The following is a 117,826-nucleotide window of genomic DNA, read 5'->3' as shown; positions in this document are numbered from 1 at the left end:
GAAGCTTAAATGTTTCTCTGCTTTTTGTGAACAGCTGAAAGTTTTTTTTTTTATTTTTTGACAGCAATCTCAATACAGCTATCCAACTCGTTCAACAAGGTATCTAAAAATCGAACTATCCACTATACCCTATCCAATACGAGATTGAACGCAGCCAATATTTGAATAGGTTTGAAAGGTCGAATTGAAAACGATCTGCCCCAAACCTCATAATCAGGCCCCTGTTGTATAGCAAGGTATTGTCTAACTATTTAATTTAGACGACTCCTTACATGTGAAAGCATTCTAAGATTACAACAGGATTCTAAATGCCATATTGAAGAGCTAAAATACTAGAAAGGTTTTGGTGCATTTCACGCAGAAATGTTGAAAATTTTGTTGAAATGGAATTTTCAATAAATCCGAAGAACGCATACAAAATATAGATGCCAAATACCCAAAAAATGAGATAGTTTCCCAGAAAAATGTGATTTTTTTAGTAAGAAAATAAAACAGAATTTGATATGAAGAATTTTTTTGCTCTTTTTTTCAACGAATTTTTTCGGGCTCAATTTTCATTAGTCTATTATAAGTATCGTTGTCAGTCTGCTTACACGTAGATTGGACCTGAATACAGAAGACAAATTCTAAAAAATTACTGTTTTGCGTGCAACCTCTGAAAATATTTGTATCTTAATGGCTAAAACACACACACGCTTCAGCTTCGGCTTCGCCTGACATTTACGCGTTCAGCCATAGGAATTCAATGCATGCTATCACAATGAAGCTTCGACCTCACGTTTCGTTTGACAATCGTAAGGAAATAACGTAATGTAACTCCAAACGGAAGCTCTAGTTCAAATTTGCTGCACATTTGCTTTGTCTGACAGCTCAACAGCTGTAAAAAAAGTCAGCAAATAAAATACATTTGCTTTTGGAGAGGTTATTATAGGCTGTGTAGGCTACTTCCGCGAAAAATTTAATTTTTTCTATTTCAAAAGTCATATTTCTTTTTGTTTAAGCTGCCAATGACAGAAGTGTCATTTTAGAAATGTCATATTGGAAATGTCATTCAATGCAATCTCGAAGCAGGCCCAACGTAACACAGACGAAGCCGAAGCGTGTTTGTGTTTCAGCCATTAAGGAGCCAACAAAAAATTACAAATGTTTGGTTCTTGAATTTAAGGAAATAGGTGCATTAAAGTACATAGTTTTCCTAAAAATTAAATAAAAACAAATTAAGCTAAACAAATAAGTTGGAAAGAAACTTTAGTGTGGCAACTACACTTTGCAGAATCTCTTTTCACTTCAGCTCTCGAGGGATTCAAAGTTTTTATATATTCAATTAATAGATATGAAACGTTCATCATTTTACAATAAGCTATTAGTTTAACTTAAGTTACCCCCTCTACCACCCCTCGTGGATCCGCCATTGCAGTGTGGTTTTTGTCCAAAAACATCAAGACCTATTTTTTACCATAAAAGCTTTCATCAAACATCGCTAGTTGAGAGCAAAAATATTTTTGAAAAGATATTTTAAATGTTGACTTAGGGAACATTTGAACTAAAAATACATAAAAAACTTCATGTAATAAAAACATTATAGATAAAATCCTAATATTATGAACAAAAAATATATACAAAGTATCTCTATCTTCGAACAACGAAAAATTAGTAAAAAATAAATTGAAGATAAAATAAAAACAAAAAATAAATAATTTGTTTCAATTTAAATAATATGTATATATTTTGTTTATCATTACATTTATTTTATTTATAATTATATAATATAAAGATTTGACTTAAGAATCACAATAGAGTTATAGGTATATGAAAAAAAAATAAGAATTATAGTTAAATGTGTTTTCTTGTATAGAAAAATATTTTTGTTTTTATTGTTATTAATTTAATTTTTTATTATAGTTTTACAATTTGTTTTGTTTATGTTATGATTTTCTGTTTTTTTTGTTTGTTTGTATTTTAACGTTAACATTGACAGCATAATAATGAATTTATTTAAACAAATAAAAGTAAATTATTTATATTTTGCATGTTATGTATGATTTATGTGGTTAAGATGGTATATTGTTCTATGTAAAAAATATTATGTATCTTATTTTTGTTTTCATTTAATTAATTGTATCGTTTTAAATTAATTCATTAATCTCTATTTCTTTATGGATTTTTAATAATAATTAATGTTTCATCGTTTGTCCTTTATTTCTTCAAACTGTGTATATAATTCTAATTTTAATTTTTATTTAAGTTTAATTTTTTTTATTTCATGCTTATAGCTAAGTCACAAATCAAAAAAGCTTTTATCACATCTACTTAATCATTAATTGTGTTTTTTTGTTTTCATATATTATCTCTTTTTTGACTCGCTATTTAATCAATTGTTATAAATTAATTCGTGAATTCCAATTTTTATTTGTGTTCTTTTTTTGTTATGTAGAAAATTTTTTATTTATATGTGGTTTAGATTTTGTTTTTCACTGGATTTTAATTTTTTATATTATTTTGTATATGAGATAGACGTTGTTAATTCCAAAAAATAAATGTTTGTTTATATAATGATAAGGATAACAAATACCAAAATAACTCCAACCTAAGTACCCACGTTAACAGCTTGTGTCCTTGAATAAACCTCCTTACAATGACTTGCCTTGAGTCAATACCATATTTTTTCCATTAAACTTAAACCTGTAGTCCTGAAATTTTTTTCTGAGTCAAAACTCCTTGAGCCAAATTATCACAAGATGAATTGCAAATAAAAAGAAACCAAGGTTAAAGAAAGGCGTCAACTTGTTTTTGTTATTGTTTCAAATCCCTAAAGACTTAATGTTTAAGGCTCATCTAAAGAAGTAATTAAACTGGGCTACGAACGCCTAATAGTCTCAAAATTTAGAAAAATAAGGTTACTTCTTTACCCACAATATTTCATAGTACAAACTTTAAAACCTATTTACAGTGTTGGTCAATTTAACTATGACTGAAAAACTAGATGGATTCTTGTTTTAAATAACGGTCTAGTTTTTCTATTTGTTATTGAAGTTAAATACAAAAAAATAGTCTTGTAACCGTCTGGAATATTCTAGGTTAACAAAATACATTGAGTTCAAAAGAAATCGATATCTACACAAGTCTCATTTTGTTTATTCAAAAGTAAAGTCAATTTACTAAAGTTAAAATTTGTATACCAAAGCTAATTTTAGCATTTTAAAACCAAAAGATTTTAAAATCATTAATCCAAATGCAATAAAGCTCCAATAAAAATTTAAAAATAATAATAAACTCTTAAGCAAGAATATGCAATGACAAGTTTCCAAACCTACGATAGAACACGATTTAAAAAAGGTAAGAAAAGATAAGGAGGCAAAAAGAATGACAACCTGGAAATATTTTCCTGACAAAAACACTAATTGTCTACAATCTTGACTTGTATTTTGTATTTTAATTAAGGATTTATTTCTTTTTCAAATTAGCAAGAAGCTCTTTTACAGAAAGCTTTAAATGAAGTTGTGCCAAAAATAAATAAATCATAGAATAATAAAGTTCAGCTTTCAGTTAAATAAAAAAAGAAACATGATCAACTGTCATTTTGACAGAAGTTGGGAGATTGTTCTTGACTAACTTTCCAGTCAAAATTCCGATAAAATTGCCTAACTTTCAAGTCCCTTATGTCGCCTGAACCTGTCCAATATTAAGCAAAATCGGAACTTTACTTCACTAACCTCTACCTTCAGTTGATCTAGCAAAAACTACTAAACACATTATTGTTTAAAAAAAACACTCCTTAGATAAGCTTCAATTCAATGTTGACGTGCATTTAAATAAAATATTAATTATTTCTTTTCCAAAACCGTTTACAGAAAGCATTAAATGAATTTGTGCAGAAAATAAATAAATCACAGAGCAATAAAGTTCAGCTTTCAGTTGAATACAAAAAACATGATCAACTGTCATTTTGATAGAAATAGACTTGGGGTAAGTTCATTAAATGAAAAATACAGCAGTAATACAAAATTTCCGTTTATAAATGTAAATACACTGCATTACTGCTGTCGGTAACTCTGTTAAAAAAATACAGTCTGACAGCTGATAAGTTGAAATATAATATTTATACAACATAGAAATGAATTAATTTGTTCCATTAAAAACATTTAAAATGAGTCCTAATAAAACATTTGTATTGAAAGAATTTTGTTAAGACTCCAAAGATCCAAAACCCGCCTCACTCAAAGAAAAAGCTTAATTATTTCTGTCATACTTTTTTATAGGCGCCTACTTTGATGACATTTATGAACTGGTTTTTGATATTGTATCTCTGCCGCATTCTTGCAGAAGTTTTTCTGTTCATAAATGTATTGCATGAATTTTGTCTACATGGCTCGTGCAACTAGTTGCATTTTTGAACTCAACCTTGACTTGATAGTTTGGGAAATTTTTCTTAACTCACTTTCCATTCAAAATTTCAAATAAAACTGGGCAGGTGCAGCCAATATAAGGGGCCTAATTTGCAGTCAACTGCTTTCTTTGAACGCAAATTTTGAACAACATTTCAAACTCAGAACTTTACTTTACTAACTTCTACCTATTTCTTTTCCAATTTGACAAGGAACAATTTTCCACAAAACATTAAAAAAAATTGTCAGAAAATAAAAAAATCATGGAGAAATAAAGTTCAACTTTTAGTTGAATGAAAATGATGGTTAAATGTCATTTTGACATAAGCTGACTTGACTTGATAGTTAGGGAGATGTTTCTTGACTAACATTCCAGTCAACTTTCCATTAAAGTTGCCATAATTGGAAGTAATTTTTTTGACAGCTGGCCAATCAGATACTAAACTTGCATTACTTTCAATTCCCTTATGTAGCCTGAACTTGAACTGTCCTACTTACCGAGTACAATAAGCTAAATAGGCAGAGGCACCCAATAATTTAAGGCGTTAAAGTCAGTGCCAGCAGTAGGTTCTGTAATAACTCATGTACCAAATGTGAAAATATCTGGGACATTACCAGGTGGAAGACGATATGCTTTCCTCACTGTTAGAACCCCAAATATTTAAGAAGAATAATAAGGCGCCAGTTATAGCTATCATTGGTTTTCATCATTTAAAACAAACGTCAGAATTTTCTTGACAGGTAACAGCTGTCATTAAAAGATTCTGTCATTGAAAAAAAAAAATCCTGATTGAAAATCACCGAAAAACTTTTACTGACAGAAATCTGTCATTGGAATTGTGAAATTGGAACACAAATCAGTGGAACGATTCGTTTCACTTTTAAACATAAAAGTATGAATTTCCGTCCGGAAAATAAAAAAATACAAAATACCGTCAAATATCGATTCAAAAATTTGTCCGGATCGATTTCAAAGAAAGCTATAGCTGGCGCCTAAAATGAAGAATAATAAAAGCCATACAATTCTAGAAGGAAGCCTAATAAATCTTTAGGTCTAGTGCACCCCAATTTGATCCATTCATTACAAGTACTAATTTATAAAGATGAACATTTCTAGACTATTACATCACTTCAAAAAACAATTCTCTCTGATGATCATTAATGGATTTTAAGATTCAAAAAACTGTTTTTAAACACGCTAACTTTTGCGAGAGTTTAAAAAAATGTCTTTGAATGGAAACATAAGCCTGTTCAAGAAGACAATTATAATTTAGATCTTATACGAGCATAGTTCTGAGTAATGAACCTAAGATCTCATCTCGGATTCTAAAAGCAAAGTGATACCAACCGAAAGCTCAAAAATTAAAAAGAAATTACCTGGTCGGATAGGGTTTTCATATTTTAAAAAGTTAAAAGTCGGAATTATCTAAAAATCGTCCATTTTACAAACTGAGTAGTCCAAGAGACTTCTTAGTTTCATCTCTTTGACAACTAAAAACTAAAACTTTCAACTAATTCAAAAAGTTAGTTAAGATTCCTCAACACATTTGTTTATCAAGCCGTGGTCATTATCGATTTTAAGTTGACAACAAATAAACATTAAACGGAAATAAAATGAAATAAAAAACAGATTTAAATTTTGTTGTTTGTTAAAATGAGACCAAGTGAGTATAATTATTGGAATCTCTTTTAAAATTCATCATATAATTAATCATTTTTTTGTTTGTTTAAAATAAAACACCAATAAGCTTATAAAATTATATACAAAATAAAAGTTAAATGTGTGTATTTTTAACAGAATATAAAATAATTGTTTTTGTTTTTTTAATTAAATAATAGTAACATTATATATTTTTTTAAACCTATCTATACAAAAAAATCAGTTTTTTAAATAAGAACAAAATATTATTATTTGATTTATTGTTTTTTTACATTTCATTGTTTTATCTTTTTTATATTTTAACTGTCATATCTCATAAACATAAACAATACGTCAATCACTTTATTTTTCGGCGCATATATTCATAAATACACTCGAACACAATTACTTTAAAAATTTTTGTTTTTTGTTAATTTTTAATGCTATTTGCATTAGTGTCCCTTTTTTGTTGTTATCAATTTGAATAATGAACCTATAAATAGCTTAGATTAAAAATAAAAACTAATAATTACAGTAAATTCAATAATACATTAGAGAAGGATAAATTATGTGTTTCCTTTTTAGTTTGTTTAAACTTTAAACTTAACAAAACGAGTAATAAAATTATGGTTTCTCTTTGTTGTTTTCTTTTTTGTTGTTTTTTAAATTTATTAATTATTATTATTTTTATTTGTTTTAGAAGAATATCGTATCTTTACATATGTTATTAGTGGCAGCAGAGTACCCAAAGTCATAATAATAATCATTAAGTAAATAATAACTAACTGCGAGAAACATAAGATAAACTAATAACAATAATAGAATTATTATGAAAATAAAAACTATTGTAATATATCAGTCATCACGGCTTTTGCACAAAATTTTTCTGGCCAAGCCTATGGCCTGATCTCAGAGAATCTCACAGCAGCGACAATACCTAGGTCGGTGGCCAGTGGTAACTGGTGGTGGTGTCACCGGAGCAAAGTATGCATGAACTTTAATATTTGGTAAATGATTCTATAATGAGGTTAAAATATTTTAATTTTATTTTTGTAACTTGGGTTTCCTTTATAATTTCTGTTTGTTTTTTCTTTTTTAATTTGGATCAATTTTTGAAAATAAAATAGACTTACTTTTAATTTTCGTATTGCCGCTCGTGTAATCATTTGGCAGTCGAATAGCTCAATTCTCTGAAGATTGTGACACGATACTAAATGCTCTAAGGTTCGATCGGTTATTAGTGGACAATTATCCAATTCTAGGACGGATAGACTTTCAGCTGCACAACTACCGGCGGCTAGCTGACGTATTCCATCGTCGGTTATAAGCTCACAATGTGATAAAGTCTTTAAGAAAATTTAAAGTTTTAATGATATAATAATGAATTATGTTAAATTTTTTTTTAAAATTGTATTTACCAATTTCTCTAAGCTCGGACAACCAGTGGCTAAATGGGCCAATGTCAAATCAGTTATCTGGTTGCATTCTTCCAAGTCCATTCGTTCTAAATATTTACAATTTTTACCAAGTGCTTGGAATCCAATGTCGGAAAAATTCCTGCATCCGGATACCTCTAAGGTATTCAAAAGTGGGTTATTTTGCGATAAAGCTATTAGTGAAACGTCCGTTAATTCGCTACACTTTGATACGCATAGCTTTTGTAGTTTACGGCAATTTGATGCGATAAGTCGTATTGAAGAGTCGGTGATATTCTATAACAAAAAAAAAAAAACAAATTATATTGGTTATATAAATAAATGTTTAAAAAAAAATCTTACCTCACAACTATGAAAATTAAGCACCATTAAGTCGGGACAGTATTTAGCTAAACATTGCAGTGCGTTGTCATTTACTTGTTTACAACCTTTACTGCTGAACTTTCTTAATTTAACACAACCGCGAGATAGGGCTTCGACTCCGTTTTCCGATATGAGATGACACCATGATACATTAATCTCTAGAAGGTTCTAAAAAATAATAAAATAGAGATTATTTGTTGTTTTTTTTCAGTTTGCTTTAAAGTTATTCATGTTTATTTTTCAGTTTTTAAAGAATTGAAACTTTAAAGGGGATATTTTGTCTTATTGTAAATGATTTCAAAATGTTTTCTCTATGTTAAGTGTTGATAAATTTTGAATTTTATGATTTAATTGTTCAAAAAAATTATTAGAATTATTTCTTTTTGCTTAATTAAAATGCGATTTTAAACATATTTTTTATATTTTTTTAATTAATTAGAAATACAATACCTGCTCTTAAAAGGTTAGGTCCAAATAATTTATTTTATTACCTACGCAAACGAATTAAGGATAACGAACTTTGCATATGCACGTGGAATGTTAGGTCCCTTAACAAACCACGTGAGGCCGAAAATTAGCAGAGGCCCTAGACTGCTATAAAGAAGACATCACCACCATCCAGGAAATACGATGGGATAGGCCGGGCAAAGAGAGGATGAAAAACTACGATATTTACTATGGTGACTGCTACCATGAAAACCGCTTATTTGGCTTTGTCATTGGAGCGAGACTTAGGCAAGAAATCTTGAGCTATAGGTGCATCAGCGAGCGCTTCATGGCCATCCGAATCTAGACTAAGTTCGGCAACATTAGCCTAATATGCGCGCACGCCCCCACAGAAGAGAAGGATGACAACACCAAAGATATGTTATTCGAGCTCTTAGACAAAACATATGAGCAGTATCCTAGCTAAGATATTAAAACTATCCTGGCCGATTTTAATGCAAAGCTAGGAAGGGGAGACATCTTTGGTGGAATGATCGGGAACGGATTCAGGCTAGTAGATTTTGCTGCGGGAAACGTCATGGTAGCCAGTACGCGTTTTCCACACCTCAACATCCACAAAGGAACTTGTACTTCTCCAGATCAATCTACCGTCGACCAAATCCATCATATTACGATCGACGCCAGACACGCTTCCAGCATCATGAATGTCTGAACTTTCCGAGGAGCTAACATCGACTTGGACCACTACCTCGTTGTAGCCAAGGTAGCACTTCGGGTTTCCAGACCCAAGACAAAACAGGGAGGTGCTGGGAGAATGTACAACGTCGAACGGCTACAATCGCAAGAGATCGCCAAATCCTTTTCCGACCGAGTCACAAGTAACCTCTCTCGAAGTTCTCTGCCGCCAACACAATACTGGCTTTCCAGCAGCCACCAACAAGGAACCCCTGGTTTGATGAGGAATGTCGGCAGGCAAATACAGCCAAACAACAGGCTTGCAAAGCGGCGCTGCATAAAAGGACGAGAGCTGCCCTTGAGCTCTATGAGCAGAAGAGGCGAGAAACACCGACTTCTCAGAAGGAAAAAGAGAGGGCATGAGAAGCGAGCGGTCGAAGATCATAGTGCAACCGCAGTCAATGCTGAGGATATGGAAGGACCACTTCTGCAGACTGTATAACGGCGACGAAGAACTGAATTCCGCTGTCAGGTAGGATGATCCATTCAACATAGACGACGTAAATCAACAATCCCATCCTCCCGACTTAGACGAAGTAAAGATTGCCATATCTAGGTTGAAGTCTAATAAAGCCGCTGGAGCGGATGGCTTGAATGCCGAGCTCTTTAAAGAAGCTGGAGATAAGTTGGTTAGGAGCATGCACCAACTTATCTGTAAGATATTTTCTGAAGCAATCATGCCCGGTGAATGGAACCTCAGTGTTGTTGCCCGATCCTGAAAAAAGGAGAACCTCTAAACTGCACCAACTATAGAGGAATCAGTCTTCTTAACATCGCCTATAAAATCTTCTCTGCCATAATATGTCTAAAGCCCATCGTCAACAACCTGATAGGTCCTTATTAGTGTGGTTTTAGACCAGGAAAGTCCACAGTTGATCAAATATTCACATTACGGGAGATCCTGGAAAAAACCCAAGAACACCAAATCGACACCCACCATCTTTTCATAGATTTCAAGGCCGCATATGACAACATCTACAGAGACGAGCTGTATAGAGCCATGTCTAGTTTTGGCATCCCTGCCAAAACTAGACATGTTAACAGAACCTTTCGATTTCAAAAAAGGATTTAGATCTTTTTAACATCGTGCACGAAAGAATGGTGCAGAGCTTCCACGTCAACACTAAAGGCACTATCTTTTAAAAGTCTGTCCAATTACAAGCATGTGCTGATTGACATAATCGGAAGAACTCAGCGTGATTTCAATGCGGCTTTTGTGAGTATTTAGGCAGGGTTTAACGGTTAATGAGGGCAAAACAAAGTGCATGCTGTCGTCAAGAAAGGACATACAACACCGACGTATTCGTCAAAACGTCGCCATCGACAGACTTAACTTTGAGCTAATCAAGGACTTCGTCTACCTATGCTCCGCTGTAAACGCAGAAAACAACACCAGCGCTGTTTCTTTGGGCTAAGAAAGCAATTGAGTGGTAAAGTACTCCCTTTTCTAAAGGGACCAAAGTGTCGCTATATAAGACCCTTATCATCCAAGTCCTGCTGTAGGGTGCAGAAACATGGACTATGACAAAAGCGGATGAAAGCACCTTGGGTCGGTTCAAGAGAAAAGTTTTTCGTGTTATCTACGGTCCCGTATGCATCGAAGTTGAATGGAGGAGAAGATGAAACGACGAGCTCTACGGGCTGTACAGCGAAGTAGACTTAGCCAGAAGGGTAAAAGTCCGAAAAGTCGTCGAATCCACACCCATAGGACAGAGCAGTATAGGAAGACCGCGGATCAGGTGGCGTGCACAAGTGGAAAATGAAACTATAGACATCTAGCTAAGGACCGAGCTAGATGGAGAAGTTTGTTGGGTGACGCAGTAGTTCACACAGGACTGTAGTGCCTCCTTAAGTAAGTAATTTATTTTATTGGGATCATCTTTAAGTCCCTAAAAACTTCCCCATTTTTCATTTTAGAGTAGTTTTTAATCTTACATCTTATGAATAAAAATCAACAATTCTAATTAAGGTTATAGCCTTTGGAATTTGTTTTGGAAATTTGTTTCTTCTAATTTAATGGAGACAAATTTTGTAAGAGGTATGGAAAGCTTCTACTAGAAAACCTCTCCTCCAAAAAAATGTTGTTTGAAAGTTGATTAAAATGTTTGATTACCAATGAAACCCTAGAACCAAAACTATAAAAATATAAAGAGGTTACAGGGTGTTTTTTACGAAACTTGATTTGTATTTTAGGTGTTGTTCTAGAACTAAAATGGTTCAGCGTTTTTGAAGGTTAACATGGATTAGGAGAAGGTTAACTAATGAGGATTTTTTCAAACATTTTATGAAATAATAAAGTGAACATTGAAATTGAATTCAACGAAATGGATAATCATTAATAGTTTTATTTCAAAAAACTTCATTTACATAGCTCCATAAAAAGCTTTATAAACGTTTTTCGAATAATTTTAAAACGTGACGTGAGGTGGAATTTGATCTAATGCCATCAAAACAACAAAACTTTGTCGATATTGTTTTCTACTATAAGGAAGTAAGTTCATATTGAAAAGTAATAATAATAGACTTGAAAGTTCAAGGGTTCTCGCTATTACTATAGATATTTAAGAAATCCCTTGTCGAAAAATTAGCATCACGGGAATTGAGTAACAATAAATACAAAGCCAGTACTTCGAATGTTGGTTTCATTACAAAACGTTTAAAGTGAATTTCCCTCATAGATTTTCAGGAAATAGTCATAAATCCAAAAAGGAAAAAGAATTCTAGGGAACAAGCTGATGAAATGGAATCATCGAAGGTCGAATGAGTGAAAATACTTTCGTCTATCAAAATCAATTGTTGTTGTTTTTGTATTCAATTCAACCAGGAAATAGGAGTCATTAACAAAATGCTTCTGAGACAAGAGATTCATACATGTGTACTTTTTGAGTTTAAAAGAAATTTGTATATGGATGATTTTATTTTTGTTTCAGGAAAGAATGCGAAATAACAAATTGTAAATATTTGTGTTGTTTTGATATGAATATTGTTTGGATTTCATAAGTTATTTGTTTACAAAAACCAATTTTTATTATCGAAAATTCTATGCAAATTGGATATTTGAACAGATAAAAATAAAAGTGTGTATAATAAATAAACAATTGTTTCGTCTACAACTTCTATTCCAAAATCTTATGATAAAAATGTCTCAACATTTTTCCCTTGTGAGTTCTGTGAAGTCCTCAATTAACATTTATACTTTCCTAAACTAGTTAATTACACATACACCAATTGCCAAAATAATAAGAATAATAGGAAAAATTTTCAACCCGTGATTGATTTCCGTGAGTACAGCAAAACACTTATAAACGTCTTGAAGTATCGGTTGCACTGCATAATAGAGACATCCATAAGTGAGTTCACGAAAGTTGACCGAAGTTCTGCAAGAATATTACTTAAGGTATGTAATACAAATGTATGTTAGATATCTGAGGTAACGAGAAGGTATTGGTTTTCAAAAATATGCTTTACAAACTAGGAAGCCTTGAAGACGTAAAGGCAATAAGGAATGCTCTTTAAAGTTTTGAAACAAAAATTAATTTCATGTAGGGGAGAGTGGGGCACATTTGAACACGTGGCACATTTGAACACTGCTTATAAAATTTTAGTTTATTACTGTTTTTCAAAAGTGATTCAATATTTTAAACTGGCAACAATGTATCCTTAAACGTCATTGACGTTCCGTGCTTTTTTCAGTCGGCTTTCAGATTTATAGGTGGAAGGTGGTTTTTTAGTGCTTGTGCGTTATATTTGGTTTTTTAGTTGTAAGGGTGTGTACAAATTTTAGTGCGCGATATAAAACCGGGAACTAAATTTTTTTAACAGTAAATAAATTTGGAACCAAATCACGGTGAGTTATTAAATTAATATGTTTTAGTAAAGAAGTTTTACAAAATTTTATGGCTTTGCAACAGTTGGGGCAGGTTTGAACAAGTGTGTTGGGGCACGATTGAACATGTTCAAAACTGCCCCGATCAGTTTCTTCCACATATTTTTAGATCTTTCACTGTATTTTAGTCAATAAATGGGTTCAATGTTTCAATTTCTTGTCTTAAAGGGAATAATGGTACGCACTTATAAGAGAAAAAAACCCACAGTAGTCAATGAAGATGATGTTAAAAGTGCCATAACAGCAGTTTTGGATAAAACAATGTCGTTAAGAGGGGCTGCTGCTGCCTTCGGAATATTGCCAACTACATTGTATTACCGTATTAAAAAGTTAACAAGTAATAGGGAGCCACAGAACTTAAAATTTTCAAGCAAATATTCAACACAGCAAGTTTTTACTAATGGTGAAGAAAAGATGCTTGAAAAATATTTAATACGAAGCTCGAAGATGAATTACGGACTGACCAAAATTCAAGCTCGAGTATTAGCTTTTGAATACGCCACATTGTTGCAAAAATGTCCCGAAGCATGGAGGGAAAATCAAATGGCTGGAATTGAATGGATTTATGGCTTTATGAAGCGTCACTCAGCGCTTTCAATACGAAAACCAGAGAATACAAGTTTGTCAAGGGCTACTAGTTTTAACCAGAAGAATCTTGAAGAATTTCATTCAAATTATGAGAGAGCACTCGGTAAGTTTAACTTTACAGCTGATCGGATTTTCAATTTGGATGAAACCGGGGTCACTACAGTAGTTCAAGCTCCAAACGTCATTGCACAAAAAGGGCAAAAACAGGTTGGACAATCTGTTTCTGCTGAGAGGGGCCAATTAATTACTATGTGTGCTATTGTAAGTGCAATTGGTAATACTATACCTCCGGTGTTCATATTTCCGCGGGCTAGATTTCATGACACAATGCTTAATGGAGCACCAACTGGTAGCGTTGGTTACGCTAACAGCCCAACGAGTGGTTGGATGACTGGAGGACTTTTTGTTAAAGTTCTTGAGCACATTCAGAAATCCACAAGATGCACTAAATCAGACATGATATTACTTTTATTGGACAATCATGAAAGCCATTGCACAATTGATGCCATTAACTTTTCCCGTGATCATGGTATAGTCCTAGTTACTTTTCCTTCCCATTGCACTCATCGCCTTCAGCCTCTTGATGTTGCTGTTTTGGAACCCTTCAAGCAAAAATTATCGATAGCACAAAACGACTGGCTACTTAACAATCCCGGCAAAACAATAAGAATACACGATCTTCCAGCTATTGCAAACACTGCGTACATGGCTTCCTTTACTCAAAAGAATATAACCTCTGGCTTTGCTAAGCCAGGCATTTTTCCATTTTCATGGAGTGCATTCACTGAAGAAGACTTTCAATGTTCAGAGGTCACAAATCGAAAATTGCCTGAGTCTGCTGAAGTCACGAATGAAAATATTGAACCACTGTCGAATGAAGCCGATTTTCCAGCTCATAATATGATTACAACACCCACTGACATAATTTCACCTGAAATTGCAAGGCCTTATCCGAAAGCTGCCCCAAGGAAAACCACAACTGGAGGCCGAAAGAAAGGAAAGTCGCGGATACTTACCGAAACCCCTGAAAAAATGAAATTGAAGATGCCTATATAAAACGCCAAAAGAGTCTGAAAAAAACACCAATTCTGCCCTTAATTAAACGCCTTAAAACCTCCAAACCGCAAACCAACGCTAAGAACTTAATAGAATCTAGCTCGGGTTCAGATGAAAGCTTCTCAGTTAATGATGACACCTATCTTGATTTCGATTTTGCAAACGATTCTTCGTTTGAAGAACTACAAGTAACAGAAAAAGTAGAAAACGAGGAATCATTTGATTTGAGTTATGAGAATTTAAATCAAGGCGATTTCATTTTGGCAGAATGCTCCAATGAAAAGAACAATAAAAAACTAGCTTTTGTAGGCAAAATCAAAGAAAAAAATGGAAATATGTACAGCGTTGATTTTATGAAAAAGAAGCCTGAATCCTTCAAGTTCTTTTTTCCTGATCTCGAAGACAGCTCCATTATAAGCGGGATAGAAATTAAAGCCAAGCTGCCTGAACCAAATAATGCCCCAGGTACATCTAGAACATCCGCATTTTTATCGTTTGCATTTGATTTTTCAAAATACCGGTTGGGTTGAAGATAAATTATTCTACTCTAAATAATATACTATATTCTATGTTTTCTATGTTATGTTTAAATAAGTTTTTGTTGTTGTCTTTCAACTAATGAATGTGATAATTGAAGTATAAATTTTATTTTTTATGATTTTTTGTTACTTTTTTATTCCTTGAATGTGATGTCATTTTTTATTGTTTAAGTTTTTTTTATCCTTTTACTAATAAAACTAATAAAAACAGTAAAAATTTAAAGTGTTATTCAATCACTAAAACGAAATAATACTGCTGTTCAAAAGTGCCCCTTCCAATTTCAAAACTGCCCCATGGGGCACTTTTGAACGTAAGCATGTATATTGGTTAAAAATTAAAATTTAATAAAAATATGTTCATAAATGAACCAAATATTATTTGAAATCGCAGTTCAATAGCATTGTTCTATGTAAGTAAGCTTTACTCATCAATAAATCGAACATGTATGGTTCCAGCAGCTGCCAAAGCAAAAAATGTTCAAATGTGCCCCACTCTCCCCTAATGTTTGTTCGTCTTCGAATTTAAGAAACTTTCAAAGTGATAGCAGGCGTTTTTTATTGGTAAATTTATACGCAGCGCAGCAAAATCTTATACACTAAAAATCAACAAAAAAATAGTGCGGATAAATAAGGCAGTAAAAATAGTGCATATAAAGATAAAGTTTTGGTTGGAATGCTTGGAATAGAATGACACTTCATCCAGTCCCAGAAGTATTTTTTACTTAAAGGTTGGCAGGATTTTATTCTTGTGCTCTGTTTTCACTAGAATAAAAATAAATTGATTTGAAATATAAATCTACGATTAGACTGTCAACGTAAATATTCAATGCGTTGACTACTTGACATCATCCAAAAATCATCATCAATAATCACAGTGCTATCTCTAAATTTATTGACGTGTGATGTGTGTTAGTACTCGCCCAAAAACCAAAGCGAAACATTTGATGCGAAAACAAAACTTTCGCCATTGGTCGGGTTTAAAGGCTCTCTCAAACCAATGTGAAAGTGGCACATTCGCCGATGCGGAATTGTTTATTTGTCATTTTTGTTATCATTGTGAATGATTCGTTGCGTTGATTTGTCCCCTTTCACACAGGAAAACTAAGTTGCCAGGAACTGGGAGTTTGTAGGCAAGACGGGCTGACAGGGAAGGACAAAATCTCCCCTCACACCATTCTTTTGGCTTTTAGTGCCTGTCTACATTGGATTTTTAATGCTGGGTTTTATTATGTTCGTTGTGTCCATACGATGAAAAGAAAACCAATCTGCACATCCCTATCTCACACCCTTAAAATCTATCTATCTTTCACTCATACAATACAAAATCTTTCAAGTTGAATCCAAGAATATTGTTTGCATTTGGGCTGTAATCTTGTTATTTCAATTTTTCAATTCATGATCAACTCTATTCTGACTGGACCTGCATGTACACATTAACTTGAACTCTTATTCAACTTTACATAAAAACAACACAGATACCAACTTGGAGATTTAAAATAAGAGTGCATATAATAGTGGACATATGTTTTATTCACACTTTCCATTACTGCACTTACTTTCCATTACTGCACTAGCTATAATTTACCAATAAAATACGCCTAGCATAATTTTTAAAGTTAGTTTTATTGGGACATATTTATAGTCATATTTCATGCAGAGGGTAAAAAAAAATTGCCAAAATCTTTGAAACCCTTTAAACTAATTTGTTTGCTGTTAGTTGAGAAATTTTATGAAGTCGAACAGGTGGTTTTAAGACTTGGAAGTACGCAGATATTTGCAAACATATCATTAAATTTCGATCTATAATATTTAGGAGGTCCTAAATATATAGAATTTTTCTCGAATCGATACCCTCCATACAAATCGTCTTTATCTATTTCAAAGGGGTAAAGTAGAGCTTTCGTTTTTTGTTAGTTAGTAGCATTTCAACATCCAGCAAAATATCAAAATATTGATATATGCTTAACTCTTTGGAATTTTAATTTTTATTTTAAATGTTCAATCAAAATGTCTCTTATTACTTTATCAGCTTGTTTATTATTGACGTTTAATAGATTTAGAAACAGCTAAAACATAGGTCCCGTCGTCTTGTTTATTTTTAGACTCCAGATTATCGGTTAAAAATGGGTTTAAATTGTCTATGAATAACATAAACTGAAGTTTAATTTAGCAAAGACAAAATCAGAACTTATCAAGGAAATATGAATATGACCCATTGTGTTTAATTTGGAAAAACTTAAATATAATCCCCTTAGACGGCGTGTTCAGCAGGATAATGAAGTGTAGTCCAATATTAATAAAGCTGTGATTTCAAAGCAACAAAATTAAAAGTTTTTGAGTTATATTTTCAACAACTAGGCCTCAATCTTATTGGGAACTATTTAATTAGGCATAAGACTAAAGAGTTTAAGTAAAAGGCTTTGTAAAATAAGAATTTTTGAAGAATTGTTACTGACATGTCTGGTACTCAAATCCTTAAGTAAAACAACAGCCCCTAGTTGGCTCTATGAAGAATATAATTACTAAAATTAAATTAATATAAGAATTATTCGACTAAATGTTAAATATACCTAGTTTTTCAATACTGCTATACAGTGCAATGATTGACATTTATTGTCAACAATTATTTTGTTTGCCCTGCCAAAATTTTTGACTTTAAAATAAGATTGGGTACGTTTTTTGTATCTAAATTTTTAACGACCAATTTCTAGTCTCTAAGACTCGGTTTATTAAAAAAATGGAAGTCGTTGGAGTTCTAACTCATTTCTTCATCAAGTTCTCGAGTATTAAAACTCTGATATACAGTACTATACAAAACTTTTGCAACTATCAGCGCAAATAAAAAAATTGAACATTCTTGTATATTTAAGTTGTTCCAATGTAATTATTTGTATTGCTCTAGACTTTTTTATGTGTCACCTTATTGTTCATAATCTTAAAAATACTGATCCACAGGCAAATTATACAAATGACAATAATGATGTCAGCTGTGAAAAATATTTGCAACTAGTGGACAATGATTTATTTTGAGGTTGGAACTTTTATACGTGAAGGTTGATTTGTTAAGTTAATTCTTTTTAAATTGAAAAAAAAAGAGTTTGTTAAAAAAAAGGCGGGAAAAAATATTATAAAAAATAAAATCCAAAAATTTTATAGCTTTAAAAAAAAAGGCCATCACAAAAAAGAAATTTCAAAGAAATATTCCATTCAAAAACCAACAATTATAACGTAATATTAAAAGAGTTAAAACTAAATAAGGAATTTAGCAGTTTCATTTTCTAAACAATTTTTTTTTTAAAGAAAAATGTTGGAGGTTCTAGCTGCAAATGTTTTGCACAGTACTGTAGATTTGAGTCTGAGACAAAACTTCGATTTATTTAAAATAAATCAGGTGGTGAAACAGTCCGTTGAGAACTTAGTGACTTACAACTCTCATCCATTAATACCCGTGTTTTGTTGGAAAATCTATCCTAGAAGGATTTTTTGGTATTCCATATATAGTATAGTGAGAAATTGCCAACAAAACGATCCGCAGTAACCAGATTTTTGTATTTAAAAATTGGTACAACTGAAAGAAGATCTGTCAGAATAATAATAAAAAAACAAACAAATAGAAGAAAGTTTTGTGAAAATTAAAATTAACTTAGCAAAATAAACTAACTAACTAAAACTAATAAAATGGACAATTTTCAAGAAGGAATGTTAAGAAAACATCTGGAAATTAAGAGTGTATAAAAAAAGTTCATTTAACAATTGCTTCAAGCAAAACTTGTGGTGTTGAAGCGAGCTTGAAGTTCACCTCAATTCTTTATATACCTGAATCGAGTTGAAATGTGCTTGATTTGGCAAAATCAAAATCTGTGGAGAAGAACCTGTGTGGAGGAGTTGGTTTTACAAATAATGCATTATGGTCTGTTTATTTGCATGTTTGTGTACAAAAAATATAGTTTTGTTTTAATCAAATAAAAACAAAAAAATTGCATATGGAGTAGGTAACATATAAAATATAAACATTTAAAAATTAGTTACGTACATTTATTTTATCTAAATTACTAGCGGGCAATTCCTTGACAAAATTCTAGTCTCTAAAACTTGGTTTGTTTAAAAATTAGAACTCGTTTGAGTTATAACTCATTTCTTAAACAAGTTCTCGAGTTCAAGAGAAGACTGAAAGATAATTTGCGCCTCAAAAAAAAAGATCCTTACAAGTCTTTAAGGTAAATGAAAAACAAACTACAGCTTCCAATAACTTCCAGAACGGTTCGTAGAAGACTTGTTGAAGCTAACTTGCTCAGAAGGTTCGCAAGAATGGTTCCCTTTCTCAGGAAAACAAAATATAACAAGGTGGTTTAAATTCGCCCACAATAATTTTGATTGGAGTGAGCCGGAAGGAGGCAAAAAGTAGATGGACGAAACAAAGGTAAAGTGATGACGGAAGTGAATGCAGACAAATCATAAGAAGGCTTCCTTTGAAAGAACTGAATCCCAACTACATCCAGAAAACTTTCAGCATTGGTGGCGGCAGTATCATACTTTGGGGTTAATTTTCTTGATTGAGGGTAAAATGAATCAAAATATGAAGGTGAATATCATAAAGGATACAATGCTGCCTTATGCGGACGAGAACCTACCTCTCAAATGTGTTCTACAGCGGGACAACGACCCTTAGTAGTGATCCAAATTTGCTTAAAAGTATTTTATGAACCAATAAATCAAGGTATTTGAGTGGTCAATCTAATTGCCTGACTTAAATCCTATAGAAGATTTTGGGGGGATTTAAAATGAGCGGTTGGGAAACATTTAACAAAAAATTAAACTGAACAGAGGAGTGGTACAATATTTCAATTGACAGATGCCGCCGATTATTTGACTCAATATCCAAGAAATGTCACTTTGTAATTAAAGCTAAGGACCATGCTACCAGATTATTTAATAAAATAATTTTTAAATCCAGCATAGTTTTGCATTTAATTTAATTTTTTAAAATCTTTGCATCTATTTTAATGTCCACGAAATTCGTTCCTTTTTTACATTTATGAATTTAAAATATTTCTTGTTATCATTTTACTACACAAAATGGGTAATTTTATTTTGAAAGAAAAGAAATGAAGACCAAAATTAAAAAAAAAAATCTTTTTAAGTCAATAAATAAATGAATTTTTAAAACAATGTTTGGTGTTTCTATTTTAATGTCCATATCTGTAACATGTAACATGTGTGTAGGTTTTGATGTTAATCTTCTGAACTATAAGTCTACACAAGATAACATAAAAACCAATTTGTCAAGAAATAACTTCAAATCTCAAACCTTTAATATGTCCATTGGTTGACAATTTGTTTGTTTGAAAAGTCAATTCATCTGTGTGGACATTATGTCCTCTTAAGAAGCCATAACGTTTGCAGAATAAAATCCGTATCACTCATATTAATGTTTTCCAAACAAAGGATGCTACCCTTTTATCCTCGCAAAGGTTAAATCAATTCAATATGAACGTTACAAGGAAGGAATAAGGTCCATAGACTACGTTTCAATTTGTCTAACCTTAAGTTCCATGTTAATATTGCCATAGGTCTAAATATTTTTAAAACCAATTTCTAATGATAAAACGAGAGTTATTAGATCGAATTTTAAATTGATCTTAGAACTTTGTCAAGGAATTAGGTGCTAAAGACTAAAAAAAACTATCAAAGTAAATTCAATACATATAATGATACCGTTAAACTCCAGGAAATCTATAAAAACGCATTTCATACAATAACAAAAAAGTTTTGAGGTAAAGTTAAATCTCTAAAAGTTTGAGTGGTTGAGGTTAAATCAATTCAATATGAACGTTACAAGGAAGGAATAAGGTCCATAGACTACGTTTCAATTTGTCTAACCTTAAGTTCCATGTTAATATTGCCATAGGTCTAAATATTTTTAAAACCAATTTCTAATGATAAAACGAGAGTTATTAGATCGAATTTTAAATTGATCTTAGAACTTTGTCAAGGAATTAGGTGCTAAAGACTTAAAAAAAACTATCAAAGTAAATTCAATACATATAATGATACCGTTAAACTCCAGGAAATCTATAAAAACGCATTTCATACAATAACAAAAAAGTTTTGAGGTAAAGTTAAATCTCTAAAAGTTTGAGTGGGATTTTTCTTCTTTTTTTTTGGCAAAACAAACACTTTAAATAGTCCATTCCTTCCTCCTCCGCTATTATTATTGTAATCCCCTTTGGAAACAATACTTAAAACAACAACCATAAAATTATTGATCCTGTGTCCTTGTACAAAGCAGCTGAGAGCGTGTGAAAAGCAAAAACACACAGAAACCTATTAAAGGACATCATAATAGTAAACAGGTGGAAAGAGAGAAAAAGGAGAATGTTCTGTTTGAGGGTGATGGTTAACAGCCCCAGCCAGCTCTGAGCTCTCAAGCTGATGCTGAGGGATAGTGTATATTGTATAGTGTGTGCTTTGTCTTCGTCGACGGACGTAGTCACCCACTCAACAACACTTACTCAGTGTAGATGGATAGAATGTTTTGCTACCCTTTCTTTCTTCCCAAAACAGCCCCTATTTGAAATAAACAAAAAAAAAACAAGCTCATACTCAGCTTATGCCTTGAAGACAGTTTTAAGTAGAATATCGAGAAAAACAACCCACACACAAGAAGTTAAAAAATTGAAGAACACTGTTGACTGACTGACGGACGACGACGACGGCGGCGGTCGAAAGGACGACTTTACTGTACTGAAAGTGTGATGTTATTGTGTTTTTATTTTGGTTTTTATTTATACTTTTTTTTTGGAGGGAATGTAGGCCAAAACTTTTGTGCCATCATAAACGTTTGACCTCATTTTGGCCTAAAAACAGAAAACACACACAAAAACTGAATGAATGTGGTTGCAAAAAGCAATGGGGATTGAGTATGATGATGCCAGCCAACAACAGTGTTTGCAAGGCACAGTCAGAACAGAACATAACAGAACAGAATAGTCAGGAAGTGAAGCCTGAGTTGCTCGTTAAATTGACGACGACAACAACAACGTTGAGAACGACAAACTATGGCACAAGGTTGAAGAGAGAAATTAATATAATATGTAACAAAGTATATCCTCCTAGTCCTAGGACTAGCTCGAAGAAAGAGCAATGCAAAAGAGATATAAAAATGTGCATTGGATGGATCCATGTTCTGGACGGAAGAGAATTATTTCGTATTCTTTTTCTTTTTTGTTTGCTAAACAGAAAAGTTGCTATAAGGCAAGAGCTGAAGCTGAAGCTAAAGAAGAAGAAGCAGAAAAATCTTTCATTCATTTTCTTTTTCTTTTGTTTAAGTAGATAGATACGAGGTAGGAGTAGTTCAGGTTCTCAAGGACATGACCTGAAAATGGCTTTCTTTCTTTCATTCAATCATATAAACTATAGCTATGCATATGAACTTACAGGACATCCATCGGAGATATATTTTAAGCTATTGTCGGTTATATTAGAGCACGAGTCTAAATTTATAGATGTTAATTTCGAACAGTAGCGACTTATTGATTGCGTCGATAGGTCGGTTATCTTTTTGCACTCAGATAAATCTAGATGCTCGATATAATGGCAGTGGTTAGCTAGGGTTCTGAAATAACAAAAAAAAGGATTTAGCTTAAATTCAAATTTAATAATAATAAAAAGAGATACCGTATTGATACATCTCCAACTGATTGGCAACCTCGTAGCGAGAGAAATTTCAAAAAACCACCGCATCTCTGGGATATATTTTCAATGACAGGACCCTGGAAAGCAAACAGAGAGGAGATAAAAAACATAAACTTTGCTGTAAGGTTAGTTGTTGAATATTAAATAAAAGGCTTACCTCGATGTCCCGTTGAAAGTCAAACAAATTGATTTTTTGCCAACTCGAACCGTCCAGGGCAAGGACATTCCAATATTTGCAGACCTGTAAACAATTTAAATAGAACAATTTTATTGATGTTATGTTTTTATATATCAAAATGTGGGTATGTAAAAATGAGTATATAGAATTTTATGACACATATGTATATACTTTTATGTTTTCGTCTGGAACCACATACATACATATATTTGGGTAAAATTGAGTTCAAAGCTTTTATCCTAAAATGTGGGTCACCGAAAATTCGCGACCTCATTACATGATGATTTGTAGGACACACACAATTCTAAAGAGTACATAGGAACCTTATATATTTATGGATACTTTGAGCTATAAGTACAGAGACATATGTTTTATAGGTACTGTACTGATGAAAAGGAAATTGTCTGGTTAGAAACAAAAAGTGTGACCTAAAAGTTCACTTTTCCTGGGGATTGTATCCAGAACAATAGAAGAAAATGAAAATATTATATGTACATATGCTGAACTGAGCTGAGACGGAAAATAGGTACATATCCTTTTGTTTGGCACAGCAAGGATTGATGTAGGTCAAATAATTTTACAATGAAAATCGATAATATGCTGTATGCTGTTTTGATTTGGTTTCCTTTGTTATTTGAAAGAATTATTTACATAAAACAAGGAAGAAATTGTTATTTGAAAATACCAAGTCTGACATTCTGTAATGAGGGAGGTATATGTAAGTAAATATTAGAAGTGAAAAATTTGATTTGTTTATTTTAAGATTTGGTTTGATTTATGTACTTGTGTAGATTTTGTTTACAAACATTTAAATCCTTGCATAGCTGCTCGTCAAAGCTCTTTTTGGAATCAATGGAATGGTCTGGACGAAAATGAGAATTTGGTTGAGCTTGAAATAATGTCAAGGTCATATGGTAAAGTTTGTTTCACAATAAAACAATGGATTTTGTTTTTTAAAATGTCCTTAAACATTTTATATAATCAAATTAATTTAATGCGAGTTTTTTATTTGATGGAGGTTAGATTAATATGTTTCCCGATGCAAGTGTCAACACCGGGGTTTTAAGTTAAATCATTTGCGAGAGCTATAAAAGACAAGTCCGACACAGTGCGATTTTCTATATAGTTGATACGAGTATCAAATTCATATTTTACGCTTATTCTTGAAAACAGCTTTAACGATTTTTATAAAAACCTATGAATTTTAATGAATGTTTAGGGTTAGGGTGCATGAGAAGAGGCGTTGGTTGTTATAAACGGTGATTTTTTTGAGGTTAGGATTTTCATGCATTAGTATATCACAGATCACGCGGGATTTCAGACATGGTGTCAAAGAGAAAGATGCTCAGTATGCTTTGACATTTCATCATGAATAGACTTACTAACGAGCAACGATTTATGGTCTACATAATCGACCAAGTGAGCAAACAATTAATGCGATTGTGACCAAGTTTCGCACTCAGTTTACTTTATTGGACATTAAACCAACCACACGAATGCGTACAGTGCGTACAGAAGAGAATATTGCGTCTGTTTCTGAGAGTGTTGCTGAAGACCGTGAAATGTCGATTCGTCGCCGTTCGGAACAATTGGGTTTGTGTTATTCGACCACATGGAAGATTTTACGCAAAGATCTTGGTGTAAAACCGTATAAAATACAGCTCGTGCAAGAACTGAAGCCGAACGATCTGCCACAACGTCGAATTTTCAGTGAATGGGCCCTAGAAAATTTGGCAGAAAATCCGCTTTTTTATCGACAAATTTTGTTCAGCGATGAGGCTCATTTCTGGTTGAATGGCTACGTAAATAAGCAAAATTGCCGCATTTGGAGTGAAGAGCAACCAGAAGCCGTTCAAGAACTGCCCATGCATCCCGAAAAATGCACTGTTTGGTGTGGTTTGTACGCTGGTGGAATCATTGGACCGTATTTTTTCAAAGATGCTGTTGGACGCAACGTTACGGTGAATGGCGATCGCTATCGTTCAATGCTAACAAACTTTTTGTTGCCAAAAATGGAAGAACTGAACTTGGTTGACATGTGGTTTCAACAAGATGGCGCTACATGCCACACAGCTCGCGATTCTATGGCCATTTTGAGGGAAAACTTCGGAGAACAATTCATCTGAAGGAATGGACCGGTAAGTTGGCCACCAAGATCATGCGATTTGACGCCTTTAGACTATTTTTTGGGGGCTACGTCAAGTCTAAAGTCTACACAAACAAGCCAGCAACTATTCCAGCTTTGAAAGACAACATTTCGGTAGAAATTCGGGCTATTCCGGCCGAAATGCTCGAAAATGGACCACCTAAGACGCAGCCGCGGTCAACATCTAAATGAAATCATCTTCAAAAAGTAAATGTCATGGACAAATCTAACGTTTCAAATAAAGAATCGATGAGATTTTGCAAATTTTATGCGTTCTCAAGCTCTTAAAAAATCACCGTTTATATGGTTTGACAGTTCAGAATGTCAAATTAAGTTGATATATACAGTCGTGGTCATAAAATTAAGCCACAAAACGAATTTACCCTATTCTCTTCAATAAAGCTTTCCTGTATCACTTTGTCCGTTTTTTTTAACGGGTAACAACTAAAATTATCTCAATATAAAAACCGTATGTCACCTAAGGTTCAAAGATATTTTCCTTTTAAGCAAAGCGCTTCATTTGTTGTCAAGTCGCAGTGAAGGTGGTCACATAATTAAGCAATTACATTTGAAGCAAGTACTTTTGTATTTTTCCATGTAGATATTTTATAAAAGTTGTAGTATTAAATAAATGTAGTATTAAAAATAAAAATATTTTATTAATAACAGTTATGGGAAAAAATAAAACCTCAACTCCATGTGAAAGAAAAATTATTGTCAAATGCTTCAAAAAGAACACAAATGAAAGTAAGCAAATTACTAGGTTTTGGTAGAGGTAAAGTTAGGAACGCAGTTCAATATTTTAAAACACACCAAACCTTTGAGCACCTTCCTCGAAAAAAGCCACGAAAAATAACTACGGCTGAGGACAGAACATTAGTTAGGTTTTCTAAAGTGGATCCATTTTTAACATGCGTTCAATTAAGAGCCCAAATGGAGGAGAACTATGTTGTACAATTATCAGCAAGAACCATACAAAGGCCACTTCAAGAACAAAATTTGAATGGACGAATCGCTAGACGTAAGCCCAACCTGTCAAAAAAAAATATTGCTCGAAGAATGAGGGTTCCTAAAGAACACATTTATAAAAGTGCAAGTTTTTGTAATTTGGTCGTGTGGAGCGACAAATTCAAGTTCAACGTTTTTGGCAGTGACGAAAGACAGTATGTGAGGCGTTCTCCATTGAAAGAATTGGACCCGAAACAAACAAAAAACTGTAAAACATGGAGGGTTTTCCGTGATGTTTTGGGCATGTTTTACATCATCAGGAGTTGGTCCATTGGTGCAAATTCATGGAAATATGAGAGGAGAAATGTACAAGGACATTTTGGACAGTCATTTAAATAGGTTTTATGCTGACAATTTACCGTTAGCCTGGATATTTCAATACGACAATGACGTTAATTCGTGGTTTGAATCAAATTCAATTCAAGTCCTGGAGTGGCCTGCTCAAAGCCCGGATCTGAACCCCATTGAAAATATATGTGGTATTATAAAAAAAGCAGTTGCAGCTAGAAAACCTTTGAATAAGGCTTCTCTTTGGAACATTGTTAAAGAAGAATGGTGAAATATAACTCCTGCCCAGTGTTCATTTATTGTAGGTACAATGAAAAAAAGATGCGCAGAAGTAATAAAACAGAAAGATATTGAACTAAATACTAGCTGCATAGAAGGTAAAAAAGTTGCGCTCAATAGGCTTAGTTATTTATAAACGTACTTCATTGCAGATGGCTTAATTACGTGTCCCCTTCCAAAATCGATTAAAACAAAATATCATTACTGTAATACGTTTTTCAATATATTTTTTAAAAATAAAATATCATCTGAACTTCTAGTTACTAAATATATATTTTACATAAATAAATTAATTTATTATTGTGTTAAGTTTCTTCATTTTTAACGAAATCTTTTGCTATATATTGATGACTTAATTGTATGACCACGACTGTATTTGGCGTTTTTCTTTTCTGGTTCAGAGCAGAGCTCGAACTGTCAAAAAATAATTGTGTTTCCTTTTGAGCTCTGATGGTTCAGAGCTTCAAATTCGTGTTTCTTTTTGAGTTCTGAACATGTTTAGAGCGCCATCTGTGAGCTCAGAATAAATAACAGAGTAAACGGAGTAAAATGCTGAATACTAGTACTCTACTCTACTCTCTACTCTACTCTACTCTACTCTACTCTACTCTACTCTACTCTACTCTACTCTACTCTACTCTACTCTACTCTACTCTACTTTACTCTACTCTACTCTACTCTACACTACTCTACTCTACTCTACTCTACTCTACTCTACTCTACTCTACTCTACTCTACTCTACTCTACTCTACTCTACTCTACTCTACTCTACTCTACTCTACTCTACTCTACTCTACTCTACTCTACTCTACTCTACTCTACTCTACTCTACTCTACTCTACTCTACTCTACTCTACTCTACTCTACTCTACTCTACTCTACTCTACTCTACTCTACTCTACTCTACTCTACTCTACTCTACTCTACTCTACTCTACTCTACTCTACTCTACTCTACTCTACTCTACTCTACTTTACACTACTCTACTCTACACTACTCTACTCTACTCTGTTCGTTCAGACTCTGCTCAGTGCTAAGCACAGAACTAAAAAAGAAAAACGCTAATTTTTCAGTAAGGTATGGTTATTGATCATGAATCGTTTAATGACAGACAACACTTTAAAATATTGGAAACAAACACCTAAAATCTTTTGGGCGTGACGCTTATGACATTTCTAAATCGCGTTACGACATTGACAGTTAGTTTGGGTGATGTGACATTTTATTTGTTTTGTATGACATTTTATTAGTGATATTTTTTACGACGTTTCTCTTTTTGGGATTTATGGCATTTTAACATTTGGTTCATGTGTCATTCGGTATGATAAGACATGAGAAACGATAGAAATCATCAATGCCCAAAATAAATGTCATAAAGCCCAACGCCTATGTCCTAAAACCCAATTTTAAAATTAATAATTCTTTTGGGCAAAATGAGAACTAACAATTTGGGTGGTGACAGTTGACAGGTGACAATTTATTAATTTAAGACTTCACAATTCTTAAAATGGCTGTGTTCAATCTCGTGTTGGATGTGGTATCTTGGATAGGTGGATTGTTGTTAAACGAGTTGGATAGCTGTCAAAAAATAAAAACAGCTTTCAGCTGTTCACAAAAAGCAGAGAAACATTTAAGCTTTAAAATTCTTGGACACCTTTGAATTCCTTTTTTGACATATCACCTGTTTTTGGTCAGCTGTTATTTTACACGTAAAACACTTACAAAAATGTATCCGGATACCCTATCTGTCTGAGAGTGAACGCAACCATTGGAAATTGAGTTTGAATTGCAACCTCTCTGCTTGGGCTCACTATAGAATTTGGAGTAGAAGCTCCTAAAGTGAGCCTAAGCATGGGGTTGCAAGAGGGCAGCGGAGTTTTAGAGTCCAAACACCCAAGATATTTTCGGCGTTACGCTTATGACATTTCTAAATCGCGTTACGACATTGACGCTTGGTTTGGGTGGTGTGACATTTTATTTGTTTTGTTCTGTGTGATATTTTTTATGACGTTTCTCTTTTTGGGATTTATATGTCATTTTATGATTTGGGTTATGTGTCGCTGGGTGATAAGACATGAGAAACGATATAAATCATAAACGCCGCAATGCCCAAAATAAATGTCAAAAAGCCCAACCACTAGGTATGTCATAAAACCCAATTTTAAAATTAATAATTTTTTTGGGCAAAATGAGAACTAACAATTTGGCATTTTTTTATTTGAAATGTATTTAGTTTTTTTTAGCGATTTTCTTTAAACTTTTTGGACTTTGTGAACAATTTTTGGCTTTATGAAATTTTAAGATTTGTGGGAAACGACTTAACGCCAACGATACGTGGTTCTAACAAGACAAACTGTCAGAAAACCTGCTTAATCATCAATCTATTGCAAAATAAATTTGGTGAAAACTTTATTTTTTTTCAGAAATGGTTCTGTTGGCTGGACTTTGTTAAGTCAATGGCTTATGCCTACAAACCAGCAACTTTTGAAGAATTGGAGCCAATATTCAAGGTATCATAGACTCCATACGGCAAACTTTACCCATTTCAATATTACGGAACTTTTCTTTGAAATATTTCCTTATTTTTCTTCATATTGAAAAAATATGATTTTAGTATTTACTAGGCCCTGTAATAGATTTAGTATTGAGATTTTGGAAAAACTTTTTCTTGGTCGGACCTTTTTTCATGATATAATCATTTTCACGGCAATATCCTATGTTTGCTTACTCACTCGTAGGATCATGGATCTCCATCAAATGACAATCTGTCAAATCGGCAAAACAAAAGCGGTGTTCGGTATGCTGTCAAAAATTTGGAGGAATAACTCTATCAGCTTAAGAACAAAGCTACGACTGTTTCGCACAAATGTCGAATCTGTGCTTCTTTATAGGTGCAGCACTTGGAAGGTTACTTCAGCCATAACAAGAAAGCTGGACACATTCGTAAATAGATGTCTTTGTAACATCCTAAGGATTTTATGGCCAAACAGTATTTTAAATGAGGTCCTTCATAGTACGAAGACGTTAGTGGAAATGGATTGGACATACGCTTCGAAAAGGTAACGACTGCATTTCAGGCCAAGCAATGGAGTGGAATCCGCTCAACCAAGAAGAAAGAAGAGCTAGATGACCGAGAAGCACATGGCGCAGGACAGTCAAGGCGGAATCAGCGTCACTATGCAAGAGTTGGAGGCAGCTGAAACACATCTCCGGAAACCGTACACGATAGCGCGTAGGTGTAGTATAGGCCCTATACCCTTAAGGGGTTCCCAACGGTAAGTAGACTTTTGTTGAAGATAATTGGACCCAACGTCTTCTTTTTTTTTAACCAGTTTTACGGTGTTCGATGGAGTAACACTTATATTTTTTCCGATATTAATCTTATTTTTTCAATACTAAGAAACTTACGACGAAAATTAGTTTTTTTTTTCAAAATGAAACCATTCCAAATGAGTTTGGGCCTTTTCCATAGAGATTGACAACTGTGACAGATGACAGCTGACAATTTTTTTAATTTAAGACTTGACAATTTTTAAAATCTGTTCCATAAGCAATATGATAATTTTGTAGAATTGTAGGAAAATATCCGACAGTTGTCAGCTTTGAGTTTCATAAAGAAATTGTCTTGACAATGAATTTAACCATAATTTTCAGAGGATTTCTGTACTGTAATGAAAAACATTACAATTTATATTTACGTTTTTTTACGTTTTTTTTGTTGTGTCTCCTTGTAATACGTCGCGTCGACGTCGGCCGGCGCCCTTGATATTTTAAACAAAGAATAAATTATGATTTCGAATCGTTGAATGGAATAAAATTTCGTATCGGAAAAACAGCCGCAAAATATATTTTATCGAGAATTGATAAACGTTTACTTTACATCATCCCACAAAGAGGAATTACTCTCTGGATGGTAACCTAACTTTTATGTGGGTTTTATTGACATTTTAAAATTGTAATAGAGCCAGCGTTCTGTTACTTCTAACATCAAAAAATTGGGTTCATATTTCATCCTTTTTCGTCATGACACATTTCAAGACTATCTAATGAAATTGTCATGACAAATTTGTCAGTGTATGAAAGTAACAAAATTGTCATGACTAATTTGTCATTGTATTTTTTTGACAAACTTTTATTCTGTCAAAATTTTATGAAATACAGATTTCTCAGACAAGTGTAAGAAATTTTAATAATTGTCACCTGTCAATTTGTATGAAATAGGGCCCTGTTGGGAATTATATTGAGCTTTATAATTTGTATATGATTAGAATTTTAAGATTTCTTGTTGTTAATAAAAATAGCGGGTGATTTGGCAGGTTCAGATGACATATGAGAATTGAAAGTAAGGCAAGTTGTAAGTAGTATCTCATTGATCAGCTGTCAAAAACCTGACATCCACTTAAGGCAACTTTATTGAAAAGTTGAGTTGAAAATTGGAGAAAAATCTTCCGTACTTTCAACTCAATTCTACTTATGTATGTATGTCAAAATGACAGCTCATCATTTTTTCCATCCGAATTAAAGCTGATTTTTGTAACTCTGTGGTTTATTTATTTAGAGCATTTCATATGAATACCTGAACAATTATTGGTCCTATTTTGTGTTCACAGACTGAAGTTGACTGCCAAATGAAATCCCTTATGTTATGTAAATCTGAATACGCATTTCTTATTTTTTAGTTGTAAGTGCTGACATTTGACACCTGTCAAACGAAACTGTCATTGAAATTTTAAAATGTATGATACTGAACCGCACTTTTCTAACAATAAGTTATGATTATGGTCGTCATATTCGAACGACTTACGAAAATTATAAAGACCTCTTTTTGGCCAATAATTGGATATCATGACTTGTTAGATATTGTTCCAAAAAAGCCAACAGGCTACACAGTATGACCACTTATAGCTTTATTGTGTTAAAATGTTTCCTGTTTCGCATAATTTCACGTTTGGTCAAACAGGATCATGCGATTTGACACCTTAAGAAATTTTGTTTGGGCTTAACTCAAAGGCTTATCAAACCCAAAAGAATTTAAGTAACGGCCTAAAATGTGCGAAAAAGTGGTTAAAAATTGCCGTTCGAATGCTAAAAATCTCCACAAGGCTGCCATTTAAATGATGTTGTTTTCCCCACTTAATAGAAGAGTCTAAGCTTTTTAATAAAGTAAAATTTTCGTCAAAATTCAAGTACTGTGTGTTCTTTTTGAATCTTTTCAAGGATAAATCCCCTTAAAAAATAGGATCTACAAATAGATCATAAGAAATTATGATTCTCCACAATTCTTTTCATGTAAATTCTAAAAATAAAACGGATTATTTTGATCTTTTAACAGAAAACAAAACATCTTTCTGAAAGGATTAACATTGTATTTCCTTTATAATTATGTACATGTTTCACATAAGTATATTCTTTAACTTAACTTTGTTGTATGTAAACAGGGCCGGATTGCGGGGAGGACAAAAAATTATATCATTGAATATTGGGCGAAAAAAGGTTCCACAGAACTTTAAAATTACACCCAGTACAGAGCGGCACCGAATTCTAATTGAAAAATGATCGCAGAAGAAAAGCGGCCAGTTTTTAGTCCTAAAAAGGCTTATGGCTGAAACACAAACACGCTTCAGCTTCGGCTTCGTCTGACGTTTACGAGTTCAGCTATAGGAATTCAATGCATGCTATCACAATGGAGCTTCGACCTCACGTTTCGTTTGACAATCGTAAGGAAAATAACGTAATGTAACGTAATGTGACTCCAAACGGAAGCTCTAGTTCAATTATCTGAACATTTGCTTTGTCTGACAGCTCAACAGCTGTAAAAAAATGTCAACAAACAAAATATTTGCTCTTTGGAGGGATGAAATAATAGAAATGTCATTCAAAGCAACCTCGAAGCAAGACCACCGTAACGCAGACGAAGCTGAAGCGTGTTTGTGATTTAGCCATTAGCGACACTCGTTAGTCTTGTCGGGCTGAAGCTACAATTAAGAGCAAAAAGACAGCGTGAGGAATGAAGCAACGCACCTTCTACAGAAGATGAGTGGTCTCGAAACCGCTTTGTTTGCAACATTTTAGAACGATATCTTGGAGTGTTTAACGCTACAAACAAGACGTTGCAAGACCCGAAAATTATTCTTGAATCGATTTTGAATCGGCAATAGTGCACGCAGCACTATTGAAATCATTCGTGGAATCCAAACGAAATGATTTTGATAAATATGAGGAAGCAGCCAAAAACATATCCCATACTGATGAATATGTACAATCACGCACCAGCACCAGAACGAGAAATGTGAGGTTGAATCCGCTCGATTACGGGAAAGCACAAGACGCAAATCTGTCACCCTAGGAAAAATACAGAGCATCCGCCTTCATCCCAGTGATTGATCAGTTGTTCGTTTCTCTTACTGAAAGATTGTATCCCTATGAACCTGTACGTTCGAGATTTGGATTCCTGAATCACATCGAGAAGAAGGATGCTGAAAATTTGTACGTTTCAGCAGAGACATTGATGAAAGTTTTTCCGGATGATTTAAAGCCTGGTCTTGGTAATGAGTTGGTTCAATTTGTGTCTTTAGTTGACTTATACAAAAAGGAAAAGGACTTTGGAACAAATCAATCGCTGGAACTATTTTACTAACAACTTCTCGAAAATCTAAATTTCAGAGCTACTTTCTCAAACCTCGAAATTGCATCAAGAATGTATTTGGTTTTGATGGTAACAAATTGCTACTAGAGAGCGCTCATTTTCAAAAATGAAATTCAACGACACCAGCAACGATTTTTCGGAGAAAAAAGATCGAAAAGTTCCGTTCCGTGGCGTAATGGTTATTGCGTTGGACTGTCATGCGAGAGGTCTTGGGTTCGATCCATGCCTATGCCACCTAAAGTTTTTTTCACGGGTACTGCCTCTTGCGAGGAATTGAAAAATTTTCCAAGAGTAATTCTTGTCATGAAAAGTGCTTTCTCAAATTTGCCGTTCGTATTCGACGGACTGTTGCGCCACCCAATTTATTATTTGTTCAACATTAAATTCACAATAAATTATTTATTGAAAAACTCGAGTGAAAAAAAATGGTTTACTTTATTTTGAAAATAATTTGTGGCGAGAGGGCCTCCGCTCTTTTATTGCCCCGAGTCCTCTGTTGCTCTAAATCCGGCCCTGTATGTAAATATTATCATTATCTCCTTCATGGAAAGACTTGAGATGCAAAGCACGGTGTTCCATTTAATAAAATCATTTAACAAAATTATTATAAATAAATATTATAAAATAAGAAACAAAAGCTCAAACTGATTCTTCAAGTAAAATTAAGTCTACTTTGAGGGGCTTAAATTTATATAAAACGTTCATTATATGCAAAGCACGAAATCACATGCTTAATCTTTTCGCATATTATTTTGCTTTTGTTCTCTACGAACGGGTGGATAAAAGCATTTAGATATTATTCAATATGTACGAAAGAGCATAATTAAATTACACAAACATGTTTGCAATAATAAATAAATTGATATATGTAAAACATGTCGTCTGTTGGTTTTATTATAATACTCGCAGGTATAGACTTTACCTCCGGAAGAATATTGAATTAAATTTAAGCTTGAATAATAAATAAATAAAATCAGTTTTGTCTTCACTTCACTTCTCATAATAATCTCTTATTAATTGTATGTACTTTGCAGTCTTCGTCGTCGCGTCGCGTCTTTATAAAAAGTGTTAGAGACAGACCCCTTTTCGACATTCCTCTACAAAAATATAACCTTTATTTTTATTTTTGTTAATGAGCCAACTATACGATATCTTACATAATTACCTTGTGCTTCGCTTATCCCATTAACAAACAAATAAAATCTAAAAAAAAAATACTGAAGAGTGCGTCCACGCGACAAAGTCCTGAACATAAAGTTGCAAATTTGAGGCAAAGCCAATAATTTATATAGTTTTTCGTTTTTGCAATAGATATTCTTTTTTAGCCAAACTTCACGAATGTGGTTCAAGTTTCCAAACACTGACCACTTAATCTTTAATATGTAAGCATTAAACATTACAAATAACTTTCAAAAACATACTAATTTTTAGGAGAACGTTACTAAAAGAAATTTAACAGCTTTTCATGCCTCTCAGGAATACACCCTTTGAGATTAGATTCTTTTCTAGACTCTTGTAAAACTTATTTTACACAATACATTTAACCAAGTTTCATTAGCTTAAAGGGAGTTATCACAATCTAGAATTTTATTTATTTTAAATGGTTCAATAGAATGATGATGATGTTCAAATGGTAGACATTTGCATTCAAGAGGACACAAGCTCCACAGGTTTTTCTAAAAAACCCACCTCTGTCTATCAACTCCTACTTTCACCTCCCCGTGGTGAACATCGGGTGATGCCTAGTACCTCATTTGGAAGTTGGGTTTCAGCCCCGGTGAAAGTTGTTGGGGGTAGATAACGAGAGAGGGGGAAGATGTGTTTCCACTAAGGCACCTCCCCAGACGGCAGTGGAGGAATTCCCGAGACGGAATCTACAGTTCCAGCAAGGTTGAACAACTTAGTGAACACCTTATGGGGCACACGGGAACGATTTCATCCGGCTCCCCGTTCGAGTGGAGTTATACTAAGGATCTGGCCGTCCAGGTTGAAGGTTGTGCCGTTGGGGTGACTTCCTGGCCACGTAAAAACATCATAGTTGCGAAGCACCAACAAGCCTCGGATACGGACGGATTTACTGTTGACAACCTACGCATACGAATTAAGGACAACGAACTTTGGATATGCACGTGAAATGTTAGGTCCCTTAACAGACCACGTGAGGCCGAAGAATTAGCGGAGGCCCTAGACTGCTGTAAAGCAGACATCACCGTCATCCAGGAAATACGATGGGATGGGCCGGGCAAAAATAGGATGAAAAACTGCGATATTTACTTTGGTGACTGCTAACGCGAAAACCAACAGCTTTTATTTGGATACGGCTTTGTCATTGGAGACAGACTTAGGCAAGAAAGCTTGAGCTATAGGTGGATCAACGAGCGCCTCATGACGATCCACATCTAGACTAAGTTCGGCAACATTAGCCTGATATGCGCGCACGCCCGAACAGAAAAGAAGGATGACAACACTAAAGATATGTTCTTCGAGCTCTTAGACAAAACATATGAGCAGAGTCCTTGCTACGATATTAAAATTTATCCTGGGTGATTTTAATGCCAAGCTAGAAAGGGAAGACATCTTTGGTGGAATAATTGGGAAAAACATAGATTTTGCTGCGGGGTGAAATGTCATGGTAGCCAGTCCACGTTTTCCACACCTCAATATCCATAGAGGAACTTGGAGATCTCCAGATCAATCTACCGTCAACCACATTGACCATATTGCGATCGACGCCAGACACGCTTCCAGCATCATGGATGTCCGAACTTTCCGAGGAGCTAACATCGACTCAAACCACTACCTCGTTGTAGCCAAGGTAGCACTTGGGGTTTTCAGACCTAAGGCAAAACAGGGAGGTGCTGGGAGTAGGTACAACGTTGAACGACTACAATCGCAGGAGATCGCCAAATCCTTTTCCGACCGAGTTAAAAGTAACCTCTCTCACCTGTGGCAACAGTGCCAAGATTCAATCAGAGAAGCTGCCTCTGTGTGCTGGGTTTCAAGAAACAAGGAACCCCTGGTTTCAGCATATGTAGCCAAACAACAGGCTTGCAAAGCGGAGCTGCATAAAAGAACGGGAGCTGCCCTTGAGCTCTATGAGCAGAAGAGGCGAGAGAAACACCGACTTCTCAGAAGGAAAAAGACAGGGCATGAGATGCGTGCGGTCGAAGATGTTGAGAGGTTTAAAAGCAGGAATGAAACTTCGAATATATCAAATATTCACATTACGGCAGATCCTGGAAAAAACCCTAGATCACCAATTAAACACCCATCATCTTTTCATCGATTTTAAGGCCGCATATGACAGCATCTACAGGGACGTGCTGTATAGAGCCATGTCTAGTTCTGGCATCCCTGCCAAACTCGTCCGTTTGTGCAAGATGACCATTAAGAATTCTCTATCGATGCGGAAAATTTTTTGAATCGATATTCAACGGTGTTTCCCTTTGATTAAATATGCGTTTTTCTATTTTCCGGACAGAAATTAATTTTCCTGAACAGCTGATACTTTTACGTTTAAAAGTGAAACGAATCGTTACACTGATTTTTGTTCCAATTTCACAAAGTTTTAATGATAGATTTCTGAAAGTAAACATTTGTCGGTGGATTTCAATCAGGCATTTTTTTTAATGACAGACATTTTTAATGAGTGCTATAAACGACCTGTCAAAAAAATCCAATGTTTGTTTTCAATGATGAAAACCAATGGTAGCTATAACTGGCACCAAAGTGTATTCATTATGAAATAACGAACCAAAGTGATCATAAATCAAGTGACAGCTGTCAAAAAATAACTCCAAAAAAAAGTATTGCATGATTAAAAATCACGAGACTAAAAAGCACCCGCAAAATTAATTTAATATTAACAATTTTTCACTTTCAGATTTATAGGTGCGCCATTATAATTACAAACAAATATAGGAGCTGTTAGACGGGCCGTGGATTCTGAAAAAAGGAAGTGTCATCGTACAAAATTGTAGACAAGCGACTCCACATAACCCCAAAACAAAAATGTACACTTATCCCATTTTACTCGTTACAATCGGTCAACTTTATCATGGCATTTCACGACGGCCGTTAGTTAATTGATTTCCAAAGGTGTTGTGTCATAAACGTAACGTGTTGTTTCATAAACGCAACATGTTTTTCTATTTGTTCTTTTACTCATTTTGAGATTTTTTTTACTTTTGGAAATGTTCAAGGTTTTGAGTTTTCTTTTTTTACACCAATAACTTGGACCTTTTCGGTGTAAGCAATTTTGAAAACTATGCGTGTCACGGTTACAGTGTGAGCGTTCATTTTATGTTAGTTGCAGACAAATTATTCTGGCGTTGAATAAAGAAGGGCGATGATTTTAACCAGATAATTTTAAGTTGACTATCGAAAAAAACAACTCCACACCTCAGACTATATTTTACTAGTTCAAGTTCATGTGCCTAATTCATAATCAAAATGAAATATTTATTTATGCTAACGTACGTATATCTACGTAGGTACGTAAAGCACGAGAGACATGCCAAATTTATTCCCAAATAAATTTCAAATTGTTTTTGTGACGGATATTTCAAGTGAAAGAATTTAAAAAAGAAAAAAATAATAATACATTAAAATTTGCAATGATTCATGTGGAAAACAAAAATAAATGTTTGTGTTTTTGGGTTTTTTTTCGTTTTGTGGACTTTTACGAGTAAAATGTGGGTGAATGCAGAATCAAATGTCACTGTCACAGTCACAGCACGGTGTGTACGTAACTTAAGAACAGGAAGATAAATGACATTTGAAATTTGTCGACTTTGACTTGTTTGGCTCCATCACCAAACAATTACTTGGGTTTTAGGGATGTTTTTGAACTCATACACAAACGTCACAATGTTCGGTTCAATAAACGAACGGAGGTCAACAAACTTCAATTGAAAGTTTTGTGAATGAGAAATTTATTAAAATAATCAAAAAACAATTTGAAGTTTAATTTGGAATCTGAATTTAAATATTTTAGTTTTAAATAGATTTTTTATATTGTTTAAATTATTTGGGAAAAAAAATATTAGTTTGAAGTTAGGGGTTTTGGGGGCCAGAAGAATAGAGAAGATTTTATATCAGCATTTTATTTGTGCTGAGTATTTTGTGGTAGAGAAAGTTTAACATTTTGGATTTCATTTTGATTAACTCGACATTTGGGAAACTGACACTTGAAACAGTCACTTTTTGACTTTTGATAAGTTTCATTGGGTGCGTTCAATCTCAGACAGATAGGGTATCCGGGTACCTTTTTGTTATTGTTTTGCGAGTAAAAGAAAAACGGATGAGATGTCAAAAAAAGAATCGAAAGGTATCCAAGAATTTCTGGGTTATGTATAGGTATCTAACAGAACAGCTGAATAACATGGTTGAATTTCAAGAAACTTGAAAATTGATTTCAGTTTTTTGTATTTGGTGGTAAAAAAAAGATACAACATATTAGTTGAAGTTGCATTTGAGGGTATTCTGTACATAATAAACGATGAAGAAGCTATTTGCCTCCGAATTTCAGAAAGTAATTATGATCTATTTTGACTTCGAGGCTTAAATGTTTCTCTGCTTTTTGTGAACAGCTGAAAGTTATTTTTATTTTTTGACAGCTATCTCAATACAGCTATGCAACTCGTTCAACAAGGTATCTAAAAATCCGACTATCCAAGATACAATATACAACACGAGATTGAACGCAGCCATTTGGGAAACTGTCACTTTTGAAGCTGTAATTTTTTTTTTTTGACATTTGACCAACGTCACTATTAGTAACAATGGAGTAATTTACGCTTGAAATTGTTGCCGAGATGGCAAAATTAACGGCTTTTCCAATCCTTTATAATTCAAGATCCAAAAGTATGGAACTCGTAGAGTTATAGAGAAATAGATTATGGGAAATTTCATGGTACTACCCTTAGCCGCGGAAGCCATCTTTTTAAATTGTTAATGGCATACTTCTTAGAAATAGAATGAACCCTTATTATTTATCTTAAAAAATACTCATTTTTTGAACTTAAAAATGGAACATATGTGTATAAAATATGAAATTAAAAACTGTTATTATCACCGGATTTTAGAATTTTTGATATTCATAAACTTGAAAAAGAGTCAATCAATAAGTCAGCCTACTTTTCAGTCAAAAGTCAATAAGTCAGTCAGTTAGACAGTCATTTAGCCTGTCAGTCAAACAGTCAATCAGTCGGTTAGTTAGCCAGTCAGTTAGTCAGTCAGTTAGGCAGTCGGTTGATTTAAGATTTTTGGTATTGATAAACTTGAAAAAAAGAGAGAAGAGAATCAATAAGTCAGCCTGTTTTACAGTCAAAAGTCAATAAGTCAGTCAGTTAGACAGTCATTTAGTCAGTCAGTTATTCAGTCAGTTAGGCAGTCAGTTGATTTAAGATTTTTGATATTGATAAACTTGAAAAAAAGAGAGAAGAGAATCAATAAGTCAGCCTACTTTTCAGTCAAAAGTCAATAAGTCAGTCAGTTAGACAGTCATTTAGCCTGTCAGTCAACATTCAATCAGTAGGTTAGTTAGTCAGTCAGTTAGTTAGGCAGTCAGTTGATTTAAGATTTTTGATATTGATAAACTTGAAAAAGAAGAGTCAATCAATAAGTCAGCCTGCTTTTCAGTCAAAAGTCAATAAGTCAGTCAGTTAGACAGTCATTTATCCTGTCAGCCAAACAGTCAATCAGTCGGTTAGTTAGCCAGTCAGTTAGTCAGTCAGTTAGGCAGTCGGTTGATTTAAGATTTTTGATATTGATAAACTTGAAAAAAAGAGAGAAGAGAATCAATAAGTCAGCCTGCTTTACAGTCAAAAGTCAATAAGTCAGTCAGTTAGACAGTCATTTAGTCAGTCAGTTAGTCAGTCAGTTGATTTAAGATTTTTGATATTGATAAACTTGAAAAAGAAGAGTCAATCAATAAGTCAGCCTGCTTTTCAGTCAAAAGTCAATAAGTCAGCCATTTAGACAGTCATTTAGTCTGTCAGCCAAACAGTCAATCAGTCGGTTAGTTAGTCAGTGAGTTAGGCAGTCAGTTGACTTAAGATTTTTGATATTGATAAACTTGAAAAAGAGAAGCCAATTAATTAGTCAGCCTGCTTTTCAGTCAAAAGTCAAGAAGTCAGTAGTTAGACAGTCATTTAGTCAGTCAGTTATTCAGTCAGTTAGTCAGTCAGTAAGTCACTCAGTTAGTCAGTCATTTAGTCAGTCAGTCAGTCAGTTAGTCAGTCAGTTAGGCAGTCAGTTGACTTAAGATTTTTGATATTGATAAACTTGAAAAAGAAGAGTCAATCAATAAGTCAAAATGATTTTCAGTCGAAAGTCAATAATTAAGTTAGCTAGACAGTCATTTAGTCTGTCAGTCAGGTAGTCAGTCACTTAGTCAATCATTTAGTCAGTCACTTAGTCAGTCAGTGAGTTTGTCAGTAAGTTTGTCGGTCAGTTTGTCAGCCACTCAGTCAATCAGTTAGTCAGTTTATCTGTAATAAAGTAAGTTACTCAGTGCACTAGTGATCCTGTTCATCAGTCAATTTGTCATTCAGATAATCAGTCAGTTAGTCAGTCAATTAGTCAGTCAATCACTGAGTTAGTCAGCCAATCAGTAAGTTAGTTTAACAGCCAGTTAGTCATTAAGTTAGTCAGCCAGTAAAACAGTAAGTTACTCAGTGAACTAGTGACTCTGTTTATCATTCAATTCGTCATTCAGATAATCAGTCAGTTATTCAGTCAGTCAGTTAGTATGTCAGTTAGTTAATCAGTCAGCTAGTAGTCAGTTAGTCAGTCAGTTAGTCAGTCAGTTAGTCAGTCAATCAGTGAGTTAGTTAGTCAGTCAGTCAGTCAGTCAGTTAGTCAGTCAGTTAGTCAGTCTGTTAGTCAGTACGTTAGTCAGTACGTTAGTCAGTCAGTTAGTCAGTCAGTTATTCAGTCAGATAGTTTGTCAGTCAGTTTCTCAGTCAATCAGTCATTTTCTCAATCAATTAAACATTCAATTAGTCAGTCAGTTAGCCTTCTTTACCAAAACTCAATGTAAAGCATTTCTACCACTTTTGTACGTATACAATGGAGTGACCCAACCTTTATTTTTGTTTGTCTAGAAATTATAACCAATTTTGAATAAAATATCTGATGACTTAGCTTTTCTGATGTCAGCTTTAAGAACTTCGACTTATGCATTTGCCTGATTTAATAGATTATCATATAACTCATGTTGTTAATGCTAAATAGATAATCAACAAGTTCGTGTAATAAATTCGTGACTTTAATTTTCTCAACCAGTGGAAACCTAATCGAAATGACTTAATTTGATTATCCAATAATCATAATGGCTCTTTCATCTACAATAATTCAAATCCTCACTTGAATACAGTAATTATAATTTTCTTTCTATAAATGTAGGTAGGTACCTATGTCAAACTTCTTAAACTCATATACAACAAGTACTTAATCAAAGTCTCCAAAAGAAAAGAAAATAAAAGCAAAAAGTCTGCAATTTTAATTTGCATTAATTACTTTTGCCAACCCAGGTCCCAGTTCCCATCTCCAAGGCCCAAATCTTTAATGTTTCCTTTTCCATGTTTATTAATGTCTGGCCCATAAGTTAATTGAGAAAACATACAAAAGTTTAATTACACCCCGAGTTGAACTGAGACTGAGACTGCAGAATGTTGAATGTCGAATACTGGGCTGATGGATTTTCTGTCCTCCTTTGACCTCGACAACAAACAATATATGTATTTATTATTGCCGGCACCGGCATAACTTGAACAAAGTTTTATTTGTACTTAACTTTTTATATGATTTCCTTTTTAGTGCTCATTTTTTATTCCTGGTCCCTCCCTACTTTTCACGATAGGTGCTTATGACTTTGTTTTCTTCTTATTTTCCTGATGTCTCGGGGACCGTTAATAGTTGAACCATTGTTCTTCAGTCTAGCCTAGCAGTCTCGGTCTCGGTTCTCAGTATGATATCCTAAACTCTGTAAAACTGTAAAGGCAGCACTTGAGTGCACATTAGACCCTTTGTTATAAACGAGATGACATTTCAACACCTTCATTCATCCTCTCTCTATCTGTCTCTCCTTCTCCCACTTAAATAATTGGCAACTATACTGAAACTGAAACTGACTGACAAGAGCACAACATGTAAGCGTGCAATATTATTTTCAATTTTTAAAGTTTAAAGCTTCTTCTATGCGAAGCGAACTAATTTCAATAGTTTCTTTTCCTTTTCTGATTCAAAGCATTCCTTTGTTGATTATATTTATTTGAATTTAAATTTTAAGGGTGCAACAGCACTATACGAACGCAGACGGAGAACGGACTCTACCGATATGAGGACGTTGGTCGGTGGTGGTGGCGCTGGTGTAGGAGCTGGTTGTGTGCATTGCGCCTTAAAGCTGTCACGACTGTCATGTGTCCATTACATGCACTATGTGTGGTAAATGTAAACCTTTCTCGTTTAGACGCAAACAACAACAAAGAAATGTCAGTGGTAGGGTGAAATTTATTGCTTCCATGGAGAGAAAAATGTAAATGTTTTTCTTTGTTTAGCTTTGGATCACACTTTGCGAAGACACACTCAAGAACAAGAAGAAGATTTGTATATGAAACAAAAAAGTGTATAATGGGTCATTGGTCTGGAATTTCCGTTTATTAGGGAGTAACAAACTTCGTCTTCTGTATTATATCTACTTACTATCTTTGGTCTACGGATATTGTACTCTCTATAATGTTATTGAGTACATATGTACAGAATGTGACATGTACGGAACATTAAACAGTTTGTCAGGATTAGGTTTCATTTTTAATGAATTTATGAAAGGGTGTATGGGCGGGAGATTAGAGATTCGAGTGTGGAGGGTTTTTGTTTTTGTGGAGTTTCAAAACAAAAGCCAATGAACTTTATGGGAATAAGTGCTATAAAGATTTTATGAAGGACAGGACATTAGTTTTAGATGTGTTTACTAATTTTGTTTTTGGGTTTTTATTTTTGTTTTCAAGAAGGTACATACATATGTAGATACAACTTGTGGGATAGAATCTCTTTGTTTGTTCAAGAATCTTTTTGCAATGTAGCAAGTTTGGGACGAATAGGGATGGGATGGTGATGTGTGCTTTAGTGATGTAGAGATTAATTACCAGGGCTATATTTATGAGGTTTTATTTTATGCAATCAAATATAAATTTATAATAGTGTCCTACGTCTGCAGAAATTCTTTTTCGCATCTTAAGCGTCGTTAAGTCTCTTGAGTTTAAAAGTTTTTTATCGTCAAAAAGATACAACAAAATAAACTGTACAGTTCCGTCTTCGTGACGTTTTTCATGATCATAATTTGAAGATACTGGTTTATTTTATTTCTTTAAAAACAACCGTTATTACTTGTTTTGCAAGATTTGGAAAACCAGTATTTTCAAGTGGCTTAAACTCGTCATTGAGTACTCGGATTGAAAATCACCTTAACGGAGTTTTTATAGCTAATATAATTTCCTATAAAGTAGAAACTTAGCTTATTTTGACAACCTCACCGTTTAAGAGAAAAACGATAGAATCAAATAAACAGTATTTCCAAAGTTTAACTCTTTTTTAAGTAGTTATAATCAGTAACTATAGGATTTGAAAACCATCTTAACGGAGCTCTTATAGGGAACAAAATTTCCTATAAAATTAAGACTTAGCTTATTTTGACAACCTCAAAGAAAAAGGAAGCATCAAAGAAGCAATATTTTCAAGGTTTGGTTTTTTTTATGTGGCAATAACTTGTAACTAACCTTCACGAAATTTTTAAAGGAAACTTAATTTCCTATAAAATGAACACTTATTTGACAATCTCAGCGTTTAAGACAGAAAAACTGTCATTTATTATTTTTGGTCGTTTCGAATCATACAAACAAATTGTTTTTGTTACATCACACTTTTTAAGTAAAGTTCTTCTGATAAGGGTTTTACTTTTTAAGTTCCAAACTCTAAACATTGGTTCTTTAACATGCTACAAAAGCTCAGAACAAAGTGAAACTTCCGCTTCTTTTGCCATTTTTAATAATTTCCCTCATTTTACAAGCTTGAAATGTGTTCTTGTCGGCGCTCAGTGTTTACACACAGCGCTCAGTCTTTTCTGTCAAGTTTGTTGATCGCGCTCTGAACACTCATAAACCGTCATCTGAACAAAAAAATAAGTATTACGTCCTTGAGGCTCTGAACACACTAAACAGAAAAGGAAACACAATTTTCAGTTTGACAGTTCAGGTTCTATTCATATCCAAAAAAGAAAAAGGCCTTAAATTTTGTAATGGATGGCATATAACAAAAAATCTACTAGGTATTTTTATCAAACAAAAATAATGTAATTCAAAAGCCAAGCTTGATATTTGAACTGTACATTTATAGTTCGATTTTTAATATCAATTACCGCTTAAAAATTATGGCTGAAACACAAACACACTTCAGCTTCGTCTGCGTTACGATGGGTCTGCTTCGAGGTTGCTTTGAATGACATTTATATAATGGCACTTCTGTCATTAGCAGCTGTTATTTTTTTCTCAAAAGTTTGTTTTGATTTTTCGTGCAGTAATGAATTTTGAAATCGAAAAGAATTAAATTTATCGCAGAAGTAGCTTACACAGCCTTTAATAATCAATAATCAAAGGGAATCTTTCCAAAAGTAAATGTATTTTGATTTTTGACGTTTTTTAACAGCTGTTGATCTGTCAGACAAAGCAAATGTTCAGCAAATTTGAACTAGAGCTTCCGTTTAGAGTCACATTACGTAACATTACGTTCTTTTCCTTACGATTGTCAAACGAAACGTGAGGTCAAAGTTTTACTGTGATAGCATGCATTGAATTCCTATGGCTGAATACGTAAACGTCAGGCGAAGCCGAAGCTGAAGCGCGTTTGTGTTTCAGCCATTATGGAGATGACAGATGAAGCCACACGATTTATCAATGGACTTTTGACACACTATTTCTTGAACCAAAATAAATAACTGCATTAAACATTCACTTGGAATAAATTTGCAGATTGGTCTTTTTTCTACACTTTTGGAGATATGTATCAAGCTTTAATTGTAATTAAATTAAAAACCCATAAAAACATCCAAGTCAAGATAATGTACCTGTTCCTTTAACGTTTCTGTATTTAAATACATGTTCCATATTATTTGCACCGCAGTCATTCCGTTGAGCTTTAAATAAACTGCCACTTAATTTTGCAATTATCTTGAGGTCACAATTTATGTATTTAAAAACTAAGCCATTACAACATAAACATAAAAATTAGTGTCAATGAGTATAAACCATACAAACTGTAATAATAATAATACTCAATCAACTAGTTTAAAGACTCAATGATTGTTATCACCAGCTTAGGCGAAAACAAATAAAAAAACATATCATGGTTTAAGCATTCTTTTTATCCATCATGTGTGCGCCGCCTAAGCATTTTGACATTGCGTCACATGAACACGATGCTAAATACATATCACAGGAGCACGCTTTGACAAAATGATATGTGTCATTGAAACTTAAAATTAAGAAGAAGTTATAGTGTCAATTTTCGTATAATATTCAAGTGTGTTAAAAAGAATGTCAAAATGACAGCTCAGATACAAACAGAAGCAGTAAACTTAGTTTTACTTAAAGACATTTTGAGGAATTTTAGAAAATTTTTGACACACACACATAGTAGCTGGGTGCGGAAAGCTAATCCTGCGAACTTACACATTCCTTTTCCTCATGTAACTTAGCTTAAACTATTCTTCTATAGGTATATTGTGGATGTGGATGATGTTGAAAAATTCGCAAGGATGTTACTCAATGCATTGTCTCTGACATTTTCTCATGTTGCAAATGTCAATGCGTCTGAATTTGCATAAGATGTGCAGTACGTAACGTATAGTCGTATCGTAGGTACATATTATATTCACTTAACTTTGCATACGGAAAAGTTCTCTGGCTTTGTGACAAGCAGGCTTACCATACTGGGCTATTTTTTGGGAAGTGGGCTACCTGTTTCAAAAATTCACGATAACAATGTTATAATGACAGCTCAAGCAAAATTGGGCTATAAATAGCCCAAATTTATTTTTAGGCAACTTTGATGTTCACGCAAATAAATCATATTGTCAAATGAAAATACGGTCGTACGTAACGTAATGAACAATTTGTGATTATGGTTAAAGTTTTTACAATTTTTTTTTATGGATATTGGGCTACTTTGAGCTACTTTTCCGTATTTGATTTTGCGCTACACATATGTATGTTTAAATTTGTCTCTTTAACTAGTCTAAAGCATGGCAACCCTGGTTGAAAGCACAATTTTTAGTTGTTGTGCAAATACGTATATGAACATTAATGCAATGTAATGTGTATCGTGTATTGTGTTTATACGATATGCCCCACATAAACGATTATAACTTATGCACTAGTTAACTCATCTTGGATACACTAACCAACAATTTATTATTATTTTGTTATTGTTATACTCGTAGTATTTTTTTTGTTAGGTATAAATCTATACATAGTTTAGAAGACTTTGACTTTATAGCTTACCTGAGCGCATCTGCATAACGAAACAACGTCTAAGTATGAAAAAATGCGAAGTAGGATTTCCTTTGGCAGTTGCTTTATAGGTTCATCATCCGATTCAGGTGAACTGAGGAATGTTTGCTGAAAAACAAAGATAAACAAACAATGAAAATTTATAAGACAAGACAACAAAAAAAAAAAAACAGATTATGTATGAAACTTATAAATAATAGATATAAAAATGTTTAATTTATAAAGAATATATGTTAACCATATGAGAAGGAAGTCTACGCATTATTTGAATAAATAAAGTTTAATTTGCAGTCTGAATTTATTAATACATCTGTAGTCGAATGAATAACAGGAGGATACAATATTCAGTTGGATTACACCACTACACTTTTTCTTTTGTTTCTGTCAAATAATGTGTCATAACAGATGACATTCCTTTGCAATTTATTTTAAATAACATTTTGATGATGGTGTTTACTTTGGACCATTTTGACATTTCATCATAATCTACTTGTATTTCTGCTGATCATTTATAACTTGTGTTAAACCATCAAGTGGTAGTGAGATGAAATGATAAAATGTCAAAATAATATACAATTTAACACACTTCATCCGCCATTTTGAAAGAAATTTGTCGAGATGTTTCTTTTGTTTTATCGAAATGTTTTTACTGTTGGATTGCAATTATTTAAATCTCCTCTTCAACATCTCTAGTGGTAGGAAGATAAAACAATTAAACGTCAAAAATGGACTTACTATATCTGCCATTTAAATTTTTTCGAGATCGATCAATCGCTGCATTTTATTTACTGCCCCATAAATGTTTTTATTATCATTGGAATTAAGATAATCCTCACCTTTGAACAAATTTTTTCGAGACGTTTCTTTTGTTTAGTTTTAATTACTGTCTAAGGATGCCGGACGACCCGCTACACACGGGATTGTCCCGAAAAGCCCGCAAGTGTCGTGCGACAACGTTTTGTCCCAACGAGAAGATAAATGTCCCGGAAAAACCGCAAAAATACCCTTAATTTTTCTTTTTCAATACTTTTCTTTTTTATTTTAAATGCGTGCAACATGACCTTTAATTTTTCATAAAGTCGAACCTTTTCTCATTCAGTTCACTGAACGCAACTATTGTTCGATATTTGAGAGTCGAACGCAACTATTGTTCGATTTTCGAGAGTCGAAATTCTTAGTGAGAGAGACAGCGAATATTATTATTATAATATTGCAAGACAAATTGTCAAAGAAATTGATGCATTTATGAGAACGCTATCGAATATTTAGATAATAAATTTGATTTTAGTTATAATATAAAATGTTTATCAGGGTTAAATTTTAAAAACAAACCCAATTTTGATAATTACTTTTAAATTGTTGACTGCTTTAAAATGAAAAATAAAGACGTTGGTTTGCTTTTTCAGGAATTCGTAAGTCTCGAACATGATAATGATGTTAATAGTATTGAAAAATCCGTCCATACATGGGTAAACTTTTTTAAGAAAAACAAGACCCCAAGTTTTGAAAAAAATGTATGATTTTGTTTTTTCATTTCAATGAAAAATTCTTGGCGGGAAGAAAGAAATAAAATATTAATGTCTGTGTTAGAAGCAGAGCTTATGATACAGCAAAATTTCGATGTCTTGTAAAGAATTTAAAGAATTCTGTTTAACGAAATGCGGCTTAAACTAAATAATTTCTAAAATTACATCAGCCTAAAATTATGTTTAAATTGTTTATTTGTTATATTTTATAGTTTGAAGTAAATGTATCCCTATTACTGTCTCAAACTACATCTATAATTTTTTCCTTATCAAGGGCGTTCCCAGCTAAAACTATTAAATGTCAAAATGACAGAAAACTGAACTCACTAGACCCATCATTTTGAAATTCATTTTTTGAGGTCTTTCCATTTCTGGACTGTTTATAGTTTTGATTGTATGCACTTTTTCACCTTTAAATTGCGTGTTTACATTTAATATGAAGAAATGTTTCGTAGATAAACTTGAAAAAGTTGTATTAAAACGCACTTCAATTCAGAATTCACCAAAAGCAAACAAAGAATTAAGAAATGCAATCAATGAACGCATCTATTTTGAAATAATTCTGACAGTGGTTGCTTTCAGATAACATGTACAAAGATCCAGAGGGCACCACTGCTGATGATTTAACAAAATGTTATGCAAGAAAAGAAATCTCTAGGTATCCTAAAAATGTTGGTAAAAAAATGACAGAAGAACTAACTACTAAACAGCTGAAGAATTTCCTTGTTTTATGTTGTTGTTTAGGATTTGTGTATGCTTTAATAAATAACACTAATAATTAGTATTGTATTAACACCACATTTATTATGTGCATATGAAATAATTTGCCAATAATAAACTGTTTAAGGCACATGAGCGAGACCAATAACCAACGAATGAACGAATATTCGTCAATTTTGACATTTCTTTCACATGAAAGTTTTTAATTCGCCGCGAATGAAGTTTGACAAGGAGCCACAGCAAAACACCATTCACCACCGAAACCAAAACAAGAATGATTTTTTAGGTTAAGTACGCGCGATTATTTTATTCTTTGCGAGTGTGGATAATGTGGAACGCGAATAAAGTTTGACAGTTCGTATCAACTACAATTTTGTTCACGACAAATGAATTTGTTTTCTTAAATGTATGCATTATAAATCAAATAGAAACTATATTGCTATCGTTTAGTTAAGAATTTGTGTAGAAATATGTCTTCAAACGTACAAAACTCACATTTTGTAATTCATTCGTCGTTCGTTGATCGTGCTCATATGAATATTGCTTAAGAGTCAGAATTAAAAAAAAAAATATTTTATCTTAATGTCAGCTATTACGTTAATGTTACGTACCCAATCCAATTCTAAACGCAATCGCAACCAATGTGTCAAACGGATGAACTTTTGGATAAACCACTGACAGTTTAAGGAATCTTTTTAGTATTCATATTGGCCCAAATTCTTTTGACATCTCATCACTTACCATAACTTTCATTTCAATTATGAACTGTCACAAATTATCTATAGGTGTATAGTACTTAATTTCACGTATTCAATTTTCAGATTAGATGAGCTATTAACCTCTTTGAAATGGAAAACCTCCCTCAAAGTAGTTAAATCATTATTTAATTTGTATATCCTCAAACTTAATTACATATCTCTTTTGAATCTTTCATTTTTCGTTTCTTCTTCTTCAATCAAATTTCCATTATTTACAGGAGGTTAATATCCCCTTTTATCAAAATCAAACAGACAAGATTCATTATTATTTAATAACTTATGTATATCTAAGCATACGTAAAAGTTTCAAGTAAAGTGCATGCAGGAACATTGTTGGGTATTATTGAAGTCGTCTATTCATTATGCAGTAATCGTGCACTCTAACTAAACACTCTGAGTAATTTATGTCTAGGTATGTACTCGTAGTCGTATCGTAGTTGGTAGGTACCTTTAGATGGGAGAACTTTAGGTGGAGTTTCCATTTTTATAAAAATAAAAAAAAAATAAACAGAAGTAAAGGATTTTTATCCACTTCCAAGGCAGGCATTCTAATCTACTCATGGGTTTTTCTTTTATTTTGTTCTCCGGAATATACTTTTTTTTCCACTACGAGTAGAAATTTATAGTGTTAGGTTATGGAGAAAAAGTATGGCATGACGGTTGGGTATACCTTTTCTATACTATATAATAAAATACCTCATCAGAGTGGAAAAACTAATTAGCCCTCAATTATCTACTAGAGCACGCACAGAATCACGCAAATAGAGTGTGAGACTTTTAAAGCCTACACCTGGACTTAAATTGTGCACTTAACTTCAAAGAGCATATTATTCTCGTTTGTTTTGTTCGTCGTCGACAGATGGAGATGGTGGAGGAAGAGAGAGAATAGTTACACAATAGAAAACTTGGCTGACATGGCTCTCTAGCTGATGGCAGCGCAGCGGTTGAGCGGTAGGCAGACCTCAATTATTTTATTATTGCGGGTACATGTGATCCGAGAACTAAACAGAGATCCGATGATGGTGGGTATATATTATGGAAGTAAAGTAAAGCACACCGGTATGGCATAAAACCAACGTTCTTATGAGGTGAACCTTGAACCCGTATTATTTTGCTTTAACATACATAAAAATACAAAAATAAATAACGTAGATTCGATTTCACGTGCTTCGGGTATACTTGGGTTATTGTCGATTGATAAATGAAAACTACGACGAAGACGACAACGACACGATGTCATCAAGGCTCTTGTGCAAGACAAGACGTATGTATATAAATTTCAACACTGCGGTTGAATCGGTTGGAAGCACTTAAACCGAATAGTATTTCTTTCAAGATTATCTTTGGCGCCCTTTGAACAACTTAGTAATTTCCGATTAAGTCGAAGGCAACAAATATCCGGAATTTCAAAAAAGTTATTTATTAAAATATATGGAACTACAATTTTAAAATGTAATAAGTGTAAACAAGGAATTATGCAATGCGTTCAATGGACGCATCTAATTTGAAACATTTCTAAAAATGGTCGCGTTCAGCAAAATATAGAAGAGAATCAGGATTGATTTGCGTTGTTATAGTTTTATTAAAAATCAAAGTTCATATGTATAATGAACTGACGTAAAAAACAAATTTTTAAGTACATTGCAAATGTTGAGATTTAATATTAAATGAAACATTTTTGAAAATGGCAGCGTTTAGCAAACTTTACAAGAGGATCGGGATTGGTCTGCGTTGTTATAGTTTCATAAAAAATCAAAGTTCATAAATATAAATAATTGATGTAAGAAATTCTGAAAATGGCCGAGTTCAGCAAAATATACAAGAGAACCAGGATTGGTTTGTGTTGTTATAATTCCCTACAAAATCAAAGTTCAAAAATACAAATGAATTGACGTAAAAAACAAATTTTTAAGTACATTACAAATTTTCGTATTTAATTTTCAATGAACGCATCTTATTTAAAACATTTCTAAAAATGGTTGGGTTCAGTAAAATATTCAAGAGAATCAGGATTGATTTGTGTTGTTATAATTGATGTAAAAAAAAATTTGTAAGTTCATTACAAATGTTGGTATTTAATTTTCAATGAACGCATCTAATTTGAAACATATCTGAAAATGGCCGAGTTCATCAAAATATACAAGAGACAGGATTGGTTTGTGTTTTTATAGTTTCATTAAAATCAAAGTTCATAAATATAATGAATTGATTAAGAAACAAATGTGTAAGTACATTACAAATGTTGGTATTTCATGTTCAATGAACGCATCTAATTTGAAACATTTCTAAAAATGGTCGCGTTCAGCAAAATATACAAGAGAATCAAGATTGGTTTGCGTTGTTATAGTTTCATGAAAAATCAAAGTTCATAAATATAATGAATTGATGTAAAAAGAACAAATTTTTATGTACATTAAAAATGTTGGTATTTAATATTATTTAATTAACGCTTCTAATTTGAAACATATCTGAAAATGGCCGAGTTCAGCAAAATATACAAGAGAATCAGGATTGATTTGTTTTGTTATAATTTCATGAAAAATCAAAGTTCATAAATATAATGAATTGATTTAAGACATTCTGAAAATGACTGAGTTCAGCAAAATATACAAGAGAACCAGGATTGGTTTGTGTTGTTATAATTTCATAAAAAATCAGAGTTCCTAAATATAATGAATTGGCGTAAAAAACTAACTTTTAAGTATATTACAAATGTTGGTATTTTATGTTCAATGAACGCATCTAATTTGAAACATCTCTGAAAATGGCCGCGTTCGACAAAATAAACACGAAAATCAGGATTAGTTTGTGTTGTTATAATTTCATAAAAAATCAGAGTTCCTAAATATAATAAATTGGCGTAAGGAACTAATTTGTAAGTACATTACAAATGTTGGTTTTAATGTTCAATGAACGCATCTTATTTGAAACATTTCTAAAAATGGCTGCGTTCAGCATCGCGAACGGCAATTATATTCAAGCCGATAACTGAATCCGAAAAATATGACTTGTGATTCGGATTTAGTTTTTAACATTTGTCAAAATTGACGTTTAGGCCAATCTACAAATCGGATTCTGTAATGTCATTTATTGTATTCATTTTTGAATATAAAATTTCTTAGTAGGAGAAGGAAATCAACAGAAATTTCTTTGAGTTGACAGCAACAGTATTCCGCAATATCATATAACCATGAAAATCTCTTAAATGCCTAGTGAGCAGCAGGAATTGGTCTTTTATTTTCAGAAAGTGTTTTAGGCCCAGTACATACTATGTACCTACGCATAACCCATTAAATTATCGTAAATTAAAAAGAGAATCATTCTTTTCAACAAATATAATTTTTTAAACCTAAAAGTTCGAGCAAAAATAATTCAGAATGCTTCGATAATTACAAATATTTTTTAAACCGAAATGTTCGTAATATTTTAAGTTTTTGAAACTATGATATTTTCTACACGACTCCCCAGTAAAAAAGTCTTATCCTTTCCTGTAGACAATTATATGTAAGCCCATAACTGAATCTAAAAAATATGGCTTGTGATTCAGAGTGATTTTTAACATCTGTTAAAATTGACGTTTAGGCCACTTTACAAATTGGATTCTGTAATTACTTTAAAAAAAATTGAATTTATCAATTTTAAATTGCTTTTAATGGCAGTCTTCTGTGAAATAATATAATGCATACGTAATCTTTCAAAAGACAATCATAATTCATTATGTCAAATATGCCAAAACGGACCTATGTGTCAAAATAGAAACCGAATCCAACCAAGTGTACCTAAATAAGCTAACCGAAGTTTATGTACAAAATTCAGAATGCTTCGATAGTAACAAATATTTTTGTAATCGAAATGTTCGTAATATTTTAAGTTTTTGTAATTATGACACCTCGTGATTGGCCCCAGTAAAAAAAGTCTTATCCTTTTCTATTGCCAATTTAATTCAAGCCCATAAATTAAAATGACCTGTGATTTAGAGAGATTTTTTGAGATTTGTCAAAAATGACGTTTATTCCACTCTGTAAATCAGATACTGTAATAAGTGTGTTTAATTATTTCAAACATTTTAATTGATCACTTTTAAATAGCTTTTAATGTTTAACAGTCTTCTGTGAAACACTACAATGCATACACAATCTGTCAATGGAAAACCATAATCACTATGTCAAAATGAACCTATCTGTCAAAATAAAAACCGAATGCAAAAAAGAGTACCTAATTTAGCTAACCGAAGTGTATGAAATATAGTATTTATCTAAGAATATATAATTTGAAAAACTAGGGGCGGTAAAGTGCCTATATAAGGTATGTACATATAAAGTTGCGTATATCCATAGTTATAAATTCAAACCCGAGAAATCGATTTGTAATTAGAGCTTCTGTCTTCCTTTAGCCATCATCACCATCGTCGTCAGGTATGTACGAGTTTGTAGATATATGGCAGCAGATAAAATCGATCTGTGCAAATTGCCCTATTTGTTAAACTTTATTTTATTATTTGTGGAACGATTGAGACGAGCCTTATTATACACATCAGCTGATGATGCTTTATAAACTTGTAGATAGGTATACTTATTATATTATTCCATATACAGTTATATTATAAACTTAAAGTGAAACAAATTAAATTGCATTCGTATATCAATCATTTTATTTGGATACATATACCATATTTACCATAGGTATGGTGTATGTGTGCTCTTATGAGGTGAATTTGAGATGTCAAATTGTTCACTTGACAGGAGGATGGACAAACGAATGAACGATTGATGACACAAAAAGTTAAGTGACAATTTGTTTATGGATACTTTTTTATACAATTTTGTGCTAACATCAAAGCTGCACACAAAAAAATTTAATTGAAAAGTATTTTTCGATAAACTTGATTGAAAAAATTTATGGAATTTTGGGGATAAACTCATAAATACTTAACTTTATCCATCCATCATAGACTTTTTACATTGTATGTAAAATATTATTGGATTTTGAAACCGATGTAGATCTTGACGAAATTACCTAAATCATTTTCACACAAAATAATAATAATCCACAATGTGTGAAAATAACTGTCAAAAATTGATCTATGATTTGCTTTCAAAATGTCTAGACGAGATGATGATAATAACATTTGAAAATATAGATTTGTTTAAATTTGACGTTGATGATGGATGCAAGGACGAAGAATTTCTTGTATGATGTGAAAATGACTTCTTAAATAAATAAAAAGAAAATACATTATTATTTAACCAATTTATTTAAGAAAACTCAAAAAGAAAAATTGAAGAAAAAAAGATTAAATTGCCAACGGGGCAAAATTGGTTGGGGATGTAGCTCAGTGGTAGAGCGCTCGCTTCGCATGTGAGAAGTCCCGGGTTCAAACCCCGGCATCTCCAATAAACACAAGAGGGTACTTTTTTTTAATTACGTTATTATTACACAATATTAGAATTACATTGGTAATAAATTTACTCAATTGCAATTATACCTACAAAATACTCTTCACTTAATATAATGATAAGATAAGTGTGGGAGAGGTTATGACATACTGCTGTTGAAAATCGAATCTTAAATATTCCAATACTTTGGTGTCACTTTTGAATTCGTAATAAATGACGTATTGAGATTTAAAAATTTAGACCAACAAAGTTAATATGGCCTTAACTGTCAAAACAAAGATGTGCACCGTAGATTGGGGTTTGACCTCTTTGACATTTTACTTGTGAACGCGCCTTTAAAACCAATGTTCAATCTGTCAATGGAAACACATTTATTTAAAAAAAAATGTTCATGTTCAAAGGACGACAGTTTTAAATCAATCAAAAATGAATACTAAAGAATTAAAGTGTACTTTTAAAGATTGTTGTGTTTCAAGATTGTTGTGTTTCTTTTTGACAGTTAGCAATTTTTTTGTTTATTTAAACGAGTTATCGATAAAAAAAAAGAAGAAATTAGGACAATGGCTGAAATTGTGTACCTTTTTTAATAATAAAATGAATATTTAATGAAAAATACAATAAAAAACATCTCGTTCTTTTTAAAAAAAAGACGCTTTCTTTCAAAACTGTATACTTCAAGCTGTTCGCCATTTGTGTGCTTTATTTACAATTGCAATGAGTTGTTGAAGAGTGTAACGTTCCCTTTTTAATTATAATATAGTTTCTAACTTGTCAAACGTCAAAAGACGAGAGTTTCAATAGTGACAGCTATCCAAATAGTGTGAATAGCCCACTACTGCAACTTCTTGTTGAAAAACTCAATATGTAATGTCAATTTATGGCATTTCATTTATAAAATTTATTTATTAAGTTTGATAAGAATAAAATCTTCAATTTTGTAAACCTTTGTATATGTATCCTCAACCCAAATGTAATTAGATCAAGTATAATGTTAAGTTGGTGAACAAAAAAAATACATTGTATTTCCAATGACAGTCAACAAAAAATGCCGATGACATTCCAAATAGCAATTTAATTAGTTTTTTGTTTTTGGTTTGGTTTGGTTTTGCGGTTAAAATCGATATACGATATCCCTACTGCTGTTAACAACCCTTGATTTATGTACAATTTGAATGCGAAAAAAAGAATAAAAGAAAAACCTAAGCGAAAGAACATGACTGCTTATTATGTTCTTTTTACGTTAATTAAAATCGCAGTGATTAAGTGGTTTAATTTTGACTTTTATAAATTACCTGTCTTGTTTTTCTTATACCAAAGTCATACTCATCATACAAGTAGATTAACTTTTTCTTCTGAATTCAAATTAGAGAAAAAAAGAAAAGTTTTTTGACTTTATAACTAATAACCATAGAAATTATTTTGAAATGTCACACCTCTCATACAGGCGAGTCTAGTTATTTCGACGTATACGATATTTTGACATTTGATGGCAGTTTAAAACAATGAAAATATGAAAATGACTAGGGTAAAACCAACGCCAGGACGAATTTGATCTTATAATCATTAAACTGTCACCAATAACTGACTATTTTATCATTGCACTCTTGACGACTCATTTTGACGTTTTATCATCAAACTTTTCTGTTTCACTCCCCCAACTCTATTTAAAGTAGTAGTCACATGAGCGCGACCAACGACCGACGAATGAATTACAAAATGTGAGTTTATATACGTTTGAAGACATATTTCCACACAAATTCTTAACAAAACGATAGCAATATAGTTTCTTTTTGATTTATAATGCATACTTTTACTTTTCAATATCATTTATTAATAAATTTAAGAAAACAAATGTATTCGTCGCGAAAAAAATTGTAGTTGATACGAACCGTCAAACTTTATTCGCGTTCCACATTTACCGCGTTTACAAGAAGAATTGAATCCGAATTGAATCAGGATTGAGCGCCTTATATACCTGGATCGGATCGAAATAGGATTACTCGATCCAATCCCACTGAAAGAGGTGAATCGAATCGAAAATTTGTTTGTAAACCTGAATCGGGGAATCGAGTTATTGGTGTGTGAGGTTTTGCTTGTGTGCGTGCTATAATTTTTTTCTCTCTTGTTTGTTCTAAGCAAAAAGACTCCATTTAAATGGAGTATTTTTCATTCTAAGCTGAATTTAATTTGGCGCTCGTCTTTGTGTTTAGAGCATTGTTCTAAAATTTTAAGTTTATTTAAAAGTAGCAGTACGCACACAAATAAAACCGAAGTGTCATTTCGATTCCATTTGAATTCGATTCCTCAATTCAGAGCCACCATATACCTGGATCGAAATCTCAATTCGATTCGATTCGATTCCTCGATCTCGTCTTGTAACCAGGGTAATTATCCACATTTGCAACGAATAAAATAATCGTGCGTACCTAACCTAAAAAAATCATTCTTTTTTGGTTGATTCGCGTCGAATTAAAAACTCTCATGGGAAAGAAATGTCAAAATCGACGAATATTCGTTCATTCGTTGGTCGTTGATCGTGCGCATGTGAATAGTGCTTAAGAGAAAAATGGGTGCGTTCAATCAATGATATTTAGGGTACCTGAATACTTTTTTGTTAGCGTTTTACATTTGAAGGAACAGAACAAAAAAAAATAAAAAACTTTTGAAGAATGTCTGGAATATGTCGCTATTAGACAAAAAGGCAAATTTTAGAACAACAATTTTAGAATTTGCAGGAAACTGAAATTTAATGTAAGTTTGTTTAACCCTAGAATGCACTTTAAAATTAAAAGTGTTCTATTTTTTAAAATCAAAGCAGTTATTTTTGAAGTGTGCCATGACTTTTGTTTATTTCGTTTCTACTTTAGATCTGATATCTGAAAGATGTTTAGTGCAATTTTTCCAGTCTAACTGAGGATATCATGTTCTCTGGGGAGTGCCGAAACCCCATATGTGTTTCGCTGATGTTGTTTTCGAAGCTTTAGTTAAAAATGCTAACATCGAGATCAGCAAATAGCGTCAAAAAAGGCTTCCACCAGCTGATTCTCTTCAACGTCTGCCCAACATCCAACTTCCGGAATCATGATCGACACAACCGAAGAAGAGATTCGTGCTGTGATTGGTTTACTCTATATTGCTGGAGTGCAAAAGCAAGGTCGAAGAAATACCAGGGAAATGTGGACGTTAAGAAAAATTAAATTGAAATACCACCATCCTCCTTACCCAACCGAAAAAAGGAAGTACTCTTCTCTCCTATTTGCTTTCAAGGACAAAATTACCTTGGTTTCCTTCACTCCGAAAAAAAGGCAAAGGAGTTTTACTGGTATCCTCGCTCCACAAAAGCAAAGAGGTTGATTAGGTGACAAGAAAGCCTGAGGTCATCAAGTTTTATAATCAACCAAAAGGTGGCGTTGACACGTTTGACCAGCTGGCTCATAATTACTCCGTTGCCAGAAAGACGCGTAGGTATTTTTATGGGATGCTCGACCAGGCGGGAATTATTAATGCAATGGTTCTCTATTCAATAGGAAGCATCTTTTTGCAAAATTTTGGTTTGTCTTTGGTAAAACCATATATGCAAAAGCGTATGCAACAAAGTATCCATCGAAAAAGTGCTTCGAGAATCCATGGAAGGCGATGCTCATAATTACGAGGATATTTTACTAAGGGAACCTCGAAGAAAGATTCCAAAGCAGGGAATGTCCTAGGACACGAGATAAAAAGTCCAAAACGACATACAGTACTTGCCAAAGGCACATTTGCCCCGAACACCAAGGCGAAGTATGCAATAGCTGTATTTAAATGTTGAAGAAACAGGACTAACAATATACCGGTAAGACTTATAAAACCAAAACTTTTTCTATATACATAATAATGTTCCTTATAATATGTCTTCTTTCAGGAACAAAAAAAAAATGAAACACTACACGGTTTTGACTGAACGGCAAAAAACCGGACAGCGACATTTTGTTAGAGGCGCGAAGAAGAGCATATACGCTGTCATGTTCTACGGTCACGGCAAAATGCCGGCGCAACGCCGTGTAGCAACTGTCTACTGCCACTACAGTATACGGCAGCCGGACGGCGCGATAAGCTTAGTGGGGTATGTGACGAAATGCATGTTTTCACATCATACGATTTTATTCGTGTGGCAGAGTTCGATCAGCCACTAAAAAAGTATACTAAGCCCGTCGTGTTTTACCGTATGGCTAAAACCGTATAATGTGTAATTAGCCATTGATCCGGTTTATACCGTTCGGTTCGTTCGTGTAGTGTGAAACGAGCCCAAGAGTTGAAGGAACGTTTAATATTTATAAATCGGAAAATATAGGAAAAATATTTTCAATCATTTTTTTCTACAAATCGGACATTTATCTTGTTGCAAGAATACCTTAAGTGTAAACACGCCCTCTCTAAATTTTTTATTTCATTTGCTGGCCATTTTTATCAAACTTATGAGCTGAATTGGTACTGTTTGTAAAAAGCTACAGAAACTAAAAGTGCTGTAATGAAACTAACTAACTAAAAAAAATGACATTTCTTTGACAGATTAACAATTTTGCTTTGAAAAACTGAATGCATACAAAAGCAAAAATGTCGATAAGGAAGTTTCAAAATATCAAATGTTCGATAACACTAATGGCAACCATAAGCAGATTTTGTGAAAACAAAAATATTTTGACAACAGCGAAATTCTGCGTCAAAAAATTAAGATCATTCAAAGCTAAAATAAAATTCATGAGAAAATTAGGTACTCATACCATACCGTCTGTGTCCTAAATTTAATGTTACAACTCTGAATCTGCGAACAATGCAATTAGTTTCAAATTATAATTGGAATTTAATTTTGAATTTATAAATTATATCAAACCTATTATAAACTCCAATTAGACAAAATTGCACTATTTCCCTTAACCACATTGATACCGCCTAAGCCTACATCGTACATCGTATTAATAACTATAAAATATCTCATCACCAAAACCACAACGTGTTTCGAATCATTTCATTTTTGTTGTATTTCTTTTTTATTTATTTAACCAAAAGCAATTTGAATGCATTTTTTGTTTACAATTTGATATCACCGTGACATTTTCTGTAAACATTATTTAGTTCCTAACCGATGAAAGAAAAAAGGAATAAAATAGAAATAAAATAAATAACAATCTTGTTGACTTTAACAAGAGGAGTCACATTTCCTATAATTTTCCGGTTAATACTTGCTCAGCATTATTTAAAAACGCAGAATTATAAAATAAAAACATTTGAATTATTCTCATAAGGGGACTAGAAAAAAAATAACAAAAAAAAGTGATAATTATAAATAAATACAAAGTATAAAGATAATCACGTTGCTATAATATTATAGAAGAGTTGTAAAGTGTAAATTCAAAGGAGTATACAGATTTCATATTGTCCGTATGTTATAGGTACCGTTGTTGGTTGAGTTCTCCTTTTTTTCTTTAAAATTTCAACAAACAAAGGAGAACAAAGAAATAATCACCAGACAGAGGCATCACATTGAATAAAAATTGAGGGTGGATATAGCAAATGGCAGACATCTTTCCAACAGGAAATGCATAAAAATCTACCGGTGAAAAAAGACAACAAAAGAAATCAACGCCACACCACGGACGAATCGAGTATGTAGTAATGTGTGCACACCTTCATTGAAACGTCAAATAACGACGACGGAATAAAATGAATGAATTATAATTTTGTTTTCTTTCAAAAATTAACACAAACAAACAAATAAAATAAATTTAAATTAATATAATAATAAAAATGTTTTGAGTTTTATATTTACAGGTACTATTTCCTCCTCCATTGAATCGTCATCCATTTTTGTTGATTTTATTAATGAGGAGTTCCTTTGCTTTGCCGATGATGCTAATGTTGCACTTGTGATATTTAATGTTGCAATTGGTATTGCAGCTGCTCGTTGTGCTGATGATTTTATTAAATTTGTTGTTGTTGTTGCAGTTGCTGCTGCTGCTGCAGTTGATGATGTTGATGTTGATATTGTTGTCTGTCGCAGATATTTTTCAATTTTACTATTATTATTGCCGTTGGTGGCGCTTGTACCGTTAGTGGTATTGTTGTTATTATTGTTATTTCTGCTGCTGTTATTGCTGCTGCTGCCACTGCTGCCGCAAAACAGCTCGCTATCAAGGTGTGAATTATTTTTGATAAACATTTATTTATTCAACACAAAGACCACACCACGATTAAATATAATGATGAAGAGAAGAAAAAGATTGAATAAACAAACCGTTAAATATATAATACAAATATATCACACGGAAAACGTCACGTATCACAAAATGGCTTCTTTTTTTGTATTTTCTTGTTAGTTGATTTATCGTTCTAAATTATCGATAACACACAAGTTAAATAGATAATATAGAGAGAGAGAGATAAAGAAATAGCAAAGCAGGGAACCCGAGATGCGATATGCCGGTAAGTGAAATCGAAACTGACACTTAAGTTTTGTTTTCACGAACGAAGAAGCCGGCAAATAACGAGTGCGAACAAACAAAATTTACACCACGCACACACTTTGCACAAAGATTTTTCCTTATTTTTCTTCTTTTCTTTTTTTGTTAAATAAATGTTTTTTTTTTTTATTTTGTTTGCTTATACACAACTTAATTTAAGCCTTTTGTTAAAGAAGAAGAAGAAGTAAATTCCTTTCTTTTGGTCTTCATTTATTTATTAAATTATCATATGTTTTGACGTTTTGTGTATGTTGAGTTGCAGTCCTCCTTCTTTTTATGCTGGGGTTGCAGGATAGTGATTTTGATAATGATGGTTCTGAATGTTGGTAGTTTTGCTTAAAGTTCTTGTTGTTGTTATCTGTTGCAGCAGCAATGTGAATGCCCCTTTATATAGAAGAAGAAGAAGAAAAAAGAAGATTCACTAAACAAAATATTCTCTTGTGGTTTTTGATGATTATTGATTCGTGTTTTTTTTAAATTTTATTAACTTTGAGATGATGATGATTATGGTAATGATGATGATGATGATGATATTTCTTGATTACTGATGACGATGAAGACGACGATGACGATATTAATGTTGAGGAAGACACAAAATGTTCCGCACAAAAATTACATAAAAATCCAACAAACTGTCTCGATTGAATTTTTGTTTTTTTTTTTTTCGTTTATTTTCTTTCGTGTATTTTTATGAAGTTATTACCCCCACGGGGAGGATTGAACTCGTTTCGTTAAACCAAACCAAAACCCCAACCGACAACAACGAAACGCATATAATATCTCCTTGTATTCTATGTTTTTGCATTTGCTTTAGCTTTTGCTATTTTCCTTTGTGCCTTGTGTGCGCTGCAGTGTAAAATATCTTTAAGATAGATTAGGAGGTAATAATAAAATAATCTAGCTAGAAAGTGCACCCAACGCCCTCTGGACGGTTGGACTGTTGGTGTTGTTGGTTTTTTGACATATAGATAGATAGCGAGATATTAGATACACTTGTCGTGGTTGTCGGTCGTTTTGATTGTTGTCCGTCCGTGCGTCACTTCGCGTCGCTGTCAGTCGTTTCGTATCTAGTTGTCATTCGTTGTTGACTGTGACTCCCAAACGACTAACTGGAGACTTTCTCGCTGTCGCACACTAGACGTTCGTTCTTTTCGCTTTCAGATACAATTCGCAATATAACCAAGAAGGAACCAAAGCAAACGACTTATAAGTTCTTTTTTTTATATATTTATAGAGAACATATCGAGTTCAATGCCATTTCTTTTTTTTTTTTATTTTTATTCCAAGTCTAAACTAAAGATACCAAAGCAGAGTTGGAGAGATATATGTATATAGATAGACGTCAGAATTCATATGTGTGTATGTTTTCTTCTATTTTTGGTCGTTTAGTTGCTATTTTCTTGAGTTCCTTGAATTTTTTATTGTGCAAGTTTAAAGAAGTCTTTGTGGAGTAGGAAATTAAACGAAGGTACATATAAATATGGAAAGAGCAGACAACAGTGGGTATGAAATGCAGTCGGATACGGATTGAGTAATATTCTCAATTCCTTGTTGGACAAAGAAAATGTGACTAAGGTTATTTGGAGGAGTGGTGGTGGAGGTAAATTCATATAATGAAGTATTATATAGAAGTTTAGCAGACACTTTGAAAGTTGAGATTTTTTTATGTAGAGTTGCATTTCATGGTTTAATGTTTGTTTTTATATTTTTTAACAAAGGATTTTCTAAACCATAAATATTTTAGGAGTGTGCAGAATCGTTGTCTCCTTTGGTGATTTAAAGTACATAATTTTATATTGTTAAGTACTTTTGTTGTGTGTTTGCTGACCAGGATTTTAATAGTCACTTGACACTTGAGGCTAGACATCTTTTGAAGACATTCAATAGATGGATTGGTACGTATAGATAGATTGACATTAAAACCAATAGCGGATCCAGGATGGCGGAGGTCGTAAGGGTCATACTTTTTAAACATAGCAATTTAAAAAAAAAGGATTGAAAGAGGCTGGTATGTGACCCACACTGATAACTTCCCATCCCGTCCGTCGATTTGTCTTGATTTGAAAAAAAGTTTGTAGGTTTTCGTGTTGGGTTAAGAAAGTTGTTAGTTGAATTATTCTTAAAAAATTTAAAACTACCAACAATATTTTTCATATAGAGAAATAGTTTAGTTTGAAAATCTAGTTTTGTTAAAAGATTTTTAGTCGACAACAAATTTTTACCAATTTTAGTTAAATTTTTACAAATTGGATGAATGAAATTAATTTGAGAGATATCAAGATCCGAACATCAATTTTTACCAAATTTGCGTACTATTTTTTTTTAATTTTATTTTTTTATGAAAAAACGGACTGTTGGATTTTTATAAAAAAAAACTACTGAATATCAAAAACAATATTTTCTGTGAAATAAAAAGTTTGAAGGCAATATTTTTAATTTTTGAGTCGAAAGTACATTTTTACCAAGTTTTAGTATTGTTTTTTTGTTTAGGTTTTTATTTTTTGTAAAAAAACTGTCAATTTGATTTTTCAAACATTTTAACTGAATGTTTACATTAATATTTTTTAAAAGATAAAAGTAGTTTAAAGCCAATATCTCAAGGTTTTGAAAGAGTTGAAAATCAATTTTTACCAACTTTTAGTAATGCTTTTTTTTGAGTTTTCAATTTTTGTAAGAAAACTGTCAATTCGTTTTTTTTTCAAAATCTTTCAGAATGTTGACAGCATTAATTTTTATTAGTTTAAATTTGTTGGAAGCCATAATCTCAAGTTAAAAAAAAAAAATAGTCGAAATTCAATTTTTACCAACTTTTGTTAAATTTTGTTTAAGTTTTTAGTTTTTTTTAAATAAAACTGTCGATTCGATTTTTCTCAAAATTTTACTGAATGTTAAAAACAATATTTTTTAAAAGATAAAAGTAGTCTAAAGCTAATATCTCAAAATCTTAAAAAGATATTTAAGTCCCAAATCCATTTTTACCAACTTTTGTTAAATTTTGTTTAAGTTTTTAGTTTTTTGTAAATAAAACTGTCGATTCGATTTTTCTCAAAATTTTACTGAATATTGAAACGAATATTTCTTATAAGTTAAAATTAGTTGGAAGCCATAATCTCATATTTTTGAAAGATATTTCTGTCGAAAATCAATTTTTACCAACTCTTATTAATTTTTTTTTTTAAGTTTTTAATTTTTGTAAAAAAAAACTGTCAGTTCGATTTTTCTCAAAATGTTTGGGAATTTTGAAAACAATATTTCGATATTTGAGTCCAAAATACATTTTTAATAACTTTTGTTAAATTTTCTTTTAAGTTTTTTTTTGTAAAAAAAACTGTCAATTCGATTTTTCTCAAAATTTTACTGAATGTTGACAACACTATTTCTTATAAGATAAAATAAGTATGAAGCCTTAATTTCAAGTTTTTGAAAAGATATTTGAATGGATATTCAATTTTTACCAACGTTGAGTAATGTTTTTTTTTAGATTTTTATTTTTTATAACAAAAACTGTCAATTCGATTTTTCTCAAAATTTTATCAGATGTCAAAAACATTATTTTTCGTTGCACAAAATTGTTTTGGAGATGAAATCATATTTTAGTCGTAAAATTTATGAGGTAACAAATGTTTTTTTTTTCTAACCAAAATGTTCACCTTTTTTTAAACTGCTATGGTAAAAAAAAACCACATACGCAATTTTCTTGAGAGCCCTTTCTGCATCTTTCAGCCTTATATCTGTATAACAAAATTTTATTTGAAGTCGGTATCTCTTCTGGTTCTTAAGCAATGGACGACGAAAAAACGTCGCGTACGTACACACGCACACACATCTTTCTAAAAATGTTTTATTTCGACTCTGGGGACCTTGAAACGTCAAGAAATGTCAAAATGATCAATTTGACAAATCGGGCCCAATACAATAGCTTCCTATGGGAAGTAGAAAATTTTGGTTAACTCAAATATCTCACGAACCAATAATGCTATTGACTTAAATTAAATTTTAAATTATATCAAAAAATTTAATTAAAAAAAAAAAAACTGAAAACAATTAATTGTCACCTCGAATATTTTACGAAGAAAAATTGATTTTATATCCAAAAGCATTTGACGCAACGACAAATAACGTGTTTGACATTTGGTCAAATTTTGACAGTTTTTTTTACAAAAAATTAAAAACTTGAAAAAAAACATTACTTAAAGTTGATTTTCGTCTTAAATATCTTTTTCAAAAACTTGAGATATTGGTTTCAAACAAATTCACGGCAAAAAGTGTTGTAAGAGATACCCAACTTCTTTGCATGAACTCCTATAGGCCAATGCCCGGTACAAACCGCAACAATCCTGGCTATGTCTTGCCTTGACCTGCATATAAAATCGTTTGTACGGGTTTTGTTATATGTGGGCCATATCTTCCTATTCCTAGATATAATGCAGTTGGGTAAATTGCTCCATCTTCGGTTTGATTCAGTTTGGTAAATAGTAAAGATTTTACCCTTCATAGCACCAAGAGCAATGTTAACCATTTCCGCAAGTGAGCTATGAAGGGCCGATCCTTGCCTGGCTAGCTCGTCAGCCCGATAGCGATACCACTATGGCCCGGAACCCAGATCAGAGTGACACCGAGGTTAATATTCAGGCTCGCAAGCTCATCGCGACATTGCTGGACCAATTTAGATGAAGATGTGGCCGAGTTAATGGCTGTGACAGCTGCCTGACTGTCTGTCAAGATAGCCGCATTTCGGTTTTGGTTTGAGTTTTGTTTAAGTATCTTACATGCCTCCCTTACTGCCAGCAGTTCAGCCTGAAACACGCTAGCAAAGTCAGGAAGCTTAAAGGATTTGGCTACATTAAGGGACTCAGAAAAGATCCCATGTGAAAAGTATAGTAGAAAATTTCAAAGAAAACCCATCGGCTGTAGCAAGATTTTTGTATTTAAAAATTGGTACAACTGAAAGAAGATCTGTCAGAACAATAATAAAAAACACACAAATAGAAGAAAGTTTTGTGAAAATCAAATAAATAAAGCTGGCCTAAATTCTTTATATAACTGAAACGAGTTGAAATGAGGTTGATTTGCATCGATTAGGGTCGGGGATCGACGTCGATTCAAAATTTGTGAAGAAAAACCTGTGTGGAGGAGTTGGTTTTACAGATAAAGCATTATGGCCTGTTTATTTGCACGTTTGTGTACAAAAAAAAATTAGATTTGTTTTAATCAAATTTAAAAAAAAATGCACATGGAATAGGTAGCATATTTTTATATGTTGCTGAACTATTCAGTTCTTCATTGTTTGGCAAGAATCGAACTATCTCACTTGCACTTCAAAAGAAACATCGAAACACCATTTGCATTTTAGAAAGTGCTGTCAAACTTAATCATTTTTAAATCTTCTTGTGCGGTGGAAACACAAAAAAGATTTATTTAATCTAAAATGAGATAAACCTTTCTATCTTTTCTATTGTTTTCTCTTGCAAAATAAGCCGAGTTAGTCAATTTTTACTAACAAAAATAAATAATATCAACAGTAATAGATTGCTTTTTTCCCCAATAGAAAACACACACGATTCCAAATGCACAACTATTCAATGAACACAGCGATCGAGATACGAATGCAATATCAATCGTACCAACATTTGAGAACGAAATCACATAAGATCCATTCGAGACTCGTAAAAATGTCAAACACCCAGGTTTTTTAAAAGCAATTCCTTTTTTAGCAGTATTTTTTTTTTGTAAAATGTTTGACATTATAAGGTGATCAATCTATCTTCTCCATACAATATTCCGACATTTTCCAAATTCTTTACGTTATGTAACGTTAACTGATCAATTAAACCATATTTAAATCCCATACATTTAAAGTGTCATTCTTCATAATTTGCATAAACCTTCCTTTACACCCCACGTGCTTCAATATGTAAAACAATATATTTTGCACATGTAACATATTCTTATGTAATATAAATAATTATGGAAATAAATAGCAAGAACTTCTTTCATCTGATGTTGGATAAAAATAGAAGTTTAAAGTCCATTTTTTGTTTGCTTAAGGGGGTATTCTGGTCTAGAAATTAAAAAAAATCGATTTTTTTTCTTTTCATATTTTCATTGTTTAACTATTTAAGAATATGTCTACGCGAGGATTTTTCCAAATTCAAATTATTTTCGGAGAAATAAGTATTTTGCTGAGCAGCCATCCAAATCGTTTGGGCTGCAACTAATAGAACAAAAGAAAAAATGGGGTACTTTAAACGCGTTTTTCTCAGAACTGCCTTTTTGAATCTGATACCCACGATTTCTCAGGTGCTGCCGAACCGATTTACTTGAAATTTTAAGAGAGTCTTCTTTAGGGACTTGTCTACGTCCGAAACTACGGCTATCCCCAAATTTTCATTTTTACTATTTTTAACAAATCGAAGAATGTTCAAAAAAATGGTAAATTTTTTGTATTTTTCTTTAGACAGCCGCCATTTTGTAAAAAAAACTGTTTGTAACTTTTTCGTAGTTCCAGACATTGCGACATTATTGTAGATTAATAATCTTTTTTAGTTTTTGATTTCAGATTCCAAGGAGGGTTAAAATCGTGGGTATTGTCACGCACCAAATTTTTGAGACGCACCACTCCATCAGCTGATAACTAACGTAATTTTGATTTTTTTTTTACTTTTTTATTTTTTTTGTATGCTTCTAATGTAAATAAATAATGTATACAAAAATTGATGGCAAAATTGTTGCTTGCTTTTTTCTACAGCACTTCAAAAATTACCTAAAATTCATGTCTCTAGACCAGAATACCCCCTTAATTCAATTAAAACCATTATTTTACTGTTTATACAGTGTACTCGTATAAATATGTCCTTTGTTCGATTGACCTTTTGAAAATGAAAATAAGACAATTTTCCGTACATAACTACTTATGAACGAGTTCACATTTATTAATGCTAAAGCTGATGTGTTAATTAAACCGGTTTCTTATTACCTACCTCCAATTTCATAGCTTGTGGATAAACAAACAGTAAATTAAAAAATTAATACTAGTTTATACTTATAAAAAGCATTACCTACAGAAGTTGTACGTACTAGAGGCAGTCTCTGTTGGTGGGATTAGTCTATAACTTATATAGTAACATCATTTCTTTAAAATTAATTTCTAGCATCCAAAACCTACCCTGATGATGGTCTTTAAAACAACAGTTCTCAAACAAAATATGGCAACTCTCCAGTGTTCTTTATATTTAAACAAAAAATATATTAAATAAAAAATATATAAAAAAAACTGAAGCAAGTGCTCACAATTACCGTAAATATTGAGTTAAAGACACAAGAAAATAGCAGTTGGTAGGCAGGTAGTTAGATGTAACGGGTGTTTTTGTGTAGGTATAGAACTCTAAATTGGCAACACTTTCTTAAATCGCTGCCATTTTATCATTCTGTGAAGTGACATTTCATTTCATTTTATAATATTTTCTTTTTCTTACACTAGTGTTATGTAGGAACTTTCAAGTATGGCTTTCTTTTTTTGTTATCATGCAAATATCTCTTACATTTATTGTCTCTTTCATATTGAATGTGTTCAGCTCTTGCTCATGGAGCTACAGTCAAGTGACAATAGTTCGCTGAAATGACAAACCAAATTAAAGATAAAGCTCACTTTTGGTTGAATGGATACGTCAATAAACACAACTACCACATTTAAAGAGTAATAACAATCCTCAAAAACAAAGTCAAAGTTTAAAGAAATAAATAAGGTGGCACAACAGTCCGGAATGGAGGCTAATTTGAGAAAGAACTTTTCATGTCAAAATAACTTCTGGAGCATTTGTCAATTCCTCCCAAGAGGCAATACCTGTGAAAAACTTCGGATGCTAAATGCAGGGATTGAACACAAGATCTCTAGCATGACAGTCTATAAGCCGGTACAGCGTCGTAAACCCTGCTGCTCGAACACCCGATACTTCTCCATCCGGGAAGGGGAAACGTTGAACAACCATAAACGATCATCGGCCGTATAAGGGCCATGTAGCAAATTACCTTCACTTTGGTGTCAAGCCGACTGCTATAAAACAGCCGTTTCGTCAGAGCGAAGACTCCTCTGGCCCTGGTCAGAATATACTGATCTAGCTCAATTCCGAGGTACTTCACTACACCGTGAAGATCAGCGATGAACATCTTGCGCCAATTCTTGCACGCATCCCTCGTGACCTTAGCCAACGGAGTCCGGAACAGAATTGTCTCCGACATCTGGACATATATTTTCAGTTTCCAGCCGTGGCGTCGCAATATCGCTGAATCTTGTCGAAATCACGCTGCAGGAGAATTCTAATAACCTCAACCTTTGGGGCTGTTCTGTACGAAATTGCCTTCTAACCATACGGTGTCAAAGGCCTTTTCCAAATCAACCAGAACAGCACCTGTGCATTGTTGTTTTGATTTATCCCATTGGATGTCAGAAACAAGTTTGACGCAGCATGAATTGTTTCGTGACCCGCCTTGAACCCGAGCTGTTTATCCGGAATTATTTTGTTGTCCGCAGTTCACTTAGTCAGAGCCCTATTAATGATTTTTTCGAAAACTTTGCTGATGCTCGGAAGAAGACTTATCGACCGAAGATTTGACGGGTTGGAGTTGTCCTTTCCCTTTTTCGGAAAAGGATGAACCACAGCGGTCTTCCGATGCACTGGATAATATACATTATTCAGTGCATTATTGAAAAGTGAGGTGTAAATGTCAATTGCTTCCATCGGTAAATGTCTTAGTACAACGTGACTGCTGACTTTTTGTTTTTTATTGAGTTGAAGATGAGCTGAAGCTCAACCTTCGTCACTAACAAGGGACTTGGTCCCGTTTGCTCGGCGATTATGGCATTTGCCAAGGAATCGTCATTGAACCGCATGAAACCGCGGTTCTCAGATCGCCAATGTGTGATATCATTTCACAGGTAAAAGTGATTAAGTAGGGCTTTGTTTTCCAGGTCGTGGTTGGGGCGAATGCTAACATTCACATTGTACAGTTGCTGGAAAGCAGCTCCCACCGCCTCCACTCTTTCTCGCGGATCTTCAATTATGTAAAAGTCATTGTCAAAGATGACCTCTTCTGGATCTATTTGCGCTGTCCTGAGTACGTCTCTGTTCTCTTCGGTTCTTTAGAGTATCATACTCGGAAGGTCATTGTCGTTCTTTTTCCTAAATATCTTGTTTATTTTAGGGAACATACTAGGGTCACTCGAATTAACTGACCGGATCTTGCGGTCCCAGTACTTGTTAATTGATAACCTGTAGTTCTCCTTTATCAACAGTTTGGCATTTTTTATTGGCGACTTTAGTGTCCAGCCTCAAAGTCGTCTGTACAAGTTTTTAGTTCTTGTCAGTAAGCCACCCTTGTGCACATCAATAGTCGCGTTTCTGTAAGCGTTCATTTGGTCCCGTTTTTTTGTACTTTGGAATTGTCCGTTCCATAGTTTCGTCCATCTGTTGTAAATGTTGGCCAATTTCTGTGTTTGTCAGGTTTCTGTTGTTTGGTGGGGCTATGTCACTCGAACGAAGTTCTCTCGCAAGGGGCGTTGGTGCCCTACGTACTAACCATCACTCTACAGTACTACACCGAGAAACAGTTACATCTACAAAAATTGACTGTTTGTTGTGTTTTATTAGTTGGTGTAATAATAGGTCCGTACAATTCTTTAAGCTCTGGTTACATCAAGACGGTACAAATTGTGACACAGCTCTTGACACAGTTAATTTATTGCAAAAAGCGTTTGATAAGCGCATAATTATACGTTACGGACCCGTAAATTGCACTCAAAAATCGTCCTATTTAACAACGCTTAACTATTTTCAGTTGATATAAGTCGCACGTCGATAAGACCAAAACAATTGACAACTTGAAGGAAAACATTTGCCGTGATATTCGGCCACAAAAGTTGGAAAATTTTATCTGACTATGCCCGAGCCATCAATTGCGGTCATATGTCAGAAATCATATCTAAGGCAGCATTCACATGAGCGCGACCAACGAACGACGAATGACTTACAAAATGTGAGTTTATATACGTTTGAAGACATATTTCCACGCAAATTCTTAACAAAACGATAGCAATATAGTTTCTATTTGATTTATGATGCGTACTTTTACTTTTCAATATCGTATATTAATAAATTTAAGAAAACAAATTTATTCGTGGCGAAAAAATTGTCGTTGATACAAACTGTCAAACTTTATTCGCGTTCCACATTATCCACACTCCCAACGAATAAAATAATCGCGCGTACTTAACCTTAAAAAAATCATTCTTGTTTTGGTTTCGGTGGTCAAAGTCAAACGCGACGAATTAAAAACTCTCATGTGAAAGAAATGTCAAATCGACGAATATTCGTTCATTCATTGGTCGTGCTCATGTGAATAATGCTTAAACTATAATGGCAGAAGTTAATCTTTCGAATAAAGTAAATTTTATGTCAGTTTAAAAAAAATATCTTTGTTTTATTACATTTCAAAGTTAGAACCTTCTAAAAAAAACACCCTTTATAAAAGTCAACCGATAGTCTCCGAGGAGGTTGGTTCATTTGGTGCTCTGTATAACTAGTACTGCAGCTCTAGCTAAAATTGTAGTTGTAGTTGCCTTAGCAGTTGGCATGCTGCTCGGTTCTGGTGCTCCAGCAAATATTTTCTCTTTGGTTGCATTCCTCCGTGCTGTCTGTCTGTCTCGACAATTCATATGCTTTTATTTTCCTTTTTTTAATTTTGGTACTTTTACCCCCCGTCCATCATCTAAAATAACCCACACTCTCTTTCTCTTTCTATCTCAGCATGAGGTTGACGGAGAATGTTGATTGAGGGAAGGTGATGGCAAAGGTATATAGTGTTGGTACAAGTACTGTGTAGTATTTTAAACTTAAGTAGTTTTCTTCAACTCAAGTCTCGCTGATGTATTTTTGTTTTTTTTGTATTTCGGGAGGTTTAATGCAATTTATATGCACCTCCAAGACAGCCGACATATGCAGGCCAGCAGACTGCCTGACCGAGGCCATTTCCAACGCCAAACCAGCCCAAGACAACATAAGACAAGCCATGAAGTGTGTACACTGCACAACAAAGAAAACTCACTGAAGTAATAGTGGACGATGGTGGTTATTTTTGTATTTTTGTACCCTATTCACACTTAAAGTGAATTAGTTTTGTCACTTAATAAAACAGTTTTGTTTTTCTTTTAGTTTACAAAGAGAAATAAACAAATGAGCGAGAAAGAACTTTTTAAAATGTTTAAAAATAGTTTAGATGTTATTTTTCTGGGGTTAAATTTCTATGAGATAAACAAATAATGTCAAATTTCGAAATGGTCTGCTACTTGTGGGGACTCTGTTGCGAGCTTCATGAAGTTTATGTTAATTTGTTAACTAAAAGCTTTTTTATAGTTTTCTTTTTCAAATCTCTTCAATGAAAAAAAATACACTAAAGTTAAACAATACAAATTTTAGCATATTTCCCAAATAAGAGCTAAAAACTAGTTATAATTTCCCTACTTATGTTCAAAATTACATTTAAACTTCCCACAAACTTCTAAAATTAAGTGACCAAACAACGCGTATCTACTTTTGTCACAAAATAATAAATTCATTGAAAATGTATTTAAAATAAAGACATGATTTCATTTTGCCACCACTTTTATAGCAAAGTTTTGACATTCCTATATATTTGACAGCTCACAGTTAAGGGTTGGTAAACATCCGGAAATACATATGAGAACAAAGGAATTTTGGTTGTGATGTTGGTTATTCACGTTTGTATGCTTTTGTGCAACTTTTGTTTTTTGTAATCGTTAGCTTTGAAACGGTTGTTCGGAGTTAAGAGTTGTGATGGGGTTTGACATCATATAAATGACAGAAATTGATAAAAATGTCAATGGCAGTAGGCTTTGACAACATTTTTAAAATTTATTTATTTATTATTATTTATTAATTTAATAATAAATGTACCAATTAATACAAGATCAGCAGGAGCTCCTTGGGCTTTCGGCTGTCAGAGAAATTAAAAAAAAAACTGAGAATTGAGTTCTTAAATGATTTTTTTTTTTTTTTTGTACCCCCTCAGTGCTTTAAATTTGATGTACCTTTCAACTAAAGGCGACGACAAAAATAATGCACCAGGGTTTATACGCACTTTTTTTTAACTTTCTGTTGTGTAATTGTGTGTTCGTTGACTCGTGCATCCGTTCAAAAAAAATCAATGCGTTCATTTTTTTCATCCAAAATAATTTAAATTACAAAAGAAAAACATTTTTGACATCTACGCTCAGGTTTCGAATTTCGATCGAAAGTGAATTGAAATCACTTTTCAATTTCACATGAAATGAAATAGCATGTTCTTCAATTCGATCGATTTCGAAAACTTCAAATTGCTTCGAACTGTCAGAACTGAAAGATCATCCGCTTTTATTTTGCTTCTGAAGTAAAATGTTTGCTGTTTTGAAGATGGATGTTATATTATTGGCCATTTTTAAATGAAAAAAGAAAGAAGAAGTCAAAAGAAAAATAAGAAAATGAATTTTGAGAGACAAATCAAATATATTGGATATTGCCTGACACAATCTAAGTGTGTGGAAATTATGTAGAATTGTTTTGATATGTAAATAAAGTAATTTTAGACGCTTTTTCATAATATGTTCTAAGGGATATAGAACCTTTTATAATACCTTCATCGATTCCTTCAATTCAAAACGTGCTACAACTCTCCGATTCCTAGCAGAAGGTAGCTATCAAAGATTAATTCACAGAAATAAAAAAATCGGTTTGAATGCGTTCAAAAAATGAAACAAACCGAAGTACAGAACATCCATTTGAATGTTCGAAAATCCAATTCACGATAACGAATTGTGGAACACTTAAATTCACTTTCGCAAAGTGTATTCACAATAAGTGAAATGCAGAACATGTTTGCCTTATAGAGCAGGCCAAAATTGAAGATTTTTTATGATGAACATTTTTTTTTGTAATTTTTTTTTCTTAACTATGAATGTAAAAACTAGAAAAAGGGCTTCGAAATGCTTTACGTTTTTGTTTTTATAATATGCTTTCCCATTATTTAGACCGATAATTAAACAAAAAATATTTTTTAATTGTTTAATTTAATGTTTTTGGAAACATTACTTGTTGAACACTTTTACGACTTCATATTGTATAGAAAAAAAAAAGATTCAATGAGTGGCACTAAGATATCAACTGATTCAGAATTCTCATATATTTTTTAACATAAATCCAAAAGATCAGCGGCGTCATTTTTTATTGAACTGATCTAGGGAGATTCGAATTGATGAAGTCAGTAATTTTTTTACCCTCTTTTTTTCATGGAAAATTTTTTGGAAGTATGATTTCTTTGTTTTATGTGTGGTGGATTTAAAAAGGTGTTTTTTTTTAAATGTTAATCATTTTTTATTTATGTTTATTACTTAAGATTTTCAAGAGTCTTAGAGCTAATATTTTTAATCCTGTAATAAAATTTTAAATAAGAACCGCTCGAATTACTGGAGTCAACGGAGAAGTTATAATGAGGCTAAAAGTAATATTACAAGTTTTGAATTGTAGAAAAGTAGTGAATGCAGATAAATTTGGGATGTATACTAAGAAAACGGAAGAGCTTTTAAAACAAAAGTATCCTGAAAAACTACTCGCACCTAGTCTACACAAAATATTGGTTCACAGTCAAAATACCATTGAATATCAAACACTATCACTTGGAGAACTGTCAAAAGAAGCTCAGGAACGCAAAAATAAAGACTATAAGAAATATCGATATCAGAATACGTGTAAAGTTTCAAGGATTCGGCAGAATGAGTACCTATTTAACGTGCTTACAACCTTTTCGGATCCACTTATTTCTTCCATAAGGCATGTGAGAAGCCATGCCTTATGTTTTGTCTTTATTCGTTTTTCCACTGTCTGACTTTTGATTAGACTGTTTTTTTTTTTTGATAACGTTGATTAAATTTTTTTTATAAAGTTTACAAACAAAAACAAAAAGCATGGCTTTACTGCAAAACATAACAAAGCTCAATAATATATTTAAAAACTTTCATTTATAATTCTACTTCTATAGACTCATTCACTCAGATTACTTAGAAAATTGATTTTGAAGATTGCATATTAAAATACCGCTATGTTTACCACCTTTGTTAAAACTTCTTAATTTAACACCAATTTCTGAAACTCCCTGTAAACTGTTTTTCAGTTGTTTAAAATCACACTTTTTATAGCCTTGGAAATTTCCTTTAAGATAAAAAAAAAGCTTAAGGAATATCTTGCATTGATTTGATTTTTGCAACCAAAAAAAGTCATTACGGGCCACTGTGCGACGATTTTAGTCGTGGACAAATTTTTGAAAAGATATTTGATTCAAAAAAACATTTTTACCAACTTTTATTAATTTTCTTGTTTAGGTTTTTATTTTTTATTAAAAATAAACAGTCAATTCGATTTTTCTCAAGTTTTACCGAATGTTAAAAACAATATTTCTTATGAGATAAAATAAGATTGAAGCCATAATCTCAAGTTTTTGAAAAGTTATTTGAGTCAAAAATCAATTTTTACCAACTTTTGTTAAATTTTCTATTTAGTTTTTATTTTTTTGTAAAAAAAAAAAGTCAATTCGATTTTTCTCAAAATTTGACTGAATGTTGACAACAATATTTTTAAATGATAAAAGTAGTTTTAAGCCAAAATCTTAAGGTTTTGAAAAGATATTTGAGTCGAAAATCAATTTTTACAAACTTTTATTAATTTTCTTGTTTACGTTTTTATTTTTTATTATAAAAAAACTGTCAATTCGATTTTTCTCAAAATTTGACCGCATGTCAAAAACGTTATTTTTCTTTGCACAAAATTGTTCATTTTGCATTCGTAAAATATTCGACGTGACAAAATTTTTTGATTTATAAAAAAAACGTTAATTGGTTTTTGGTTCATGAGATATTTAAGGTTCACCAAAATGTTTACCTTTTTTAAACTGCTATGGTAAAAAAAAACACCCACGTATCTTTCTGCCTTTTTATCTGTATAACAACATTAATTTGAAGTCGATATCTCTTCTGGTTCTTGACCTATGGACGACGAAAAAACGTAGCGAACGTACGGAATTGAAACGTCGAGAAATGTCAAAAATTTCAATTTGACAAATCGGACCCATTACAATAACTTTCTATGGAAAGTTAAAAATATATTCTAATTATTTTAATTCGATATCGAAATGTAAAATTTAGAAAAGTGACTTGGTATAAAAAAATTAAAGCAAAAATTAAAGAAAAATATACACTAAACAGTTAATTTTCTATCATAAGAAAAAAACTTAATTTTTTGTCTGAAAAAATCACTTCATCTCTAAAATTGTTTTTCAACACACGATGAAAAACTTCTCTATTTTCCAAAAGGATTTCGTATTTTATTTTTTAAAGTTAAATAAATTAAACAAAGAGCCTTTCAAAAACGTGTCTATCTATTTTAAAACAAAGCCAAAAATCCTTCCCATCCATAAGATTCCTGCTAACTTCCCCGATGCATCAGCATCACATGCAAAGTAATGTAGTGGTATTCATACTCAAAATTATACACACAGAGAATTAACTATAGCATCCTCACGGCAACACTCAACAAAAGTTTAATTTGCGCTCCACACTCTATGTCTATATTCATTCACAGCTGGTTTGCTTTCTCTTTGATGGAAATATTATTTTCCAGAAACTGCAGCAGTAGTGGTAAGGGGGTATAGTATGTGCTTAGTGTTTAGTGCTTCCTCCTTGTTGTTGTTCTTTGAAAAACAAAAACAACAGCAAAAACAAAAACAAAACATGCACTTTTTAGCTTAACTATACTACAATATACAACTGTGTAGGTATCTACTAGTTACACCACCGAAAAACAACAACACATAAAACAATCCAACCTACTTCACGTTCTATTTCGGGCTGTCAGAAAAACAACACAGTCTCTCTGTATATACAGCTATGGCCAAAATAATAGGAACACTTGAAAAACAATTCTCATATAATGGTTTTTTATTATTATTATTTATTGAATTCGTTAAACAAACTAACGTTGGAACTTAAGACTATATACATTTATTCTTAGATCAATAGATTTACAATGCTTTAGGCAATTTGCAACAAAAAAAAGCTAAACTGAAATGTTGAAAAAATTGAATTTAAATGTTTTACTTTTAATGTTTTACTTTTAAAAAACGGCGCTGCACAAAAGGACTAAAACTGCTCGCGAGCTCTACGAGCAGAAGAGTAGAGAGGAACACCGGCTTCTTAGGTAGAAAAAAAGAGAGCATGAGAAGCGCGCGATCGAGGAGATAGAGGGATGTCACAACAGGAATGAGGTTCGTAAATTTTACCAAAAGGTAAAAAAAACCTCCCAAGGATACCAGCCACGAACCGAAGCCTGTAAAGACGATCAGGGGAACATTGTAGTAGAACCGCAGTCGATGCTGAGATTATGGAAAGATCATTTCTCCAAATTATATAACGGCGATGACGAACCGAATTCCGCTGTAAGGGAGATAGAACCACTTAATCTCAGCGACGCAGATCCACAATTCTGCCTACCCGACCTTGACGAAGTGAAGATAGCTATATCTAATCTTATGTCAAACAAAGCTGCTGGAGCTGACGGCATCGCTGCCGAACTATTCAAAGCAGCAGGCGATGACTTGGTACGGAGCATGCACCAACTCTTCTGCAAAATATGGTCGGAAGAAAGCATGCCCGATGAGTGGAATCTCAGCATAGTGTGCACGATACATAAGAAAGGAGACCCTCTAAACTGCGCCAACTACAGAGGCATCAGTCTCCTTAACATTGCGTATAAGATCCTCTCTGCCGTATTATGTGAACGTATGAAGCCATTCATCAACAACCTGATTGGTCCTTATCAGTGTGGCTTCAGACCAGGAAAGTCCACTATCGACCAAATATTCACACTACGGCAGATCTTGGAAAAAAACCCAGGAGCTTCAAATCGATACCCACCATCTCTTTATCCATTTTAAAGCCGCGTATAAAAGCATCTATAGGGAAAAGCTCTACCGAGCAATGTCTAGTTTTGGCATCCCTGTCAAACTTATCCGTTTGTGAAGACTGACGATGGAGAATGCACGCTGCTCTTTCAAGGTCGGAAAAAATCTTACCGATGCATTTGATGTCAAAAAAGGTTTTAGACAAGGCGATAAACTATCATGCGACTTCCTCAACATCATGCTGGAAAAAAATGTGCAAAACCCAACCGTAAACACTAGAGGCACAATCTTCCAAAGGTCCATCGAACTACTCGGATACGCAGATGATATTGACATAATTGGACGATCAAAGCGTGATGTCAGTGGAGCGTTTTTGAGCATTGCGACGGAAGCGAAGAAGATGGCTTTAGTGGTCAATGAGGGCAAGACTAAGTATATGCTGTCATCAAAAAAGGACACTGAACGACGACGTCTTGGACAAAACGTCACCATGGACAGCTGTAACTTTGAAGTAGTTTAGGACTTTGTCTACCTAGGCACCGCTATTAATGCAGACAACGACACCAGCGCTGAAATCAAACGAAGAATAACTCTTGCAAATCGCTGCTTCTTTGGACTTAGAAGGCAATTGAGAAGTAAAGTCCTCTCTCGAGCATGTAAAATCACGATCTATAATTCACTCATCATCCCAGTTCTCATCTATGGCGCTGAGGCCTGGACCCTGTCAAAGAAAGATTAGAGCGTCTTAGGATGCTTCGAGAGAAAAATTCTTCGGATGATTTTTGGTCCCGTACGCATAGATGGAGAATGGAGGAGAAGATATAACGACGAACTGTACGGGCTGTACAGCGGCACTGACCTAGTTAGCAGAATTAAAGTCCAACGGCTTAGATGGCTAGGTCATGTAGAGCGGATGGACATCAACGCTCCAGCCCGGAAGGTCTTCGAATCCAATCCCGAGGGACGGCGCAGTAGAGGAAGTCCGCGACTCAGGTGGCGCACCCAGGTGGGAGAGGACCTCAACCAACTTGGCGTGCGAAACTGGAGATACCTAGCTAGGGACCGAGCTGGCTGGAGACGCTTGTTAGTTGAGGCCCAGGTCCGCGCCACCGGACTGTAGCGCCACCTTAAGTAAGTAAGTAAGTGTTTTATAATAGAAGGTAAGTCGTTAACGTACAAAGTAAACAGTAAAGCTCCTAAGTGGCTACCTTGTGGTACGCCATAGTTGGTATACATACATATATGATGACCGCTCATTCCTAAAAACACGCTGCATGATCTATTACATACAAACGACAAACCCAACTAACAAATTTATCGTTAAAGCCTTGGGATTTAAGTTTGGAAGTTAACGTTTTATGGCACAATTTATATAAGACCTTACTGAAGTTTGTGACGACACAGTCAACTTGTTTCCGTTTTTAAAACGAATCTAAACAAAAAGAACTGAAATGAAAGAGGTTAGTAACTGTTGACTTATTTTGAACGAAACCATGTTGACTGTCACAAATTATAGACTTACAATTAAACGATATGACTTTACAAATAATGGACTCAAATAACTTAGTGATGACGGACAGTTTTGCAACGGGACGATAATTTTGTATTTCATTTTTACTACCCTTTTTATGTATCGGTGTTATGAACGAAGTTTTCCAAATTTCAGGTAAAATTAAAGATTTAAGCGATTCAGTAAAAAGAATATGAAGAGGATAGGATAAATACGATGTGCATTTTTTCAATATATAAGAAGGTACACCATCTGGACCACGGCTATAACAAACGTCAAGTTATGAAGCTTTGCAAACGATTTCATGTTCAGAGATCTAAAGACTAATTGAATTCAAATGAGGGAAATTTTGTGAGAGGACCAATGACTTGGGCGTTTGACAGGAGTTCGCTACTTCGAAAGCATCTTTATGAAAATTTTGCAAACATATTTGAAATTTTATCAGAGTCATGGCTAAGTTCGTTGTTGAAAGACATGCAGTTTGGAAACCCGTCAGTATTTCTCTTAATATTAACATAGCTTCAAAAGTTTTTGGGTTGCTTGTTTTAAGTCGGTTTCAGTATTTAAAATAAAGTCATTATAAGGAATATCTGAATAATCAATAAACATATTTCTTAGCTCAGCTTTTGTTTTATTATATATTTAATTCAGGCCTTATTTGTTTTATTTTTTAAGTTTTTTAAGCAAGAGTCAAACCATAGCATAAATGTCACAGTTCGCAAACAAATGATTCCAGTTAACATTACATAACAGGTTGAAAAGTTCATTAAGTCTGCAGTTTTTAAAGTTAAATTGAAGATTATCTTTGGAGCAATTAGGAACATTACATAAATTCAAATTAAAAGATAGGCCTAATGCTTGATGGTTTTGTTGGGGTAACATAAGTCAAATTGTTTGTAAAATTTGTAATCTGGATTGATTTCGAGATTATGTCTAATTGTTTTTGAAATATGCTACATTGAAGATAAGTTACATTTCAAATAAGTGTATCTTCAAAAATGGCAATTGCCAAAAATTTTAATTTGTAATGTTTTTTTTTCAAAAATCGTTAGAGGGCTATTTTTAATATGACGTTTTTATGTAACGGTGTGGTTTTCAATCTGGCCTTTTTGACAGCTGTCACTAGATTTACGCTCAGCTATGTGGCATTTAATAATGACATTTGCGCGACGCCAACGAAACAATCAGTTTATTCACTGGACTATTTTTTGGTGTGGTTATGTGACGTTTCTTGGCAGATAAATAAATATTTGACTTTTTGATGGGATTACTGTTACTTTTGGTATTTAACGAATAAAAAAAGCCTAACGCGAATCTGATTAAAACCTTAATTACTAAGTTTAAACTAAATCGATGGTTTAAGCTTTAGGGGCGAGGACATTCAACGGACGGACAGAATCACCTACTAATGTCATGATTGACTAAAATCTAGAAATCGTACCAATGGAATACTTGCCATATACTTAATTTTTGTTGTAAGTACAAAAGTCAATTACTGAACCGAATTAAGGAAAGCGCTGTATAAGTAGATGGATTGGGAGTGACTTTTTGACATTCGTATGAATTTAGAAATTTCAAAATTAACATTTGATCCTGTTGCGAAAATGACTTAGTCCACCATAAAAACAGATATTTTTTTCTGAACTCATCAACAACGTTCCTGCGAAGTGTCAGATGAAGGAGAACGGCCGATTAGTTTAGATAGAAAGAGACATCTGTTTATTGTAAAGAAGAGGACTACAGGATTCAAAAGGGAATTTTCGTGGAGATTTCGGAAGGCATAAAAGGCGCACGTTAAATAAAGCGCGATTTCTTTTTTTTGGTAGATCCCTAAGCAGCTAGCACACTTCCGTAACATCAATCCTATAAACGAGTATCACAATTTATCCAAAAAAATATACCTCTCGGGAGCCAGAGGCTTTGAAATAAAATTTATCTTAAAGTTACAAATTGTTTTATTTATTTCCAAGTGTTCTTTCTTTCCTCGATTCTTACGTTTTCGGTGATTTTTGCTACAATACCTTCCACATTCTATTCATCGGATTCTGTAATAAGTGTAATAATCTTTTCTGTGGATCAATTTTTATTGGCAATAAATGTTTGAAAGCTGCAAGCGAATGTAAATGTACTTTGCAGCCATTATGTCAAAATCATTACAGATTTACGTCAAAATAAATGTCAGATCAGGATATTTTTTTTAATGACCCATCAGAAAAAATATAGTGATTGTGTTAAATAATATAAACCAATAATAGTTAAAACTAGTTCTATAAATATCATTGGTTTTCGTCATTGAATATTTTTGACATGTTAGTTGTAGCTATCATTAAATATTTCTGTCATTGGACAAACATTTTCTAAAACCAAAACTTGACAGTTATAAATACAAAGAAAATAAAACGCTTTCTGATAATGTGAATTCATAAATCAAAAAACACCTGGTCATTAAAAACAATTTCGTCTTTGACAATTTTTAAAATGAACTAAAAGAACAGTAATGTATTTTTAGTAACAAAATTTTATTTTTAGTACCAAAACAAAAGTGAACTTTCTAGACCTTGTTTAAGTCTCCAAACATAATTTAAAAATGAAAACAAATAATATCTACAACCTGAGTTGCTTTTGCAGTTGTCAAAACAAAGTGAGAAAATTTTATAGCAAAAAAAAAACAAACCCGAAAATAATATTGTTTATTTATGGATTATAGCGATCATGGTTGAAATCAAGCATTCAAGGTTTATTGAAAGAAAAACTGACAGTTGGGAATACAAAAAATGTAAAACTTTTTATTGTAACTATGTTTTTCCTAATTATGGGCCAGTTATAGCTATCATTGGTTTTCATTATTGAAACTAATCATTGGAATTTTTTTGACAAGTCGTTTATAGCGATATGTCATTGGGGAAAAAAAATCCAGATTGAAATCCACCGAAAAATGTTTACTTACATAAATCTGTCATTGAAATTGGGTGAAATTAAAACACAAAGCAGTGGAATGATTTGATTTACTATTAAACACAGAAGTTTCAGCTGTTCACAAAAATGAATTTCCGTCTGGAAAATAGAAATATAAATTTTAGCAAAACAAAATTATTTGTGTAATTTCCCATTGACCAGATAGCTGTGATTGGTTTTCATCATTGAAATAATTTTAATTTTTTTGACAGTTTGGTCAAAACTTTTATTGGAAAATTCTGCCATTAGATGCAAATTTCCTTATTGGAATCAAGCATTTCCCGATTAGAATCACATTTATGAATTAAGAGGTGATCATTGAAAGTTCTACTGCTTCATTGAAATCGGTTCATCATTAAAAATGAACTAATTGCCAAGTTCTACAATTCATCAGCTTTATTTTGACATCAAACATTATATATTTGTCTCTCATTACCGCTTTAAAATCTCGAAACTAAATTCTCAACAATGAAACCTAATCGAGTCTACTTACACGAGACCTTCAGCACAATCATCAACAAATTAAATGTTGTCCCTATTATTTTAGCCGTAGCTGTATATTCAGTGTTGAAAATACATTTTCCAAAACACTCATATGAAATGCATTCCCAACAATTATTTCAAAATTGTTTTTGTAATATTTTTTTTGTAATTCTTTTCTTTTTTGATTTCTTAATTTATTTTTAACGAAAAATCTTTTTGACAGTTGTCAGTTGACAGAACATTAAACAGAACGGAATCAGGGATTTAGATATATGCATATTATTGTTCTTGTGGGTTTATTCCCCATCATATCGTCCTATCATGCATTGTCGTCCATGACCTAATTTTGATGTAAGGTCTTGAATAACATGCCTTCACATTAGTTATGGTATATTTTTTTTTATTTTGTATCCAGTACAATTAATTCCAATAAAATTTCAAACAAAGGAAACCCAACATTCAAGCAAAATTCTAAAAGTTAAATTTTCTGTTTTTGTTTGTTTGTTTGTTCTTCTTCAGTTCGACGAATTTAAAAATTAAAAAGAAAAAGAAAACATATTCGAACTCTTGTATCGTATACAACAAGGATTTCCAGTTCCAGTTTGAATTTTAAAGCTTTATGCACTCTTCCAAGTGCATGGAACTGGAACTCCTCAATAAGTCATAAAATAGTGTATAGTTAGATGCATATCACTTAGAAACAAAAGAATGCAAAATATTGTTTAAATTGGTGTAAATTTTTCTATACACACAATAGGTGTATAAAATGCATATATAGGTTTAGGTTAGGTAGTAGGTACACAGCTTAAGGTTATAGGTACATTTATATACAGATATTAAAAGGCTCACTTTTGCAATATGTTTCTTCCAAGTCATGTTTTTTGATTAAGGATACACGTAAAGACTTTTTGAACACGGAAACTGCTTCTTCTGATGCACTCTGAAAAGTCACGTCAGCAGGCAGCAGGTGAAGATAGAGGCAGGTAAGTTAGTTATTTTTAGGCTTTTGCGTTGTCAAAACAAGAAGAGAAAATTTTATAGCAACAAAAAAAAACAATTTTATAGCAAACCCGAAAATAGTATTGTTTATTTATGGTTTTCAAATTTATAGCTATGTTGTGTTGTCTCACATATATGCGTTCGTATCTCGCCAAAACGTTGAACTTTAGTAACTTCGCACTTGTTTTTATTTTTATTAGGTATTTTATTCAACAAAGCACAGAACGAAATTAAAATATATTATACGACTACAGCGACAACGACAACGACGAAAGCAAAGAGTATTAAACAGCTGATTGGAATGATTATATTTATTTCTGGTTTTGTGTTGTTTGGAGAAAGAACGATGAACGGGTAATGGAATTGCGAGATATCAAAACAATACGAAAACAACGAACCAACAAAAATAACGCATTTCGTGTTCCTCCAACGTTCTTCTGAGAGCTTAGACCTGAAACAGTGAATACAGGAGACCTGAGACTCTGCTGCTGGCTGACTACTATATCACTTCACTGCTGTTGCTGTATCACATTCACGATTCACGAATACGAGACAAATGGAATGGATATAGCGAGTGGAGCGGAGCGGGAGCCTAGAGCAGAGCTGCCTGCCTTTCCTGGCCTGGCTATACACAAAGAATCAACAACAGAGCAGTAAAAACAGCGCGCAACAGAACCTCTCTTTTATTATTTTTCTCCATATACATAATGTACATCATCATCTCCCATCTCCCATTTCCATCATATTCATCCCTCACCTCAAGCTCAACAATAACGACGGACGATGAGGAGCGACGACTTTGGTGGACGTTTTCAACCCCAGCGCCAGCGCCTCATTCCTTTCACCTTCTGGGAGCGGGAGTTCAGTTTTTCGTTGTTCGTATTCGTAGTTTCTTTGCGCTTTACCAATTTTGTTATTTTATTCATTTTTATTTTTCAGAGAGAGAGAAAACTTTCTTGCTAGAAACCATAAGAGAACGAGCTTAAATTTATTCCAAAATCCTAAACGTCACTTTTCGAGGTTTCATTTCGTAGGTGGAAGCTTTTTTGAGAAGAGAAAAATAGTAACTTTAATTGTATTTCTTTTTTCTAATCGTCATCATCTGAAAGTTCTTTGCTCTCTCGATTAATTCTTTTGATAATAATGATTATTTAGTTATTGCACAAAATTTGAAATTGCAAAGCAATTGAACGTTCAGTGGTTTAAGCATAGACACACCGTGTATAGTGTGTCTATGGGTTTAAGTTTAGTTCGTGCTCAAATATAATTAGTATTATTTTTATAGGTAATAGGTACTTATTACCTGTATCAGGTGTTGCTAATGCAGTTTTCCAATACATTATTCAATTTGACATTCAACAGGAACAATTTGCGACTTTAGCAAATTTTCTGGACATACATTTTGTTTGAAAATTGAAAAGAAGATTTTTTCTACTTATTTTATAGCTTTAAGTAATTTGAGATCATTTTATTAAATAAGTAAATGTAAACAAGTCCATTGCTACGTACCCTACCTATTTGACTTTTCAATTGTAGCAAATTAATACAGTTCCGACGTCAAAGTTTAAAAACACTTTATGTATTTGAAAAAGTGCACCCTTACAATGCAAATTGTATTATCCTAACAATAGTGTCAATTGGTTTCCTATAATTTAAATGTGCTTTAAATTGACTTTTTAAAATGTGTAAAGTCACGTTTGTGCGTCCATTCGCTCTCATGTGCAAAGCCCTTAAAACAAGAAAATTTTGTAAAAACAATTTGGAAGTATAAAGCAGCATTCACATGAGCGCGAGCAGCGACGAATGAATTACAAAATGTGAGTTTTGTACGTTTGAAGACATATTTCCACACAAATTCTTAGAAAAAAGATATAGTTTCTATTTGATTTTTGATGCATACTTTTACTTTTCAATATCATATATTAATATATTTAATAAAACAAATTTATTCGTGGCGAAAAAAATGTAGTTAATACGAACTGTCAAACTTTATTCGCGTTCCACATTATCCACACTCGGAACGAATAAAATAATCTTGCGTACTTAACCTAAAAAAATCATTCTTGTTTTGGTTTCGGTGGTGAATGGTGTTCATTCGCGACGAATTAAAAACTCTCATGTGAAATAAATGTCAAAATCGACAAATATTCGTTTATTCGTTGGCCGTGCTCATGTGAATAGTGCTTAAAAGGCCTTGCACATGAGAGCGAACAACGAATGGACGAACAAACGTGATCAAACACATTTCAAAAAGTCAATTTCAAACAAAAACATATTTAAATTATAAGACACCAATTTACACTAATTTTAGGATTATAAAATTTGCATTTTGTTCTTTAAAACAGGAAAATTTTGTAAAAACAGTTTGGTACAAACGAATTGCAGTGTGGTTGCTACGAACTGTCAAGCTCTATTCGCGTTTCACATACGAATAAATAGTTCGTGCGCAACTTTGTCTCAAAATTATACCACTTTTGTTTTGTTTTTTGTGTGAAAGATCGTGGTTGAGGAAAATATGGAGAAAATCGTAATTCAATTCGTCGCTGTCTGCTAATACAAATATAGCTCATGTGAAAGAAATGTCAAAATATACGAACATCCACAGTTCGCAGTTCGTAGTTCATGTGCAAGATGCTTAACATAGCTAGATGTGTTTTAGGGGTCAGTTAAAGCTGTCATTGAAATCGATCCGAGAAAATGTTTTAACCGATATTTAAATATGTTTCCCTTCGATTAGTAACGAAAATTATATAGGTACTGATGGATCGGAAATCACCAAAAGAATTTTTGTTGACGAAAAAAGTGTAATTGCGCATTTGTTTCTCTCTAAAAATGTGTTTTTCTATTTTCCGGACGGAAATTCATTTTCCTGAACAGCTGATACTTTTATGTTCATAAGTGAAACGAATCGTTCCACTGATGTGTGTTGCAATTTCTCACAATTCCAATGACAGATTTCTGTCAGTAAAAGTTCTGTCCGTGGATTTCAATCAGTAAATTTATTACAATGACAGAAACTTTTAATGATAGCTATAAACGACCTGTCAAGAAAATTCCAATGTTTGTTTTCAATGATGAAAATGAAAACCAATGAAAGCTATAACTGGCACCTTATACGCAATTTTGAGTACGATTTGGAAAACAAAGAAGATTTAAAAAACTATTTGTATTTAAAAAAGAGCTTGTTTCTAATTATGTTTATGGCGGCACATTTACGCATATCCATTGTTTGTAGAACGTACTACTTTGTACTGTTACAACATTTTAATTTTAATCAAAAGTGTATTTATACATACAATGATTATACTAATTTAAAGTCTGTTATGTTATCTGGGTAATTAATGTAGTAGTTAGTTTATAATTATTGATCTCAGTTTAAAGTATTAAAGCAGCTATCAGGAAGTTTATCAACCATTTAAAAAATTTTACTGTTCAATTAATTGTAAACAATTTATAATTATAACCATTTTTTAAACATTAAAAAAATGTTAAAAGACACGAAACTTTAAAATTAAAGCAAGGTTAAAGAAGTTAAATTGATTTTTATTTTTATTAATATTTAGCACGTCAACAAAAATGTACAATATAATTTATGAATAGATAATATAAATTCCAAATTATTATTAAAACAATTATTTGCATAATTTGAAGGATCAGTGATTTTATATAGTGGGACATATCTGATGAATGTCTATGTATATTTATTATTTATAAAAGCACTGAATACGTTCACTTTTTTATTTGACATTTTGACAAGAGATCGAAATATTCAAAACGTTATGGAACTGGAATTTTCTTTCACTTCTATAATTAAGGACCAGTTGTAGTAATACAAATAATTCTACTATTTGGAATTATTTTGACAGCTCAAATATAGCTTTAACTGAACATTTATGTCATTGTATCAACATTTCCTCATTGGAATTATTCATATTTATTTGAGCTAAAAATTAATCATTGAACATAAAAGTGGTAGGTATGAATACAAGGCAAATTCGAACGACTTCAGTGGAACGTTTATGATCCAAATTGGGAAATCAGCAATCAGCTGTTCTTTAAAGCGTCAGTTATAGCTATCATTGAAATCTAACATTGGAACTTGTTTGACAGGTCGTTTATAGCTATCACAAAAATTTCTGTCATTGAAAAAAATGTCCTGATTGAAATCTTCTTTGTGTGATTTCCGATCGATTAGTATATAATTTTCATTCCTAATCAAAAGGAAACATAGTCAAATATCGATTCAAAAATTTGTCAGGATCGTTTTCAATGATAGCTATAATTGGCCCCTAAGAACGATTTTATCATTAAAGGACTAATGACATAAAAGCTACAAACGTCCAACTAATAAACGAATATTCGTCCATTATGACATTTCTTGCACATGGCTTGTTTTTATTTGTCATAAAAGATGCATACCAGAGACAAAACTATTATTTTTATGCAAATTGAGTTTGACAGTTTGTTCTAATCAGATTGTAATTCGCGACGAAAAATTAGATTTCTTCGATTTCTCTTATTGACAATGAAAAAGCTATTTTTTTACCTTAAGATTGACTTAAGCTATATTTCTACATTTTTAATTTGTACTGAATTTGGGTATGTATATTGGTAAAAAATAAATGTATTTATTCATTTGGCGATCAATGCCCGCTCTCATGTGGATAGCCCTTAAAAGTTGACTTAGAGAAAAGTTCTGCATCAAATATTTTTGTAAATACAAAAACTGCTAAAATGAATTGCATTGATTGGAATAACATAACAACATACTCTTCTAATTGCTTTCAAATCTCGAAACAAAATTTTCAATGACTAAAAACCAATCTTTCAAATTTTTTTGACAGGTCATATGGAAATTTCTTTTTTGACAGAAATCTGTCATTGGAATTGTGTAAAAATGAAAGTCAAATTTGTGGAACTTCCGTTCCGTTGTTTTGAATAAATGGAATCAGCTGTAAAGGAAAATGAATTTTGGCCAGGAGAATACAAAAATACATTTAAACATATAACAGTTCTTTAATTAAATTTTTTTTCTCAAAATATCTTTCGTTAATTTCTAATTTATGAAAATTTAGTTTGTATTTCTTATCAAGCGAGGAAACATAGGTAAACATCTATTGACACACATTTTCTAATTGATTTAAATTTTAGCTTTAAGTGCCCAGTTTTATAAAATAGTCTTTGAGTGATGTACAATCGATCAGTACATAATTTACATTTGTAATCAGTAAAATATCCATTCAAGCATTTGATTTTTATGACAGCCGCTTGGAACTGGCCTTTAATTTGTATCTAAATAACGAAATTCGTAGGAGTAATATAAAAGTAACTGTATTAGAGCTTATATAAAATAAAATATCATCTGACGAATTTTAAGAGCTGATTAAGATCAATGATTTTCCATATGAAGTCTAAAACCAAAAGTAGCAGCTTTTAAAATGACAACAAATCTCTTTCCCTCCAATTTAGCTAAATCAGATTTCCTTTAAAAATTGATTTTTTCCTGGCGCATGGAACACGACTGGAGTTTTTTTTGTCATTGTATTAGTTTAACTTCTTTTGCATTTTATAGAGTGCAGTTGAGCTGTCAAATTTCCAGCTAAACATTTTTTTATAATTTAAATTACTATTAGTGCAAAGAGAGATACATCTGCCGATAATTCAGATCTGCATATTTGATCTTAATCAAAGATAAATCAATTTATGTTGCCCCATTAAATGCAAAAACAGGCGAAATTTGTCTTGTGACAGATCAAGATCAAGAATAAATTGATTTACTTTACCCATGAAAAAACCCATAAGATGTAAAAGACTTGTTTGATTTTACGGACGGACTTCCTTCTATGCTTTTAGGAATAAAATAGATGTTTCTCATTTTGTATTTAACTCTCTTTTCAATTAAATCTGTGGAATAAAGTTAGTTAAGCAATAATATTCATTTATGCTGTAAGTTTTGACAGATGACATAAAGTTGTGTCCAGACCAAAGATAAATTTCAGAGACATTTAAAAAACATTTCAGAAAAAAAGAAGCATTTTTAAAATGCTTTCTTTGTTTCTCACGAAAAGTGTGAAAGTGACAAAATTTGAAAGAAAAGACAAGTTCTGTTGATGATCGGATAAAAGCTGCTTAGCTAATATTTGGGAAGTAGTGCATAAGGACCATAAAATATCATCAAGCAGCAAAACAATCAGTAGAAGACTAAATGAGAAGGATTTGATTATTTAGGTAGCTCAGCACAAAACCCTGGCTTCAAAAAAAATATATATTTCAGCTAGACTAACGTTCGCTAGAGAATACGCACAAAAATCGGTATTTTTTTGGACAAATATTCTTTGGAGCGATGAGGCCAAGCTTAACCGTTGGGGCTCCGACGACGGAAAGCGTTTGGCGTCTACCAAAGCAGGAGCTGAATCCACGCTAAACAGTAAAAATTGTGAAGCACGGTGTTCGGTGTATCATAGTGTGGGCTTTGTTTTAATGGCACAGTGTAGGGTAAATTGTTTTAAAATAGAGCATCAAATGGCCGGCATCAGTATAAGAGCATCTAAAAAATGGAGCCCTGTGCTGACGATAATTTATTATAATCGTGGACATTTATGTATGAAAAATATCCTAAGCATACTTCGCGGCTAGTGAAGCAATAGATTAGTGGTCACCTTGGCCTGCACAGAGACCTGACCTGAATCTTATAGAAAATCTCAGGAACAATGTACAACATCAGGTTCGATTGAGAAAATCAAAAAAATTACAAGAACTTTGGAACGCTGTAAAAAAAACGCTGGAACATCATTCCTAATCATATTTGTCAAAGCCTACCAGAAACTATTCTTTTTGAGGTTAAAAATTGTAGTTCGACAGGAAGATTTCCCAACAAATAATAATGAAAATAAAAAGTTTTTAGTAAAAAATAAGTATTTAAATTATCAATTATGCTATTTCCTATTTTCTTGCATTGTTATAATTTGTGTTATTAAATTTATTCATCACCATATAAAACATTTGTACATAAATTATGTTTAAAAAACAATTAAAAATAAAAATCAAGTTTATTTGAAGTCTATATATTATTTTGTGCTACTTTTCTATCCAACACTGTAAAATAATGATTCTTTTTTCAGCCGGACATCAAGAATGTGGAATGCCATACCCGACTGTTTTTACTACACATTTTGATGTTTTTATTTAACAGCAGTTTCCTGTCATCCGTTGCCAATCGTCATCTGTAGTTTTATGCATTCACTACATCAAAAAATTGCACGTACAACAATTGAAAATAAATCGGTTTTCCTTACACTATGAACTTCCTACCACAAATCTGAGCTTATTAACTTTATTTGATAAAATTATAATGTATAATAGGAAATGCAACAAAATGTTCGAGCTTTGCCTCATGGTTTTTTTTTACCGTTAGTGGAATTTTGCCAGGAATGTCAAAAAATCGCTCGTACATCAAATAAATGTTCGTACACTGCTCTCTTCTCTAACAAAATGGAAATAACGGTTCTTTTTGAAATGTAAATTATGTACTGTAATGATATTGAGAGATCTAGGCTCAGTATGCCTTGGTGTATTGATCTTTTTAATTGTTTTTTTTTTTTTAATTTTGCAAAATTTATTTGGAAAATGGAGGCTTCTCATAAAAAAGTATCGCTTGAAGTAAGAAAACTGATTTTTAAACTAAGAAACAACGGAAAGAGATATGCTGAGATATCGTCAAATATTGCTAGACCACGGTCTACAGTTCAATATGTATTAAAAATAATTTGAAAAATAAAGGCTTTGAAGTGGCCCTAGGAAGAGTTCTCCTAAAGTTCTCCTAAAATAACTGCAGACATTCAAGCAAATGATGGAATATCGCTTAACCCTCAAACTGTTCGGAACTTTGTGCATTCAAAGGGATATAATGGTCACAAGGAACATGACCTTAGAAAAAAGGGACGTAAGTGCAATCGGTTGGTAATTAGGGGGTGAGAAAGATTCCCCTTTTTTGGGTGTGGGCTGGACAAATGCAGTTTTCCATCCTCTTGGAACGAGACCTGAGGAGTATGACAGATGAAAAAGATTACGCAGTACTTTTGCCAACGTTGAAGAACACCTCTTCAGAACAATGGCGTGGATACCATCTGGACCAGCGGATTTATGTGTGTTTAGATCTCTAAGGACTCTTGCCACAACACGAGTGCGAAAGAAGATTGGTCCCATAGAATCACTAACTCGCTTAAGCACAGGCGTAGTCATAATACTCACTGGCAGCGTAGAATTGGCGACGAACTGCTTAGCAAAGAGATTTGCTTTCTCTAAAGCGCTAACAAATGGAGTGTCATTGACAACGAGCGTAGGAACCGATGAAGAGGAAGAATTCCTCAAGTTTTTTATAAATGACCAAAAATGTTTACTGCCTTTGTTACATTCCATTTTTTTTTTGCCGTAATTTTTGGTCATGTAAAAATTTGGTAAGTAGAATATGGGCGTTGCAGGCCTTCCTGGGTTGTTTGAACTTTTTCCGGCTTTTCTCAGTACGGTTGGCTTTATAGCAACGGAAACTTACCTCTTTGGCCCTAATAACCTCTTTACAGCTCGCATCAAACCATGCGTTTTAATTAGGTCTGATACTTTCAACCCTGTTCGGTAAAAAAAATTCTCATTCCCAGGAGAATCAAACATGTGATCATATCAGCGCTGGCGTCAACGTCACTATCGAGGAAGCATAGCGACAAGTTAAAGATCCTGAAGTAATTATTGACACCGTCCCAGTTGGCTTCCTCGTATTGCAAAACGACTCTATTAGGAGCTCTTTCTTTAGCTGAACAGTTTTGAAACGAGACATTTGCTGATATAACACAACGGTCAGATGTGCCTAGAGGAGATAGAAGACTAACTGTGTACTTATCAGGGTCAGATGTAAGAAACAAGTCAAAAGTGTTTTCTGCTCGAACTTCATAGTCCGATATTCGGGTGGACTCGTTGACCAGTTAAGTTAGGTGGTTCAACTAAGCGAAGATTTCTGCACACGCACATCGGGTGTTGTCTGGCCTGAATGTTGAAGCGATGAAGAATTGTCCGTAACAACGATTTCAATGCGAGGATAGGACGAAACAATTCTTTGGATGGAATCGAAAAAGCATAAAATTCACGAGAAGTTGATACTCTGTCTAAATTTGGGCTTCCTCATGTATTATAAACAATAACAAAATTGAAAAAAGAATGGTTGAAAATCTGTTTTTCTTTATATACCTTAGCTATTATTTTGAAGAATCACCTGTACGAACAATTTTTTGATATAGTGAACATAATTTACTTCAAAATTTAAATCCGTTTAAATTATAACTGACAAAAAGTCATAAAAAACTGTCAATAGGTAAATTATGACAGGTGAACAGGTGACATATACACATTGACAAATCCAAAATGATCAAGAAAAAAAATTAAGAAAACCAGCTTTATAAAAATTATTTCAGATGAAAAAACCCAAATAAACAAATGAACATTCTCCTCAAAGGAAAGGAAAGAATGAAAAAAGAGAACGGCTCAGCCAAGAGAATGTTTCTCTTTTAAATTCTATTTTCAATGCAAAAGGCTTTTTAAATTTTTGATATAAAATAAAAACAGAGGCAAAAGAATATTAACACTAACGCACACACAAGCACTCATTTGCACTCACAAAATAACGGAATAAAGCAAAACTAACGATAACGATAATAATACAAAAATAAAAATAAAAAAAACAACCTTCTGTTTTTGTTTGGAAATTTTGTTAATGTAATTTTGCTGCGCTCCCTCTCTTACCCAACCACCCACTTTTTAAACATCTGAGCTTTGACATGTTCGTCACATTCTCTTACAAAATATCTTCTTTTTCGTATTCCCCCCTTGCCTAACTTACAAAATATTTTACCCCTTGACTATTAACAATTTTCCATATATTTATTTTGTTTTAATAAATAATCATTAGTTTTTCGAATGCACTTTTTTGTAGCAATTGCACAGAAATGCTTTTGCTTTGCTTTTACACTGCACACAAAATATCGACATTCTCTGGATGTGATGTGAATGAGGCGAAAAATGCAACCAACAACGAATGAATGATGATTTATGCAGAGCAAAGTGAATATTGTTCATTTTTGTGTTCAATTCAAACTGAAAAATTAACAAAATGCATCAAAAAAGAAAAAAAATACTTACATCATATCGATTTCGTCCTGAATTTGTCATTTCCAACGATTTATCGTGTTGAAGAAAAGAAAAACAAAAGAGTTATTTTCTTTGCCACTCCGTGGGGGTCGTGAAATCCTTGTTGGTTTTGGGAACGTAGCTGGTACTTACGGACTGGCCTTTAATATTACCGTTGTCGTTGTTGTCAATAATCTCGAATGGTGAACATGAATCGTCGTGTAGTTATTGACAAAACACCGTAATTTGGTCGGTGGTCACGTATGTAGATAAGGATGAATTTCTAATTTTTCATTTCATTTAAAATTTTATTTATACAAATCACAGAAAATAGAATAAATAAAAACAGAAAAGTAAATAAAACACAAAACGACAAAAAAATCAAAAATATATTAGGTTTTATTTTTGTTTTTCTTAAAACTTATTCAATTATTTTCTCGCTCTCTTGGCGAATATTTTCAATGACACTAGAATAAAAATATAAATTTTAATCTTTCACCTCTTTCTTCTTCGTCTTTGTTGCACTGCACTTTGATTTTCTAGGCGATTTATCTAATTTTTCCTCACTATTGCACTTTTTAGGTTCTTTATTTTTATTTTGTCACTTCACTTGACTTTTATCGGGGATTGCAAATTATTTTTGTTGTTCTTTTTCTTTTGCATTGGCAAATGGCAACTACCAACTACAACTTACCTACCTACATAATGTAATTTTTGTTTTTCTCTCTAAAAATATTATGATGGATTTTTATCTTATTTTTGTTTCTCTCGGTCTTGGTTCGGCACAATCAAATATTAAAAAATCAAAACGAGTTATATGGTTGATTGACAAGAAATGTTGAGGAGGTTCAATATTTCCGTAAAACCATCGCGAAGTTTTTGGTGTGTTCTTCCTTGATGAAGAGGAAAACAAAACTTTTATTATTATTTTTTTTTATTTTACTTCAGAAAGTATTTTGTGGCTGTTGCAAGAATCTTTTTTCCAACGAGTGGGTAACGACGACGACGAAACAACGGACGAACGTCTGTGTTTTTCTTCTTTCAGAAATCTATTTGTTGTTGTGGTTGTGGGCGATGAATTGATTGCAATTGGGATTCATCAACGCATGCACTTGATGGTAGTTCATTTTGTTCGTGAACAGGGGTGTTATGAGTTGTGTTTTTATGCAATTAAGATAAAAATCTAAAATATTTTTAAACTATCTCGGAAGCAACGTTCTGTTTCTTAACCAAAACACATTGTGTGTATCCCATATATTCTTTTGAACACCCATCCCGTCAATCTCGCATTATTACACTAGGATGTTTTTTGGATGCGTGTTTTTAACACTTCTCTTTAATTTTTTGTTCTCATCCACAAAGTTAAAGTGTGAAAACAATTAAAGAAAACTGCACTTTTTACTACAGCTATGATTATTGACATCATGAATACAGATAATAATTCCGAAATGTTTTTAGATGTGTAAAACCTTTGTGAGGATGCTTTGAAAATTCCCAAACAAAATAAAACATAAAATTGGATTGAAATGTGGTAAGAATTCTTCATTTTCTTGACAAAAGAACTAAAATCAAATGATAAACCATCGTTCTTAAATTATATAAGGATGAATGAAGAAACTTTTAACCTGCTTTTGTCGTTAATTGAAAACGGCATTAAAAAAATACAATTTTGAGAGGATATCGCTTTGTTTCAACGGGTGAAACATTCCAAAGCTTAAAATACCAAGCTATACTCTTTCAATCGTTCCTTAATTTAATTCGGTTATAAGGTCTTTGCTCCACTTGAAATTGTTCGGAAACACTAGATACAGAAATGAAGCAACGCCAAGAAAAAATAAAGGCAGAAAGAGAAACGTCAAAAACCATCCAAAACAATTCTGAACCCAGAACTCTGCGGATTGAGACTTTTTAAAGTATTTCTGACCTACTTCCTCTTTCGCACTTATTTGAGTCTTTCTAAAAACGTCTGAGTGTAATGACACACTTATATACCTATATGATTTGATTTATACAAAAAAGGGATGCTACATATATAAGATATTCACTCTTCTGAATTATAGACAAAATCTATAATGCAGAAGCCAAAATTATAGTTAAGACAAACATATTCATCTTTATTATAGCATCTTCGTAAGCATCAGTTTTGCCAGGATGTTTCAAGTATAACAAAGTCTTTATATTTGTTCTTTATGGGATCATGACGAAATCTAGAATGCCAAACATCTCGAATGCCGAAAATCTCGAAAATAAAAAAAAATTATCTAGAACGCAGAAATCTCGAATCCACAAAAATCCAGAATTAACAAAAATCTCGAAAGACTCTATCTAGAAAAAAATCTCGAAAAAAAATAAAAATTCGATATTTGTTTTGTAGAGGTAATTTCAAGCTCACGTTAGACTAATTTTAATAATACTGAATTTACCGTGGATGTTCTTACAGTTTCGTTGACAATGTGTTTAGATGGGTAACTGTTCTCACAAGTGCATGAGTAGCAATGTGCAATTGTCTGATTGATAACTCTACTTGTCAACTTCTAGTTTGTAAGAAGTAAGCTATCCAGAATGTATGTTTAAATTTTTGAGACAATGTTTAAAATTCACTCGAATTTCTAGATAATTAATTTCTAGATATCGTGGTAGACCCGTTCTTTATTTTTGAATTGTGTTGCTACATTAATTTTTGTACGTTCTGTTGCACATTTTTTCAAGAATTTTATTTTCCTTTTAATTGTGAGGTTCATGCAACTAATTGTAATATTTTTCTTGCATTACACTTTTCCGAATTTTAATTTGTTTTCATTGTATTAAGAATTATAAAAATGATTTATAACTATTAAATTGAGACTATGAAAAAAACACCGTGAACCAAATAAGAGCCCATAATTTTGTTTAAACAGCTTTTGTTAGGTTTCAATTCAGACAAACAAATCAGACAACGACACCAGCGCTGAAATCGAACGAAGAATAACTCTTGCAAATTGCTGCTTCTTTGCACTTACTTGGGGTCTTCATTGAACATTTCCGATCACAGGACTATCGGCCTGTTATCAGCTAATCCAACAGAGACCAACAATCCAACATCAAGTCCATGATCCGGTCATCACAGTATGGATTTTTTGAGCGGATCAAAATCCTGTCATCAAATTTGATGTTTGTGTTGTATGTAGTGGTGAGCGTCCATTTTGAAAATAAAACTCCATTTTGTTTAAATTGTCGTCATGTGCGGTCAAACCTATATATTTTTTACATTAAGTAAGTAAGATTAATTAAAGAAAATGGAAATATATTTAATTTCTTATATTGTTGTTGTTTACTACTATTCAAAGGCATTTTTTATATAATTTGTTTTAATTTTATTTTGCAAAAAACAGCAACTACTGACACAAAAGTAAATCAACAAAAAAGTAAACAACAGATTGACCGTTGTGTCAAATGTGACATTTAAGGTTGCTCATGGCAAGACATAATATGGCCAGTCAAAAAAAAAAACTGGATTGCGGATAAGATTGCTGAAGAGAAGTTGGATTGGATTTTACTCTTGTGGAGCCTCAGGATTAGAAGTCAACTGAATAGTAAAGTCTCTTTCTCGAAAATCTCAAATCACCATCTATAAGATACTCATCATACCGGTTCTCATTTGTGTAGGCGTCAGCCTACAAAGATGAAAGCGTCAAATTCTTTGGGTGATTTTTGGTCTCGCCTGCATTGATTGAACGACGAACCGTACGGGCTGTACAGTGACACTGACCTTCTTAAAAGAATAAAAGTTCAATCACTGGATCATGTAGAACGAACGGACATCAACGCTCCAGCCCGGAAGGTCTTCGAATTCAATCCTGAGGAACGGCGTAGTACAGAAATACCTCAACTTAGGTAGGGCGTGCATGTGGGAGAGGACCTTAACCAACTTGACGTGCGAAATTGGAGATAGCTAGCTAGGGACCGAGCTGGCGGGAGAAGCATGTTGGTTGAGGCCCAGGTCCACCCTAGATTGTAGCGCCACCTTAAGTAAGTAAGTTTGGTGTTTTTTTTTATTTTTTTAATAAAGCTTCCGACAAGACTGTACTGTCACAAAGCTATAGTATTTTAAAGGAACTAAAAAGAGTTAGTTGAAAGAGTACTCGCTCTAACTTTCATGTTTTGACATTATGCAGATGCAGATACATGTAAATTCACTTTTATGATAGTACGGACAAATTTTAGTGTTGAATAAATTAGTCTCAACAGAAATTTTGTTTACGATTCTAAGAAAAGATAGATTTTTCGTGTATTAAGATTTTTTTTAATTTGAATTTAGTACAATGCATTTGACAAGTTAAAAACATCCTACTACTAAAATTGAAGCTTTACAATCTTCGCGCTTAAAAATTATCATCACTCAAAATCAGAATAAAAAATATTGTTTTCCAATTAGAGTTTTTATTCTTTAATTAAAGTTTATGGATGTTAATTTAAAGCGATAAGTCTGGATCAAAATCTGCCAAGTTTAGAGGTCAAAAACGTTTTTATAGGACTTTATCCTTTTCATGAAAGGTTTCTATGACCAATTCACACAGTTGTAACTGTAAGTCCTCAATAACTTCAATAATTTCATCTTTAAGGTCTTGAATTGAGTGTGGAGCATTGGCATACATAATTATTTAAATTATAAGATCTTTAAATGCATTTGTGATCGCTTTTTTCGAGGAATAATATGGTCAGGAAACTTTGCTTGCAAAATTAAGAGTGTTTTGTTGCTTGTGTGACACGTGATACAATTTTTGTATTTAATTTTAGAAATCTCAATCCATTGTTGAAGAGTGTACCGTTTCAATTTTAGTAATCGGATGATTTTCACTTGTCAAATGCCTAAAGCTGACTGCAGCTAAAATAAACGAATGCCCCAAAACAGTAAATGGTTTCTCGTGCACAGAAATGTACATATGTGCCTACCAGAATCTATTTTGTAATGTAAACTTAACACAAAGAGCCCTTAAGCCCATATAATCGTAATCGCCAAAAAAAACTTAATTTCAAAAATCATTTATGCCTTAAGTCATTTTCGGAAACTATTAACTCCATTTAAGATTAAACTTGAAAATAGGTTTTTGGATTTCATGACTAGTATGTCAATGATTATTGTTCTTTTTTTACTAAAAATGTCGCTTAAAATATAATTGCAAAAAGGATTTGACAATATTACAAGAAATTTCTGTGTAACGACGCATATTATTATTTTCTCTCAGATTTACTAATATAAATAAGAAATTAAAGAAAATGTAAAAAAAATGTCAAATTATCAAACACATTGAAATTTCCATGTTGTATCAGATCAAGAAACAATAGAATCAATTGTTTTCTTTTCAATAATGTCTTTCAAACCCTCAAAGGTGGATTCTTATTTCTTTTAACAACATTGTTCTGAATAACAACACTGTTTTTATTAACATTTTACAGATTCTAACCATTAATAGCGTCTACGTTTGTCAAACAACAATATTCGTTTTGACAGATGTCACCTTCACATTGGGAATATGAATTTTCAATTAAAATTTTTGAAAATTAAGAAATTTCCTTAAATTTGTTGCCTGCAAAAAAACTAAATATATCTAAAAAAATACCGATTTATACTTAAAATAAACCTTATTATTTTTATTAAATAGCAAGTGTCAATATATTTCGACAATCCGTTCAATAAAACATAATTCAGAGTTTTAGCTGGAATAAGATAAAATGGTGAAACGTCAAAATTAATTGTATCAAAAGAGTCCAATCCTAACTTTGTCTTCGTCTCTTTGCTGTAATTTCAGTTAAATATTCCATTTGACAGACAAAAGTCTTTGAAAACATTCAAAATGTTGCCAAGAAACTAAAAATTATTTGAAAAAAAAAAAACACTTCGACTCACTTCGCAATTAGTGAAAAGCTTAAAAAAATATTCTCCAAAGAGAGTTAAATGTCAATTTCTCAAAATATAGTAAAAACGATCTTAAAGCCTAAATGTATTTGTCGCGTCAAGTCAAGAGCGTTTTTTTATTTTCTATGAAATATTTCTTCGTGTAGCCTCCGGGAAATTTATAGGCAAAATTCCCATAACAACCCTGCATTTTATTTAATAAACTTCGAAATTCATTAAACTTCGAAACTTTATTTTCCTCTGACTTGCCCAAAAATCAAAAACGGTGGTGGGTGAACAGTGAACTCTTTTGTATAGTTCAGCGACCAACATCGACGACGACCCGATATATTACATATTTATCTTTTTCTTTAAATAAATCATTAAAAATCACTTGATTCATATCAAATAAAATGGTAATTATCTAATTAATGTGAAAAACTCAATTCTTTATATTGATTTGCTTTGTATTTTGTGTGTTTTGCAGGGTAACTACACAGAGGACCAACTTGCAGGTAAGAAACACTTTAAAAAACATCTGCATTTTACTGCACATCATTTTCATGTTTTCTTTGTTTTTCTGTGTTTAAAGAAATTAAATTATAACAATTTGATTAATTTCCTATGACTCCACACCCATTTAACCAAATTTAACTGCTTAAGACCCAATTTTTATCTTTGTTCGATGACTCACTCCACAAACATGACGACGACGACGTCGAGCGACGTTGGTTTCCTCTTGCGTATCTTGTTTTTTTTTTACATTATTTCTCCAAAAGTGTTAACATACAAATAAAACAACAAAGAATCTTGCAATGCATTAGCAAAATCTATAGGTATGCAAATGTGCCAGCAAATCACACTCGACGCGGTGAAATTTTGCACGTCTTTCCAAGAAAATCCCAATGACAAGTATTCCAAAGTGGTGATCTATCTTAAAGCGCCCAACACAACACACCACAATCGTTGTGGTCTGCGTCTGGTGGTGGCCTGGCCAGAGTCAGAGTCGCAATTGCTTGGTACTTGCTACTCTGATGAAGCTATTTATAAAAATTGCGATAAATTAAAAGAAACGAAGATAAATAAACTACGAAGTGATTTGTATTCGAATTGCGAAGCGAATGTATGTTGTACGAGTGTCGAGTCGAATTGTACACAACTCGGGAGTCGAAGCTGAGAGAGTTCTAGTTGCCTTTTTGGTGCGTCAGCATCATCGATGTACGAGTATTTTTGTAATTTTTCAAGTCAACATCTCTTTTGCTAACACATCTGCCCATCTGGAAGTAGAATGTTTATATTTGTTTCTAAATTAGGAATAACTTCTTTTTTTTGTATGTTGTTTACTTTTCTATCTTTTTGGTTATTTATTAGACGTTTTTTTTTTTTTCATTTTCTTTAAGTTGCAATGGACATTGCAATTGAATTGTGTAACCTCGTTTTGCTTTGATACCCAATATGGTATTATTGGGTCTGCAACAAGTTTTCCATATTCGAGTGATTAACTCAATGGGTTTTGATTTTTTTGATTGCGATAGAGATATTTATTGGTAGCATATAAAGTAATGTCATGCATTCAACACGAATTGATTCTTATTAAAAGATAACAACGTTATTAGCTGACAAGTCAATATTAACCTACCTACCTATAAGATAGTTTCCATATCAAATCAAAAAGGTCGTTTATTACTTTATTAACTAAATTCAAGGTACAAATTAGCAATGAATGCAGAAAGCGAATGCAAACAAACAGGAATTGTACCTTTTATGTGTTTTAACCCTTTACTGCATGGTGGCTCATATATGAGCCAAACCGTATTTTTGTCGATATTTTCTAGTTTTCTGTTGTTTTCTACAAGCACTTTTTTAAAGACGAAATTTTCAAATATATAGAACAAGAAGCAATCAGATACTCCTGTGAAAAACGTCCCGAAAAAAATGCCCATATACCAGCAATGGAACTTGAACAGTTTGTTGAAAAATGTTTAACATGTCCATCGTACAGTTATCATCAACTATGTTTTATTAGAATGAAAGGCTAGGTTACCCAAAAATTAACTCTGTAATGGCATATAACCGGTTCCAAGAAATAAAAAGTTTCATACATTTCAACACCAACTCGACGCAAATACCCAAAGGACAACCAGCACATGATCCCTTTCATAAAATAAGACCATTCTTGGATCAAACAAGGCAGAGACTCCTTACTGCTCCTAGAGAAGAATATATGGCAGTGGATGAACAAATTATACCAACCAAAAGCAGATCATCTATGCGGCTATACAACCCAATAAAACCACACAAATGGGGATATCAAAATCAGTGGTAGCTGAGGGTTCAGCTACGACTTTGAATTTTATACTTGAGCCCAAGGACATGTCAAAAATTAGTACATCTAGTGACGTTGTTATTCGACTGCCGAGAACTATTCCCGACGGATTTAACTACAAATTTTTCTTTTACAACTGGTACAAGTCCTTACCGCTGTTGACTTATTTAGCAAAGAAAGCGATTTTACCGCTAGGAACCATAAAAGCCAATCGAATTCCGGGTTATAAAGTTCCTACCGAAAAGGAATTGAAAGAAAAGGAAGAGGTGCAACTGTGGAAAAACTGGCGAAAATAAATAACCACCCTCTAAACTATAGAGGAATCAGTCTACCTAACATCGCCTATAAAATTTTCTCTGCCGTAATATGTGAACGTCTAAAGCCCAAAGTCAACAACCTGATAGGTCCTTATCAGTGTGGTCTTAGACAGGAAAAGTCCACAGTCTATCAAATATTGACATTACGGCAGATCCTGGAAAAAACCCAAAAATACCAAATCGATACTCACCATCTTTTTATCGATTTCAAGGCCGCGTATGACAGCATCTACAGGGACGAGATGTATAGAGCCATGTCTAGTTTTGGCATCCCTGCCAAACTCGTCAGTTTGTGCGGGATGACCATGGAGAATTCACGCTGCTCCATAAAGGTTAAACAACTTGACAGAACCTTTCGATGTCAAAAAAGGTTTTAGACAAGGTGATGCTCTGTCATGGGATTTTTTTTTTACATCGTGCTTGAAAAAATAGTGCAGAGCTCACACGTCAACACTAGAGGCACTATTTTTCAAAAGTCTGTCCAATTACTAGCATATGCTAATAACATTGACATAATCGGCTTTTGGGAGTATTGCGGCAGAGTTGTCAAAAATGGGTTTAACGACAGACGTAACTTTGAGGTAATCAAAGGCTTCGTCTACCTAGGCTCCGCTGTAAACTCTGAGATCAAACGAAGAAAAACTCTTGCTAACCGCTGTTTCTTTGGGCTAAGAAAGCAATTGAGTGGTAAAGTTCTCTCTCGAGGGACCAAAGTGTCGCCATATAAGACCCCTATCATCCTTGTCCTGCTATACGGTGTATGGACTATTTCAAAAGCGGATGAAAGCACCTTGTGTTGGTTCGAAAGAAAAGTTCTTCATGTGAACTACGGTCCCGTATGCATCGAAAAGGATTGGAGGAGAAGATGGAACGACGAGCTGTACGGACTGTACAGCGACGTAGACTGAGCCAGAAGGGTAAATGGCTAACGACTAAGATGGCTGGGTCACGTAGAGCGCATGGAAACCAATGCTCCGACCCGGAAAGTCTTTGAATCCACACCCATAGGACAGAGCAGTAAAGGAAGACCGCGGATCAGTTGGCGCGCACAAGTGGAAAGTGACCTAAACCAACTTGGAGCGCGAAACTGGAGATATCTAGATAGGGACCGAGCTAGATGGAGAAGTTTGTTCGGTGAGGCCCTAGTTTACACAGGACTGTAGCGCCACCTTAATGTATGTAAAATAGTTGTTCTCTGCAAGGTTTTGATTTAATTTGCTGTAAGTTGTTCGGTACAAGGAACTAAAAGCTTCTGCAATTTATTCAGCTCCACATTTCTCATCAACCTTTAAAATGACTTCATACAAGATGTTTTTAGAAGTTTTTAAACCCTCGATGGGTAAATTGAAATTTATTTGACATTCCTCAGCCAGTGTTATGCATCCTAAGTCGTTTTTCTCTAATCCCTTTTGTCATTGCAATTAGGCAAGAAACTAACGTTGATAACGTCTTCATTAACTAACATGGTTATTTAAACAAAAAACAACAGAATGACCTACACAAATTTAATTTATTGTTTGTACAAAGTTTATTTATTGATTCTTGAAACATTAAGAGCTTTTTAACACTTGTTGTCTTAGTTGACAAAATAGCTCAGCCCAAAAGTCAGATTCACCGACTTGTTTGATTGCTTTTCTTAAGCATCTCTATGCTTTTTTTATTAATAAACTGGCACTCAAGGGGTTATTAATACCCATAACATGTTTAAAGTTTAAACATAGTGCGAGCTTTAGGAAAATAGGGAAGGATTAAAGAGGAGATACCGATGCAAATTGGTCTTGAACTTTTGAATATCAAAATGATAGGGAAAAACAAAGCTGGGTAAAGCATTCCACATTCTCGATGTGCGGTTAAAAAAAGAATCTCTATACTTGCCAGTTCGTCCGTAATTGAGCTCAAGGTTAAACTGATGTGCATTCCCAGAAGTACAAGTATTACGGATGAATTTTTTGAGGAGGGGAATGCAACTGGCTAATTCGACAGAGCACTGTTTATAAAAATATCGGTAAAACAACGAAAGGCATGAAGCATTGTGGCGGTGTTCAAGTGACGTAATTGTTTCGATTATAGTTCTATCGCCTATTATTTTCAAAGCTCAACCTGCCCAAATATGCGAGTTATATTCAAGTTTGGGACGAATGAAGGCTTTGTAAATTACAGCCAGATCAGAAGAGGTGAAAAATTCCTTGCACCGTCGTAGAAATCCTAAGCACCTAGGAGCATTTTTGGGAATGTCGAATATGTGATCATTCCATAAAAGGTGATCTGTGATATACATACCGAGTTCTGAAAGTCCTGGATGCAAGAGCCGCTCATGGATAGCGGCATCGGGGGTGGGTTACGCTTTAACGACAGGAGACAGCATTGAGTTTTCGAAGCATTAAATTATACAATGCTGTCGAGATCAGAATTTAATGAGCTTATGATACGCTGCCGTTGAAGTTCTACATCCGAAGAACAAGGATGGGATTCTAAAAACGAATATGAAAAGCTGAGGGTACTGTCATTCGCGAAACAATTTACTGAGATTATTTATAGAAATAAGGAAGAGCGGCGGAGACAAAACGGAGCCCTGGGGCATACCAGCGTTTATTTTGTGATGTATGTGTAAGTGATTAAAATATTTTTACCTAATGTTTTGAAATTGACAATTTAATTTCTAATTAGAGCTTAAGGGCTATTGTAAATTCAAAGTTGTCAAGTCCCACTTGAAAAACTTTTGTTGTTATGTTGACTCTAGATTTATTTATATTCATTAAGAAATAAATATTCGTCTATTCACATTCTCGAAGATCCAAATCGGGCAAACAATATTCTCTCTGTTTTCATAAAACTACACAGATTACGTGTCGTCTACATTACAAAGCGGAAAATTGATCACATTTAGAGATTTGGACCCCATTATTGATCTTCCGCTTGTGTCACAAAGATTACTTCAAACTACGCTATAAAGCTGAATAAATTTAAATTCATTTGACAGAACCTTTGAGTATTCAATAAACGTATTAAGCTATGACGTTTTTTCTCTCACAATACGTGTGAATGAATATTCACATAATATTTATGCAGCATTTATGTGCTTTTCGCTATTTTATTTATATTATTGCTAATATCAGAATGTCATACCTTAAATTATAGAAAACAACAAAGGTTTTATAAAATTCGGTTTGTTTTTCAAATCTCTGAGGCTAGGTTGATTTTCTATTTGTCAGCTATTGCTTAAAATCAATATATGTATGTATGTAGGTGTAAGTCTCTCAAAAAGATTCCACAAATGGTGGAAGAGGTGATGTGTATTAAATTTATTTAAACCCCTGTCTTAACAATTTGTTCACAGCTGCTAAATTAACTTTTGTCGAAAAACACCATGTCTCAACATACACAAGTTTTCACATTAATTCTTCGTCCGTTGTTGTTGTTTTGCCTTTTTCTTTCTTTTTTTTATTTGAATGCCCATTTTCTATGAACACTCAATTCTCATCCAATGTAGTGAAGTGTAGTAGTTGCAGTGCCTCGTAGTGGTGCTGCAGAAAGAAGCAAGTAACAAGCACTTGCTTCGAATTGATTCTTTTCTTGTTGCTGTTTGTATTTCTTTTATTTTGTTCATTCATTTTTGTTATTATTTTTCTTGTTGCGAATTTTTCGCGGTTGTTCACGTAAGACCTCGCTTAGAGTTACACAGTTGTTGGGAATTTAATTTATTGAAAGGTTGTCTGCGACACAATTCAGTCGTCTCGAGTGATAAATCAAAAAATTTAATAATAATAATTGCTTAAACAATTATTTGTTTTGTTAATCTTATTAATTTATTTAAAAAAAGGAAATTGGTTTAAACAAAATGTATATGTACGAGCAGCCCAGTAAAAATACGTTTACAACGGTTGAAGGTGCGTGAGAGTGTTTAAAATAACGATTTTTAATAAATATTTTAAAATCTTGAACCTTGTGATATAGAATTCAATATTAAAACAGTTTTCAAATCAAATTTAAAGAAAAGCCTCTGTTCTAAATAAGGGATTATAGGTTTATTTTTTCCCAAGTAACTGTTTCAAATTCAAATTGTGCTTTTGTATTTTTTAAACTTTTATAAATAGTTGCTGCATTTTTGCACCATATTTATGTGGCTTCATATTATATTGACCAGTTTGACCATAAATGTTTAGTTACGAAAAAGGTGGTGGTTGTAGTATTAGACTCAATTATATTTTTTAATGCATAACCGCCTGCTTTTAGTTATTGGTTAACTAACCCAAATTCTTGTTGAAGATTTGAGTCAACTGAAGATGTCTTTATTCTACAGAAAAGGAAGCAATTTATTTAATTCATACATTTATCCAAACTTGTATGATTTTCAGCTTTTCCAGTTAATCAATTCGCTTAACATTTCTTATTTGAACCAGTTTTGAACTATGCTTGAAATCCCTTGTCTTCAAATCGTAATTTTCTTTTGAATTTCTGTGTCCTCTACTTAAACCATTTACTAACCCACATTAATTTCTATTCTCTTTACAGAATTCCAAGAAGCCTTCAACCTCTTCGACAACCGCGGAGATGGTAAAATTCAACTTAGTCAAGTTGGTGAATGTCTTCGCGCTCTCGGCCAAAATCCCACTGAGTCCGATGTCAAGAAATGCACTCATCAATTGAAGCCCGACGAACGTATCTCCTTCGAAGTGTTCTTGCCCATTTACCAGGCCATATCAAAGGCACGTTCCGGTGATACTGCCGATGATTTCATCGAAGGTCTACGTCATTTCGACAAGGATGCCAGTGGCTTCATTTCGACAGCTGAACTTAGGCATTTATTGACCACATTGGGTGAGAAACTCACCGATGAGGAAGTCGAACAATTACTTGCTAACCAAGAGGACTCACAGGGTAATGTAAATTACGAGGAATTCGTTCGAATGGTTATGAGCGGTTAAACAAAAAAAAAAAAAAAACAAGCACCAATTAGCATTTTTCTACCATAAAACAAAAATATTAAATTTAAAAAAATAAAAGTTGTTTCCGTTTTCTTTTCCTTTTATACTTTAAAGTATGTAGAATTTTTTTAAAATGACGTTGGGTATTATTAAAATGTTTTCATCCCTTTTTTTTACTTAAATTATTTGTCTTCTTAATTTTTTCTTTTTGAATAATATAAATTATGTATACATAAATGTTTTGAATGCAAAGAACAATTAATAAGCAATTTAAAAACAATTTAAAATATATACTACCTATGTATTAATTAAAAATTAAAAAAAGTAAAATTATGCATTTTTTGTATAATTTTATTATAGAAATAAAGAAAAACATGTGTTTTAAAATAATTTTTTTATTTATTGTTTTATTTTTATTTTTTAGTTTTAAATGTTGAACATTTAGTTTTGTTTTTAAACAACGTACATATGTATCATTTTATTGTATTGAGACAAGTATTGAACAGGTTCTTTTATAAATATGTTTTTTTTTTGTTATTTACATTAATTTGATATTTTTAGAAATCCCATTCGAAATTTCCATTCATATTTATATCGGCAAGTTCGTTGCACAGGGCTAGGCTTTCATCTGGAAAACAAAAAAAATATAAAATAGAATTGAAAATAATCAATTTTGTAGATGTAAAATTTATAGAACATAAGCACAGTGGCTCTTTATGTAACAACAACAATTCAAGGTGAAGAAAGTTTGATGTTTTGTTAGTTTGCATTGGAGACTTAGTAAAGGCAAATGTTCTATTACATTGAGAATTATACTTTTATTTGTAGCATGTTTTAAAAGAAGCCAACTACATACTTTCTGGACAACAACAGAGGTATATTCTTAAAGAATAAAAAAGTGTCGTCAATGACCTAGAGATAAATGGTGTTCAAATAAAAACTGATATTGATAAAGCCAACTCGTTGAACCAATATTTTATTGATAGTATAGTAAACATTAGCGAAAAAATCTATAAAGACATATTTCAGTTGAATAAAATCAATTTAAATGATCTTATAGAAGCAGTAAAACAAATGAATAAGAAAAATGATTGCTCAGGTTTGAACTGCAAGATTTTATTAGATTGCAGTGATGTGATTCTTCCATTTGTCTTTATATAATGGAGAGTTCCCAGAGAGTTGGAAGAATGCTGATATCATTCCTGTTGAAAAAGTCAAAAATGCTAAAACAGCTGTAGAATGGAGACCAATAAATATGCTACCGACACATAGTTTGTGTCCAACTTACAAATTTTATTGAAAATAATAACCTTTTATGTGAAGAGCAATCAGGATTTAGGCGTGGTCATTCTTGTGAAACCTCCATATGCTGGATCATTAATGAGTGGAAAAAGGAAAAAGGTAACACTGTTCTGGCTGTTTTCTTGGATCTCAAACGCGCGTTTGAAACCATCGATAGGGAGATACTTTTGAGAAAATTATACAAATATGGTATTCGTGGAAATGAGATGAAGTGGTTTAAAAGTTATTTAACTGACAGAACTCAAAATGTTAAGATTAATGATATTACCACCAGTACCCAAAAAGCGTCTATTGGTGTACCCCAGGAAGCGGAACTTGGAGTTTTATTACTTTTGTTGTATATTAATGATTTTGGAAGATGTTTAACACGTTCAAAAGTATGTTTATTTGCCGACGATACTCTTATTTATATATGTGGTCGCAATTTAGAGTTCTGTGATGAAAATATGCAGCATGTATGAATGGTGCGAACAATTGGTTGTGCAAAAACAAATTAAAAATAAATATCAACAAAACCAAGTGCATATGTATAAATAGCTTAGAGTCAAATGTAACCCTTTCCTTAAATGGTGAAACAATTGAAAGAGTAAGCACAGTCAAATATTTAGGAGTGTTCATTGACAGTAAACTTAAATTTGATTTTTAAAATCAAACATAATATATATCCAGTATATTTACAGAGAAATGTGGAGTACATAACCAACAGTAGATACTTGTTGAGAAATCTTGGTGACTTCCGACCTCCGCTGTACAGAAAAGCTCAGACCCAAAACAACCTACTATATAAAGATCTTCAACATATGCTTCCTAGTAATGTGAAAATAATATCTATATTGAATGTATTTAAATCAAAAATTACCTATCTTCTTTATAATAACTTAATTTAAAGACTGAATTGTAAATTAGAATTAAGAGTTTTTTTAAACTAATAAATAAATTACAATTAACCAAAAATTATACTTAATTTTCTGAGAACCTTATGAAACACGAACTAGAGGCAAAAAGTATTACATTTCATCGAAATCAACTAGGTTCTAGAAATCGATCATGATTGAATTTAAAAAAGAGAACGTTTGTTTTAGGTGTTGCACAAATCAATTGAAATGTTCCCAAATTGGTATAAGCTTTCGTCAGTCAGTGGGGTGCCTGCGGCATGCATGACAGATTGGGTAGTTGGTGATTGCCTAAAACTCGGTTTAGGCCAGCAATGGAACTTTCTTGCCATGTTGAAGTTCTTTCTTTACCTATTCGTGGTGACCCCTGGGCAATGATTTTTGTATCTCTATATACATAAGTTAGCTCAAATTGTAAGGGTGAAGTGTCCTGACTCTTCAGGATAGGTTACGGAGATTAGCACTCTTCGTAACTGAACTCCATCCCGCTATGGAAACCGAAATTAAGCCTCGGATGATTAATGATAGCTCGTTGACGACTTTTGGCTATTGTACCCGGACAAAGATTGGTTTCTGGAATGTAAGAACGCTTCTAGACGCAGGAAGTGAAGGTCAGCACAATGCCAGATTCCTCCAATTAGAGGGAGAATTTATGCGGTACGTGATAGATATTTTAGAGTTAAGCGAAGTGCGATGGTTGGGATCGGGCAAATACAATTCACCGAAACGTCACACTGTACTGATCTACTCTGTTCATGATGCAGGAAACGCTCAAGTAACTGGAGTAGAGTTACTCCTTACAAAAACGGCAATCAGAAGCCTTATTTCGCGGGAGCCCCTTGGGGAAAGGCTTATAAAAGCTAGGTTTCAGAGTAGAGTACGACGGGTCACCATTATACAGAGTTACGCCCCGAAGAAGCTCGCATCTGATGAAGAGAAAGAATGCTTTTACAGTCAACTAGGATCCGCCAACAACAACACCCTCCGTCGAGATATTATTTTGGTTATGGGAGACCTCAATGCAAAGGTTGGCAGTAACAACAACGGGCTAAGGCATGTGATGGGTGTTCATCTTCATGTGTCATAAAATTAGCCGGGTGTCGACGGACAGGCAACCAAATTGACCACTTCGCGATTAGTCGACGCTTTAGAAGCAGTCTCTTGGATATCAAAAACAGAAGAGGCGCCGACAATGGACTTGCCCGAGATCACCACTTAATGATAGCTACCCAAAGATTGCGTACAGATACAGTTCGAAGATCCAACATAATGACACAATCCCCTAAATTCAACATCGCCAGACTAAAGGATCGCAGGAGCTTTTAAATATTTACAAATCTTGATCAATATAATGAGTAACCCCGTGTGGCCGCTTTGTAGCCTATATACATGTGGACACTAAGTGTTTTAGATATAAGTCCAAATCAGAACAAGGAAAAAAAGTTTTATTTCACACATCCCCCGCAGTTTTAGGAAATGTCGACTTTTTGAAAGTGGTAAATTCAGAGGTCGTTTGCTTTAAAATTGTGAATTTAGGTTAGGTTAGGTTAAAGCGGCTGTCCATGATGGAAACGGACACACTTAGGAAAGTTTAATGGCCCATTGTGATACCATATGGGTCTTCATGCTTCCTCCTAGGCTCAATGGAAACAGTTTAAGTCCCTTACGAAACGTGAAAGGCTGATTATGCTGATATGATTTAGATCGTTAAAGAAGAATTCTCCTAGGTAATGTTGCGTTTTTGAGCTAGAGCAGGGCATGTACAGAGAAGGCGTAGAACTGTTTCCTCCTTTTCCTCGTCTATACAGTTTCTGCAAGTCGTTTGAGAATACGCTTAACCGCACGGCGTGCTTTCCTTTTAGACAATTTCTGGTTATGATACCTATTTACGAGCTTATATGCGATCTGCTTAGAGAAAGCAAGCACCTTGAACGCTTTAAATCTAGTTTTGAGAAGATGTTTTTTGTGACCTGATACGTGGTGATGTTGTTTGCCTTCTTCATAGGAATTAGAAAGGCGGAATGAGAGACTTAATTTCAGTCGTTCAGAGTACACACGTCCACCAACCCCTTCTTTTGTTTTTGAAATGGATTGACTCGTCTTCCAGGAATGCCCTATCCTCCTAGAAAGATCTGGAAGGTATAGAAATCTTGAAGTTTCTGTCGAATTGGGGGATGTTGTAGTCTGTGAATAACGGAGTAGCCAATGTTGTTGGTAGTCCACTGCGACGAAACTTTGAGGCGAATAGCAGAGCTTGCAGCTATTTGTTTGCTAAATATGTCAAGAGGTGTTAGATAGAGTAAGGTGTCTTGAAAATAAGACTAAATCGGTTATTTTAGGGTTAACACCCAGTCCACACCGATAAGTCCAAAGTATTAGTCTGCTTAAGGCTTTTTGTAAGAGTTCTTTTAAGGTGTTAAGATGCTTTCCTGAAACTGCTATAGCAACGGCGTCTCCATAGGCGATAACTATGTAACCCTCCACATCCAGACTAGTTAGGATTTCATTCACCACAAGGTTCTCGAGGAGAGGGGATAGAACACCACCTTGCAGTGCCCCTCTACTAACGAATCGTTTGCCAGAAGAGTTGACCAATTTTGAGTTAATTATTCTGCTAGTAAGCATTAAATGAATTAACTCCCGAAGCGAATTCTCTACATTTAGAGACGTTAGTGCAGATGTGGTTGCAGATGTGTCCACGTTGTTAAAGGCACCTTCGATGTCTTTCCTTGACCATTGAACCATAGTGAACTGATTATGATGGAAGGAATATTCCACGGTGTATACTAAGGTGTGTAACACTGTGTCCACCGATTTACCATTACAGTAGGCATGTTGAGACGAAGACAGAAGTCTTGTATCAATACTTGCCCTTAAATGGATATCAATCAATCTTTTCAAGATCTTAAGAAGGAATGATGATAGAATTATAGAACGTAGATCTTTAGGATTGAATTGCGAGCATTTACCTGTTTTGGGTATAAAAACAAAACAACATTTACTTGTAACAATATTCATCGTATTTTTGAATTCCTGCTTTGCAAGTTAAAAAAAAAGAAAAATACAACAATTCCATCAAAAAGATTTCAACTAACTTAAAAGGTAAGCATACGCCACAGTGTACCACTCGACAAAAAAGGTTTCCTTAACTTTTTGTGTGTTGTGTTTTTTGGCCTAACCTAGCTGACTATAACATCCCTGCCCTCCTCCTTGGCAAACATATCTGTAGATGCTTATAATAGTTACAATTAAACAACTTACCCCTTAATTGCGTATAATCCAAAGTTTCCAATCCAAACCTTGTCAGTTGATCTAAAATACTGGTATATCGACATTGTTTGAAGAATGGATGGTTAAGAAGTTGCATTGCGCTGCTCCGGTTCGCCGGACGTTTTTCCAAACAACTCTCAGTGAATTGATGGAAATCATCGGAAAACACTCGCTTACTATAAATATGTCCTGTTTTTGCAACCATTGAACTTTCCAACATCGCGGCATCTAAAGATCAAACAAAGAAAAAAGTTGCTTAATAAATTAAACTAAATATTTGTTCTCCTACCCATCATCTCTTCGCTAGGACACGTAGATCTATCCAGAAGAGTTGGCACATTTCCCCGAATCTTCTCTGTGAACATGAATGTCGGCTCTATATCAGCATAAGGTTCCATGCCATTTGCCAATTCACATGAAGTTATCCCAAGACTATAAATATCCGACTTCTCCGTATATCCAATTAGGTTTTGTTCCAAGACTTCTGGTGCCAACCAATTCAGACTCTTCTTGCTAAATGGAGCGAGATTGTGGAGTGTTTTAGCTCGCTCGCCATGCGAAACGATACTTGTGCATTCCCTAAAGCCCGAAATGACTGCCTTCGTCTGGTTAAGGAGGATATGACTGCCACGAATGGATCGATGGATGTAACCCTTGCGATGAATGTACTCAAGTCCGGCAAGAACATCACGTAGTATTAGAGCAACAAATATCTCGGGAAAACCTACAAGACTCTCGATGAGCACTTTTTCACTTCATAAAACCCTTCATCTCTCTACAACTTACCGGTGCTAAAGCAGTTCCTACTGGTATCCTTGCAACTGCCAAAACACATCAATGGTGCCACCAAGTGCATCTCAGAATCATGCACAAAAGCTGTGTGGAATGAAAGAATGTTAGGATGATTGAATTGACGCATAGTAAGGATCTCTTCGCAGATCATATTGCTCTCCTCTTTGCTGGCCTTGTCCATGCGATATTTCTTAACTGCTACATGTTGAGAATTGGGTTTATATTGACTCAAGTAAACCGTGGCTATACCATTGCAGCATTTGGCTAGTTCTATTTTTAGGTCATAGTCCTTTGGATTCGAACCGAACATTATGGATTTTCGGGAAGTGTTTGTGTTTTTGTTTTTCTAGGTAAAATTAAATTATTAGGTATTTTGTAAACAAAAATAAAATGCCGACTTGTGGTATTTTGATTTTTGTTGGAAAATGATTGCAGAACTGTCACCGTCAGTCATGTGTCAAATAGCTTTTGGAAATGAGGTTAAAACACAACTGGAAAAGGCAAAGTCACAATAATAAGTGGATGGTCGAGTTCTTTTCATTATGTTTTTTCTAACTAGATTCTAAAGAAATGAATTTTTTTCATTAAATTTCTGAAAGATTAAAAACATTTTATGAATTTAAAATTATTGTGTTCAAGATTTTATAATCTTTATTGTATATTTTGTAAAATAGATTTTGATTGGGCTTAATAGTACGTTTCCACCAAAAAATAATCCGAGATTTAAGGCAAATGATTTAAAATAAATCATGAGGTGTTTCCACCAAAGAAAAGGAGATTAATTTGACGTTGTCATAACAACCAATCGTAATTAGTTTTATTTTATTCTTGTACCTATGTATTTATTATTTTTGTATACTTACATTTTATTTCGTTTTTGATTTCTTTCGTTTTCGTTTTTGAGTTGTTTATTTTTAATTGTCGGTTCAACAATTATTCTCCGAAACAAAAGTTTATTTGATTTGACAAACTAATGTTTCCAAGTAGATTTCAATGAGTTTTATTTGAAATCTTCATTTGAGGAGATTAAAATTTCTATTGTAAATCTGTGAGATTTCAAGGAGATTTGTGACAAATCTAGCTAAATCTCGGTTTAGTGCCCGGTAGAAACGTAGTATAAGTCTCAGATTGATCTCTTATAAATACATTTTGTCCACGTGCTAAAGTATGTTACGCAGCTCAGGCTAAAAATCATAACTTCAATACGAAATTCTTTCAGAAACTTAGTCAAGCTAAAATTAAGGAAAGCATTTTAACCGAGTGATACGCAGCTCTAGTTAAAATTTCATATTTTTGCTACAAAGCGTACATCATTGAGCTGTCAAAATTTAGCGGTCTAATACGTTGATTGGTGCTTTTATATCGTACTTAATTTTGACATTATATTGAAGGTCGTAAAATAAAGAGAGAGTAATTGGGATGGAGTCTCTTAAAAAGATTTGCTTTAATAGATGAAAATGTAAAAGAAATTAAATAAATATGTTTCAAATAAGTTTTTTGTTAAAAAAAAATAGTCTCAAAACGTCTCACTCACTAAATATCTTTGGTTACATTTAATTTAGTTAGACAACAACAGGGATATTTAGAAGTTATTAGTTGAGATGGATGTTTTGAAGCTTAAAAAAGGAAAAGCAAAATACGAAAAACCAATTTGAGTTGAAAAACAAAAGAATTTGACGATGCTTGAGAGGATAGTTCGCCAAAAGATCAATTAATTTTACACAACTTTCTTAATTTATATGAAACTCAAGCATTAATATTGAAAAGGGAAGCCGATCTTTTTTTGAAGGAAAACTCTTATAATATACATGTTGTACCACAGCATTTCATAGAAGTAAACAATTTATTTTTTAAGGTATTTGTAAGTCGAAAAACATATAATGTTATTTGCACGCGTCTAAACTACCTTTTGCAAACGGGTGCACTTCCTTTCACTGGATCTATGTAACTTTCAGTTTTACAAATTGAAATGAATTCTTGATTCCATAAATTTGTTTAAACTAGCACTGTGAATTTTTAACTGGCTTTTCCTTTTTTTTATAAACACCCATGCATTTTTAGTCTATAAAAACTAGATACAAAAATGTTCTTACTTCGAAAAAATGTTATCAAGCTGAATTTCAGTAGAAAGATCCATTTGTAAGCCCTCAAAAGCAAAACTCATTAAACTTATTGTTGTCCACTTATTTTCAACCGAATTAATATATTTTAGACTAAAATTCTAGGATTTCAAAGAAAAGTTTTCGGTAAACGTTGTAGATCATGTAATTTTACACAAAAAATTCGAAATTATTAAAAATGTAGTCTATTTAGTCAACAAATATAATAAAATAGAAAAACACAAGCTTCAGAATGATAGCGCAAGAGAAACGCCACTATTCTTCTTACATTGTGTTTAACTCCCAAAAAGTTTATTTTTCACAGCATGATCTGAGAACACAATTATTTATAAATTAATAAGTTGATGAAGCGACGAAAATTACTAAAATTTTCAAACTATTATACCAAGTTGCCGGCGTATGGGATGGAAGTAGTACCTCTAATTTCTTTAGAACGAGCAAAGGCCCTAAAAAAGATTGCGTTCTGGGCGCTCTTCTTTGTGTCTTGTTCTTAAATGACCTATATTTTGAACTCCCAATCGGAATACATGTGGAAAGAATCGGTATAAATGATCTTTTGTGTGCTGATAATATTGTAATTTAGGCTGAGAGTCCAGCATTACTTCAAACAATTATAAACAAGTTCTTCTTGAAGTTAATATTGAGAAATCTGAAATTGTTGTTTTTAGGAATGGAGGCCGAAGAACAAAGGTTTAGAAGTAAAAATAACAAACCAATATAAATATCTTGGCGTCGTCTTTACATATAATATGTCTTGGTCTGAACATCTGACAAAGAGGTTTGCAACATCAAAAAATGCAATCAACTCAACCTGGTCTAAGTTCCTGAAAAATAAGTTAGTGCCACAGTCAGCTTAAAGTCCATGACTTAGCCTCCAGATCAATTATGTATTACTGTGCTCAAGTATGGAGGCAAAAAGAGTACATACAATGTGAAAAACTCCTAAGGTTTTTGTTCAAAAGATATTTCAACGTACCAGATAATACACCAAACTACGTTATAAACATCATAACCGGTCTCCAAAATGCGTTTCTAACTACCTTAAATACACTTGAAATATTTTCAGTACACCCAGCTCTAGATTACCACGCATACTTTTATCCGCAAT

General features: G+C 33.1%; 3 protein-coding genes, 1 long non-coding RNA gene and 1 other non-coding gene across 6 annotated transcripts; 2 read left to right on the top strand and 3 right to left on the bottom strand.

The window, feature by feature from the left end:
• Positions 1-4,575: 4,575 nt before the first annotated feature.
• LOC129948956 (F-box/LRR-repeat protein 20) lies at positions 4,576-95,813 on the bottom strand. Its single transcript, XM_056060116.1, has 10 exons — positions 94,911-95,813; positions 61,090-62,164; positions 46,875-46,991; positions 22,927-23,010; positions 22,752-22,846; positions 22,512-22,689; positions 7,803-7,991; positions 7,443-7,736; positions 7,158-7,370; positions 4,576-7,041 (listed from the first exon to the last, which is right to left on the bottom strand). Exons 2-10 carry the CDS (start codon positions 61,477-61,479, stop codon positions 6,934-6,936), a joined length of 1,668 nt encoding a protein of 555 aa, XP_055916091.1. The 5' UTR covers positions 61,480-62,164; positions 94,911-95,813; the 3' UTR covers positions 4,576-6,933.
• Trnaa-cgc (transfer RNA alanine (anticodon CGC)) lies at positions 55,209-55,280 on the top strand. Its single transcript has one exon. It is a non-coding gene; the product is annotated as a tRNA-Ala (tRNA).
• Positions 95,814-101,034: 5,221 nt separating the features above from the next.
• On the top strand, positions 101,035-108,419 carry LOC129951104 (myosin-2 essential light chain). 2 transcript variants are annotated; one of them, XM_056063117.1, is made up of 3 exons: positions 101,035-101,189; positions 101,261-101,288; positions 107,929-108,419. In XM_056063117.1, exons 1-3 carry the CDS (start codon positions 101,187-101,189, stop codon positions 108,339-108,341), a joined length of 444 nt encoding a protein of 147 aa, XP_055919092.1. In that variant the 5' UTR covers positions 101,035-101,186; the 3' UTR covers positions 108,342-108,419. The 2 variants fall into 2 exon arrangements, with proteins under 2 accessions (XP_055919092.1, XP_055919091.1); XM_056063116.1 differs by lacking the exons at positions 101,035-101,189; positions 101,261-101,288 and adding an exon at positions 107,098-107,303.
• Positions 101,172-102,606, bottom strand: LOC129951105 (uncharacterized). The gene is made up of 2 exons (XR_008782131.1): positions 102,118-102,606; positions 101,172-102,050 (listed from the first exon to the last, which is right to left on the bottom strand). It is a non-coding gene; the product is annotated as an uncharacterized LOC129951105 (long non-coding RNA).
• A 321-nt stretch (positions 108,420-108,740) lies between the features above and the next one.
• LOC129951103 (putative serine/threonine-protein kinase STE20-like) lies at positions 108,741-115,063 on the bottom strand. Its single transcript, XM_056063115.1, has 4 exons — positions 114,593-115,063; positions 114,096-114,530; positions 113,798-114,034; positions 108,741-108,969 (listed from the first exon to the last, which is right to left on the bottom strand). The coding sequence occupies exons 1-4, from the start codon at positions 114,906-114,908 to the stop codon at positions 108,899-108,901; spliced, it is 1,059 nt and encodes a 352-aa protein (XP_055919090.1). The 5' UTR covers positions 114,909-115,063; the 3' UTR covers positions 108,741-108,898.
• Positions 115,064-117,826: the final 2,763 nt, after the last annotated feature.

This window comes from Eupeodes corollae, chromosome 3 (genome assembly GCF_945859685.1).
Source record: "Eupeodes corollae chromosome 3, idEupCoro1.1, whole genome shotgun sequence".
In the NCBI taxonomy this organism is placed as follows: domain Eukaryota; kingdom Metazoa; phylum Arthropoda; class Insecta; order Diptera; family Syrphidae; genus Eupeodes; species Eupeodes corollae.
Note: the sequence above shows the minus strand (reverse complement) of the source record. Positions and strands in the feature narration are given on the sequence as shown.

Excerpts from the sequence above, each read along its gene's own strand:
- LOC129948956 (XM_056060116.1), bottom strand. The coding sequence starts at position 61,479 with ATGTTTATCAAAAATAATTCACACCTTGATAGCGAGCTGTTTTGCGGC. Across the intron at positions 23,011-46,874 it reads CGTTATGCAGATGCGCTCAG|GTCTGCAAATATTGGAATGT; the intron begins GTAAGCTATAAA and ends AATTGTTTACAG. Across the intron at positions 7,992-22,511 it reads ATATCTCCGATGGATGTCCT|AACCTTCTAGAGATTAATGT; the intron begins GTAAGTTCATAT and ends ATTATTTTTTAG.
- LOC129951103 (XM_056063115.1), bottom strand. The coding sequence starts at position 114,908 with ATGTTCGGTTCGAATCCAAAGGACTATGACCTAAAAATAGAACTAGCC. Across the intron at positions 114,531-114,592 it reads TAGGAACTGCTTTAGCACCG|GTTTTCCCGAGATATTTGTT; the intron begins GTAAGTTGTAGA and ends AGAGTCTTGTAG. Across the intron at positions 108,970-113,797 it reads GGATTATACGCAATTAAGGG|ATGAAAGCCTAGCCCTGTGC; the intron begins GTAAGTTGTTTA and ends TTTGTTTTCCAG.
- LOC129951104 (XM_056063116.1), top strand. The coding sequence starts at position 107,255 with ATGTATATGTACGAGCAGCCCAGTAAAAATACGTTTACAACGGTTGAA. Across the intron at positions 107,304-107,928 it reads TACGTTTACAACGGTTGAAG|AATTCCAAGAAGCCTTCAAC; the intron begins GTGCGTGAGAGT and ends TTCTCTTTACAG.